Source organism: Babylonia areolata, chromosome 3 (assembly GCF_041734735.1).
Source record: "Babylonia areolata isolate BAREFJ2019XMU chromosome 3, ASM4173473v1, whole genome shotgun sequence".
In the NCBI taxonomy this organism is placed as follows: Eukaryota; Metazoa; Mollusca; class Gastropoda; order Neogastropoda; family Buccinidae; genus Babylonia; species Babylonia areolata.
Genome location: NC_134878.1, coordinates 60453762 through 60576261, shown reverse-complemented (window position 1 = coordinate 60576261; position 122500 = coordinate 60453762). Strand labels below are relative to the sequence as shown.

The 122500-nt window shown below is 41.0% G+C and overlaps 6 protein-coding genes across 8 annotated transcripts in view; 2 read left to right on the top strand and 4 right to left on the bottom strand.

The window, feature by feature from the left end:
- The window catches only part of LOC143280397 (uncharacterized), an 8557-nt gene extending 4221 nt beyond the window's left edge, over positions 1 to 4336 (top strand). The window contains exons 2-4 of the mRNA XM_076585031.1: positions 1 to 204; positions 835 to 1038; positions 3764 to 4336. The exon at positions 1 to 204 is cut by the window's left edge and continues 841 nt beyond it. Of these exons, the coding sequence (XP_076441146.1) occupies positions 1 to 204; positions 835 to 1038; positions 3764 to 4336 (981 nt within the window). The remainder of the gene's footprint in view (positions 205 to 834; positions 1039 to 3763) is intronic.
- Positions 4337 to 10240: 5904 nt separating this feature from the next.
- LOC143280170 (uncharacterized) lies at positions 10241 to 46601 on the bottom strand. Its single transcript, XM_076584763.1, has 5 exons — positions 46529 to 46601; positions 16556 to 17272; positions 14446 to 14811; positions 13004 to 13124; positions 10241 to 10483 (listed from the first exon to the last, which is right to left on the bottom strand). Exons 2-5 carry the CDS (start codon positions 17128 to 17130, stop codon positions 10436 to 10438), a joined length of 1110 nt encoding a protein of 369 aa, XP_076440878.1. The 5' UTR covers positions 17131 to 17272; positions 46529 to 46601; the 3' UTR covers positions 10241 to 10435.
- A 4457-nt stretch (positions 46602 to 51058) lies between these two features.
- Positions 51059 to 55799, bottom strand: LOC143280651 (U-scoloptoxin(16)-Sa1a-like). Its single transcript, XM_076585378.1, has 3 exons — positions 55610 to 55799; positions 52102 to 52216; positions 51059 to 51203 (listed from the first exon to the last, which is right to left on the bottom strand). The coding sequence occupies exons 1-3, from the start codon at positions 55686 to 55688 to the stop codon at positions 51107 to 51109; spliced, it is 291 nt and encodes a 96-aa protein (XP_076441493.1). The 5' UTR covers positions 55689 to 55799; the 3' UTR covers positions 51059 to 51106.
- A 1361-nt stretch (positions 55800 to 57160) lies between these two features.
- LOC143280169 (band 4.1-like protein 3) lies at positions 57161 to 86575 on the bottom strand. Of its 2 annotated transcripts, none has more exons than XM_076584761.1 (14): positions 86376 to 86575; positions 82401 to 82596; positions 81840 to 81953; positions 80910 to 80952; positions 80477 to 80552; positions 79183 to 79227; positions 77898 to 78083; positions 73962 to 74049; positions 72925 to 73077; positions 71343 to 71440; positions 70323 to 70504; positions 68395 to 68630; positions 66307 to 66570; positions 57161 to 66041 (listed from the first exon to the last, which is right to left on the bottom strand). In XM_076584761.1, the coding sequence occupies exons 2-14, from the start codon at positions 82569 to 82571 to the stop codon at positions 66009 to 66011; spliced, it is 1689 nt and encodes a 562-aa protein (XP_076440876.1). In that variant the 5' UTR covers positions 82572 to 82596; positions 86376 to 86575; the 3' UTR covers positions 57161 to 66008. The 2 variants fall into 2 exon arrangements, with proteins under 2 accessions (XP_076440876.1, XP_076440877.1); XM_076584762.1 differs by having other exon boundaries at positions 82401 to 82593; positions 86376 to 86476.
- Positions 86576 to 88435: 1860 nt separating this feature from the next.
- On the top strand, positions 88436 to 103659 carry LOC143280650 (transmembrane protein 65-like). Its single transcript, XM_076585377.1, has 8 exons — positions 88436 to 88961; positions 91454 to 91601; positions 92592 to 92630; positions 94363 to 94430; positions 97564 to 97618; positions 97987 to 98029; positions 100847 to 100952; positions 102504 to 103659. The coding sequence occupies exons 1-8, from the start codon at positions 88812 to 88814 to the stop codon at positions 102636 to 102638; spliced, it is 744 nt and encodes a 247-aa protein (XP_076441492.1). The 5' UTR covers positions 88436 to 88811; the 3' UTR covers positions 102639 to 103659.
- A 12908-nt stretch (positions 103660 to 116567) lies between these two features.
- LOC143280168 (uncharacterized) lies at positions 116568 to 121319 on the bottom strand. Of its 2 annotated transcripts, none has more exons than XM_076584759.1 (3): positions 121217 to 121319; positions 119774 to 119880; positions 116568 to 118510 (listed from the first exon to the last, which is right to left on the bottom strand). In XM_076584759.1, the coding sequence occupies exons 2-3, from the start codon at positions 119874 to 119876 to the stop codon at positions 118197 to 118199; spliced, it is 417 nt and encodes a 138-aa protein (XP_076440874.1). In that variant the 5' UTR covers positions 119877 to 119880; positions 121217 to 121319; the 3' UTR covers positions 116568 to 118196. The 2 variants fall into 2 exon arrangements, with proteins under 2 accessions (XP_076440874.1, XP_076440875.1); XM_076584760.1 differs by having other exon boundaries at positions 121139 to 121231.
- Between the last annotated feature and the right edge of the window lie 1181 nt (positions 121320 to 122500).

Sequence of the window (122500 nt, the reverse complement as noted above, 5' to 3'; positions counted from 1 at the left end):
AGCGGCCAGAAGAAGCTGAAGGTCAGGGGCCGGGACCTGCAGAACCTGTCCAGGAAAGTCTTCAACCTGCTGGAGCTGGAGGTGCTGGACCTCAGCCCTGAGCGGGAGGCCTGTCTGGACTACAAGCTGACCTCCGTGCCTCCCGCCATCGGCCGTCTGGTCAATCTGACCACTCTCATGTTGGACACTAATTGGTTGGCTGAGGTGTGTGTGTGTTTTTATTGTTGTCGTGTTGTGTTGTGTTGTGTTGTGTTGGTTTGTGGGCGAGGTGGAGGTGGGGGGGGGGGGGAGAGGTGAGAGGATTAGGATGTGTGGGGGTGGGGTGGTGGAAGTGGAAGGTGGAATTTGGCTGTGTAGGGCGTAGAGGTTCGGCAGGAGGGTTGAGTGTGTGTGGGGTGGGAAGGGATTGTGTGTGTGTGTGTGTGTGCGCGTGTGTGTGTGTGTAAGTGTGTGTGTGTGTGAGACAGACAGGCAGACAGATTTGTGTTGGGGGGTCTGGAGCGGAGAGGGTGTTGGGGTGGGGGGGTGGGGGGGGGGACTGGGGGATGTGGTGTGTGTGTGTGTGTCAGTGTGTGTGTGTGTGTGTGTGTGTGTGTGTGTGTGATGAGTGTGTATGTGTGTGTGTAACGTGTGTTGGGCGTATATGTGTTTGTTTGTGTGTGCATGTGTGTGTGCATGTGTTTAGCGTATATGTGTGTGCGAGTGCGTGCATGTGTAGATAGATAGAAAGACAGAGACACGGAGAGAGAACACACAACAAGAGACATTAGTTTTTTGTTTGTTTGTTTGTTTTCGTTGTCGTTGCCGTGGGTTCTTTAACGCACGCGGGGCCAGGTGCCCAAGGAGCTCGCCCTGCTGCAGAACCTGGAGCGGCTGGCCCTCAGCAACAACCGGCTGACGCAGCTGCCGGAGGAGTTCCGGAACCTCAGGAGTCTGAAGAGTCTGCACGCGGCCAACAACAGGTTCAAGGACTTCCCCCCTCACCTCTGCTGCATCCTCTCGCTAGAGTTCCTCGACATGTCCGACAACCAGATCAAGGTGAGAGAGTTGGAGGGTGGGTGGGTAGGGGGTGTGGGTGGGCGGAAGGGGACTCAGGGAGGGGGGGGAGGGGAGGGGAGGGGTGTATGTGACGCCTCACTCGTGTGTCAGAAGAACAACACGCAACCTGTCAGCTTGGAAGACAAGCACGGAATCTTCGAGTTATTCATCGATACGAAATGAAACGGCTCCACATGTTAAAAAAAAAAAAAAAATGTGGGAGGGGGAGGGTGCTTGAGGATTGCTGTCACGCTCTATAAGAGAGCGGACTAGAAACCCCCACCCAGCCCAGCACTAACACCCAGACAACACAAACACAGACTACAACAATCCGGGGTTCACATACATTTGTTTAATCACACACCTAGCTTGCCCACAAACAATAACCACAACCCCAGCTGCAACAACACTTAAATAACAATGGATAAATATAACACACACACACACACACACACACACACACACACACACACAAACCACAAAAAACAGAGCTTTAAGATATGGAAACATGCACAACGTTAATGATGTAGTGACGAAGTAGTGACGACGACGACGAACAGTGAGTGGCAACGACGAAGAACAGTGACGACGAACACGAAGAACAGCGATGACGAACACGAACAGTGACGACGAAGACGAAGAGCAGTGACGACGAAGACGAAGAGACGAACACCCAGACGGCTGAGCGCCAGGCCAGAGAACGCTGGCGACGGCAGCCAGCGGCAGGCGGCAGCAGCCAACGGAGGCCTGGACTAAGGAAGCCAAAGGCAGGCAGAGGGGTTCCCGGGGAGACAGTGGAGGGTCAGTGGAAGGGTAGGGAAGTCAGTGGATGAGCACGAAAGTGGGAACACTGAAAACACTTCCAGAGAGGTACCACTACCCCAAGGCTGGAAGTTCACACAGAGAACACAGAGACCACGACCACTCGGAGGAAAGTGATCCCCACTACAAGAGAGCCAAAGACTGGCACGGCTGCCTCCTCTGACAGTCGCGGGCGAAAAGCCCAGAATCTTGTCATTTGTTAGCAAGGAAGAGGCTGATCTCAGTTCAGTGACAGCCTGAACTGAGACCGAGACAGACTGAGTATCTCGTGCAAACAGCACAACCCACACTGCTCTCTAGCTAGATGGGGTGGGTGAACGAGGGGGTTTAGCACTCATATCTGATTTTGTCATGAGATGTGACAATTGCACGGAAATGCTTCCTGTGATGTCAGATAACATTCATCACAAAATCACAACGTTCTGATTTTACCTAATGTTACTCTCTCCCTTTTTTGTGAAAAAAAATATACCTTTTCCTTTACATCTATCCCCTGATAGTTCTCTTATTCAAAGCACATTCACCCAACAGTTACACTGAGAAATTTTTCCCGGCTGAACATATGAACAACAAAACAGATAACTTGGCAGTTCAGATTATTTGATTGATGTATACTTTACTTCAGGTGCTACATTTCATGACTGATATGTATGCATAACTACATGTCTTAATTATGTGTTGTCATTAATTGAATATATTGGTAATGTGTCTGTTGTATTTTACATTTTATTATTTCATATAATTATAGTGTGTTTAACGCGCACGCGCGCACAGACATACACACACATACGCGCGGCGCGCGCGCGCATACACAAAAACATTGCATTCAGTTTTTCATATTTCAATGTCTTCACTTACTTGTTTACTTTGTTACATCATTTCATTTCCTTTCTGTTTAAATTTTGTTTTTGACATGTGGGTAGTTTCTCAAGGCCTGACCAACGCATAGGGTTTGTGCATGAATCAAGTATCTGCTCCTCCTCCTCCTCCTCCTCTTCTTCTTCTTCTTCTTCTTCTCTCTCTCTCTCTCTCTCTCTCTCTCTCTCTCTCTCTCTTACTTTCTTTTTCATTGTACCGCATACGACGATAAACGAAAAAACTGTAGTATGATAAATTCTTTCTTTGGTAATCCTAGCCACAATCATGTTGTGAGTATTATTTCCGAATGACAATGAAAACTCTTTGAAAACTCTAGCTAGATTCATTGCAGAAGCAATGCTTGTGAGAAAAAAAAAATTAATGGAACAAAATGACAACTAATCCAATGATGATCCACATTTAACCGCACGTTTCATGTATGTATCTGTACGCATGTGAGTGCGTGCATTATTATGTATTTTGCGCGCGCGCGCGCGTGTGTGTATGTGTGTGTGTGTGTGTGTGTGTGTGTGTGTGTGTGTGTGTGTGTGATGTTAGAACCATTCAAGAGGTGCAACAATATGCTTAATATGATATCCCCCCTTGTCCTGAGGGCTGTATTGCTATGTGGACAATAAATGACTTTTCACGTTTCACTTTTCACGTTTCTCTCTCTCTCTCTCTTAGAGATGTGGTGTCCCGTACCTGGATCAGTCCACGGTACTCTTTCAGCACCACCTCAGTTGAAACTGAAACTGAATCATTTCAATAGCGGCGTTTGTCCCGACGTTTTCACAGCAGTGGTCCGAAAACCAAACATAAAACAAACCTTTAAAAGTTTAAATATCACACAATAACTAATAAAAGCATTAGTAATATATGTCTGCATGTCTTTAAAAAAAAATGTCAAACTCGAATTTGGAATATCTATTGATAAACAATTAAAAAAAACAATTAAAAAACAAACAAACAAATCTCCCTCACAATAATCTTATCTATTGACCAACCCCACCCCCCCCCACACTCCCACACCCCCACCCAACAGGCCCTCCCCGAGGAGATCAGCCAGCTGGACAACCTCCAGTCCTTGCTGCTCTTCATCAACCAGCTGACCAAGCTGCCGGACTCTATCTGCGACATGAAGGAGCTCCGCTGCCTGTGGGTGGGCAACAACCGGATCCGGACCCTTCCCTCTCGCTTCGGCGTCCTGGAGAACCTGGATTGGGGCCACCGCTACACCTCCTCCGCCCTGGATGGGAACCCCCTCATCCACCCTCCCTTAGAGATCTGTCGCATGGGCCCTCAGGCCATCGACCGCTACATGAGGGGCATGGATGCCAGGAAGGAGCGGCGGGAACTGAAGAAGGAGAAGGGGAGCGAGGAAGAGGAGGAGGAGGAGGACGGGGAGGAGAGGAGGAGGAGGAGGAGGAGTAGGGGGAGGAGTGGGAATAGGAGTGGAAGCGGGAGGAGAAGCGGGAGTCGGAGGAGAAGCGGGAGTCGGAGGAGAAGCGGAAGTCGGAGGAGGAGAAGCGGAAGTGGGAGGAGGAGTGGGGGCAGGAGTAGGGGGAGAAGGAGCAGCAAGAGCAGAGGAAGCCCGTGGGAAGACGTGGAGGAGTAGGAGTGAGAGGAGAAGGAGCGGGGCGGAGGGGGGGTGGGGGGTGGGGGGTGGGCGCGGGAGAAAGAGTAGAAGAGGGTAGCCATGAAGATACAGAGGAGGGTGGCAATTTGACATAGACTGCGGCGAAGCCTTTTATTTTACTGAATTTTTATTACTTATCTTTAATATTAAAAAAATATATATATCTACAGTTTCATCTCCCATCGTTTGAAGATTTGTACTGTGATAAGTAGGCCTGTGTTTGTGTAGCAAATTCGTGAAAATTTGGGGTCATCTCCAGAGCTTTTGCTTTGCCCTCTGTGTGTGTGTGTGTGTGTGTGTGTGTTGCACGAAAGTCCGTGGAGCACATATTTTTTGTTTCCTTTTTTTCCAGTTTCTTTTTTGCCCTTCATTTTTGTAAGTTATGGACACAAGCATTTCTTCACCGACTGAAAAGATAATCAAAGAACACACACACACACACACACACACACACACACACACACACACACACACACGCATTCATGCACGCACACGCACACGCACACACAATAGGGTTGCACGGGGAGTCATACAGGGCGCCGGGACCCAATCCCCTCTTTTTACCGTTTTAAATTTCCCGAACCGAAACCTTCAGGTACCCAATGATCACTGGATGGATTGAGTAAAGTGTTTTCCCTCCCACCGTGACCCCCGAAACAGTGCCTCGAACTCAAATAACTACTAGTGTACATTGAATCAGAAGCCGACTGACTTCGTCGGTACTGGAAAAGTCGGGACAGCTCCACCATTTACATTATATATATACACTGCAGTGTGACACCGGTAGAAGTGGATGACGAATGATGCGATTATTACCACTGGGGGTCCGGACAACTCCACATTTACATTAATTATATAGACTGACGATGTAACTATTAACTCTCTCCATACGAACGGCGAAAGAGACGATGTTATCAGCGTTTCACCCCATTTACCACCATCAAAATATTGCAAGTGGAAGGCTCTTATACTGAAGAGGTGAATGTTGACAAAGAATACCACAATTCTGACGACGGAAGCTAAAGGTTTGGATCATTGAGACACCCACTGGACATCCGAGGGGTCTGTGTAGAGGAGAAGAGAGGACTGGCCGTACTGAGTGAGTTAACCACTGGTGAATGCGAGACACGCAAGATGGTGGGGATGGTGTGGTTTGGTGAGAGTGATGAACAAATCTGGAAGCTGACTAAACTGGCCGTGTATAGGAAAGGAAAAGGATCGACTGACTTGCGCGTGCTTTCCGGTTCTTTTATTTAACGTTTATCTACAACAGATTTCACTGAGACGAGTGGCGCGCGCGCGCGTGTGTGTGTGTGGTTAAACGCACATGCACTTGTGCGTTTAATCATATGTGTGTGTGTGTGTGTGTGTGTGTGGGCGCGCGCGAGTCCGTATGCATACTAGTATGTATGCTCGCTTTCATGTACGTGCGCGCGCGCACACGTGTATGTTTGTGTGTATAAGTGTGTGTGAGTGAGTGTGGGAGGTGTGTTATAGGGATAGTGTGTTGGTGTTTTCACGAGCACGCACACGTTATAGGCCTCTGAAATACAGCCTGTGACGAATGCCCGTGTGGGTTTGAAGGTAAGAGAATACTGACATCTGCTTCACAAGAACTGTCTCTGCGCAAACTGCATGGGTGAATACCGCGTACCGTCACTGTCAGTGATAGGCTTGTGTATAAATGCCACGCGGCAACTAGATCGAATGACCTTGCCAAAAACAATCCTTCACTGAACGGGAACTGTTGACGGAGGTAAACGGAGAGGAAGATATATTATAAAAAATAATAACAATAATATAAGATGGTCTGCCAAGATGGTCTGGAAAGAAGAAAAATATAAATATAATTATTATGTACATTTTCCCTCCAAGGACACACACACACATGTATATATATACTATATATATCTGTGTGTGTGTGTGTGTGTGTGTGTGTGTGTGTGTGTGTCACACTGAGGTGCCAGTATATGTGTGTCCGTGTACGCTCGACTGAGTGCCGGAGTTGTAAATAGCATTACAACAACAACAACAAAAAAAAAAAAAAAAAATATATATATATATATATATAAACGGTAGTCTGTCATTGGCCTGTATATATATATTAAATATGTCTCATAGTCCCCGTCAGTTTAAAGGAAAGCATTTTGTATACAACCATTTAAAAAAAAAAAAGAAAAAAAAAAGTATGCCCAAAGGCGTTTAGGAGCATTGCTATGAGGTGGGGTGGAGATGGGTGCGGGTTAGCAGGTGTAAGTGGAAGAACTGGGAGGTGGGAGGGGGTTGGGAGGGAGTGGAGGGGAGTGGGAGAGAGGGGGGTAGGCGAAGACTGCTGTGTAAAAAGTGAAATTGGACGAACCATTGCATTGTCGTTTTGAATGTGTTTTATGACAAAGCGTCATACGTTTCGAATAAATAAAAGGTGGTAAAATTTGGTTGTTTTTATGCCGTAAATGTAAATTCCGGTTTTGAATAGGACGTCACGTGTGTGTGTGTGTGTGTGTGTGTGTGTGTGTGTGTGTGTGTGTGTGCGTGCGCGCGCGCGCACGCGCGTGTCAGTGTGTGACATGATTCTTCCCCCATCCTTCTCTCTTTCAAAATTATGCAGACATGTGTGACGTGTGCATACATGTCCACATGCATGTACACACACACACACACACACGCACGCACGCACGCACGTACACACACACCTTCCCCCTACAGCACAATCACACCATACCACTCACAAATCCCCCCACTCCACTCGATCAGGCACCGCCCTTTCTATCTACCCGCCCTCAGTCCACCCCCGCCACCCCCACCTCTCCAAACTTCCCCTATCACCCCCTACCCCCAGTCACCTTTCAAATTCAACTCTCTGATCGAAAATAAATCACCCAGACAAGAGTGAGTAACTGCGTCATTCAACAACCACTGATCCCAAACAGACCATTCTTAAAACGAAATCCTGGTGCGATAAATGTGTCGGCACTGAACAACAGGTAGAAGGCCTACATGAACACCACAAAATGAATGGCGTCTGTTGAACCCGAAATTGTCGCCTGTCAAAACTTGTCGCCGGCAACAATGAATTATTTGCAGGCCAAGTTCCCAAAATCGTGGAAAAATGTCGCCAAGTAGGACATTTTTGTTGTTTTTGGTTAGGATTTAAGCTGACCAGATGTTTCAACTACTTGTTCTTTTTTGCAGTGTTGGGACGGAGGTGATAGCTTATTCTCTCAAATCTCTCTCTCTCTCTGTGTTTGTTCGTGCACACACACACACACACAGTCACTCGGACAGAGACAGGGAGAGATGGACAGACATTCATGCACGTATACATACAGACAAACAGTATATGCATCAATGCAAGAGAAAAACTGAATAGTATTTAGGTAAGATCAGTTTAGAAGCAAATCCAGCCCAATTTAAATGATTCATTCCCTCTAATAATTATGTCGCATCACTCCCCAAAGTCGCCGCAAAGGTTGACCGGCCAAAGTTCGTTTTGGTGACAATTTTGGAAATGGGGCCTGCCGGCGACAATTTTGGCACTGAGGCGACAATTTGAGGCGTAACAGAGCGTCTCTTTGAAAAAGGCGTATAAATTAGGTTTGCCAAAGGTGTCTCCCTATTCTTTTCACGCCAACTGGTTTTATTCTTTCTTCTTTTTTTTTTTCTTATGCATTGATTTATAAAGAAGATGTTGTGGTTTATAAATCGTTTAGTTCGCTGTTTGCACTGACATCGCTGGGTTGTTTGGAAATGATCACTGATCAATAAGGTTGTTATCATGAAGGATCGAACCTGTGGAATTAGCAATCATGTTGAAGTTATTCTTAACCCACTGACTGCTGAACCTTAGTAAAATATCCGAGTGGCATTATTTCTAATTCCAGTCCCTGCCGTTTAAGTGCTTCTTAATGGCATTATTGATTTTGTTCAAGTCAATCAAAGGTGATAAAAATCCAAAGAGGAAGAAATTCAAATAAAGAATAGTTACTGATATCCTGACCTGTAAACTCAAGTGTTATCTCTGAGAGGTGACGGCACTTCTTTCATGAGCATACTTGTCAGCAGCAGTCAATGGGTTAATTTCAGTGACAGAACACACACACACATATATATATATATATATATGTGTGAGTCTGTGTGACAACAAAAATTCAATTTATGGGAAAAAACACACGGTAAAACAAACTTCTGACAGAGAGAGAGAGAGAGAAATTGTGGCTGCTCTCCCCAGGGAAAGTGCACTGTTACACTGAGAGCGTCACCCCCTTTTTTGTCCCTTCTGCCTGCAATTTTGTTTTCCTATCAAAGTGTATTTTTCTACAGAAGTTTGCCAGGGATAACCCTTTTGTTGCCGTGGGTTCTTTTATATGCATGCTGCACATGGGACCTCATTTTATCGTCTCGCCCAATTGACTAGCGTCCAGACCACCACTCAAGGTCTAGCGGAGGGGAAGAAAATACTGGTGACTGTGTGATGCGAACCAGTGCGCTCAGATTCTCTCGCTTTCAAGGCAGATGCGTTACCACTAAGCCAACACTCCACACATTGTCTGCAAAACTCAAATCACTGGGTTTGAAAATACTTTATTTGAGCCAGAAACTTCATCTGATGGTAAAAGAAAACACACAGAAGAAGAGTGGAGCACAGAGGGGGAACGTGATCGTGGACATAAATCAGATACAAGTGCAGCAATCGTAAATAAACAGGCGTGTGGTACTTCAATTCAGGTCACTTTTTTGGGGATGGACCCACTGATCTCTATTTTTTTAGATCAGTGGATGGACCCTGAAGTCAGAGTGACTGTAGTGGGGGTGCCCATTTTTCTTAGCTGGTGATAAAAGTCAACTCACTGTGTTGCCACTAAACTCCACCTGATGTTTGGTTAGTGACTTTTACCCTTTTCTTTGTAACATGTATGGGGTGAAGATAGGTGAAAGCAAAGAACAATTTGGAAATAGAACAACTTCCAATTTAAAAAAAAAAAATCTCTTTTTATTAAAGGCCAAAATAACAATCACTGACAATGATGCAAACAATCTTAAAACAGAATAAAAATCCCTATAACAAAAACAGGATATATTAATACATTAAGATTACATTAAGCAAAGAACAATAACATCTTCCTATAAAATAAGTGTGTGCATATGTGTAAACTGTCAAAGTAAAACTCTAAAATAAAATAAAATAAACACAATGACTCCCTCCAGTTTTTTTTTTTCCCCACAGTGTATGGACTATTCAGTATTTGATGGACAATAAGCACAACTCTAGGTAATCTTACAAATGGCAGAATTATGTCATACCAGTATTGTTGACTGCAATGACAAAACTCCAGTAAAACAATTACCCAATCACAATGCTAGTCCCACATCTGTGAATGTTGACATATTCTGTTCCAAAGCAAGGAAGATACTCCACTAAAACATTGCACCAACGCTTACACAGGAACTGAATTGCAGAAAAAAAAGGTAACTGCAAAGCAGACCATCTTCAATCACGCAACACTGTCACCTTGACCTTTGAGTTTTGAAAAGGTTCGTATTTTAGCCATGTAGTCATTGTACCAGGTTGGGTGCTTTTACAATTTCAACAAATTAAAACAAACAAAGAACTACTGTGTTGCCTCTTCAACAAATTAAAACAAACAAAGAACTACTGTGTTGCCTCCTGAAACATTCATGGGCGACAGTGACTGATTTTAGAAACACTGAAAACTTTGTGGCCAGGGTCCAGGGGACACAACCAAAGGGCATGTCTCAACACTACGAAAACAAAAAACCTTTTTTTTTTTTCTTTTTTTTTAAACTTATCAAAAATAAATTCCTTTAGAGTTAAAAATCTATTTTTAAACATTATCAAAAATAAAGTTAAAACCTATTTTAAAATAAAAGAAAAAAAAAAAAGTCTGATGTTTTAATCATTTTGAGACTTTTACTGTTCATTTTCATCGTATCACAGGGTTCGTAAATTTGCTTGGGTCAAGTCATCCGTGGTGACCCTTTGAGGCAAGAAGTGTGCTGTTGTGCTGCTGCTGGAATCCCTTGACGTCTTTCTTTCCCCACCGCTCAGTCTCAGAGGAACTACACAGTCGCCAGTTTCTTCTGACAGGAACAATGGGCCTCTCTTTCCTGTTGTAAACACACCAATACACATCTGTTATTTCCCTTTCAATCCAAAAGCTAGCTACACACAGTGACAGCTTAAAGGTGCTTCCCTTTCTATCTCAAATTATAGGGTTCTCTAAATGAGCAAGAAATTAATCAAGAGTTGCTAATTATCAAATTTTCGAATATCCTGATTGTGTAATCAATATTCTAAAAGACATCTCATCGGCATAAGAATGCCTTTTAAAGCACTCCCTGTTTAAATTTCTGGGAAGATACATCAAATCTTTATCATTATTATTGTTCCTTACATCGCCCAGCCTACCCACAGAGGGCTCAACACACCATCATTTCTGCAGCACCTGAGAAGGCAGAGTCTTGGAAAAGGAAATAAAGCACAAGTACAATTATATTCATGCTCATAAACCCAAGACATGGCTCCAACATGACCACCCTGTCAATCATTTTTTTGCCAGAGGGTTAAACAAAGCAAGAAATGGAACACAAACATAATTATAAGAATACATAATTTCAAAATAACATACAAAAACAGATTCTGTATGCAGACAGAACTTTTTGTTTTTTCTACACAGGAGGTGGGTGGTTGGTGACGGAGTCTTAAAATTCTTTTAACCTCTTCAGTGCTGTGCTTTACTTTGACTTGTGCTTCCTATTTGCCAGGTGGTTTTGGGTTGCAGAGGGTAAATGTGAGTGATGGCCTAGAGGTAACGCGTCCGCCTAGGAAGCGAGAGAGAATCTGAGCGCGCTGGTTCGAATCACGGCTCAGCCGCCGATATTTTCTCCCCCTCCACTAGACCTTGAGTGGTGGTCTGGACGCTAGTCATTCGGATGAGGCGATAAACCGAGGTCCCGTGTGCAGCATGCACTTAGCGCACATAAAAGAACCCACGGCAACAAAAGGGTTGTTCCTGGCAAAATTCTGTAGAAAAATCCACTTGGATAGGAAAAACAAATCAAACTGCATGCAGGAAAAAATACCAAAAAAAAGGGTGGCGCTGTAGTGTAGCGACGCGCTCTCCCCGGGGAGAGCAGCCCAAATTTCACACAAGGAAATCTGTTGTGATAAAAAGAAATACAAATACAAACAAATAAATGATTAACAAAAAAACAACAACTACAGCACATAAAGTACTGCAAGAAAGATGCAAAACCATTCTTTTCTGAAGGGAAATTGAGAGACTATCAAAATCTGATAGAAGCTGATTTAGTTTCAGTTTCAGTTTCAGTAGCTCAAGGAGGCGTCACTGCGTTTGGACAAATCCATATACGCTACACCACATCTGCCAAGCAGATGCCTGACCAGCAGCGTAACCCAACGCGCTTAGTCAGGCTTGAGAAAAAAAAAGAAAGAAAAAAAGGTGAATAAATAAATAATAGATAAGCTTACACAAATAAATAAATAAATAAATAATAATTATGATATAAAAAAGGTAGTAGTAATAATAATAATAATAAAATAATAATAATAATAAATAAATAAATAAGACAACAATGATGATAAATAAGCAAATAAATGTAAGACACATATTCACACATACACCCACACATACATAACAGATATGCACCAAACATGCAGTTTCACAGACATGAAAGCACAGTCAAATACATATAAACGTACATGAGCTCCAACACACACACACACACACACACCACACATTAGCCTGCACCTCCTCTACCCCCCCTCCTCCACACACTCATTTCTAGTCTATGTATCGCAGCTTCCACGTCACGGCACACACACACACACACACACACAGCTGATTTAACACAATGAATATTATATATACATACACTTCCTTCGATTGGAACTCTTGTCTGTGCCACACCCACTCACTTCACGCTTACTTTCACACAGTATCAAAGAGGGTTAACAGAGACCCAGTTTGTTCACAGTGCACGAAGGAAGGGGGGTAAGCGCTGTTCAAAATCTGCCAACAGAGGTTTGATCAATGAGAGCGCACTTCTCTAAAACCATGCTGTACACACAATTCACATCCCCCTTCGTCATGGGGCACTGAAGAGGTAAAATGTACCTGAACAAGCCAGGGAACATTTTTTTTTTTTAATTAAATATTAACAATATTGGCGATAGATCTGTATTAAGGGGCTTACCATCCCATAAAGCACCACCCCGATATATTCTTATCATTGTATAACTGTACATTGATTACAGACACCAAGCTCAACAATGTTCATTTCTTGTTGTTGAAGCCCATAAGACTACCAGCAATACAAAGACGATTTCAGGTCTGAAACTAAAAGTATTCTAATGTTAATGAAGAACAACTAGTTTAATAACTAACAGTAATATAAACTGAAAAATTTCAGGAAAGCATTTTACTTTTTTTGCAAGAACATTGACTTGAGAACACTATCATATAATACCACTAATACTAATTATCAACTGAAAAGTTAAATAGTCGCAAAGTCAGCCACCTTCCCTCATTGTACAAGTCATATTTATGTCTCATATACTGAAGTGAATGAAATATGCCAACAGGGCATGTCCAACTATTTCAATACCTTCACTCTGTCTTTGAAAGCATCCAGGGTGTAATTGTGAACCCTCTTCCAACATTTGTTTACATGGACTTCTGGCTGATGTGGTGATGATGACACATCTTCACCTTCTGCTCTTTGTCCTCTGGTGAACAAATCAAAAGAAACAAGAGAGGCAAGGCCTTCAAGACTAACACTTTACACTTAAAAAAAAAAAAAAAAAAAATCTAATCGTTAAAATGTGTTCTGTATTTGTTATTATAAAGCTTCAGGTTAAAAGGAAAAAAAAAGTCCTAACGGCAGATTCGAACCCTGCGTGTTCGGATGAGAAGAAACTGTCTTATCCATTACACTATTGTGGCTCCTTAACTGACGTTCAAAAATATAATATTTAAACATGCTTTTTTTTAAAGGGTGATAAATCGATTGCGGTATTCGCAGTGAGAACGCTGTTCAAATCATATTATTCTGGTGTATCTTGGGCATTCAAAAAATCTTTAAGGACAATTAAAAATTCTTTTTAACTCCGCGGTAAAGGAGACGTGGCTATCGCTGCAATCACAATGCAACATTTAGCCCTTTTCTCTGGATCTAGATAGATGTACAAGTTTAGTTACACCCGGTTGACAAGGTCGATTCAATTTCTTCTTCTTCCATATACACCCATGGTCAACATTTTGACCATTATTGGCGTTTTAGGGAGTGTGCAGGGTAAAAAAAAAAAAAAAGAAAAAAAAAGGGGGGGGGGGGGGGGGCATGGGGGGGTTCTAGTGTAGGCCTGACACCTTTATTATACTCCATGCATGATCCAAATGTTGAAAATGGACTTGTCTTTATCCCCACCCAGACAGCAGAAAGTACAAACTGCATCTGTTAATCCAAAATACTGTCACAAAGTGACAAACATGTTTTCTTCAGTCAACTGTGTTTCACAAGTTCAGACTGTGCAGGGTGTTTCCAACTACCTGATCATCTTTTAACTATCAATTACAATATAATACTTTTAGGCAGCGTATGTTGTTCAACATTTCACTATGTCATGTAGTTTTATACGTATTTTACAGTTATATATATATATATATATATATATATATATAGAGAGAGAGAGAGAGAGAGAGAGAGAGATTGATCTATCAAAACTTTTCAATTATTTCCATCTTCATGACCTTCGAGATTTAATACTTAGGCAACCGATGACAGACTCAAAATCAAATATACTGTACTCTGTAGACTCTAAGTCCAACCCCAAATGCTGAAAACAGTCAATGACATAAGGAAAGGAAAATCAACAGATCAACAGTATCAACAGATACTACAGTGTCTGGGCTCATGTACCAAGAATGTTTAAAAAACGAAAAAGAAAAAAAGACAAAGAAACATTTCATACGATATAAAGTGACTATACTACTATTACTAGGCTAAGCAAACAGCACAAAAGACAACACCACCAAAAAGAATAACCATACTTGCTGCACTGCAAAACCCATTCTGTAGCAGCGGACACAGGAAATCTTTGTAATAGGTTCAGCGACTGTTTTGCCCAGGGGAGATAGTTCAACAACTTCGACAAAATCCACTCATGCTGAAACCGTGTATTTAAACCACCCATGCAGAGGGTGAGATGTGTCAAGTTAGGTGATGCCAGCCAAGCCTCCAAAACCTGATCTAGGTCTGTCTGTCCACTGACGAGATGGCCGACTCCATTCTGAATGATGCCATCAAACTCTCTGAACACTCCTTCCCGTTCCATTACGTCACAAATTTGTCTGTTCTGTCTGATAGCCAAGATCAGACTAACTTGTACCTCAGAATCCACGGACAGTGTGTGAAGTCTGGAAACAGAACACAATGACAATGACATATGATATATATAAAACCAAATCACACATACACACACATGGCTTGACATGCATCTATGTCTTGTCTGAGAGTGAGAGGAGGCATCAGACCACCTAGCACCCCACAATCCACACAACAGCAATATTTAAACACAAATTTCATACAGTACCATTTCAAAAATTATGCATGCATATAAACAGTGCTAGTGCATACAGACACATACATGCACACACACTAAAAGCATTTCACACACATGAATATTGTGGCTTGAATATATATACGCCACACATTACACATTTCTTATGAACAAAGCTGATGACTAGATATAATAATACAGTTAAATGGTTGCTGATTGCACGGTTCTCTTTCATACATTTTGTGTTGGTTTGAGACTTTAGGAAAGAAGCCATTGGCAAAGCGACTGGTTTTGGTCCGAAAACTTCTGTACCTATATCTGAGCAGAGTATCTAAAAACATATACAACAAAAGAAAGCTGGATGCAATTCATCCTCACTGCCTGACTTTGCCTCTCTGAGTAGCTGGTGGTGGTAACGTCGGTATATGTCACCCGGAGACAGTACTCAGACCTGACAATCTTGGTGGCGGTTTTTACATTTCTGCTCTCAGCTGTGACTTTGGCTTTAAAAATGTTTAGGCACCAAGTACGCAAGTACGGTTTACACACTTTCAATGACAGTTCTGTACAAGTCAACCATAATTTCTTTTTTTTTTTTTAGTGTCCAATGGTTATTTGAGTTCTGAGTGGTTTCCACCGCACCAGCCAACAAGTTCCTGTATACAGAAATATACATGAAACAGCAACAAAAACAATAATGATGATGATGATGATAAGAAGAAGGTAATAAACAAGAAAACAAGAAAAGCAAAGTTCATGGCTTGTGATAGCTACTGAGAAGAAAAAAAAAAGAGAGAAAAAAAAAAACCAGACACTCCCATCACAAACTTATTTTTAATCTGTTACTCAACCACAGCAGATAGCGTTGGAAGCAGTGTATACATGTGCTATAGTATATAGTATATATAACTGGCATACACGAACCTATACCTTGACCCTAGAAACATTCAAGATTTTGTAGGAGTACATTTTACATCTTATAGTTATAGCCATATGGTTTTGCTATGATCTTGACAGCAACAACAAAAACCCGTGTTCTAGTTTGGGATTTAAAATCAGTAACACACAGATTAAGTCCAGTTCTTTTGATAAAATCCTGCACGCTGGATCAGACACCTTCTTCCACTTCAAACTCCCTGCTCTGCTCCAGACTCGGACACAAGGCATTACCTAGACTTCATTTTAAAAATTCCATGGATTTTGTCAGTAATCAGTATACTATACTGTGACAATATTCTACTTCTAATTTGGAAAATATCTAGTCTTTTGTTCACACTTGACACAGGAATTTATGTTGCATGTGAAACCTGGTTCAAATAGTAATCATTATATATTTTCAATCCTTTCTAATATCACGTCTTTTGTGCACACTTAATACAGGAATTTATGTTGTATGTAAAACCTGGTTCAAGCAGTAATCATTATACATTTTCAATCCTCTCTTAAGATTAGATATCAATTATTATCTGTAGTGTTTTGATTTTTCATTGCAAGTTCTATCAATTAATCAATGAAGGTAAATATAATGGTCAAGAAACTAATTATTCTTTGCAAAAGTGAGAAATCTACACCACACACACTTGTATAGTGCATGTTATTACCTTGGATGTTTCTCCAGCAATGAAGCGAACATGGTAGGTGACAGCCCACGTGACCCATTTCCACTGATGTCAAGCTGTTGCAAGCAAGGCAGGGGGTTCCTCAGCAATCCAAGAAAAGGCCAGTCATCTGATCTTACTGCCAGTGGTTGCATATTTTCATGCAGACAACTTAAACAGATCTTCTTTAGTAGCCGACAGTGATCAACCAGAATATCAAATGCAAGTTTCACAGAGCTAAACAGAGAACGTGACAGGTCCACAGACATTAATCTGACCTGATATTTGAAAAAGGGAACAATTTCATCCACTGTCTTGCAACACACTTCCACTGTCTTGCGGTGTTCTGCTGTCAGGGTTCTGACACACTTGTTGTTCCTCACCATTGTCCTAACCAGCATGGGAGGCATGTCCATGGGTACAGTAAGGGTCACTGCCTTGCTGAAGAATGAGTCCACAACGTCCCGGCAGTTTCTGTTCACACCGCGCAGAGATACCTTGTCTCTGGTTGATAAATACTGCAGGAAATTGACCCAAAAGGGATGGTCAAACGTCAGAGACAAGAAGGCTTGCTCCATTGTTTTCTGATTCTCACTCTCAGTAATAAACTTCCAATCTTTGCTGTGGGTCTCCACCTGTGTGTGGATCAGGATGAGTGGGTGTACTTTGATAGGGCCCTGCGACTGTTCTGGTTCTTCCCTGGCCTTGCTCTTTTTCAATCTGAGGCAAAAAGATAACCAACACACTGAGATTTAAAAAAAAATTTAAAAAACAACAACTAAAGAAAGCACTCCATCCATGTAATTGTAATTCTAAGGAATATAATTATAAGGAGTACACTGTACAGTTAACAGTGAAGGAAAGGAGTGCCAAAGCGATAACCGAGTCAGACTAACAAACATTTCATATTGTGTAAAGAGCTTGAAGAAATGGAATTTAACAACAGACTTAAAACTTCCTTTGGTATTCATGACACTGCACTAGCATGGATCACGTCTTACCTGTCAGACCGTACACAGAAAGTGTGTGTAAATGGTAGATACTCTAGAATATGGTGTCCCACAGGGGTCCGTCATAGGCCCTGTTCTTTTCATGCTGTATGCGGCTCCTGTGTCGGATGTCATCAGTCATCATGCGATGTCGCATGAGAGCTTTGCTGATGACACACAACTTTATCAGTCGGCTTCCACAGCTGAATTTGATGCACTGGTGACTCGAACACAGGAGTGCATTGCTGGCCTAAAGGACTGGATGACTCTCAACAAGCTGCAACTAAATGATCATAAGACTGAATTTATGATAACCTGTCCAAAGAAGTTTCATCAACATCCTTCCTTTCCTGACTCTGTTCTGATCAACAGCACACCTGTTTCACTTTCTCCTCCTGTTCGCAGTCTTGGTGTAATCCAAGACCAGTCTCTTTCCTTCGAACAGCACATTTCGAATATCTGTAAAGTTGCCTATTTGGAACTGCGTAGAATCAGCTCTATCCGCCACTATCTCTCAACCAATGCAACCAAGACACTTGTATGCTCTCTGGTTCTCTCAAGATTGGATTACTGTAACTCTCTTTTGGCTGGCCTTCCCAAATATCTGTTAGACAGACTCCAACGAATTCAGAATAACGCTGCCAGACTCGTTTGCAGAGCTTCTAAATTTGACCATGTTTCTCCTCTCCTTCAGTCTCTCCACTGGTTGCCTGTTTCTGATTGAATAGACTATAAGCTATCCACTCTGACCTTTTCTGCAGTCAATGGATCTGGCCCCAAGTATCTTTCTGAACTCCTCCATATCTATACCCCGTCTCGCCAGTTCTGTTCTTCCTCTGATACTCGACTTCTCAGGATACCACACGTCAGAAGTAAGACCTATGGACACAGATCGTTTTCTTTTCAATCGCCAAAGACATGGAACAAGCTCCCTGATAACCTCCGTCATTCTGATTCCCTCGCATTTTTTAAATCTCGTCTCAAAACTCACCTTTTCCCTCAGCAGTAAGTTCAATTGTGGCAGGTCCACTTCCTTTGCGTTAGCAGTGCTTGACTATGTGTGTATACATATGTATGTGTACATAACTATATGCATGTATATGTGTATTGTGTGTGCGTGCGTTTATGTAAGTTTGTGTCTGCCTATGTGTGCGTATGTGTTAGGGTAGCTGTTAGATACACATATAATTATTGTTAAAATGTATGTATGCAGTGTGTGTGTGTGTGTGTGTGTGTGTGTGTGTGTGTGTGTGTGCGTGTGTAGTCACATTTTGGTGTGTGTGTGTGTGTGTGTGTGTGTGTGTGTGTGTGTGTGTGAATGTGTGCGTGTGTAGTCACATTTTGGTGTGTGTATGTAACAAAGATGTAATGTTTTATGTTAACAAAGCGTTTTTGTAAAGCACCTAGAGCAGATTTCTGGATAGTGTGCTATATAAGTTTCCATTAGTATTATTAGTATTATTATTATTAATGATACTGTTGAATCAGTTTCAACTAGACTGACACAGTGGTAATGTAATACATCAATAGTTCTTTTCTTTAAACCAGGACTGTTTGACAAGAAATAATGTTGTAAGGTGTGATGTCCAACTTTCAAAATCCTTTTTTCTGATCAAATTGTTTATGTAACCAATACTAAGAAACTTGTTTTAGCAACAGATTTAAAAACAATAGTTAGAATTATATCATTTGTACCAGGTATATTACGTAACAGAATTGTAATAATTATGATAATATGCCATAGGCATATGGAACAAACTTTCACCTCAAATACAACATGCATTAACTGAAAAGTTCTATAAAAATCAAAAGAAAATAATTAAATCAAGTATTTTAGAGAAGATCTGGTGTGTAAAAACCTAGGCAAGTTTAGTGCTTGTTATGTACAACACAGACGGGTTTGTTTAAAAGTTTCGTACAAACATAGCTTGTTTTTATCCCTGCACTACTACAGTATTAGTAGTATCATTACTGCTGCTACTAATCTGAAGTAGTGACTGCAGTTAATGACCTTCCAGAACAGCTTCAGGTGAAAACAGGCCTGCTTGCTGATGACTCTACTGTCTTTCAAACCATCAAGACAGAGGACTGTAAGCTGTTCCAGGAAGAAATCTACACAACACTTTGAGTTTGACAGCCTGAGACAGAACAAAAATGACACGATTTTACTGAGTAAAAAAGGGGCATGTGATTTGCCTCACTTCCTGCCTGCACAAGAAAAAAAAAAAAAAGAAGAAAAAAAAAAGATCAACATTCTGAAGTAGAGGAGACTGGAGAGAGAGAGAGAGAGAGAGAGAGAGAGAGAGAGAGAGAGAGAGAGAAAATCATGATTCTCAGTTCTTCCATCCATGGGTGACCATAATCATTTGTTGCTTATTATATCACTGGAAATGGAGGTATCTGCAGGATGAAGCACCAATTCTTTACTTGAACTTGAACTTGAACTGTACGATGTTTAAGGTCCAAAAGACCTGTTCATCGCTCCGTGTTGGGTCATCAGTTGTACATACTAAACTTTGCATGCGTGGCTTATTGGCAAGGCGGACTGTACTTGTCTGGCTTGTTCTTCCAGTAGACATCCAGTCTGTTCTTGAAGGCATTCACCGACGGTGCCAAGACCACTTCGTCTGGGAGACTGTTCCATGTCTTGGTGACCCTTTCACTGAAAAAGTGTTTCCTGGTGTCGCACGGTGGGTGTGGTGCGGGAACAGTTTCTTCGCGTTTCCTCTGGTACCTGATTCCTCTGCAGTTTCAAGTTTTGGTTTTTTTTAGTTCTGTGGAGTCCGTGGACTTTAAGAGAAAAAAAAAGAAGAAAAGAAAGAAACATATAATTAAAAAAATTACAAAAAACCCACTTTATTTCAGTGTATCTGGGGCTAGACCACACTGGCTAACGAAACACTCCACGCGGATACCCCCAAGGATACCAAGGATACCAGCAACAGCCGCAGACCGTCATTACCCCTACTTTGATTCATGATCCCTACACTAAATTTTGTTTTTTAATTCTTAAATGACCTTTTCTCTTCTTCCTCTTTGGTGAATCAGGGATCTTGCACTCACCTTGTGGACAGGAACAAGATATACAGTTTAAAGCACAGACGCAGAGTAGACGAAGATAGAGGTCTTCGTCACATGCGACGAATGAAACGAAACTGAGATTCGAAATTTGGGGAGAAATGATGACAGAAAGTTGGTTTTACCGAAACTGCCCCAAATGTTCGAAATCTACCGGTAATCTTTATCAGAGAGAGAGAGAGAGAGAGAGAGAACACTGAACACTGAAATGTTTAATTCATTAGCTGAAAAGCTCTGGTGACATAGTAGGTACTAATCAGATCAAAATGGTGCAAAATAGATAAAAATGGAACAGAAAAAAACAACAAACAAAAAAAAAACCCAACAAAACGACAACAAAAAACAAACCAATAACAAAAACAAAAAGAAAACAAAATCAGAATTGAAACAACATAAACTAATAATAGATTTGCGACACTTTGGCACTTTGTCATTAGCTTAGAGTACATGTGACAGGGGTAATGTGCCTTTTTTTCAGTCGTTCGTCTCCAAGGTTTGGACAGTACACAGAAAACAAAGTACAGATAAATCATATAATAAATATTCACTAATATAACATCGACACACATCATATCGATACAAACACATACTAAAGTACATATAAATCCTGAAATAATTATTCATGCCTCAACATCAGAACCCATCATCTCAATACGGACACATCAAATAATTACAATGTCGAGATTGACCATCCAAATGTAACCCTTCCTTTTTATCCATGCTTTTTTCCTCATAGAACCCATACTTTCTATCATCAATTGATTAATGAGTATTTGGACCGATGATGGATGTTTTCCGTATATTTATTGCCTCGGATACATATTTTGCAAGAGAAAGTATCATATCTTCATTTTCTGTCATTATATGCCAAACAAATCTTTTCTCTGCGCTGGAGCTGTTTTGAAAAGGGTACATTTTTTCGCAATTCATCGTATCTTTTGCAGTTGAATATAAAATGATTTTCATCTTCTGAGCTTTCGCCACACATGGGGCAAGAAGATGTTTTTACGTCTGAATCGAACCATCTTCTGTTGGCATTCAGTCAAAGTGCTCTCAGTCTGAGCTTCGCAAAGCAGATTTTATGCCATTTATTTGTTATAATCTTAATATACTTCTCCGTTTGAAGTAGTGATTTAAATGAATAAAACCATTTATACCTATCATTGCTCTCTAATTCTCCGTGCCAGTTTTGTTTGTAACATGCTATAATTTGAGTCTGAGAGAGGGAGAGAGAGAGAGAGAACCGAGAATTGTTTTATTTTGGTTGATAATTGATTAGCGATCTCTTTTTGTTTCTTTTTCGGTGCCACAGTGTTCTTCTCTCTCTCTCTCTCTCTCTCTCTCTCTCTCTCTACCAACCCAAATTTCACAAAGTGAAATCTGATGTGACAAAGAAGCAATAGAATTAAACATTTTATCAATACAATAACAAAGAATGCTGTGCACAGGTTCCCAAGTGGTCCTTAACTTTTTGTGATTATGTGAACTCTGTATATAGTAAGGGACGAAAAAGAAAATAGAGGAAGCAAAAGATGACATCTGGATCTAAACTAAAACTAAATCTAAAAGTGTGGTAAGCTGTGGTTTGGGAAATAAGACTCACTATCAATATCAGTCTTATTTCACTAACTTTTTGTTTCAACAGACACGGAGTCCTTTCTCCATTTGTATACTCACATCCCAAATTGATGAAGCCCGCGAAAGCAGTCTGACATAGGACCCAGCTGAGCAGCACTATGGACACACCGAGACAACATGACCACACACACCCAGTCACAGATGGTTCAAGAACACAACAATTAAGCTGTAGTGAGTTGCAGATACCAATATGATAGACTTCTGCGAACTTGCGCATGTGAGTGTACGGACACAGTTCCTGACACCAAGTGACTTAAATCAAGTGTTGTCAAGTATTTGACTTGAGTGTTCTGGATTTGCCGAAGTCCACAACATGCTGTGTGCCTTATCTGTCTTGCAAGTGACATTGCAATTGACGTATAAAACGAGGAGTTGTCAATCTGAGTAGGCCAGCGTTATTTCGTTATATAAAAAAAAATATAAAGCTGCATGTACATGCTAAGAAACTGACAATTCTAGCACCCACACATACATTACGTGACATATGTACATGTAACAAGATGAAAGTGAAATCCATGCACACACACACACACACACACACACACACACAGATAGAGATAGAGACAGCATGTATTTGTATTTTATATGTGAATAACACATCATGCTTCAGTGGAGATACTGCACGTTTAAAATAGTGTTCATGTAATATAACCTATCCAAAACTTTTTTTCACACTGCTGAAGTTTTCTTGGAGAACCAGATGAATCATGGTCAGTACTTGGTTATCTAGAAAGGAAAAAAAAAAAAAAAGCACAGCCATGGAATCGTTTTGCAGGGCTTGAGCTGTGTGTTCTCCATGGGTTTGTACGATTACTTTTCCAGGGAGGTAAACGGAGAGGAAGATATATATATATATATATATAATATGATGGTCTGCCAGCATTGCAGAGACCCAGACCCACAACTGACAAACTCACAACAAACAATATGTACATTTTTCCTCTAAGGACATATAATTTGTGTGTGTGTGTGTGTGTCACACTGAGGTGCCAGTATATGTGTGTCCGTGTACACTTGACTGAGTAGCGGAGTTGTGAATAGCATTACCTCCCCCCCCCCCCCAGGAACCCCCCCCCCCCCCCAAAAAAAAAAAAAAAAAAAAAATATATATATATAAAGGTAGTCTGTCATAGGCCTGCATATATATTAATAATGCCTCATAGCCCAAATCAGTTTAAAGGAAAACAATTTGTATACAACCATAAAAAAATATATTAAAAAAATATTTTAAAAAAGTATGCCCAAAGACGTTTAGGAGCATTGATATGCGGTGGGGTGGAGATGGGTGCGGGTTAGCCAGACGAAGGTGTTAGTGGAAGAACTGGGAGGTGAGAGGTGGAAGGGGGGGGGGGGGGGGGGGGGAAGGGGAGTGGGGGAGGGGATAGGCGAAGACTGCTGTGGAAAAAGTGAAATTGGACGAACCACTGTATTGTCGTTTTGTATATGTTTTATGACAAAAGCATCATATGCTGCGAATAAATAAAAGGTTGTAAAATTTTGTTGTTTTTTATGTCAATGAAGATTCCGGTTTGGAATAGGACGTCACCCTTAACCCCTCTCTTTCAAAATTATGCAGACATGTATGACGTGTGTGCATACTGTGGGGGGTGCCCATTTTTCTGTGCTGGTGATAGAAGTCAACTCACTGTGTTGTCACTAAACTCCGCGTGATGCTTGGTTAGTGACTTTTACCCCTTTCTTTGTAACATGTATGGGGTGAAGTATAGGTGAAACTGAAAGCAAAGAACAATTTGGAAATAACTCCGAACAACTTCCAATTTTGACAAAAATTCTCTTTTTTATTAAAGGCCAAAATAACTATCATTGACAATGGTGGAAACAATCTTAAAATAGAATAAAAAGCCCAGTAACAAAAACAGGATAATACATTAAGATTACATTAAGCAAAGAACAATAAAATCTCCCTATAAAATAGGTGTGTGTGCATATGTGTAAATTGTCAAAGTAAAACCCTAAATCAAATCAAATAAACTGAGCACAATGACTCCCTCCAGTTTTTTTTTTCCACAGTGTATGGACTATTCAGTATCTGATGGACAATAAGCACAACTCTAGGTAATCTTACAAATGGCAGAATTATGTCATACCAATATTGTTGACTGCAATAACAAAGCTCTTATCAATGATGGTTACTGGGCAGCCATGTTCCATTTGACAACACGCAGGCAGCAGCCAAGGGAGCAACACTCATACCCATCAACATACAAGTCTTTGCAAATAATGGCATCAGTAATTCCAGTTACAGCACTAACATCCCATGATTCGAGACTTGTACACTGTTATCCAGGTATCATTATGACGAGCATTATGAGTAAATGTATAATTCATTGTTATAGTGTGTCAGGCGCCTATGGTGGAAGCGTGGGATTTTCTCAGACACACTGCTCACTGATGGACCCCTCCTTCTTCCTACCTCCCTACTCTTCTCCCCCCCCCCCCCCCCCCCCCCCCCCCCCCCACACACACATTCCATGGCATCTATCCCCACCAACACCCCTCCCCATACTCCCCCCTCCCCCCCCCTTCCCTTGGCCAAGTGCAGAGGGAGCAAGTTATCAAGAAATACTAAGTAAAGATGGTATCTCTGACCATTCTCTTCCTATACACTCCCCTGCCCTTTTCCCTTCCACTTCCATCACCCACAACCCCGCCCCCCCCCCCCTCCTTACCCCCCATGTCCATCTCTGGCAGGATGGCATCTGCCTCAATGGTCACCACATGGTGTGGTGTGCTTATCATGAGCTGTTTAGAACAGAATCAGGGCTGGGCGATCTTTCCTCCTCCTTCCCTTCCTCTTTTCATCACCCCCCCCCCCCCCCCTTCTCCTTGACAATGCTGGGTTCTGTAAGAAAAGTGCTGGATGTGCAAGTCTAGCACTGTTGGTCCCAGATTGGTCTGTTAACTTCAGCCAATTGGAAACGTTCTGGGTCGGAAGATAGTTTGCATACAGCGCCAATTTGTGAAGAGGATAAAATGAATAGGCAAGTGGGGTTTCTGTTCCTTGCTTGGAGCAGGCCAGGAGAGCCAGACGGACAAGACAGTACCATGGGGGCTGTGAGTGTCAAACTAGCATCTATTTTTCGGACTTAGTTGAATGCTTGATTTATGGTACATTTGGATTCTGTGACTAACACACTGGCTCAGTGGGATTGTGTTTTGCTACATGAATATAAAGTGAACCCTGAAACGTTTGGGGTTGTGAGTAATGCTTGTACTGGTAATGTGCTTTGTTGTCAATTTACTTTATGGTTTTTGGAAACAGTTTGGAGTTTGCAGAATTGTGATGTTGTGTCACAAGAGTGTTGAGAGATCCTTTTTAGCTGATGTGGTATTTCACAGTTAATGTACCTGGAATGTGTTGATGCAGATACCATGACTTGTGAGAGAGCATAGCCAGCATGTGTATGGCTTAATTGTATTTGAGGCTGGTGACTGAGGGAAAAGTGGTTAAAATACACAATGTAGCCAATACATGACTAAATGAGTACTGGTTTAGGGTATTTGGGTATCCCCCCCCCCCTTTCCTGTTTCCTACAGGTTGATATTATGGTATGATGCTTGGACATCATGTTTGGGTTTACATGTTGTGCATCTCGGCTTACATAAATGATAATGTTCAGTAACATGTCAGTGGTTTGTCAATTGTTGACATACTGTGGGAACAATGTAAGCATTCAGTCACAAAGAAACACAGAGATTATGCGTGTTGCATCTGTGTAGAATGTTTTGGTTGCAACAGTTGGAGTTATTTTGAGGTATGACATACCTATTTTGTATGTTAGGTGGTGATGGTTATATTCAAGGTGAACAAATCTACAGGCTAACTGTATGTTCATGCTTTTCCATGTGTGTGCACATGGGTGATAATGCAACATGGGGAACATGTGTGACTTGGTAGTTGTGATTACCATGTGCTGTAGTCATGTGTTATATCCTCATCTCTCTTTGCCTCACTCACTCTCTCTCCACCACCACCCTCTCCCTCTTTCTATTCTCTTATCCTCATCTCTCTTTGCCTCACTCACTCTTTCCCATCCCCCCCACCCCCATCCCTCTTTGCCTTATTCACTCTCTCTCCACCACCACCCTCTCTCTCTTTCTATTCTCTTATCCTCATCTCTCTTTGCCTCACTCACTCTCTCCCCCCCCCCCCCCCCCCCACACACACACATCCCCCTCTCTTTCTATTCTCTTATCCTCATCTCTTTATCTCACTCACACTCTCCCCAGCTTGCTGGGGGGTGAAGAGTGAAAAGTAGTAACCTGCTTGCAGCTCCACACTTGACCACGTTAACTGTTAGGCAATTTATGAAGTGGACAATTGATTAGGACTTTTTGATAATGTGTCAGTTTTTTCTTCTAACAGAATAATCAGTTTAGTGATTACTGCCAATGACTGAATGGTGATGACCACCACTTTCACAAACCAGTCAGCAGACACTGATTTTTTTTTTCTTCTTCAAAATACTAAAGCTGCCATCCAGATATGTGTCGTGACTGTTATTCACTTCCATGTGTGTGATTGACTGAATCAGTGTGTGTCAGTGGAGTACTTGCACAAGCTACAATAGTTGAATCCTTTGACACGCTACAGCTTCTCCTAGACTTTCCAATGGTCAACACAGGTTAGTGAGCGGCATGCCATTGTATTATACTGTGCTCAGAATGCATTTTGCGTGTTGTGTTAACTCTGTGAAATTAGATTTAGTGTGTTCAAAATGTGTCAGAATGTATGTGTTAACAAAATGGTGATAAGCATGCCTACTTTTTCAAACAGGTATCCTGAGAAAAATAATCGGATATTCATATTCGAGTTTCCTATCGTTTTGAAGCTAAGACTGTATTCTTTAAAACCGTACTGTTAATAAAACGATTGCGGTGACAAGCAACGTGTTATCAGATGTTAAAGAAGATGTGTTGTTTTCTCTCTCTGTAGCTGCTGCCATCACTCGGCACAGCACACACCGCTCTGCTGGTCTTTCTCCCTCCCAACAGCTGGTTACAGCTAGAGGCGCGACATGGAAGAGCACCCATGGCGCTTTGTGCAGCTATCTCTTCCAGGCCACAGTTCTAACCATCCCAGCTGCTGCGTGTTATTTTTAATCGGTGCCTTTCCTTCCCGAGTTGAACGTGGGGTCAAATTCGCTACTGCGACGAACTAAAAGTTAAGCGCTGAACACGTGTGAAACCGCAAAACAGACCATCTTCAATCACGCAACACTGTCACCTTGACCTTTGACTTTTGAAAAGGTTCGTATTTTGGCCATGGAGTCATTGTACCAGGTTGGGTGCTTTTACAATTTCAACAAATTAAAACAAACAAAGAACTACTGTGTTGCCTCTTCAACAAATTAAAACAAACAAAGAACTACTGTGTTGCCTCCTGAAACATTCATGGGCGACAGTGACTGATTTTAGAAACACTGAAAACTTTGTGGCCAGGGTCTAGGGGACACAACCAAAGGGCATGTCTCAACAGCACGAAAATAAAGTTAAAAACCTATTTTTTTCAAAAACTTATCAAAATTAATTCCTTTAGAGTTAAAAATCTATTTTTTAAACATTATTAAAAAAAAAGTCCTCTTATTTAAAAGATCACCAAAATGTCAGTATGGAAATCCACACAAGATAGAAACACTCCCACAAAACAATTTGACACAGTTACTAATTTCATCTCTTCTCCTTTCTCTTCACACTTTCCTCTCATTCTTTATCGTCAACATCAAGTCTTTCTCCCTGAATCCTCATATCCCCTCCCTCTGTCTCCGACTCTCTTACACAGGTCAGTTGGTCAACAACTGATTGAGAAAAACAAAAGTTTAATAAAAGAAAAAAAAAAAGTCTGATGTTTTAATCATCTTGAGGCTTTTACTGTTCATTTTCATTATATAACAGGGTTTGTAAATTTGCTTGGGTCAAGTCATCCGTGGTGACCCTTTGAGGCAAGAAGTGTGCTGTTGTGCTGCTGCTGCTGGAATCCCTTGACGTCTTTCTTTCCCCACCGCTCAGTCTCAGAGGAACTACACAGTCGTCAAAGACTCGTATGATGGAGACAAAGGATCTCTCTTTCCTGTTGTCAACACACCAATACACATCTGTTATTTCCCTTTCAATCCAAAAGCTACACACAGTAAAAACTTAAAGGTGCTTCCCTTTCTATCTGAAACTATAGAGTTCTCTAAATGAGCAAGAAATTAATCATGAGTTGCTAATTATCAAATTTGGTATTTTCGAATATCCTGATTGTGTAAATCAATATTCTAAAAGACATCTCATCAGCGTAAGAATGCCTTTAAGTTTAAAACACTCCCTGTTAAAATTTCTGCACCTGAGAAGACAGTCTTGGAAAAGGAAATAAAGCACAAGTACAATTATATTCATGCTCATAAACCCAAGACATGGCTCCAACATGACCACCCTGTCAATCATTTTTTTGCCAGAGGGTTAAACAAAGCAAGAAATGGAACACAAACAAAATTATAAAAACACATAATTTCAAAATAACATATAACAAGAAAGGCAAGGCCTTCACGACTCACTTGTGATACACTTTAAAAAAATTCCAAGCTTTTTATGTATTGAGTGTAATGCATTTACTGTTATATTTATATTTTTTGTATTCTCTAAACTTGGCACTTTGACCTGATATTCAACCCAACAAAAGATCTGTCATTATTGTCATTTTTTGTTCAAACAGGAACTTCTTTTGCTAAGCGTGGAAGTTTTATTCATTGCAAATGTTTTGGTGTTGGCAGTAAAACAAGGGAAATTACTCTGCTGGGGAACTTAGTTTGCTTTAAACTGATCTTTCTCATCTTAAACATTACATTTTGAAATTATATTCAATACATAAAAAGCTTGCATTTAAAAAAAAAAAGTGCATCACAAGTGAGTCTTGAAGGCCTTGCCTCTCTGTTTCAAAATGTAATGTTTAAGATGAGAAAGATCAGTTTAAAGCAAATTAACTCCACTAGCATTACATAGTAATTTCCCTTTTTTTCTATCTGAACCAAAACGTTTGCAAAATAAATAAAGCTTCCATGCTTAGCAAAAGAAGTTCCTGTTTGAGCCAAAAATGATAATAATGACTGCTCTAGCTGTTGGGTCAGAATATCAGATCAAAGTGCCATGTTTAGAGAATACAAAAAATATAAATATAACAGTAAATGCAGTTTGCATATAATTAGGCTTCATTCTTTATTTTTTTGTGCCCATCCCAGAAGCGCAATATTGTTTTAAACAAGATGACTGGAAAGAACTGAATTTTTCCTATTTTTATGCCAAATTTGGTGTCAACTGACAAAGTAGTTGCAGAGAAAATGTCAATGTTAAAGTTTACCACGGACACACAGACACACACACACACAGACAACCGAACACTGGGTTAAAACATAGACTCACTTTGTTTACACAAGTGAGTCAAAAACAGATTCTGTATGCAGTCAGAACTTTTTGTTTAGTTTTTCTACAATGGAGGTTGGGGTTTGATGACGGAGTTTTAAAATTCTTTTAACCTCTTCAATGCTGTGCTTTATTTTGACTTGTGCTTCCTATTTGCCAGGTGGTTTTGGGTTGCAGAGGGTGATGATTAACAAAAATATAGCACACAAACTACTGCAAGAAAAATGCAAAACCATACTTTTCTGAAGGGAAAATAAAGACTATCAAAATCTGATAGCTCATTTAACACAATGAATATTATATATACATACACTTCCTTCGAATGGAACTCTGTCTGTGCCACACCCACTCACTTCATGCTTACTTTCAGACAGTATCAAAGAGGTTAACAGAGACCCAGTTTGTCCACAGTGCATGGTAGAGGAGGGTGAGTGCTCACTGTTCATAATCTGCCTACAGATGTTAGATCAATGTGAGTACTTTTCTAAAACCATGCTGCACACATAATTCACATGAAACTGTTCATTCTCCTTCATCATTCTCTCCCCACCCCCACACACCCCCTCCCTGCCCTGAATAAGTGGATGGTTTGTATTTGAGGTCAACTCTAGGTGAACCACAGATTATACTCGACCTCCGGCTCCGCCTTCTCTTCTTTGCTGGCTACATCTAGCTCTCAACTACCCTCACCCACCCTCCTCTCTGCACATTGTAACATTCAGCCACATCAAGCGGTTCATCCAACAAGATTTTTTGCAACACCTAGCACTCAATTCATCATCAATGACCTTTAAAGCTTCTGCAACATCTTTGATGGCAAAATCTTTTTCTTTTTTTTTTAGTTGTAACACACTGCTGTTTCAAGCCACTTGTTGAGCTTGTGGTTTGTTGTCTGCCATTTTGAAAGCATTGAGAGGGTGGTATGTCAACAACATCCAGAAATTTTCACACAGAGCGTGACTGACTGTTGCTCCACCTGGATAACTGAAGTAGACATATCCAGCTTTCTGACTGGTGGCTATTGGGACACATCAACTTTAAAACAGAACTGTCAAAAATCCTGAAATGACGCTAGCATACATATAGATACATACATCATGGGGCATATAGGGAAGCATTTTTTAGGATGTATATTATATATATATATATATGCATATGCATCATGGGGCACCAAAGAGGTAAAATGTACCTGAGCAAGCCAGGGAACACTGTTTTTATTAAATATGAACAATATTGGCAATAGATCTGTATTAAGGGGCTTACCATCCCATAAAGCACCACCCCTATATATTCTTATCATTCACTTGTATAACTGTACATTGATTACAGACACCAAGTTCAACAATGTTTATTTCTTGTTGCTGAAGCCCGTAAGACTACCAGCAATACAAAGACGATTTCAGGTCTGAAAGTATTCTAACATTAATAAAGAACTAGTTTGATAACTAATATAAACTGTAAAATTTCAGGAAAGCATTTCACTTTTTTTTGTGTGTGTGTGTGTGCTGCCCCATCATCTGCACTGTTTCAGTGGCATTACTCCCACGCCGCTCATTTAGATTCCCCCATACAAGGCCACACCCGGGTTCGTCCATCGCAGTTCCAGCGTCGGCAGTCCACAAGGAACCATCGATGTTAAGTCTCCAGGAGGCCACACACCAGAGGAGACCCTGCACTGCTGCTGAGTCACTTTGGTGGTGTTCAGTGGTGCCTGTTCTGTTTTAACGTACTTAGGACACCACCTACTAAGCCCCCTACTAACGACAATAATGGCTTAGTCGCGGAGCCAGACTGAGTGAGCATCCCTCCCAGAGCGGAGACCGCCACCACGTCCCTCAAACAACAGCCCCCCATGAATCTGCGACCTGACGACATTGACAGACTCACCCCAAGCACGAGGGAGGGTATCGAAACTGAGGTCACCATGAGAGCAGGGCATGAAAGGCCGCAGACTTTGAGACTATTTTGTTTATATTGATGACAATGAAGGAGGAGGAGGACGACGATGATGATGACGATGTTGCTATGGAGGTCCATTTTGGTTTGGGACTGCGTGACAAGGCTGTACTCTACGCTTCCTGTCAAAATGATATCCCGGCGTTAACCAGGCCCGAGAGATACAGACACTTGCAGTGTTGGTCAGGTAATTAGAGCAACACACCCAAAGACGCATCCTTGAAGCGGATGACACTCAACTGTGTGGTCCCAGTCTCCCCATTTAAGCCCACAGCACACTCAACTACTACTCGACTCCAGTAGGAGCCGGCCACAGGCCGAAAACCCCACCTCCACTGGGATTTGAACCCGCGTCCTCCCAGCCGTCCGTCCGCGACACTAACCACTTTGCCACGGCAGCTGGTGCATTTGACTTTTTTTTGCAAGAACACTGACTTGAGAACACTATCATATAATACTACCAATACTAATTATCAAGTGAAAAGTTAAATAGTCACCAAGTCAGCCACCTTCCTTCATTGCACAAGTCATATTTACGCTCATACTGAAGTGAATGAAATATGCCAACAGGGCATGTCCCAACTATTTCAATACCTTCACTCTGCCTCGGAAAGCATCCAGGGTGTAATTGTGAGCCTTCTTCCAACATTTCTTTGCATACACTTTTGGCTTTTCTTCACCTTCCGCTCCTTGATCTTCATCTCTGGTGAACAAATCAAAAGAAAAAAAGGGGATATATATATATATATATATATATATATATATATATATGTGTGTGTGTGTGTGTGTGTGTGTGTTTTACGATCATAATTATAATGAGTATTCTTTCAAAGCTCAGAATGGGGGGAAAAGAATTGAAGAGGGAGAGACTAGAGAGAAGGAGTGAGGAAAAAAAAATTCTTTCTATCAGTGTGTTTCAGTACACACATCACTATCACGTGGCACGCATGCCAGACCATCAGCTGCCCAAAAGGCTCTTCTATGGCGAGCTGCAACAAGGGAAGAGATCACACGGAGGTCAGAAGAAGCGCTTCAGAGATACTCTGAAAGTCTCTCTGAAAGCGTTTGATATCAACCCTGACTCCTGGGAGGAATCTGCAGTGGACCGTGACAAATGGCGTGCTGCTGTGCACAAAGGCGCCAAGTTGTGCGCCAAGTTGTGCGAGGCCAACAGGACTGCTGCAGCTGTTCAGAAGAGGCAGGCCAGAAAGTCACGGGCAAACAAGCTCCCTGACAATGGTATGCCTGTCTTTGTCTGCCCCAACTGTCAGCGAACATTTCGTGCGCAGATTGGACTATTCAGCCATCTGCGCATTCACAGATAGATTCATGAGCATCCTCCCCCCCACCGCACCACCACCCTCCCCCCATCCCCCAGCTGGATGACAACGATGGTCATCATCGATCTCGATGGACACACACCACCACCACCACCACTATCATGGAATTCATTCATACCTATTTACATGAAATATGCACACATGTGCGCTCTTGCAAGTACTTTTTTTTATATATTTTTGGTTGCACTCTTGCAAGTACAGTACTTAGAGAAGAGTACTGTCAAGTGGAAATGGAACTGCTCAGGCATTTCAACTCCAATGATTTTAAATGAACTGAGACATCTGACCAGCTTGTACAGGTCTAGGTACAACAGCTGAGTGGTCAGATTCAAAAAACACTGGACTTTCAATTTCATTTTGTCATTTTTGTGATTAAGAGTTAAGTTGTTTTGTTTTTTTTAAAAAACTTCCATGCCAACATGTATGCAGCACAACCTCGAAAACGGAGTATGGCTGCCTAAATGGCATGTTTAAATTACTCAAAAGCCATACCATATCCCATGCATGACCCAAATGTTTAAAATGGACTTGTCTTTATCGCCATCCAGACAGTAGAAAGTACAAACTGCATCTGTTAATCCAAAATACTGTCACAAAGTGACAAAACATGTTTCCTTCAATCAGCTATGTTTCACAAGTTCAGATTGTGCAGGATCTTTCCAACTAACTGATCATCTTTTAACTATCAATTACAATATAATACTTTTAGGCAGCTTATGTTGTTAAGGATTTCACTATGTCATGTAGTTCTATACAAATTTTACATTTATATATATATGCTGAAAACAGTCAACGACATAAGGGAAGGAAAATCAACAGTATCAACAGATACTACAGTGTCTGGGCTCATGTACCAAGAATGTGAAAAAGAAAAGAAAGAAAGAAAAAAAAGAAGAAACATTTCATACGATATAAAGTGACTATACTACTATTACTAGGCTAAGCAAACAGCACAAAAAGACAACACCACCAAAAAGAAAAACCATACTTGCTGCAATTCAAAACCAGATCTAATGAACTGGACACAGGAATTCCTTGTAATCTGTCCAACCACCGTTTCACCCAGGGGAGATGGTTTGACAACTTCAACAAAATCCGCTCATGCTGAAACAGTGCATTGAAACCACCAACATAGATGGTGAGATCTATCAAGCTAGGCGATGCCAGCCAAGCCTCCAAAACCTGATCAAGGTCTGTCTGTTCACTGATGAGATGGCCGACTGCATTCTGAATGATGCCATCAAACTCTCTGAACACTCCTTCACGTTTCATTTTGTCACAAATTTCTCTGTCCTGTCTGAGATGGGAAATCTGACCAAGTTGTACCCCAGAATCCAAGAACAGTGTGTGAAGTCTGGAAACAGAACACAATGACAATGACATATGATATATATAAAACCAAATCACACATACACACACATGGCTTGACATGCATCTATGTCTTGTCTGAGAGTGAGAGCAGGCATCAGACCACCTAGCACCCCACAATCCACACAACAGCAATATTTAAACACAAATTTCATACAGTACCATTTCAAAAATTATGCATGCATATAAACAGTGCTAGTGCATACAGACACATACATGCACACACACTAAAAGCATTTCACACACATGAATATTGTGGCTTGAATATATATACGCCACACATTACACATTTCTTATGGATGAACCTGATGACTAGATATAATAATACGGTTAAATGGTTGCTGACTGCACAGTTCTTTCATACATTTTGCGTTGGTTTGAGACTTTAGGAAAGAAGCCATATGCAAAGCGACTGGTTTTGGTCCGAAAACTTCTGTACCTATATCTGAGGAGAGCATCTAAAAACATATACAACAAAAGAAAGCTGGATGCAATTCATCCTCACTGCCTGACTTTGCCTCTCTGAGTAGCTGGTGGTGGTAACGTCGGTATATGTCACCCGGAGACAGTAGTCAGACCTGACAATCTTGGTGGCGGTTTTTACATTTCTGCTCTGAGCTGTGACTTTGGCTTTAAATGAAGATAAATATAATGGCCAAGAAACTTCTTATTCTTTGCAAAAGTGAGAAATCTACATCACACACACTTGTATAGTGCATGTTATTCAACTTAATAGTTATTGTTAATCTAAACAGCGACGAACCCTAGACAGTGTACACCATATGGTTGGTTGTGAACGCTATTACCTTGGATGTTTCTCCAGCAATGAAGCGAACATGGTGGGTGACAGCCCACGTGACCCATTTCCACTGATGTCAAGGAGTTGCAAGCAAGGCAGGGGGTTCCTCAGCAATCCAAGAAAAGGCCAGTCATCTGATCTTGCTGTCAGTGGTTGCATATTTTCGTGCAGACGACTTAAACAGATCTTCTTGAGCAGCCGACAGTGATCAACCAGAATATCAACTGCAAGTTTCACACAGCTAAACAGAGAACGTGACAGGTCCACAGACACTAATCTGACCTGATATTTGAAAAAGGGAACAATTTCATCCACTGTCTTGCAACACACTTCCACTGTCCTGCAGTGTTCTGCTGTCAGGGTTCTGACACACTTGTTGTTCCTCACCATTGTCCTGACCAGCATGGGAGGCATGTCCATGGGTACAGTAAGGGTCACTGCCTTGCTGAAGAATGAGTCCACAACGTCCCGGCAGTGTCTGTTCACACCGCGCAGAGATACCTTGTCTCTGGTTGATAAATACGGCAGGACATACACCCAAAAGGGATGGTTAAACCTCAGATACAAGAAGGCTTGCTCTATTGTTTTCTGATTCTCACTCTCAATAATAAACTTCCAATCTCTGCTGTGGGTCTCCATCTGTGTGTGGATCAGGATGAGTGGGTGTTCTTTGATAGGGCCCTGCGACTGTTCTGGTTCTTCCCTGGCCTTGCTCTTTTTCAATCTGAGGCAAAAAGATAACCAACACACTGAGATTAAAAAAAACTTTAAAAAAACAACAACTAAAGAAAGCACTCCATCCATGTAATTGTAATTCTAAGGAATATAATTATAAGGAGCACACTGTACAGTTAACAGTGAAGCAAAGGAGTGCCAAAGCAATAACCGAGTCAGACCAACAAACATTTTATATTGTGTAAAGAGCTTGAAGAAATGGAATTTAACAAATGACTGAAAGGAGGAGTTTGTATTATACTCCATGCTTGGTGTTTACATATACTTACCATGTCAAACTGATGCAAACTAGGCCTATGGTTTGCTCTGTTTGGCCAAATTTCGCGCGGCTAACAGTGAAAAGACGCCCCTCTTCACAAATACTATCCACTTGGCATCAACACTTAAAAGTGATGCTTTCTCTAAGATGCCAGTCTTCAGACCAGGCCTGATACACAATCAACTGCTGGTTAAAACGCTGGGGAGATCTGTTCTGATATTTGTGAACATCAAGCTCACAGGTCGATACAGCTTTACACTAATTACAGGCTAGTGTACAGAAAAAGTCCACTGACAGTGTCACAGTCATACATGTATGACTGTTGTAAGACTTTAGCTGGCCATTAAGCCAGCAATACTCCATTCTTAGGGATGTACATGCTGGAAGTGTTTAGACTGACTGGTTGTGCAGATACATGATCTATGAGTAAAATGGATCAATCATATGTTCTAACACAATGTAAGCTTGTTTCTCAAGACATAAAGTAATATAATCAAATCAAAAATCATCACTATGACAATAACATTTCTTTTAATGATACTGTTGAATCAGTTTCAACTTCAAGACGCAGTGGTAATGTAATATATCAATAGTTCTTTTCTTTAAACCAGGACTGTTTGACAAGAAATAATGTTGTAAGGTGTGATGTCCAACTTTCAAAATCCTTTTTTCTAATCAGTTTATGTAACCAATACTAAGAAACTTTTGTTTTAGCAACAGAATTACAAACAATAGTTACAATTATATCATTTGTACCAGGTATATTACGTAACAGATTTGTAATATAATATGCCATATGGAACAAACTTTCACCTCAAATAAAACATGCATTAACTGAGTGAAAAGTTCTATACAAATTAAAATAAGAAAATAATGAAATCTCAAGTATTTTAGAGAAGATCTGGTGTGTAAAAACCTTGGCAAGTTTAGTGCTTGTTATCTTATACAATAATAATAATAATAATGGATACTTATATAGCACACTATCCAGAAATCTGCTCTAGGTGCTTTACAAAAACACTTTTGTTAACATAAAACATTACATCAATTTTACATACACACACACACCAAAATGTGACTACTCACACACACACACACACACACACATTGCATACATACATTTTAACATACATGTGTATCAAACAGCTACCCTAACACATATGCACACATAGGCAGGCACAATCTTACATACACACATGCACACACAATACACATTCATATACATGCATGTAGATATGTACACACAGATATGTATAAACACATAGTCAAGCACAGCTAATGCAAAGGAAGTGGACCTGCCACAATTGAACTTAATGCTGAGGGATAAGGTGAGTTTTGAGACGAGATTTAAAAGATGTGAGGGAATCAGAATGATGGATGTTATCAGGGAGTTTGTTCCATGTCTTTGGTGATTGAAAAGAAAACGATATTTGTCCATAGGTCTTACTTCTGATGTGAGGTATCCTGAAGTCGATCAGAGGAAGAACAGAACTGGCGAGATGGGGTATAGATATGGAGGAGCTCAGAAAGATACTTGGGGCCAGATCCGTTGACTGCAGAAAAGGTCAGAGTGGATAGGTTATAGTCTATCCGATCAGAAACAGGCAACTAGTGGAGAGACTGAAGGAGAGGAGAAACATGGTCAAATTTAGAAGCTCTGCAAACGAGTCTGGCAGCGTTATTCTGAATTCATTGGAGTCTGTCTAACAGATATTTGGGAAGGCTGGCCAAAAGAGTTACAGTAATCCAATCTTGAGAGAACCAGAGAGCATACAAGTGTCTTGGTTGCACTGGTTGAGAGAGCTGATTCTACACAGTTCCAAACAGGCAACTATACAGATATTCGAAATGTGCTCTTGGAAGGAAAGAGACTGGTCTAGGATTACACCAAGACTGCGAACAGAAGGAGAAAGTGAAACAGGTGTGCTATTGATCAGAACAGAGTCAGGAAAGGAAGGATGTTGACAAAACTTCTTTGGACAGGTTATCATAAATTCAGTCTTATCATCATTTAGTTGCAGCTTGTTGAGAGTCATCCAGTCCTTTAGGCCAGCAATGCACTCCTGTGTTTGAGTCACCAGTGCATCAAATTCAGCTACTATGACCACGTCGAAAAGCTGACTGGTTGGAATTAAGTAAACCATTTTGTTCCAGATGAGCTAAGAGCTGAGACAATATGATCTTTTCTAGCAGTTTTGATAAAAATGACAGATTAGAGACACGTAAATAATTTTTCAAACAATTATGATCCAAAGATGGTTTCTTGATGAGTGGACGTACAACAGCAGATTTGAAGCTTTCAGGGAAACAACCAGACAGTAAGGAAGAATTGATGACATGAGTAATATGTAGCAGTAGAACATCAATACATTCAACCAACAAAGAAGACGGGACAGGGTCAAGCTCACAGGATTTTGGACAAGCGCTCAGACACACTTTCTTCACAAAATCTTCAGTAACCAGTTGGAAACAATGTAAAACAGGACCACTGTGCATGCATTCTTTAACGGGTGAAGAAGGAGACACAACAGAGTCATGCTTCTCACGAATGCATTATATTTTGCCAGTGAAGAAGTCAGAAAACGTTTGAGGGAGTTCCTACACCGAAAATGTTGTAGGGAGAGGAGTGTTTTTTCATTTCACCTAGTAGATTGTTCGTAGTGTTGAAAAGTTGTTTGGCTGTGGTGCATGCAAGGATTTTAGAAGAGTAGAAGTTTGACTTTGCCCTGTCAAAAATGTTTGTTACACTATTCCTGGCTGTCTGAAAAATGTCCCAATTGATGGTCAAACTAGTGGCGCGCCAGTGCCTCTCAGCTCTCCTTCTCTCCTGCTTGGCCTCCAACAGCTCTGGTCCCACAGTGTTGTACCAAGGCGACAGGGGACAAGTGGAGATCAGGCGCCGAGTCGACGGGGCGTGCCTGTCGAGTACAGCGTGTAGGACAGTGGATAGTTGGTCAGCAGTCGGCTCAAAAGGGATATCAGTCAGCAGGTCAACTTTAAATAAGTCTAAGTCAATCGAGGTCAGTGTGCGCACAACACAGAGGGGTTTGTTCAAAAGTTTCGTACAATCATAGCTTGTTTTTATCCCTGCACTATTAGTAGTATCATTACTGCTGCTATTAATCTGCTACTTCCTCCATAAATGATGAAGCCATAGACTGTCTCCCACAAGTCCCCATCAATGAAGCACTGGACAATCCGCCAACACTTCTTGAGACCCTGAAAGCAATCCGTCTGCTATCCAGTGGCAAAGCATCTGGCTCAAACTCCATACCAGCAGAGGTCTACAAGGATGGAGGCACTGTCCTGACTGAGAAGCTCCATCAGCTGTACTCACCCATGTGGAAAGAAGAGACGCTCCCCCAGGATTTCAAAGATGCCTCTATCATTCACTTGTACAAGTGAAAGGGGAACCAGCAAGCCTGTGATAACCATTGGGGCATTTCCTTGCTCTCCATTGCAGGCAAGATACTTGCCAGGATCCTACTAAACCGCCTCACAGCACACCTTGACCAAAGTCATTTGCCTGAGAGCCAGTGTGGATTCTGGAAAGAGCGCGGAACCATCAACATGGTGTTTGCTGCAAGGCAGCTGCAAGAGAAATGTCAGGAGCAAAATGCTGATCTGTTCTCCACCTATGTCGACCTCACCAAGGCCTTTGACACCATGAGTAGAGAGGGTCTGTGGAAGATCATGGCCAAGTACGGATGCCCTCGGAAATTTATTTCCTTGGTCAGCTAATTCCATGAAGGCATGCAGGCTCGAGTCCAGGACAATGGCGAAACATCTGCTGCTTTTCCTGTCACAAATGGTGTCAAACAAGGCTGTGTCCTGGTTCCAACACTGTTCAGCCTAATGTTCTCTGCAATGCTTACTGATGCCTTTGGTGATGGCATTGTTGGAATCAGCCTAAAGTACCGAACAGATGGCAAGCTGTTTAACCCCAGAAGGCTTCATGCAAAAACCAAGGTCATGACAGACATCATCAGAGACTTTTTGTTTGCTGATGATTGTGCCCTCAACGCTGGATCTGAAGCTGACATGCAACTCAGCATCGACAAGTTTGCCACTGCCAGCAGGAACTTCGGCTTTACCATCAGCACAAAGAAAACTGAAGTTCTCCATCACCCAGCCCCAGGGAAACCCTACGTTGAGCCCAACATCACAGTCAACGGTCAGAGACTCAGTGCGGTGGAGCGGTTCACACACCTTGGCAGCACATTGTCACGAAATGCGACCATTGACGATGAAGTGAACATCCGGATTGCAAGAGAAAGCGCAACCTTTGGCAGACTCTATGCAAATATCTGAAACAGAAGAGACATTGGTCTAGAGACCAAGCTAAAAGTCTACAGAGCAGTAGTTCTCCCCACACTACTGTTCGCCTGTGAAACTTGGACAGCGTACCAACGACACGCCAAGAAGCTGAACCACTTCCACACAACATGCCTCAGGAAGCTACTGAACATCAAGTGGCAAGACAGGACCCCAGACACAGAGGTGCTTGCAAAAGCCACCCTTCCCATCATCTTCACCATCCTGATGCAGTCCCAGCTTCGCTGGGCTGGACATGTGGCGTGCATGCCAGACCATCGGCTGCCCAAAAGGCTCTTCTATGGCGAGCTGCAACAAGGGAAGAGATCATATGGAGGCCAGAAGAAGCGCTTCAGAGATACTCTGAAAAGTCTCTCTGAAAGTGTTTGACATCAACCCTGATTCCTGGGAGGAATCTGCAATGGACCGTGACAAATGGCGCGCTGCTGTACACAAAGGCACCAAGTTGTGTGAGGCCAACAGGACTGCTACAGCTGTTCAGAAGAGGCAGGCCAGAAAGTCACAGGCAAACAAGCTCCCTGACAATGATATGCCTGTCTTTGTATGCCCCATGTGATTTGTCTCACTTCCAGCCTACACAAAGATGAAAAAACCCATTAAAAAAATGATCAACATTCTGAAGTAGAGGAGACTGGAGAGAGACAGAGGAAAAATATCAAGATTCTCAGTTCTTCCATCCATGGCGTGACCACAACCATTTGTTGCGTATTATATCACTGAAAAATTGAGCTATCTGCAGGATGAAGGGAACAAAGAACAATGTAAATACGTGTTTTGTACATAGCCCAGCAAATAATTCTTCTTTTTCTCATAAGTTTTTCTTCTCTGAAATAATAATAATAATAATAATAATAATAATGGATACTTATATAGCACACTATCCAGAAATCTGCTCTGGGTGCTTTACAAAAACGCTTGTGTTAACATAATACGTCATATCTGTGTTACATACACACACCAAAATGTGACTACACACACACACACACACACACACACACGCTGCATACATACATTTTAACATACATGTGTATCTAACAGCTACCCTAACACATACGCACACATAGGCAGGCACAAACTTACATAAACACGCACACACAATACACATTCATATACATGCATGTAGTTATGTACACATACATATGTATACACACAGTCAAGCACAGCTAATGCAAAGGAAGTGGACCTGCCACAATTGAACTTATTGCTGAGGGATAAGGTGAGTTTTGAGACGAGATTTAAAAGATGCGAGGGAATCAGAATGACGGAGGTTATCAGGGAGCTTGTTCCACGTCTTTGGTGATTGAAAAGAAAACGATCTGTGTCCATAGGTCTTACTTCTAACGTGAGGTATCCTGAGAAGTCGAGTATCAGAGGAAGAACGGAGCTGGCGAGACGGAGTATAGATATGGATGAGTTCAGAAAGATACTTGGGGCCAGATCCGTTGACTGCAGAAAAGGTCAGAGTGGATAGCTTATAGTCTATTCGATCAGAAATGCTATTATGCAAATGCTGACATGCTGACAAACAAACTAAATGAACTGGGACTACTGTGTAACATACACAACTTTGATATTATTGCTTTTACCAAAAAACTCCAAGGTTAAAATTGAAAATTTTGTAGTTCCTGGTTATACAGGTTTTACAAACAACAAGGGAAGAGGTGTCAGTCTGTTAATGCGGGAAGGGTGGGAGGTGTCCAGGATTACAGAAATTGAAAGGATCTTTTCTCCTTCGATTTTTTGTAAAAATATCATTACCTGGTAGTAACGAGCACATCATTTTTGGAGTAGTGTGCAGATCTCCCAACTCGGATTATGAGGATCATGCTAGTGTAATTAAACTAATAAACTATGTATTTAACAGTTTTAAAAACAAGGTTATTGTCTCTGGAGATTTTAATTATCCAGAAATTGACTGGCAAAATGTGGTAAGTTGTAAAAATGAGGACCATCCAGCTACGAAATTTTTGGATTGTGTACAACAAAATTACAAATGACTTCCGAACCTACTCATTATAGAGGTTTACAAAAACCTAATGTGCTAGATCTGTTGTTTACTAACTCTTATGAAAACGTCTACACTTTGGATTATTGGCCCCCTCTAGGGAAGAGCCACCATTCTGCCCTCTACTTTGATGTTCAGATCAAGTGGGAACACCCATCTGGTCACTCCGTGAAATATCAACTGGATAAAGGAGATTATGAAGGCATGAAGCATTACGTCGGTGAGATTAACTGGGACAACCTTTTGACAAATGAGACATCTGTGGATGAAACCTGGGAACTTATTCATGATGTAATAATAAAGTCCATGAACAAATTTATTCCAAAAAAATCATTCAAACAAGGACCCTCCAATAAACAAAGACGAGACCCCATTCCCCAGTCACTTTTAGATAAAATTCATCAAAAGTACAGAGCCTTTGAAAAATACAAGAAATATCCCACAAATGAGAACTATAAAATATATGCACGTGCTAGAAACCAGGTAACATGGGAGTCAAGAAAAAACGTGAAAGCTAAGGAAACTAAATTAGCTAAAGAATCTAAGCATAATCCAAAAGGATTCTTCCGTTATGTTGCAAGTAAAACTCTGCCAAGAGAATCAATTGCTAATCTATTAAAGGAAGATGGTACCTTAAAACAAAATGACTCAGAAAAAGCAACTGTGCTAAACAGATTTTTTGTTAGTGTTTTTACCGAGGAGAGTAACGTAAATGTTCCAGAGTTTTCATGCAAGACAGAGGTTACTGAAATTTCCAACGTGGAGGTCACAGTTGGACAGATGAAAAAAGCTCTAAAGAACCTAAACCCATCGAAGTCCCCAGGACCTGATGAGATACACCCACGAGTATTAATAGAGCTTGCTGAAGTTATTGCTCACCCACTTAAGATCTTGTTTGACAGAACACAAGAAAGGGTGCAATACTAACAGCTTGGAAAGAAGCAGAAGTACGACCTATCTTTAAGAAAGGTAACAAGAATTCTGCAGGTAACTATCGTCCAGTCAGCCTAACATCAGTTGTCTGTAAACTTTTTTAGGGTTTTATTCGAGACGCTCTCTGCCAACATTTAACCAAACATGATCTGTTATCTAGAGAACAGTTTGGATTTACCAGAGGGCGCTCGTGTGTTACACAACTACACATATCGTTCTGGGGAAGAAGGAATATTGCCTGTATTGGGTTTTACACCGGATCTGGTTGAGCTGGCGAGAATGTTTCCTTCTTTGCCCGAGTGGGGCTGGCACAATGCAGCTTTTGTCGACAATCTCCTCTCCGTCCATTATTTTCACTTACCTGCCAATACACCGGGTCTGGGTTCGAATCATGGTCTCACCTTTTCTCCCAGAGTTTGACTGAAAAATCAAACTGAGAGCCTAGTCATTTGGATGAGACATCAAACTGAGGTCCCGTGTGCAGCACACACTTGGAATGGTGCACTGAAAAAGAACCCATGGCAACAATAGGGTTGTTCTCCGGCAAAAATTCTGTAGAAGAAATCCACTCTGATAGATGGATATAATTATAATAAAATATGCATGCACTCAAGGCATGACTAAGTGTGATGGGTTGTGTTGCTGATCAGGCATCTGCCCAGCACATGATGTGCAGCATATATATATATATATATATATATATATATATATATATATATATGTGTGTGTGTGTGTGTGTGTGTGTGTGTGTGTGTGTGTGGATTTGTCCAAATGCAGTGATGCTTCCTTGAGAAAGTGAAACTGAAGCTGGCTCTTGAGGCCAATGCTTTGTAAAATCATGAGAATTGTACTGATAGTGATATGATTATTGCAAACTGCAATACAAAAATTGACAAGAAACAAAACGTTTTTTTCTGCAGGTAAAGTTTTTTGGTATTGACAAAACTTTCACTTTCTGGTCCATTGAAATTCAAGAATGTTAAATGAAACTGAAAGCAGAAAATCAAAATATGATTTTTAGTTCATTCTTTGTTATGTGTTACTAAATACTATTCTTCTATTCACTCTGCTTGTCTATCAACCATAGTTTGCTAACTAAAATAGTAAAAACAATACACTGTGTATCTTTTGAATTGGCCTGTAGTGAAAAATGCTAGGTCTATTAAAAAAAAAACTTACCAAACACTAGTGCATTATGAGAATAACTTGTTACATTACAAGATTGGTTAGTCATGCTAGATGAGAAGGTACCAGTCGATGCAGTCTACCTTGATCTAAGGAAAGCTTTCGATACAGTTCCCCATCACAGACTCATAAATAAACTGGCAGGCTATGGGATAAAAGGCAAGCTACTATCGTGGATCAGAGACTTTCTAAATGGAAGATCATAGTTTGTAAGTGTAAATAGTAGTAAATCATCGAAGGTTAAGGTAACTAGTGGTGTACCACAAGGTAGTTTTCTTGGCCCAACCTTGTTCATATACTTTATAAATGATATGCCCGGTGAGATAGATTGTAAAGTAAAATTTTTTGCAGACAACACCAAGGCTTACTCTGCATCCGAAATACAGAAGATAGAGATCACTTACAAATGTGTATACATAATCTGGTTAAATGGACAAATACTTGGCTGTTGCAATTTAACAGCGAGAAATGCAAAGTTCTGCACCTTGGAAAGAATAATCAACAGCATCAGTACACGATACAGGAAAAGGGGGTAACTCGAACGATGGATAGCACAATTGCCGAAAAAGATTTAGGGATCACGATGGATCCAGAACTAAGCTTTGAGGCACATATAAATAATATAGTGAAAAATGGAAATCAAATTTCTGGTCTTCTTGTGAGAACTATAACTAATAAATCTCCCGAAATTATGATTCCATTGTTCAAAGCTCTGGTTAGACCCATTATTGAATATGGAAACTCAGTATGGTGCCCTTACCTTAAAAAGCACATAAATATGACTGAAGGTGTTCAACGCAGATTTACCAAGGTGTATAACTAGTAATACTAATAGTACTCGTGATCTTAGTTATGAGGAGCACCTGGCTCTTTTTAATATGCCTAGCCTAGAGTTTAGAAGATTAAGAGGTGATCTCATTGAAGTATACAAGATCATGCACAATATTTATGATCCTTGCACCACCTCTTCCTTGTTTACTATGGCTAACTACGATAAAACTCGAGGGCACAACTTCAAAATAAACAAAACTAATTTCGTAACTAAGCAGTTCCGCAAGTTCTTTACTAACTGTATCATAAATCTGTGGAATAACCTTTCCTATGACACCATCAATGCACCATCGGTAAACGCCTTCAAAAATCACACTGACAAAAAGTTTAAGGACCATGTATTTTCCACAGAGTTAAAATCTTTATTGCGCTGTAGATAAATGTAGTATACACTATGCCAGATTTAAACAAGGGTCTGTTCACAACAAGTGATCCAAAAGCACATAAATGGACACTGATTATGAGGGCAAAAGGCTTTTAGCCTATAGCCAAAACATTTCTGTGATTCCGTGAATTCTTTATATAAAAATTTTTTTTAAAAGAAATATAGAAACTTTAAAAAATATATTACTAAAAAAAAAATAAAAAAAAATAAAAACACTTCATTTCACAGTACCTGGGCTAAACTACTCTGGCTAACGAAGCACTCCCCGGGAATAAATCCCAAACAGCACAGCTCCAGCCCGTCATTTACCCCCACTTTGATTCATGATCCCTACACTAAATTCTTCTTCTTTCCGTTACACGACCAACACCGACCTGCCGATGACTCTGTCGTGGTTCATGTATGTTGGGTATTTTCGGATCTCCGTAACCCACCGAACGCTGACATGGGTTACAGGATCTTTAAAGTGCGTATTTGATCTTCTGCTTTCGTATATACAAGAAGGGGGTTCAGGCACTAGCAGGTCTGCACATATGTTGACCTGGGAGATTGGAAAAATCTCCACCCTTTACCCACCTGGCGCCAATACCGTGATTCGAACCAGGGACCCTCAGATTGAAAGTCCAACGCTTAAACCACTCGGCTATTGCGCCCGTCACTATCCTTAAAAGACATTTTTTCTTCTTCTTCTTTGGTGGATCAGGGATCTTGCACTCACCTTGTGGACAGGAACAAAAAATACAGTTTAAAGCACAGACGCAGAGCTGACCGGTGCGACGATACAGGTCTTTGTCACGAGCGACGAATGAAACGAAACTAAGGAGTAACGCCGACAGAAAGTTGGTTTTACCGAAACTCTCCCAAATGTTCGAAATCCACCCGTAATCTTCATCACACACACACACACACACACACACACACACACACACACACACACACACACACACACACAGAGAGAGAGAGAGAGAGAGAGAGAGAGAGAACTGAGAATTGTTTTATTTTGGTTGATAATGGATTAGCAATCTTCTTTTTGTTTATTTTTTGGTGCCACAGTAATCTTCTCTCTCTCTCTCTCTCTCTCTCTCTCTCTGTGTGTGTGTGTGTGTGTGTGTGTGTGTGTGTGTGTGTGTGTGTGTGTGTGTGTGTGTGTGTGTGTGTGTGTGTGTTCATCCAGTCACGTTGTTTACATGTCAAACATTTTCAACATTGTTACATGGCTAAATCATAATGGTAACAGCAGTGAACAAAACGCATCTGAATAATCTGAAATGAGGGGTGTCAGTCACGGCGGCTGCGAGATAAAGCAAGGCAAGGCATTGATCAAGTTCTTTGTACCCCCTAGGGGCATTGGAACGTTACATAATTCATCTTTTATGCATACCACACAGTGTGGTGTAAAAAGAAATATACAAAATAATATTAAAGCCCATATACGCAAGTACACAAACATATGAACGAGTAATTTTCCATGGTAATTGACAACTTTCTTTTCCATATTAATGACAAATTTTATCGAAATGAACTATAAACAGAAGAAACAAATGATTCAAGTTTGAACAATATTCTCTTTTTTTCCCCAGAAAACAGTCAATGGAATTTAATGGAGTTTGGAAAGGTTTCATAATATCTAGATAAACATGTTTGTCTGCTTTTATACTGAATCTTTTTTAAGGACACACAAACAAAGGTTGGTATACAAGAATAAAGAAAGATATGTCTTCAGAAAAACTAACAAAGAGACCCACCAGACACATGCCAGATGATGCAGCTTGGGCTTACTATAGCGCGATAGCTCAGAGGTATAAAAACAAGTGGTCGAAGGGAGATAATTGAATCCTTCCAGTAAGTTCAGTGCATTCTCCACTGTCGAAAAACGGACATTTCTGCTGCATATGAGAAGCCAATTTATTATTCTTGCACATTACTAAATTTGTCATTCAAATCATATCTATAATCATACATTTCATGAATCACAGAAATATTTTCAGTTTGTTTGGTTTTTGTTTGTTTGCAAATGAGCAACTAACCGATTGAGGTCTGTAATTTCAACTGAGTTGTATAATCATCAGCTGCTCCGTTGACTATTTTTGCATACTCAAGAATACAGGTAACACTCGAGTCAATTTCTACATTCTTCCAGGAATGCTGAGAACGTCCTGTCATCATAGAACCTTCAAGCGTCTTCTGTCAAAATACATTTCCATCAACAACAATTATCAGTGGTGACGGTGTGTGTGTGTGTGTGTGTGGGTGTGTGTGTGTGTGTGTGGGTGTGATAGACATATATATTGTTGTATATATACCTCAGTGTATGGTGTGTGTGTGTGTGTGTGTGTGTGTGTGTGATAGACATATATATTATTGTATATATACCTCAGTGTATGGTGTGTGTGTGTGTGTGTGTGTGTGTGTGTGTGATAGACATATATATTTTTGTATATATATCTCAGTGTATGGTGTGTGTGTGTACGCACGTGCAACTATATGCATATCAGTCAATGCTTATACATTGTCTGTGAGGAATGTGATGAACATCACATACCAACTATACATGGTTGTGTGGAAACCTGTCTAAAAAGTGATACAGTCTACACTTCACTGCCGCAAGTAGCCAGCCAATCTTTGGGATGACTGAGTGGTTGACTGACACATCATATCATGCACTAGTATACTACATCTAATGTTAAAATAAAGATACGCGCCATTACTGAATAAGTTCCTCGGCAGTCATAGCAAAACATAGCATCAGCTCTGATATATATATATATATATAAAAAAAAATTCTAAAGTGAAATGATATTATTATATACGTGATATCAGGATAAAGGGCCTTCAACCTTTTATTTATTTTTTTTTTCTTACACTGATCTGATCTGAAACTTTTTTTTTTCTTCTTTCTCTTAAAAAAAAATCTGTAAGCTATCTTCCTGATGTCATCAGCTCCCTTCATTTCTGTGACAGCTATGTCACTATTGTTTTATTCTATTCTATTTTATATTATTTCATTTTATCTTCTTTCTTCTTCTTCTGAGACGATAAACCGAGGTCCCGTGTGCAGCACGCACTTGGCGCACTGAAAAAGAACCCATGGCAACGAGAGTGTTGTCCTCTGGCGAAATTACGTAAAATGAAATCCACTTTCATAGGTACACAAATATGTAAGCATGCACTCAAGGCCTGACTAAGCGCGTTGGGTTATGCTGCTGGTCAGGCATCTGCTCAACAGATGTGGTGTAGCGTGTATGGATTTGTCCGAACGCAGTGACGCCTCCTTGAGAAAGTGAAACTGAAACTGAATCTTCTTCTTCTTTTTTTTTTTAATAATAAATTTGTTGTTCTTTAAACCAAAAACTGGAGAGTGTTGGTTCAAATAAAATTGAATTTTATCATTTGAAAAAAAAAGCCTTCATATATCTTTTCTTGCGCCTTTCGAAAGCTTCGATACATGTGTTAACGGTTAACCCGCTGTGGTATATTTCATACGCACTCATGGTTACTTTCAAAGCATTCAATTATCTTTATGAATGCTGCATGCCGAATTTGTCTGTCAATACATACATACATGTATATAAGTTGTTTGGTTACTTTTAATAGCAAACACAAGTATGAAAACGTTGGGGGTTTTTTGGTGTTTTTTTTTTTTCTCTCTCTCTCTGATGTAGCAACCCTTCGTTCACCCACTTGCAGTTTCCAATGCCGGTGGCTCAAATCAGCATGATTCTGTCTGTGCTACATCCAAGAATTGAGCACACGAATTTATTTAAAAAAAAAAAAAAAATATATATATATATATATATATATAGATAGATTTAGATTTAGATTTTCCCCGTACATAGCCACACCCGGGTTCGTCCGTCACAGTTCCAGCGTCGGCAGTCCGCAGGGAACCATCGATGTTAGGTCAGGAGGCCACACACCAGAGGAAACCCTGCACTGCTGCTGAGTCACTTCGGTGTTGTTCAGTGGTGCCTGTTCTGTTCTGATTCAACGTACTTAAGACACCATCTACTAAGCCCTCTACTAACGACAATAATAGCTTGGTCGCGGAGCCAGATTGAGTGAGCGTCCGTCCCTCCCAGCCGGAGTGGAGACCGCCACCACGTCCCGCAAACAACAGCCCCCCCATGAAGACACTGACAGGACTCACCCCAAGCACAGAAGTGGAGGGGTATCGAAACTGAGGTCACCATGAGAGCAGGGCATGAAAGGCCACAGACTTTGACGGACTGTTTTGATTATAGAGGAGGAGAAGGATGACGATGACGATAACGATGTTGCTATGGAGGTCCATTTTGGTTTGGGACTGCATGACAAGGCTATACTCTACGCTTCCTGTCATAATGATATCCCGGCGTTAACCAAGCCCGAGAGATACAGACACTTGCAGTGTTGGTCAGGTAATTAGAGCAACACACCCAAAGACGCATCCTTGAAGCGGATGACACTCGACTGTGTGGTCCCAGTCTCCCCATTTAAGCCCACAGCACACTCAACTCTGGGTAGGAGCCGGCCACGGGCCGAAAAACCCACCTCCGCTGGTATTCGAACCCGCGTCCTCCCAGCCATCAGTCCGCGACGCTAACCACTTCGCCACGGCGGCTGGCCAGTGAAAAATATGCATGTTTGTTGTGTATTGTCACTGCCGTTAGTTTTATATTGTTGTTGCTGCTGCTGTCTTTGTAACTGTTATAAACATACATATTTCATTTCATGCTAGAATGTATGTTTTTTTAGAATTGAACCTGTCATTTAAGAACACGGGCGTCAGTTGCCAGCCAGTGGTGGTAAGGATCGAGCTCCTCTCTTCCTACCCATCTTTCCCTCACACACACACACACATACACACACACACACACACGCACGCACACACACCCACTGGCATACAGAGCCAATTCAGTATCGTTGTTGTGTATATTTCTGTCCCTGTTGGTGGTGGAGGTAGTTGTGTTGGTGGCGGTGGTGGTTGTGGCTGGGTGGGTGGGTGGGTGGGTGGGTGAGGGTTGGGGTGTGACTCCCAACCGCATCTCCTACCCCCTCCCTTCCCACTCTCCCATCCCTCTGCCGCCCTTTCATGCACAGAGATCACGCAGCAGTCACAGTGTTACTGTTTTTGTTTATTTTCTGTCGTTCTTGTTGTTGTTGTCAGTTGATGGTGGTGGTGGTGGTAATGATGGTGGTGGTCAGGTGGTAGGGTGTATCGGGGTGCGGGGGATGGGGAGGGGTACTCCCCTCAGCCCCTACGCCCCCCCCCCCACCCCCACTCCCCTCAGTCCTCCACTGACGCCGCCCCCCGGCTTCACACACAGACAGGAACTATGCAGCATTTGGGGAAGGGGGAGTCAGGGGAGCTCACCAAGCGATAGCGGCAGTCCGGAATGGGGTACTGGGGGCACCTGCCATGGACACAATGCGATGGAATGACAACAAGAAATCTATGTAATTCTCCTTTTTTTTTTTTTTTCTTTTTTTTTTTTTTTTTGTTGTTGTAAGTTTATTACTGGGGACAAATATGTGGAAAAGTGATAAACAGAAGAGAGAAAAAAAGAGGATTTTTTCCCTGCTAGCCAGTCAGTAAAGAAGGCAAGTAAAGCACTACACACACACACACACACACACACACACACACACACACACACACACACACACACTGGCACACACACACACACACACACACACACACACATCGGCCAGCGCACTTTGCACACACACGCGGCGAGCGCGCGCACGCACTGGCACGCACTCAGTGCAAGCACTGTGAAACAGTCATACATAGACACAAACATACATCATGGACACTGACTCATCGCCTGCATATAACTGAAGCCACATAAAACTGAGGAATGATTGTGAAAATTACATTGATGGTGACGATACTACCAATAGTACTGCTGCTGCTGCTGCTAGTGTTGCTGTTGCTGCCATAATACTACTAGAATAACAGCGACGAGAATGACAATAATGGTGACGACGATATTCTGCTATTAGTACTGCTACTGTTACTGCTGCTGATACTACTACTACTCCTCCAACTGCTGCAGCTACTACTACTACTACTACTACTGGAATAATATGATGAAGGCTACTCTACATATAATGCTGCTTCTGCTGCTTCTGCTACTACTGGTCACTGATGACAATACTGAATAATGACGATGATCTCTCTCTTTCCCCCGCATACGAGAATGGACAGGTCAATTGAAACAGACAGACAGACAGACAGATAGATACACAGACAGACACGTAGACAGCCAGCAAATAGGCAGGCAGACACGTAGACAGACAGGCACTGACGTGACTTTGTAAGCCATAGGGTTGTCCGGGTTGAAGCAGCCATAGCGGGCACACTCTCCATGATGGTACCACACGTCGTCAGGTTGGTGCACGACACCTCTGTCATTGCACCCGTCTGTTCACACACAATACGGCACTACCACCACACTGATGGAGTTTTATGTTGTGTTGTGTCATGTCACACGCAATGCACCACACAGATGAAGTTTTGTATTGTGTTGTGTTGTGTTGTGTTGTGTTTGTGTTTGTGTCGTGTCGTGTCGTGCCGTGCCGTGTCGTCTGTTCACACACAATGCACCACTCACTGATGGAGTTTCGTGTCGTGTTGTGTCGTGTCGTGTCGTCTGTTCACACGCAATGCACCACTCACTGATGGAGTTTTGTGTTGTGTTTGTGTCGTGTCGTGTCGTGTTGTGTTGTGTCGTGTCGTCTGTTCACACGCAATGCACCACTCACTGATGGAGTTTTGTGTTGTGTTTGTGTCGTGTCGTGTCGTGTTGTGTTGTGTCGTGTCGTCTGTTCACACACAATGCACAAGACTGGAGTGTGTGGAAAAGTTGGGCAGAACTCGCACTGTATGGGCACAGTAACGAGTTGCACTGTTTAAAAAAAAAAAAAAAAATGAACTAAGTTCCCGAGGGATTTTGTGTAACGGTGGTTACAACAGAGTTCAGATAGTGTGCGTGTGTGTCAGTGTGTCTGTGCGTGCGTGTGTGTGTGAATGTTTTCACAGAGAGACTGAGTCGCGAGGTGATTTTAATTAACCGATTTTGAATATACAAATTCTGCAGTTTGCATGTGGTCTCAGTACCCGGCACTGAACGGCCTCTCACAGAATGCACAAACACCGTGACCAGGTGCGTTTAAAAAACACACAAAAAAAACAAGAGAGGCAAGGCCTTCAAGACTCACTTGTGATAAATTAAGTCCCCTAGCATTAATTACAGAGTAATTTCCCTTTTTTTTTTTTACTATCTGCACCAAAACGTTTGCAAAATAAAAAAAAAATTCCATGCTTAGCAAAAGAAGTTCCTGTTTGAACAAAAAATGATAATAATGACTCCTCTTGTTGTTGTGTCAGAATAAGAGGTCAAAGTGCCAAGTTTAGAGAATACAAAAAATATAAATATAACAGTAAATGCAGTTTGCATATAATTAGGCTTCTTTTTTTTCTTTTTTTTTTTGGTGCCCATCCCAGAGGTGCAATATTGTTTTAAACAAGATGACTGGAAAGAACTGAATTTTTCCTATTTTTATGCCTAATTTGGTGTCAACTGACAAAGTATTTGCAGAGAAAATGTCAATGTTAAAGTTTACCACGGACACACAGACACACAGACACACACACACAGACAACCGAACACCGGGTTAAAACAGTATAGGGTCAGAAAAGTATATCTGTACTGACGTACTACGCGTACATGACAAACACGGTGAATTGAATGCAAGAGACACAGTGTCCAGAACAACATACTGCAGATATTGATATTGGTGAACGCTAATCAAACATTGAAATAACTGAAAATTGTCCGATCTGAAGAAAAACACAAAAATAATTTTGATTGATGTTGTACGCTTGATAGCTTCAGTTGTTTTTGCTCTTTTCTGTTATGCTTATGCAGAAAAAAAATTTAAAGAAGAAAAGAAAAAAATAAATAAATAAAGATGAAAAAAAAAGAAAGAAAAGTGAAAAATAGGAGGATGAAGGACCCTTAAAAAAATACTGAAATTTGAAAAAATGGGAAAATATAGGAGGTTGGTCATCATGTCATTACGAGGAAGGTGGCAGAATGGTAAAGACGCATTTCTCCCAATAGTGCACGTGTGAGGGTCTGACCGGGTTCGATTCCCGCCGGCTCACAGTGCGCTCTTTCTCCCAGGTTTGACTGACGGGAAGACGGGCGCAATAGCCGAGTGGTTAACTCTCTCCATACGAACGGCGAAAGAGACGACGTTAACAGCGTTTCACCCCAGTTACCATCATCAAAATATTGCAAGAGGAAGGCTCTTATACTAAAGAGGTGAATGTTGACAAAGAATACCACAATTCTGACGACGGAAGCTAAAGGTTGGGTCATTCAGACACCCACTGGACATCCGAGGGGTCTGTGTAGAGGAGGACTGGCCGTACTGAGTGAGTTAAAGCGTTGGACTGTCAATCTGAGGGTCCCGGGTTCGAATCACGGTGACGGCGCCTGATGGGGTAAAGGGTGGAGATTTTTGCGATCTCCCAGGTCAACACTATGATATGTGCAGACCTGCTAGTCCCTGAACCCCCCCTTCGTGTGTATACGCAAGCAGAAGATCAAATACGCACGTTAAAGATCCTGTAATTCATGTCAGCGTTCGGTGGGTTATGGAAACAAGAACATACCCAGCATGCACACCCCCGAAAACGGAGTATGGCTGCCTACATGACAGGGTAAAAACGGTCATACACGTAAAAACCCACTCGTGTGCATACGAGTGAACGTGGGAGTTGCAGCCCACGAACGCAGAAGAAGAAGACTGACGGGAAAATCAAACTGAGCGTCTACATAGCTGGGTGAGACGATAAACAAAAGTGTTGACCTCTGCTGGTAAAATTATGGCGAACAAATCCACTCTGACAGGTATACAAATAATTATGCCTGCACTCAAGCCCTGGCACTGAGGTAGTACTACGAGTAGTAGTAACTTGTGAAGTTTCTCTTGTTGAGATAATAGAGTATTCTGTATTCTGTACTACAGACAGCTTGAAAAAAAATGTGTTTAAAAAGAACGCTTCAGCAAAAACTTGAAGTAATTCACTGGTTTATAAACGATAGTTGGCCGGGTTTTTCAATAGAAAAAAAAAAAAAAAAGGAAGTGCGCGCGCAAGAAAGTACTTTCTGGTCAAAGACACTAGTATCTCAATTCTAGTGAATTCTAGTGTCTATGTTCTGGTTACGAGTGATGCTTATTACCGTTGCACTGGATGAATACAGTTCACATAACTGTTTGTCGGAAATTGAATAGCATTTCACCACTCGAAGTGGTCCTGATCATCGTTTTATGGACCCTCTGCCGGACGAGACGATAAACCGGGTGCCAGGGCAGCAATGCGGGGGGAGGAGGGGGGGGGGGGGTAAGGGGGAAGACTACGAAGGGATTTATCTCTGGCAAAATTCTGTAGAATATTCCACTTTGGCAGTAAAAGAAATACGATTCAAAATTGCAAACACAAATTGCATTTCACAAAGTGAAATCTGATGTGACAAAGAAACAATAGAATTTATTAATACAATACAAAGAATGCTGTGCACAGGTTCCCAAGTGGTCCCAAACTTTTTGTGAACTCTGTATATACTCAGGGACGAAAAAGAAAGAAGAAAAAAAGAAAAAAGAAAAAAGAGGCAGCAAAAGATGAGATCTGGATCTAAACTGACACACAGAGAAAGTCTGGCAAGCCGTGGTTTGGGAAATAAGACTCACTATTAATATCAGTCTTATTTCACTCACGGAGTCCTTTCTCCATTTGTATACTCACATCCCAAATTGATGAAGCCCGCGAAAGCAGTCTGACATAGGACCCAGCTGAGCAGCACTATGGACACCCGAGACAACATGACCACACACACCCTGTCACAGATGGTTCCAGAACACAACAATGAAGCTATAGTGAGTTGTAGACACCGATATGATAGACTTCTGCGAACTTGTGTATGTGTGTATGGACACAGTTCCTGACACCAAATGACTTACATCAAGTGCTGTCAAGAATTTGACCTGAGTGTTCTGGATTTGACGAAGTCCACAACACGCTGTGTGCCTTATCTATCTTGGCAGTGACATCGCAACTGACGTATAAAACGAGGAGTGGTCAATCTGAGTAGGCCAGCGTTATTTCGTTATATAAAAAATATAAAGCTGCATGTACATGCTAAGAAACTGACAATACTAGCACCCACACATCCATCTTGTGACATATGTACGTGTAACAGGGTGCCGAAAGCGAAATCCTTGCACACACACACACACACACACACAGAGGGTGAGAGACAGAGACAGAGACAGCATGCATTTGTAGCCTATTTTATATGTGAATAACACATCATGCTTCAGTGTAGGTACTGCACGTTTAAAATTGTGTTCATGTAAGACTGTTGTGATGCGTCAAGATTCAAATCAATATAACCAATCAAAATTTTTTTTTTGTTTGTTTCCTTCCCATTTTCTTTCTTTTCTTTGTTTTAAACTTTTTATTTTTGTTTTTTTGCTGTTTGTTTGTTTGTTGTTTTTTTTTGTTGTTGTTGGTTTTTTGGGGTGTGTGTGTGTGTGTGTGTGTGTGTGTGTGTGTGTGTGTGTGTGTGTGTTCTACACCTACAAAACTAAATGTACTTTAAAAATTAAATGAATAACACACTTTCATTCAAAAAAAAAAAAAAAAAAAAAAAAAGAAGATAAAAAGTGTGCATGGTATAAGATCACACTGTATACAATGAAATGATTTATGGAAAATGAAGACATCCTGGCTTGGGTTGATTATTCTCTGTGAGTTAGATTATATACAAGAGAGAGCTATATATATATATATATATATATAATATAGATAGATAGATATTATTTTCTGTAATAGAAACATTTCAGTAACTGTGATGACACATGACATTTATACGTCATCTCAAGGCCTGACTAAGCGCGTTGGGTTACGCTGCTGGTCAGGCATCTGCTTGGCAGATGTGGTGTAGCGTATATGGATTTGTCCGAACGCAGTGACGCCTCCTTGAGCTACTGAAACTGAAACTGAAACTGATGACACTGCCAAGGTCCTCTGTTCAAGTTCACTCATAAGTAGGAGGTTTGTAATGTCATTCTTCTCTTCCACTGTGTGTGTGCAACTGCATGGAAGTGTTTCTCAGTGTGTGTGTTCATGAAGTGTATGCATGGAGTGTACGCATGGAGTGTGTGTGTGTGTGTGTGTGTGTGTGAGTGTGAGTGTGTGTGTGTATGTGTGTGTGTGTTAGCATGTGCTGTACCGAATGCTGCCACAAATCCAAAGCCCAGAACTCACAGGAACCAAACCACAAGGAAATCTGTGACAATGGTAAATATAATACAAACCAGTTTATTCAATCAGATGCCAGACAAGAAAGAAAATGTCCTCGTTGCCTTGCTCAAGTTCCAAATGATTTTAGATTTCAAGCAGGTTATACAGAAAAAGCTGCTTACTGGAATAGGAATATAATATGTTGACACTTTGTTCACACACAGTCATTTGCCATCAATAACTGGAACGTTAAATACAGAGCAGTTTAGTTTCGTTTTATACACAATCTTGAGGTGAATGGCTAATAATTTGAATATATTTCAAATACGTCATGTGTGGAATGTTTAATGTAATTCCTGATCTAAATTTTTCCTCCAACTTTCCACTTAAAAATGATATAAATTAACGGGGGAAAAAAAACCCATCACATAACCCCAACAATTGTTTCTCCTTTTCTTCTTCTTCTTTGTGCATTAAACATACACTTTTAACAACCTTAACTTTCTGCTGTTTCTTTAGGGGAGTACACATTCCTCACGTTCTTCCTTCCGTTGGTTTTTTTTTTGTTTTGTTTTTTTTTAAACCTGCTGAATGTGCCCCTTCCCTGTATAAGCAATAAATACAGAAAAACAAGCTTGTGACATAGACATCATCAGACGGAAAAAAAAAACCCACCTCCTTAATCATAAAAATCTGTACAACTGATATGTTCATTGTATATATTGATTAGTACAAAAAGCCATTATGTATATCATGACATGGGGAAAAATGTTGTAAAGCAATGTAAGAGTCAGATATGTATCAGTTCCATTTCTACTTGGGACCAAGGCGAACCAAAACACAGACACTGACCTGGAAAGCAAACACCACCACAGAGTTGTAATGATTAAACCTGCTGTTCAATCACTCCCAGTTCCCTTTTTACACAACAACATCATGCACGCAATCTTCACTTCTCTCCCTCCCATTTGCAGACCTACGCACATATACACAAACGCTCTCCGTTTCAGGAACAACACAGAGAAACAGGAACACATGATAAGGAATGTGCACTTTCATAGGTATATACATGCATGCACGTTGATTCCACATACACACACACACACTCACACAGTAGGAGTATACACATTTTTGTATAACTAGATGCATTTGTTAAGAAATCCTGTAGCTAACACACACATACATCATTTCACGCAAACACACATAATTGAAACGTATATTCAGCCATTATTTACTCTTGTAACTAACACATACATACATGCAAACGTATGCACATACACACACCCCCCCCCCCCCCCCCCTCTGTGTCATAATCTCCTGGAAAGGAATTCCTAATAATAGAACATTGTAAAAAGATAATTTTACAACAAACACTATCATACAAAACAAAAAATAAGTAAATGATTGCATTTAGATATAGCTTATTTCAAACTACTCCTACTGTCATTATTTCTGCACAACACAGGCTTACTATGCAGAAACACACTCAATATTTCATCAATTGTGTACAATATTATGTATAAACATGTAAATGTCGTTTTGCCAGAATATCAAACAAAAATATATATGAACTTATTGTTATTTGTTAAGGCACAGGAACACACACACGCATACATATACCCTACACAATTATTGCATCAGAAATCCCATATGAAGCATGAATTTCAATGTGAAGCAACATAAACAAATAAGAAATAATTACCAGGTTTAAAAAAAAAAAATTTAAAAAGAAAAAGACACTGTGATAGAAATGTGCCATCAAATAGAATACATGGCAAATGTATAATGATATGTATGTATATAAAACAGCTAGATGAGTAAATCAAATTTAACAACTACTAAATAGGGCTAAGAATTCTGTTGAATACATTAACTTCCTTTTTCTAACAAAACTACTGACATCAAGAAGAGATTTTTACACTGGGCTTGATTTGGGGAATGATTTGAGGCGTTCTGGCATCGTAAGGCACGGTCCAATCTTCTCCTTCTGCCGTTTTAGCTTTCATTAACAAGTAAGTACACTGCGAGCTAAAGGATTTGATGGCAGGAAGTGCTTTTCACAGACTAGAAAGTAAAGCAGAACTGGAAACTTTGTTGACAAGTTTTGTAGACACTGTTTATGGTGACACCAATGTGTACAGATGATTCCATTGACATGAGACTCATGGCAGAGCATAGATATGTGTGTGTGTGTGTGTGTGTGTGTGTATGAAAATCAGTGGAAAGGTTTTGGTCCATGATGACATGATTTCTGATGACTGTTGAGATCAGTCCTTGATCTGCAGGTTCTTAACTCTCTCCATACGAATGGCGAAAGAGACGACGTTAACAGCATTTCACCCCAATTACCATCACCAAAATATTGCAAGCGGAAGGCTCTTATACTGAAGAGGTGAATGTTGACAAAGAATACCACAATTCTGACAACGAAAGCTAAACGTTGGGTCATTCAGACATCCACTGGACATCCGAGGGGTCTGTGTAGAGGAGAAGAGAGGACTGGCCGTACTGAGTGAGTTAAGCAGGGTGGGCAGTTACGGACTGGACCTGTAGGAGACTGCTTGGCAGCTTCCTTTCTGTTTCACCTTTCCTCCACAGATTCCCTCCTGCACTCTTCAGAGTTGGTCACAGCACTCCTGATAGTTGCTGCTCTCACCAGCTGTTCCTTCATGGTGATTGATGCTGGCCACTCTGAACTGATGATTCAGCTTCCTTTCTGTTTCACCTTTCCTCCACAGATTCCCTCCTGCACTCTTCAGAGTTGGTCACAGCACTCCTGATAGTTGCTGCTCTCACCAGCTGTTCCTGTCAGATGCCAGCTGGTCCCAGTCACGGTGATTGATGCTGGCCACTGTGAACTGATGATTCAGCTTTTTTTTTTTTTTTTTAACTATTTGTGTGTAGCGTGACTACAGCTTTCAAATCACTCAATACAATTTCCTTTATGGAATGATAAAACTCTCAGCAAGTTTTTTTGAGTCCCCCACACCCTCCAAAGGTAAGAAAAGATGTATCTCAAACTAAAGGGCAGAGTGAAATGGAAGTTGATGCCTTGGAAAAAAGGATCAGATCTCAAGCACATCTTGCTGTCACCATCACCTACATAACATGGACTGAGGCAACGCTGACATTTTTGATTGGGCCCTTGATAATCTGAAGGAGTCTGGGCTGTTCGTCTCTTTCTAACTCTCTCTCTCTCTCATGCATGTGTGTGCATTTGGAATGATTCATCATCATGATACTTCTTCACAGTTTAAGATATTCTGTTGGATCACAGGAAACATGTAAGTTCTATTGTTATTAGTGATTTCCAAACATGCTCAATGCTTCAAATGTCTTTAGAAATGCCATATTTTACATGGAAATATGAATCATAATCTTGATAATGACAGTGGAGAGGTGGCCTGGAGGTAATGCGTCTGCCTAGGAAGCCAGAGAATCTGAGCACGCTGGTTTGAACCACTCACTCACCAGTATTTTTCTTCCCCTCCACTAGACCTCGACTGGTGGTCTGGACACCAGTCAATCTGATGAGTCAATAAACCAAGGTCCCATGTGTAGCATGCACTTTGCATATATAAAAGAACCTACAGGGTTGTCCCTGGCAAAATGCTTGAAAAAAAAAAAACAACAACAAAAATCTGACAGGAAGACAAATACACTTGTAGGCAGAAAGAAAATACAAAAAGAAAAAAAGAAGAAGAAGAAAAAAAAAAAGGCTGGCGCCATAACTGTAGTGACTTACTCTCCCTGGTGAGAGAAGCCCTAATTTCACACAGAGAAATTTTTTGTGACAAACCAGTTATACAATACTTGATAACATCATAGTAAAAATATCATTGCCCACATTGTTTTATTTCATGTTTCCATGACACTTCTCTTGTTTTCTGTCCATTTGAAGGTAACTTAGTGTAACAACCACAAAAGAAATATATGCTGATGTATGAATGGGTGCATGGATGCAGAAATTGTGAAACTGATGGATGAGAGAAGAAGGAATAATAAAAAAAATCAATAAATAAAAAGTAATCACAATGATGTATGTAAAAATGCTTCTCATTAAAATGATAATATTCAATGAAAGAAAAAATAACACATGTTTGATTTGTAAGAAACCAAATATAACACAATGTGAAGTTCAGTCATGAAAGCAATGCTCCTAGATGCTACCATAAAATGAATGAAAAGGACGACAATGTCATAAAATGGTTATGACAGCACCACGGTAAAGTTCCTGATATGTACCAAACAGGATCAAATCAATCTAAGCTGTACATCATGATCTGGTTAAATGACCAATATGCTGCAACTATGTTCTGAAAATTCTCACATTAGCATCAGGTTACCATTAGCAAATATATATATAACAACAATCATAAACTGTTAGAACAATACTTTTATCAAGCAAAAAAAAAATCCAGCACTGAAATAGCCTCTTACACTGAACCCGTGTTTTGAATGTTTCAGGACTGATGGGTGCTTATATACGCTGAAAAAAAACACTTTGTAACACCTAAAACCTTAGACTGACAAATTCTAACTTAAAAAAAATTATCAAGAATATTAATAACACCTAAATCTTAAGACTGACAAATACTTATACTTAAAAAAAAATATAAACAGTTAATGAAATAACACTTAAAACTTCAGACTAACAAATACTTAAAACAACAAGAACAAAAAAAACAAAAAAAAATCAATAAACTCTGGAATGAACAATATTTACATTAAAAAAAAAGAAGTATATATATATCAACAATTAATAACACCTGAAATTTCAACCAGATTTTTGCTGCCACACTGAATCTACTCTGGTCCTGATTGACAAACAAACACCTGAAAAAACGTTTCTTCTGGCAGCCAGAGATGGAACCAGCTATGGTACTCATCTACATCTGTCTTATAATGATGGCCATGTCTCACCAGTGTGCCAGACACAGACCCTCACAGCGGATTTGGAAACAGTCCAAACCATGGAAATGATGTGCTACTGAAAGACTCTAAGCAAGAGGCACACTGATCACATCACCAATGAACAAGTGCACCAAGCCATCAAGCAGCTCACTGAACCATATGAAGATCTGACATCAATTAAGAAAACTAAACTATGTTGGTATAGCCATGTCACACGATCCAGGAACCTTGCTTAAACAATCCTCCATGGAACTGTTGAGGGAGGAAGATGGAGGGGAAGACAAAAAAAAAAAAAAAAAAAAAAAAAAAAAAGACTGACAACATTGTAGAATGCACAGAAACACCATTTGCAGAGACCCAGGCTTTGACATATGACCAACAGACCTGGAGGAATCTGTTGAACAGTTCTTACGTGCAGTGCCCGAATGTCTCTTCACAGAGTTAAGGGAGAAAAAGAAGAAGAAAAAGAAGATCATGATGGTATAACAGCAAATCTAAAGTCAGATCAATGTCACTTTTCCGCAAGCTCCATGGTGAACAGAAAGTTACTTCAAGACTAGAAATACCACAAAAATTAAACACTTCAGTACATAATGACTGCAATTTAGCTGACAGATCGAGCTTTAAGATGGGTACAGAAAATAATGGAATGCCCACTCAACCCTGCAACCTGAAGACAACTACTGTATTTCTAGGTAAGTACATAGTGGTAAGCACCTGTAAAATAACCAGTCAAGGCTTCTTTTCACAATGCATAGATCTGTGGAAGCTTATTCCGTACACTATACTCCAAAAAAGGTCAGCACTTTCTCCTGTCATGGCCCAGTGGTATGGAACAAACTACCCTTCTCAGTCTATGTGGATTCCCATGGCACAGTTTAAAAAGTTTCACAAAACACTTTTATCGTTCTATCTAATTGACTAATATATTTCTTGAACTTCTGCTAGCTCTGTGTGTGTGTGTGTGTGTGTGTGCGTGTGCGTGTGCGTGTGTGTGTGTATACTTGTTTGTGTACAGTATGTCATGCAAGAATGCATGTATTGAAAACACCTCAAGTTCCCTGAACGAGTGTCAGTCTGTATTACTATTAATTTATCATGATTATCATCAGTGTAACACCCCTGTTAAAATGGTGATATTGCCATCATATGCTCTGTCCCTATCTTTCCACAATCTTCTCAGGTTTCTACAAATTTGGTTGTCAATGGTGAGAGAACACTGCCTGATCATGGAAGAATGTGAACTCACACTGCATGGTACTGTTGGCAAATAACAGCTGTTCATGCGGTACACAATCCCTGTGGCTCATAAAATATGTTCAATCACTGCGGTGTCAAAGACAGTGATTATCCAACTGGCCAAAGACATCAGCCAGTACAACGTTGCTCCTTCATCAACGCTGACAGAATGACTTCACTGGCTTGATTTTCTTTCAAACCATTCCAACAGGTGAGGAGATGGGAGACACAGGATAGGACGGAAGGTGGAGCATTTGAAGTAAACAGAAGTACATTCTAACAAGATGGACATATTTTAGGTATTTATTGCACTCCCTATTTGTGAAGGGTACAAATGTTGATTTTTGTTGGATACCATCCCACACTGGATTCCGTTATAACGACCAAGCAGATAGGGCAGCAAAAAGGGGAGCAAAAAATCATATAGATAGTATAAAAGTATATTGCCCATTGTCATACAAGGAAATAAGCAATATACTAGAAAGAGACTTTTATAGGTGCTTGAATTCAAGTCTAAAACCTCGTCAGTTGACTCTCTCAGACTTTGGTCCGATTCGCAGACCAATTCTGAGCTTAGCTCTCAGACTATTATCAAATTCATTACGGACCAAGTATTGTTCTAATGTCAAGTGTATATGCTTTAATAACCTGACAATTGAGCATATAATTTTTCACTGTAGCTTGATTAAGCCTTTTGTACACGAAAGTGTGTCTTCACAAGTGACTGAGAACGTTGATGTTTTTGACTTTTTGCATTCATTATCAGTTGTTTCGCTTGTCAGTTTAACGACTTCTCTTTTACGAAGTCCTTTAAGTAATTTCCTGTAACTGTATTTAGAGGGTTTTTTTGTTTGTTTGTTTGTTTGTTTTGTTTTTCTTTCAAATTTCACCCACATTTTTACCCTCATTTGCCCAGTTTCCCCAAACCCTCCATTCATCCACATCTCCCACCCCTTCTAACCGATAATACTCAGATGTATTCATAAATACTTTTACAAAATGTCTTCAATCACCGATATGTGTGACGGGACATTAAACAAAAAATTCCTTCCTTCCTACATATTAAAAAAGGGAAGCTGTTAATTCAACCAGAGAAACAACTGATGATGAAACTTACAACAACAACAAAAAAGTTAGAATCATGAATGTTCCCAATGACTGCGGATGGAGGAGGAAGGTGGCAGAATGGTTAAGACGCTCAGCTGCCAATACAGAGAGTCCGTGAGGGTGTGGGTTCGAATCCCGCTCTCGCCCTTTCTCCTAAGTTTGACTGGAAAATCAAACTGAGCGTCTAGTCTTTCGGATGAGACGATAAACCGAGGTCCCGTGTGCAGCACGCACTTGGCGCACTGAAAAAGAACCCATGGCAACGAGAGTGTTGTCCTCTGGCAAAATTACGTAAAATGAAATCCACTTTCATAGGTACACAAATATGTAAGCATGCACTCAAGGCCTGACTAAGCGCGTTGGGTTATGCTGCTGGTCAGCCATCTGCTCAACAGATGTGGTGTAGCGTGTATGGATTTGTCCGAACGCAGTGACGCCTCCTTGAGAAAGTGAAACTGAAACTGCGGATGATAGCAATGCAAAGGTTCCTGATCCTGATCAGGTCTGGACCAACAACAAAGTTGTGAAGGAAAGAACATTTACGAGGCTGTCATAAAGGTTGTGCTGCGCAAAAAGGTTAATTAAAAGAAGGTGTTTCTTTCTAGCTGTTGGTGCAGTCATGAGTTTTGGACAACAGTTCATCACAGGGCATCTGATAAAAGTATAAATGTCCATCCCTGAGACGCTCTGAAAATGGAACGGACGCAACGCATGTGTGGGCCACTGGGATGTTCTAAAAAAAGAGTATAGAATGAACATGTATAAAGGGTGAAAATAGTGTATCGGAGCTTCAGTTTGATGCTGTGGGCATCAGCAAAAAGGAAGAGTTGTCTCCCTTGGTCACAACTTGGCCCAGAAACGAAGACCACTATGTCCAGAAGGTATGCCTGCTTTTGTATGTGTGTATCAATGCAGATTTGATTGGAATGTGCAGCATTAGACTGGCCCTCTGAAGGTTGTATGGGACCCCCTAGAATGATGGTAAAAGAGTCCCTGGGACCCTTCCAAGATTATTAAGTTATAAGAAGCCCTGCATCATGATAGACATACTAACACTCATTTACGTTCATTGAAAACTGCTATGTACAGCCATTTTCACTTTCATCATGGCCCTACTTGCGAGCCTTAGAGCTGCCGCTGTGTGTAAAAGGCATGCAATTAAAACGCTTGATTATAACTATTAAAAAAAAAGAGAAAAGAGTGCATCATAAAAACATTTGCTTATAACTTATCAATCTAAAATAAGCAGTTTGACACCGTTTCTATTTTTTAAAGTAATGGTCATACCGCAGTTCCTGACAAAAAAAAAAAGCAGTTGGCGTTGTTTTGAAGTGTCTGGCGTGATATGACAATCATCAGATCAACACCTGACACCTCACTCACGTTTGAACTGGCACGACATGTACAGAACCCTCACCAACCGTGTGCCTAACCTGCCAACCTGTGAACCTCTGATGCAAGAAGCCACAACGCAATCCACTAGCTCTGCTCACATCATCCCATCAGCCACATCTCTGCCCCTCGCCGTGCGTCATGCGAGCTGTCATGATTAAAATCCCTTATTGAGAAGTGTCGCCACAATCTCAGCTGCTGGCAATCGACAATTGTTGTCCCCCCCCCCCCCCCGAAGTTCCAATCCTCACAGATCCATCTCTCTCACAATGACTGGTTTCTGGAACAGAATCACAGAAGACTGATATTAAAACAAAACAAACTAAAAATCATAGTACTAGTCACAATGCAAAACAAAAACACAGCCACATCTTTCATAATGATTGTCTCCTAGGAACCATGCGTAAACTGTGTGCAGTTTCAGTGCAGTATAGTCATTACAACCACATCCATTAGTTCACATTAAAACCCTACCGACTGCCTACAGAAAAAAAAAACACCACAGAGCACAACAACAAAAACTAAAAAGTGTCTGAAAGCCTCACCTTTTTCACCTCAGGCTTGGGAGGTTTAGGCGGCTTCTGCTTGGGTGCCGGTCGCCTGTCCTCAATGTCTTCTGAGTCTAGACTTCCCCGGGGACTGCGATCGCTCTCGTCATGGCGACTGACAGAGGCCATCGGCAAGGTGACAGCAGCCAGAGCGGTGGGCACACCCCGATGTTTGGGGCCGGGCTCCTCCCGCGGAGGGTCTGGGAAATGGATCTCTTCTTTTGGATCTTCACGCCGCACAAATCGATGCTCTATTTTGATCTGAAGAAAAACAATATTCCAGTTTCAGTTTCAAGGAGGTGTCAATGTAGACAGATCCATATATGCTACGCCACATCTGGATAACAAAATAACAAAAAAAGCAGATGAAATAACAAAAAACAGTACAGAGTAACCAGCCAGCGTGGTGAAGTGGTTAGCATCGCAGACTGATGACTGGGAGGATGCAGGTTTGATCTCCTATCCCAATCGAGCTACATAATTATGTGACCTGGTTGGAGACATAATTTGACAACAAACAAGAACGCCAGAGAATCGACAGACAGGCAGAAAATACGAAAAAAAACTTAGCCGTATGAAGAGCACAGGAACAGGAGTTCATGATGGCTGCCGGAAAAAGAGGGCGCTAGCCAGCGGGACAAAGGGGAGGTTACCTACTTCCGGGAGGTTATCGGCCGTAGTTTCGTTTTCTCCGCATAGGCGGATAGTAGTTTGCACAGGACGGGAATGTCAGACCCCTGCCGGAGTCTGCACTAGTTGGGTCACGGTTAAGTATGTGTAATTAAAAGTGGTGTTTTTTTTTTCAGCCTGTGGCTGGTTCCTTCCCAAAGCTGAGTGTGCCACCAGCTCAACTGGAAAGACTGGGACCACACACATGAGGGTCATACAATTCATGGATGCATATTTGGGAGTGTTGCTTAAATTCCTGACTATCACTGCAGGTGTCTATATTTCTAAGCCTGGTTGACACCAGGATAAATTAGTACAGCCTTGTCAAGTAGTCCCAAACCTAAATGGTCCCCCATAGCAGGATCTCCATCAACCGCATCATTATTCATCATCACTGGAAAATAGAAAACAAAATGTCCCAAATTCTAAGGTACCAATTGGACAACCCCCCTACCTACCTCCAATCCCCCCCTCCCCCATCTAAAAAAAAGGACAAAAAAACCCACTACCAACAACAACAAACAAACAAAAAAACAGTACACATCTCAAATGTGAATCACATCTGTCTTAATTTGATCAACAGAGCTCTCTATTGTGCATGAATTACATTCTGATAAAATTTGTGTAAGCAAGCATAATTCTTTTCTTTTGATGCTTTCCAAACTTTTCCCAAAACCAACAGCTAATTTTCTGAATATTTGGATTGTATTTTATCATATTATATTATTTTTTGTCACATCAACAGACTTCTCTGTGTGAAATTATGGCTGCTCTCCTAAATTTTTTTTTCCGTCTGCAAGTATATTTCTTTTATTATTAAAGTGAATTTTTCTATGAATTTTGCCAGGGACAACCTTTTTCTTGCTGTGGGTTGTGTTGGAAAAGTGGGGGGGGTATGGGGAGTAAAATATCTGCTCTATATAAAGGACTTCAGCCCATGGACACTTATTTCTTAGTGTGGGCATCACGGGGCTACTGCCCCACTGACTAACCAAAACTTTTATCTTAATGTTGTTACCTCAGTGGAGTGTTGGCCTAGACATAATGCGTCTGCCGAGGAAGCAAAAGAATCTGAGTGCACTGGATCAAATCCCACACTCGCTGATACTTTCTCCCTCTCTACCAGACCTAAAGTGGTGGTCTGGACGCTAGTCACCGAGATGAGACGATCAACTGAGGTCCCATGCTCACATGCTCTTTGTGAAATAAAAGGGTTGTTCCTGACCATATTCTGTAGAAAAATCCACTTTGATAGGAATGCAAACACAATTACAAGCAGAAAAAAAAAAAGAGTGGCACTCTCACAGCAGAAGAGAAGCGCTCTCACTGAGGAGAGTAGCCCGAGTTTCTCACAAAGTGAAATCTGTTGTGACAAAAGAGCAATACAGTAGGGAACAATACAACACGATATAATACCTCTGTACTGTTCTCCTCCCGGTAGGGTCCGTTCTCTGACGGGGGTCGGATGACACGTGGGGGCTCCACTGACTCCAGCTCCGAGTCCTCCTCGCGGATCTCCTGTCGGATGACACGGCTGTTCTGCACCACGCGCTCTGAGGGCGACTCTGGAGGGTACGCGTCAAACGACTCGTCCGCGCTGGTTGTGCTCATGTTGGGGTCACGGGCAGGGGCCGTGCGGTTCTTCATGGGCACTGCAATGGTGTGGTTCAATATATTTCATGGGCACTGCAGGGATTGCTCAATCTATTTCAGGGGGTACTATAGAGGTTGTTCAATATATTTCAGGGGGTACTGCACAGTTTGTTCAATATACTTCACGGGCTCTGAATGAATGATGAACGATATGGATACTTATACAGCGCCTAACCTCAGTCGGAGACTAAGCTCTCAGCATTTTACAAACTCGGGGTCATTTGCACAACAGGCTGCCTACCTAGGTAGAGCTGATGGCTGCCGATGGGCGCTCATCATTCCCTTTCCTGTGTCAATCAATCAGATTTCAGGCATGCACACATACACACTCAGACAGACCTGTAACATTTGACATGTATGACCATTTTGTTTATTTACCCCACCATGAAGGCAGCCATACTCTGTTTTCGGGGGTGTGAATGCTGGGCATGTTCTTGTTTCCATAACCCACCGAATGGTGACACAGACAACAGGATCTTGAATGTGCGCAGCTGATCTCCTGCGTGCATATACACACAAAGGAGGTTCAGGCACTAGCAGGTCTGCGCATATGTTGACCTGGGAGATCAGAAAAATCTCCATCCTTTACCCACCAGGCGCTGTTACCGAGATTCGAATCTGGGACCTTCAGACTGGAAATCCAACGCTTTAATCATTTGGCTATTGCGCATCGGACAGGTTTTTCAATACATTTCAGTGGCACTGCACCTGTTGTTTATATTTCTGGGGGCACTGCACAGGTGATTCAACATATTGTAGGGGCACTGCACAGGTTGTGCAATCTAGTTTAGGGGCACTGCACAAGTGGTTCCATGTATCTCCGAGGCACTGCACAGGTTGTTCAATATATCTCAGAGGCACTGCACAGGTGGTTCAATATATCTCAGAGGCACTGCACAAGTTGTTCAATATATTTCAGGGGCACCAAATAGGTTGTTCAATATATCTCAGGGGAACTGCACAGGTTGTTTAATATATTTCAGGGGCATTGCTCATACTGTTCAATGTATTTCAGGGTGCTGCAGAGGTTGTTGAATATATTTCAGGGGCACTGTATGGGTTGTTTGATATATTTCAAGGGCACCAAATAGGTTGTTCATTATATTCCAGGGGAACTACACAGGTTGTTTAATATATTTCAGGGGCATTGCTTATACTGTTCAATATATTTCAGGCTGCTGCAGATGTTGTGCAATGCATTTCAGGGGCACTTAACAGGCTGTCTGATATATTTCAGGCGCATGCACAGGCTGTGGTTCAATATATTTCAGGGGCACTGCACAGGTTGTTGAATACATTTCAGGGGCACTGTATGGGTTGTTTGATATATTTCAAGGGCACTCCACAGGATATTCAACATATTTTACAGGCACTGCACACGTGGTTCTATTTCTAAAACTACTGTTCATTTCTAATCATTTTGTCAAGGATCTGATGGAAGGCAGGGTATTTGGAGAGCCCGCTAATGCCCTTGAGTTAATCATTGTCTGCTGCATAAAATTAATGTGAACAACAATTTCATTCAGAAAGTGTGAGTGTTTTTTGTTTTTTTTAATGTTATAAACTGGGTCACTGTTTTTAAGATTCTTAAAACAATCATGTCATTTTAAAAAAAATGTAAATCTTAGAAAAATAAAATAATTAAAAAAAAAACAACCCTGCATGAATCCTGAGTAACCTGCTCAACTTACAGTCGTCCATGCTGCGTGTTCGGTTGTTGTTGAGGTACTGCTTGCTGCCGGACCGTTCAAAGAACGGCTGGTTGCGATTTTCCGTGTTCACGCGGGCCTCATACAAGGTGCGACCAGAGTAGCGGTACTTGGAGCCAAACCTTGGCAGCATGCCTCGTTTTGTCTCCACCGCCTCCCGCAACCTGAAAGTGCAAACCAGTCATTTATCTCATTACCGTCATGAAATGGGTTTTTAAAAAAATCTATTCTCTTGTTATTCACAGGTACATATATTTTTGTTTCACTTTGTCAGTGTCAGTCATCGAACTATGATGGGCAATCAAGAACTGTCAATGTATATATCTATAATATATATATATATCTGTCTATCTAACTACATTGAAATGTATTGTATTGAACTGTGTTGTATTGTATTGTATTGTATTGTGTTGATAGCGTTACTTTTTGTTGTCACATCAGATTTATCTGTGTGAAATTCAGGTTGTTCTTTCCTAGGATAGGAAAACAGACACAGACGCACACACATCTCTCTCTCTCTCTCTCTATATATATATATATATATAGGCCCTGAATCAATATCATATATCAAAAGACAACAGCAGCAGCATGGACAAGAAACAATGCAATAGGGTGGAGGGGAGGGAGGAGGTGCATCCTGTTCGTGATCATGACAAAATCAACAACACTACACAATAATTGACAAAGAAACCAAAGTCATAAACATAAGTCTAAGAAGTGTTACATGACCTGACCGCAGTTCTGCCTGTTTTCTGTGATTTTTTGTTTTTGTTCTTCTGCTGTTTGTTCTATTGTTTAAAAAAAATGTATCACTGTAGTTTGAAAACATTAGAACTTATTAAGTTGATCGTTATCACATTCAGTGTGTGTGTGAATTTGAAAACAGAACTTATTAACTTGATCAATATCATATTCAGTGTGTATGTGAAAATACTTTGGAATAGTCACTGTGAAATCTTATGCACTGAGACAACAGAACCTTCAAGGCAAGGCAACACAGACCGGAGGAAGGCATGATGCTCGATGGCCAGTTTCCACAGCCGCTTGGCCAGTCTGTTGGTGGGCAGCTTGAAGGCAATCCAGTGCTCGTAGGTCTCAAACTGCAGCATGATGAATGATAGATAACACATTCATCAGAGCTGAATCTTGTGCAGAGACAAAGCAAAGCACGTTCACTCATGACTTTCACACGCACCCATAACTGAGCCAAAGGGATGAAAGGCAAAGCTTATAAATACATGTAGATATAAGTCTAGATAAACTATAGACAGAAAAAGGTAAAGGAAGGAAGGGGGTGTCTTTAGAAAAAAAGTAGGTTTATTTTGAAAGAGCTCAGTGCAGAGATCTGATGAAGCAAGAGGGGGAGCTCATGTCAAGCGTGGCGGCTGATTGTGGAGTTTCGTTCGTCTTCAGTTTAACGTCTTTCCACTTGAAGTGATATTTGACGAAAAAAAAAAAAAACAAAAAAAAAAAACCGTGGGGGTAGGGGTTGTGGGAGGGGGAGGGGTAAAAGTGTGTGTATGTGTGGAGGGTGAATAGGGAGAGACAACGCTAGGGAAAATGGAAACGTTATAAACGCCAACATCAAACAACTATAACAAATGTCCTATTGGACTACGCAGCAAACCTTCTGCAACAGCAAATAACATATTGGAATTGTTAATAACACATTCAAAAGAACTTTTGGTGAAGTCTGGTAAAAAAACATTTTAGATTCTGACATTCGAATATGATATGGTTGCTAGATATATGTTCTCCACATATGCACCTAACATCTTTGCTGAACTTAGTTATAAAAGCGTTCAGTTTTATCCTGTTTGATAATGTGTGGATCTGCCTTAATTGTGGAGTGTTTGAGTCTGGGAACACAGAAACAGAATGGACCTGAAACTGATCGGAGAGAGCGAGATGGGGTGTAGAGGTGAAGGCATACAGACTGGACGGGGCAGATTTGTTCCATGCATTTAGAAAGTGCTGATCTTGTACTTTATTCTATGTGAGACGGTAAAACGGGAGTGATGTATTCAGATCTTTTCTTAGGAGAATGAGTTCAGCAGCAGAGTTTTGTATGTGCACATAGCAACAAGTGCTAGAGTTTCACTTTCAAGGAGGCATCAAAATATGCAGACAGACCCATACATGTTACACAACACCTGCTTTTAAAACAAAAATGTTAAAATTGAAAAAAATATTACTTTTTTGGTTTTATGTTTCTTTTTCTTTCAATAGTGGCATGCATGGCGGAATTTGATTGATCCAGTATTCATCAGTGATCAGGGTTCTAGGCCCCATTTCAACATGGCCTTGTGTCTTTGGGGTAAGTCACTTCAATCAGACTTTCCTCACTCCATCCAGGTGTGAATGAGTACCTAACTTTGGTATGGCTAAAACAGGAAGGAAAGAACAGCAAAAACAGCAGAATGAGAGGATTAGGCTCTGCCTTCCTATGCTCAACCCTAGAGAGAGTGGATATGAATTCACTACCTTGGTGGCTATAAAAAGCTTTAGGACCTTTTTTAAGCATTAAGATCCAAGCAAAGAGAAAAACCATGCTGCAGAGTATCCAACAGAAAGTCATCCTCACCTCCCCAGGGCGAATGCGAAGAAGGAATTTATTCCGGCGGTAAGAGATCTTGAGGACTTTGGGCCAGACGAAGCGATTGATTCGCAGGTTTTCCCGGTACACAGAGATGCCAGATGAGCCGATGCCAATTTTGATGTCGACATAGTCAGAATCCTGAAAGAAAAAAAAAAAATCAAGAATATTATCATTACTATTACTGATACTTATATAGCATCTATCTACAGTCAGAGACCAAACTCTAAGCGCTTTATAAACACAAAGTCATTTGCACAACAGGTTGGATTCCTGGGTAGAGCTAACTGAAACCTGCATTTAGGTGCTCATCGTTCATTTCCTGTATTATTCAGTCAGGCTTCGGTCATGCACAGTGGATTTTTCTTTAGAATTTTGCCAGGGACAACCATTTTGTTGCCATGGGTTCTTCAATGTGCTTTGAGCACATGCTGCCCATGGGACCTTGGTTGATTCTTTTCCCAAAGACTAGCATCCAGACAACCACTCAAGGCGTAGTGCAGGGGAAGAAAATTATGGTGGGTATGGGATTCGATCTTGCACCCTCAAGTTCTCTCACTTCCAAGGTGGATAAATTATCACTAGTCTACCATTCAAGAATATTTTTCAATACAGCGAGTTGAAGCTGTTACAATACGTGTAAACTTATGCTGACTCATGCATTTTATGTTGCTGTTGTTTTTTTTTTCTTTTTAATATGTGCCATCTGTGTCCAAAATATATCAATAATAAATCTTACTTTTTCAAGAACACATTCACTCTCAGTGAAAGAGAGAGAGAGAGAGAGAGAGAGAGAGAGAGAGAGAGAGAGAGAGAGAGTGTGTGTGTTGTGTGCTGTGGTGTGGTGTGTGTGTGTGTGTGTGTGCATGCACGCATGCGCATGTGTGTATATGCATGTGTTCATGCATGTATGCACTATTCATCCCTTTTTTGCAAAATGCAGGGAACTCTATCTACAAATTCATCTCTTTATTATTGTCATTATCGACAGCACTGTTTTTCTCTCTGTCTCTGATGACTCTGACCTTGGCAGCGTGCAGGTGAATGCCATAGACAGCAATCTTCTTGGCATATTCCAGGTATTGCAGTTCTGCTTGCTCTGGTGTCATACCCCTGAAACACAAAAGTTCCATGGGCAGTCAGCATAGAAAAATTTGTTTGTTTGGCTCTCTCATAATTTGTCCTGTCCGAACGACCAAAACACCATTACATTACATGCATAACTTTAACCTTTTGGTTCAGCTGACCACAGAGGGCCATATCAGGGTTGAAAAACTGCAAATATAGGTCCTGTAGAACCACCATCAAAACACAATCCCAAAATAATAACAACAAAAGAAAACACTAAATTAGGCACAAATACGCACATATTCATGAAACATGTTGTTTCGCTTGTCAGTTTAACGACTTCTCTTTTACGAAGTCCTTTAAGTAATTTCCTGTAACTGTATTTAGAGGGGTTTTTTTTTTTTTTTTTTGTTTGTTTGTTTGTTTTGTTTTTCTTTCAAATTTCACCCACATTTTTACCCTCATTTGCCCAGTTTCCCCAAACCCTCCATTCATCCACATCTCCCACCCCTTCTAACCGATAATACTCAGATGTATTCATAAATACTTTTACAAAATGTCTTCAATCACCGATATGTGTGACGGGACATTAAACAAAAATTCCTTCCTTCCTTCCTTCATGAACATAAACCTAGAACATGTTTTCAACATTGACCATTCCATTATTTTTCATCAGAGGATTTTTTTAAAAAAAAGAAAAAAAAAAAAATTGAAAATACAGTGATAAATGTCATTATGCATAATAAACAATATTATATATAATAACAGGCATACAAAAGAAACAAACTGCCAACAAACAATTCATATGTCTTAGGCACAAAAAAGAGTACAGCATAGTAAAAGTGCCCTATTATCAAGTCCAGAAAAAACCCAAAAAACAACAACATTCAACTAAGACTTTCTAGCTTTCTACAAAAAAATACAAGCCAATGGACCATCAAGGCAGAAAATAAGAAAAAAACTGAAAGAAAAATATTCAAAGACTTTCTAGAAATATAAAGGCAAATGGACCAGCCAGGCAGAAAAAAGGAAAGAAAGAGACAGAAAGAGAAAAAGCAGAAACACAGAAGTAGAAATTTCATACACAGAATTTCCAGAAGACTGTTTTCTATCTATACTGAAATGTTCGAGGATTGTGACAGAAGAAGAAATTTCATACACAGAATTTCCAGAAGATTGTTTTCTATCTATACTGAAATGTTCGAGGATTGTGACAGAAGAAGAAATTTCATACACAGAATTTCCAGAAGATTGTTTTCTATCTATACTGAAATGTTCGAGGATTGTGACAGAAGAAGAAATTTCATACACAGAATTTCCAGAAGATTGTTTTCTATCTATACTGAAATGTTCGAGGATTGTGACAGAAGAAGAAATTTCATACACAGAATTTCCAGAAGATTGTTTTCTATCTATACTGAAATGTTCGAGGATTGTGACAGAAGAAGACATTTCATACACAGAATTTCCAGAAGATTGTTTTCTATCTATACTGAAATGTTCGAGGATTGTGACAGAAGAAGACATTTCATACACAGAATTTCCAGAAGATTGTTTTCTATCTATACTGAAATGTTCGAGGATTGTGACAGAAGAAGACATTTCATACACAGAATTTCCAGAAGATAGTTTTCTATCTATACTGAAATGTTTGAGGATTGTGACAGAAGAAGACATTTCATACACAGAATTTCCAGAAGATTGTTTTCTATCTATACTGAAATGTTCGAGGATTGTGACAGAAGAAGAAATTTCATACACAGAATTTCCAGAAGATTGTTTTCTATCTATACTGAAATGTTCGAGGATTGTGACAGAAGAAGAAATTTCATACACAGAATTTCCAGAAGATTGTTTTCTATCTACACTGAAATGTTCAAGGATTGTGACAGAAGAAGAAATTTCATACACAGAATTTCCAGAAGATTGTTTTCTATCTATACTGAAATGTTCGAGGATTGTGACAGAAGAAGATAGAAATGTTCGAGGATTGTGACAGAAGAAGAAATTTCATACACAGAATTTCCAGAAGATTGTTTTCTATCTATACTGAAATGTTCGAGGATTGTGACAGAAGAAGAAATTTCATACACAGAATTTCCAGAAGATTGTTTTCTATCTATACTGAAATGTTCGAGGATTGTGACAGAAGAAGAAATTTCATACACAGAATTTCCAGAAGATTGTTTTCTATCTACACTGAAATGTTCGAGGATTGTGACAGAAGAAGAAATTTCATACACAGAATTTCCAGAAGATTGTTTTCTATCTATACTGAAATGTTCGATGATTGTGACAGAAGAAGAAAATTCATACACAGAATTTCCAGAAGATTGTTTTCTATCTATACTGAAATGTTCGAGGATTGTGACAGAAGAAGAAATTTCATACACAGAATTTCCAGAAGATTGTTTTCTATCTATACTGAAATGTTCGATGATTGTGACAGAAGAAGAAATTTAATGCACAGAATTTCCAGAAGATTGTTTTCTATCTATACTGAAATGTTCGAGGATTGTGACAGAAGAAGAAATTTCATACACAGAATTTCCAGAAGATTGTTTTCTATCTATACTGAAATGTTCAAGGATTGTGACAGAAGAAGAAATTTCATACACAGAATTTCCAGAAGATTGTTTTCTATCTATACTGAAATGTTCGAGGATTGTGACAGAAGAAGATAGAAATGTTCGAGGATTGTGACAGAAGAAGAAATTTCATACACAGAATTTCCAGAAGATTGTTTTCTATCTATACTGAAATGTTCGAGGATTGTGACAGAAGAAGAAATTTCATACACAGAATTTCCAGAAGATTGTTTTCTATCTATACTGAAATGTTCGATGATTGTGACAGAAGAAGAAAATTCATACACAGAATTTCCAGAAGATTGTTTTCTATCTACACTGAAATGTTCGAGGATTGTGACAGAAGAAGAAATTTCATCCACAGAATTTCCAGAAGATTGTTTTCTATCTATACTGAAATGTTCGATGATTGTGACAGAAGAAGAAATTTCATACACAGAATTTCCAGAAGATTGTTTTCTATCTATACTGAAATGTTCGAGGATTGTGACAGAAGAAGAAATTTCATACACAGAATTTCCAGAAGATTGTTTTCTATCTATACTGAAATGTTTGAGGATTGTGACAGAAGAAGAAATTTCATACACAGAATTTCCAGAAGATTGTTTTCTATCTATACTGAAATGTTCGAGGATTGTGACAGAAGAAGATAGAAATGTTCGAGGATTGTGACAGAAGAAGAAATTTCATACACAGAATTTCCAGAAGATTGTTTTCTATCTATACTGAAATGTTCGATGATTGTGACAGAAGAAGAAATTTCATACACAGAATTTCCAGAAGATTGTTTTCTATCTATACTGAAATGTTCGATGATTGTGACAGAAGAAGAAATTTCATACACAGAATTTCCAGAAGATTGTTTTCTATCTATACTGAAATGTTCGATGATTGTGACAGAAGTGTCTGGGGTTTTCTTTTATCTATTGTATGTGCATTTGTGATTGCGGTGTGGTGTGCACAAAAGACATTGGCGTAACAATTTTACGTTCACTCTGTTCACTGTACCTAAAAACGAAATGGATCATTTAACTTAGCTTACACACATTTTTACACATTGGCGTAACAATTTTATGTTCACTCTATTCACTGTACCTAAAAACGAAATCAATCATTTAACTTAGCTTACACACATTTTTACATGTTTGGCGTGTAAACATACAGGCCGGTACACACCGGGTTTACTATTCATTATGAAAGAACCCCTGGCATCCCCACAGGAGAAACGGGACGGATGGCGGGGAAAGGGAGAAAAAGCACCCTTTCACGACACGACAAGGGGCAGCAGCAGTGACCATAACTGACTTGCGATCTCTGTGCAGCTCAGCGATCTTCTCCAGCAGCTGCAGTTTCTGGTCGTCAGGGGGAGCGAAGGGGATGACCGCAATGTAGTCCACCCCCTCCCCATGCTCCCCCTCATCATAGTCACCCAGGTCCGCTTGCACGCAGAACGATCCCAGCACCGCCTGTGTCGCGAATGTACACGGCAACCTGAAAGACAGAATGACTGACTGAATGATTTTATTTTCTGGAGGCTAACTGATTAACCATACACGCTTTTTTCCTTTTTTTTTTTTTTTTTTTTCCTGATTGAACAATTTTATTTTCTGAGGGTAACAGATTAAGCATATATGATTTTTTTTTCCCCCATTTCATCCAGCCCTTTAAAACAAATAAACAGAAAAAATAAAAATAAAATAATAATAAGAATTCAACAGAATGAAACAAGAACTGAAGAAGTGAACAAACAAGAGAAAACGAAAAAATCTCAGAACTGAGCAGATGCCTGACCTACACAAAAACCCAACGTGCTGGTCAGGATTTGAGAGCATACCCTATGTTCATATAAAACATTCATCAATTCAAATAAGTAAATGCATTAAGTTGTAATAATAAATAAAACAAAGGTATGTAAATGGCGAATGATTGAAATGAAATGAGAACAACCGTGGTCCACATCCAACATTATAATACATTTGACATATTCCAGTGGTTGATAAAAGTCAGCAATGGTCAACCAAATGCACACAAATTGTATGGAATCCCCCATTCCAACTATCATGTACACATCACTAAACAATGAAAACTTCTTATTAAACAGTGCATAATCTTGCATAATGTAACTCAATGAACACATGTTAAACATTCTACAACACATCTAAAATAAGCTGTGAAAGAAAAGGAATGAAGTAACGATTCCAACCAATGAACAATGAATTTTCATATTTCATAACATAGTCGTTCAGATGAGATGACTGAAATAGGTTCTGTGTGTGGGATTGACTTTGGGATTGACTTAACATGTAAAAGAACATACAGTAACAACACAAAAGTTGTCCCTGACACAATTCTGTACAGAAGCCTACTTTGAATGCAAATACAGTAGCAGACAGGAATAAGAAGAAAAAAAGAAAAAAAAAAAGAAGAAGAAAATGTTGCTGCACTGCAGAGCAGCTCGAATTTCATTTTCACACAGAAATATGCTGTGACAAAAATACAATTAATATCCCACACTAAAAACTGAATGGATGAAAAAAATGACCCCATTAATGAATCCAGAAACAGGATTAGCGGCTGATAATCTACTCACTTGCCAGTGATGATATCTTTGCGTATCTGAAGTGACACCAAGTACCTGAAGAAAAACAACAAAATACCATCAGTTTATAATGATAATGAATATAATAATAATAACAAAAATAACAAAGATAATAACAACAATGATGATGATGATGATGATGATGATAATATTAACAAATGTATTCATATCGCACTAAATCTTGTGCAGAAACAAATCCAAGCACTTTTTACACCCAACTTGTACACACATGCATGACTCTGAACCAAAGGGAAGAAAGGCAACTCTCACAAAAACGAAAGAGTGACCTGCCCATGGATAACGTCAAGCAGCAGGAACAAACAGCTCTGCCATAAAATAATATCTTTTAACTGTTATTGTTTTCTTTTTAATATCATCAGATTCGTTTCCCCATTCATCTGTGTTTTGGTGACGTGAAATCGGAGTTTTTTGTGCGGTGGATTCGGTAGGAGAGTGCTACAAGGTCCATTTGTGCGTCGACCTGTGTTCGTGGCTGTACTTCAGCCATTGTACCGGCGGCCTCTTTAGGAGCGGTGCTCTTCTACCAGAATATTACACGCCACGATTAACACGAAGCCGAAATCAGTATTTACTTTGTTCTTTGTGTGTTAACCCTTCCCCCTCCCCCCCCCCCCCCCCAAACCCTTTTGGAGAGGGTTTTTGTTTGTTTGTTTGTTTTGTTTTTCTTTCAAATTTCACCCACATTTTTACCCTCATTTGCCCAGTTTCCCCAAACCCTCCATTCATCCACATCTCCCACCCCTTCTAACCGATAATACTCAGATGTATTCATAAATACTTTTACAAAATGTCTTCAATCACCGATATGTGTGACGGGACATTAAACAAAAAATTCCTTCCTTCCTTCTCACAAAAACATGCAGACAGAAGGCACGAGAGACCACAGGGAAGGGGAGGGTACGAAGGAGCTCTCTGGGAGAGAGGCAGGTTTTACGGCTGGACCTGAAAAAGCCTGTCTGTCTGAGTGTGTGTGTGTGTGTGTGTGTGTGTGCCTGGCACAGGAAACGAATGATGAGCGCACAATGGCAGCCATCAGCCACCTCTACCTAGGTAGGCAGCCTGCTGTGCCAATGACCCCGTGTTTGTAAAGCGCTTTGAGCTTGGTCTCCGACCGAGGATAGGCGCCATATAAGTATCCATGTCATTCATTCATTCAACAACTAATACTGCGACACCAAAAATGACTGGACAATCTAAACAGAATTATGTCAGTATTTTTTGTGACACCTCAAGTGATTGGCCAAAGCCAAAGGTCATTCATTACCTTGAGAAGCTCTCTTTCAGCACAGTGGGGTCAGGAGGGTAAAACTTGACAGCAAATTCAAACTCCCACTTCCCACCTGTAACAGTCAAATATAATCATCACTGTGATGATGATTTTTTTTTAAAAACTCTTATATGCAAATTACTGTGCACATAAATGCAAGATTGTACACACATGTATACATGATATACATACAACTTATGTTCTCTCTCGCGCGCTTTCTCTCTCGCTCTCCCACACACACTCATAAGCACATGCAGTGACACACACATAAATTCATACATGTATGTGTATAAATCACTTCTGTCAAAAAATAGGTAAGCTGAAGAACAACACACACACAGACAAACACACACACACACACACTAACACACATACATTAACACTAGTTGTAAGTACCAGGTAGTTTCAGGAGTACAAGAATTAAACTCACGTTTCTTCTGATGTGCAATGGTTTTGTTGCAATCCAGCCAGTACTGAAATGAACACGCACAAAACATGAATATCAATTATTATACCATACAATAAGTTGTTCCTGTTATTTAATCAGCTCATTACAACGCTGGAGTGTATGCTTCAATCTCTGAAACATTAAAAATGTAGCTCTATATATATTTCTTCCACGCATGTTTGTGCGCCTGCACAAACAAATGAAAACAGGTTAACCTTTTAACTGATCACCTTGTTTTCCAAATACTTTGTTTATAAATGCAAATTAAATAAAACACACTCAAACATAGAAAATGGAAAAATTTGGAGAGACCCAAACAATAAGTATGGTAGTTTTGAAGCAGAAAAATAGTTTATATAAACATTTCATGGAAACAAAATAACCTAAATTGTAGAAAAAATGGTTTCCATACCAAAAACATGTTGGGACACAAATTTCCTTTTTCTAGAGAACTGCATTACTGAAGGAAAGGATGTACCTGTGCTCTGTTGTATCTTGTATGTGCGACTCTGTCCTCATCGCAACATTGGATGTGTACTGAGGATTTACATTGCTCCTGCTGTATGAATTACCCTGGTGACCTCTCTGTCGTCAATATATTTTCCTTCTTCAGTTCTTCTTGTGCATGCATTAAAACAGATTTTTTTTTTTTTTAAGATGACAACAGAGTTGCTTGGCAGATGTTAGGGAGATCATATCCAACCTTTGTTTCGGATGGAATCTATTCATATGGTGTGTGTGTGTGTGTGTGTGTGTGTGTGTGTGTGTGTGTGTGTGTGTGTGTGTGTGTGTTTGTGTGTGTGTGTGTGTGTGTTTACGTGTTTTTCACACTATACGTGACTTGATGTCTTGTTCCAATACATTATACTGACATAATGATCATTACCGGTAAGAAGTAGTTAACACCGTTACCTGCAATCCACTAGGGTCCAAGTCATCTTTGTAGGTCAGCCCAAAATATTCCTTCTCCAACAGATTCAGGTGATCACACACTCTCTCAAACAGCAGGCTTCCAAGGGCCTTTTTCTGCAAACAAGTAAATCAGTAAAGACTGAGGTCAGATATAGCTAGATCCTTTTGTTTTGAACAACATGAAAAAATGCTTCTGTGAATTCGTCATTCATCACCAATTTCATGTACTTTTATCTTTGATTAAGTTACATACTTTGTTACCCACATATAATTTTCAATTTTTTGATAAAAAAAACAACAGTCATATCATCATAATACACACACTCACTGCATAAAAATCATTCAAGTTCCACAAAATATATAACAACATTAATGTTAAATTTTATGTTTTTTAATCATTGTAATACCCCTGAAAACGGAGTATGGCTGCCTACATGGTGGGCTAACAATGGTCATCCACGTAGGAGCCCACTCATGCGCATACGAGTGAACCTGGGAGTTGCAGCCCACAAACGAAGAAGAACCATTGTAATCAAAGTCGAGTTAAAAGTTATAACTTACATTGACAGCCGTTTCCAAAATTTCACCGTCGAGGAGCAACACGCGGCAGATGGATGGCCTTGCACGTCGTGTGAACCCTCTTCTTCTGCTGTCGGGGGTGGTGGGGGCTGATCGGGCCCTGGGGGTGGTGGTCTTTGGCTGAGGTGGGGGGCCCTCGGGACTGTCCGCCATCCTCCTTGTGACAGGATGTCTACTGCTATTTGCGGATAATCATAATAACATTAACAATAATAATATTAATAATGATGATAATGATGACGATGACCATAAGAAGAAAATGAGGTTAATAAAGGTATATATATACTATATTATATCATAGTGCTGGACCTCCTGCAGAGACAAATTTATGAAAGCACTCACACGCCAGTCATTCACACACATGCATATATATGTCTCTGATTCTGAGGGATGAAAAAAACCCCATTAATTCAGGATTTGGTTCAGCATACTATGGAACATTTCGTTTGTTGACCACAAAATCAATGGGTTGTTTTCAAAATTGACGGGTCAGAAAAAACATCACCTTCTTCTTCCCCCGTTGGAAATCCTCCATGCCCCATCCCCACCAAAAAATATTTACAAGTACCTCGTCTATTGCAATTTTTGGTACACAAACACACATATGAAACAGTTTAAATGTGAGTGTGTATGCTGTGTGCCTCTGTGTGGGTGTGTGTGTGAGAGAGAGAGAGAGAGAGAGAGAGAGCTCTGGACTGTGCTGGGGCAGGGAACATTACCCTGAAACAGTCAATAATATTGCACGCACACACACACTCTCTCTCTCTCTCTCTCTCTCACACACACAAGCATGAACATGCACACATACCCAAACACACACATACATAATACTTTAATATGCTAAGACATGCACCCATTCCTAAAATCCTGTTTTCCTGCTTGCACTCAGTTGCAGTCACAAATACACACATTCACCACAGGTTATCTAATGCACAGCTTGTTCTGAACTGCAGCTGGTATACAGATCGGTGCAGAACAACTTCAACAAGTGCACAGATTTCAGACAAAACAACACCTGAGCAAGTTTCAGTGACAGTTGTGAAGGTCTAGTTGGTATTTTTCTGAAAGAAACTCCCTTCACACCACCAGCACAAACTTGACTTGTGAAACAGTCAAAACTTGTAAAATAAAAATAAACAGAACAAGAGAGGCAAGGCCTTCAAGACTCACTTATGATACACTTAAAAAAAATCCAAGCTTTTTATGTATTGTGTATAATTTCAAAATGTAATGTTTAAGATGAGAAAGATCAGTTTAAAGCAAATTAAGTCCCCTAGCATTAATTACAGAGTAATTTCCCTTTTTTACTATCTGCACCAAAACGTTTGCAAAATAAATAAAACTTCCATGCTTAGCAAAAGAAGTTCCTGTTTGAACAGAAAATGATAATAATGACTGCTCTTGTTGTTGGGTCAGAATATCAGATCAAAGTGCCAAGTTTAGAGAATACAAAAAAATATAAATATAACAGTAAATGCAGTTTGCATATAATTAGGCTTAATTTTTTATTTTTTTGTGCCCATCCCAGAGGTGCAATATTGTTTTAAACAAGATGACTGGAAAGAAATGAATTTTTCCTATTTTTATGCCTAATTTGGTGTCAACTGACAAAGTATTTGCAGAAAAAATGTCAATGTTAAAGTTTACCACGGACACACAGACACACAGACACACACACAGACAACCGAACACCGGGTTAAAACATAGACTCACTTTGTTTACACAAGTGAGTCAAAAAAGTAAAGCAAGCTGTCAGGAGTTCACAGTCACAATGTTGATTACCTGAAAGCGGTGACCAAGATGGGTTTTTTTGCACTCAGATTCTGTAAAAATGTATAGTGCACTGTGGAATCATCTGTGATTCTGGCAAATAACGGAATGCTGAAGCCAAGGCAAGATTTTAACATATCTATTGTGTTTGCATTGATGTCAGTGACAATGGTTCATTCCAGATACAGCGAGTTGTGCCAACGATCACAACTGTGTTCTGTCCATCATGCGTAGTTATCTGGATATATAATAATATACATATATATATGCACAACTGCACAGGCAGTGGCCATGTAGATGCTGTGCCTTCAAGCGGATGTCAGGAAACAGACACTCTGATAAAAAAGAGTAGGTAATGAGTGTTCTGGGGAAATCCACCTTCCTGATAGATGAACATGTGAGCCTGCATGTTTCCTGTGATGTGGATGTTAGTACGGATGGTTAAAATTCCAAGCTGAGTTGGGCTGTACATTTCTTGCTTCTTGGATAAAATTTATATGCATTCATGTGTGCTAAGTGACAATAAGTTCTCTGTGTGTGTGTGTGTGTGTGTGTGTGTGTGTGTGTGTGTGTGTGTGTGTGTGTGTGTGTGTGTCTTAAACTGAGTTTGTACACCGACTTAAACTGGCATGCAAAGAGTTCTGACACAGATGCTCTAAGTTGGATATCAGCTCTTTGTCTTACCATTCTCTGTTTCACACCCATAATTACATGCATGCATGCACACACATACACACGCACGCATGCACACACACACACACACCAATGTTGTGTTTCACTGCAGTTCACAGCAAGCAAGTGAAGATGGCTTTTTGTGAGCATAACAGCTGGATTTCAGTGCAAATTTTGAGGTTGTTTAAAATGATAATCTGCATTAAACTGCAAAGATACAACTTTTTTCTTTTTGAAGTTTTAAGTTCTACACCCCCACCCCCCCCCACCCCCCCTCTCAACCCCTCCTCAGTACCCACCTCTGACCAAACTGACAGTACGCTGATGTTGTGATGATGTTACATTTTCTATGATTATGTCCTTGTCTTCTGTTTGCTCATGTAACGAATACAGTTAAACAATAGTTGGGGGAGGTGTTGGGAGAGGGGAAGGGAGAAAGAATGGGAGTTTTAACAAAAACTGTACTGAGGAAATTCAAGAAAGATCGCCACCAACGCCTTGCAGCTGCTCGAGAACAGTGACACAGAGCTGCCCCTGCCCTGCCTGCTGGCGTTCCATGCCCCAACAGCACATGTGTACTTCAGACTCAGAGGTTTGAAGCCACGAATATGTGTCCACTGATGATGGCACAACAAATTGTCATCCCTGGTTCCCCGAGAGACAACCATGAGGAAAGATCTATCAGTCTGCATAGCTGTTGATCTGTATCTTATGATCTGTGTATATCTGTTGATCTACAGGAATGTTTATCTGCATCTGATCTACAGATATCTGTTGATCTGCATCTGCTGATCTGTATGTGCTGATCTGCATCTACTGGTCTGCCTTGTGGGAAAAATCATGACCACATTGAGTAGAATATATTCTACTTTAATCTGTCTAAGTCTTTCGTTTTCTATCACGGCAGCTCTACCTCAATGCATCCCCAACATGTTAGAGTTATCAATATAATTATTGATTGTGCCTGTTATGCGGAAGACGCCTTAAGATGATGATGATGAGCTATATGAGTGATCAAGGATAATAATATTCAGCCCATCATCTAAGCTTATCTTTAAAAGTTAAAATCGCGCAGGCAGCATGCCACAATCTTTCCAATCGATAGTTACCACATTTCCATGATCAGTGAGAACGAGTACCGTGATACTACAGCTTACATAAGGTTTTGTCACTTGTCAAAGTAACGCCTTGGGCGCCACACCTGAGCAGACGATGTGTCACGCGCGTCAAAATTTATTTTCAATCAGTCGCTGCGTTCTATTCTTAAACTAATGAGCTGTAATGAATTAATGGAAATCATGAATTGCCGTCAAATTAAATAAAGCAAATCACCGTCACTGCCGCGATGATGCTGAGGGCAAAAAGACAATAGCGTTATTTCCGCTTTCCCCCGAATGTCTGTCGCCAAGTTCTGGGTCATACCACGCACAATGCACACCTGTGTTCTCACCTGAACATGTGCAAATTTACCTGAAAACAAAATAGACAAGACATGGTTCTGAACACTGCACCTACCTCCTGAACAGAGCGAAAAATCAGTTATATGCCGTTGTTTACGCGGATTTGTCACAAATGTCGTCCACTTCCGCGAATGCACACCTGACTACGTCACTACAAGGGACATAACTCGATAATTCAAAAGTTCAGGTGTGGTGCAACTTGAGGTTCGGTGCTCATATATTAACAAATAAGTAAATAAATAAAAGATCTTTCTCCCTCTCTCTTTTTTTTACTGGTCTTAGGAGATTTCAACTTTCCAGAAATAGACTGGATTAATGAAAAATGTAGGGTAGGGGAAAGTTATCCAGCATACTCCTTCTTCAGGACCACTAGAGATGCATACATGATACAGCACCAGAAAGAACCAACACGTCACAGACAGGGTCAGACTCCTAGCTTGATTGACCTGGTTTTCACAAACAGAGATGACATGGTGTTAGATATCACTACTACGGCAGGGATTGGAAAAAGTGACCATGCCACGCTGGTCATCACCTTAGTGTCATGTGCACATATTGAAGAAAAGAAGTGTCAGCGTCTAAATTTTCACAAGGCAGACTTTGATAGCATAACTGAGACAGAGTTTAGGTTCAGTGGACTGCCGGAACAACAAGTTATCAGTGTTGACAGTTGACGTGACGAACTGTGGTCAGTCATCAAGGGCGAAATTACAGGAGTTACTGACAAATTTGTACCAAGATCAGGAGTCGGCAACTGAGAATAGAAAACCACTCACATGACACACCTACTATGACATCAGATCAGTACTGACACTGATCACATTACCATTGAAGAAGTGCGTCGAACCATCAAATAGTAATATGACCTTATGAATACAGTAGTAGGTATATCCGCTGGCATCAGTAAAGAAAAGAAATCTAAATTCAGCAACGCTGATCACTGCATGGCCGTCAAACTATTCCTCAGTCCAAGGAACCGCTGAGGGAGGGAGAAGGAACTGAAGGAAAACTCACAAAAACTGAAAAACTCACAATGGACTGACAACTGAACAACTGATGCAGAGTGGACAGGAAAAACTTTGGTAACTAAAGACCCAGGCTTCACCAGTGGACACCGCACAGCCGGCGGCCGACAGATCTGGGTGAATCTAGAGAACGGCAGTTCTTCACGGTGCGGCATCCTAATTCTGATTCACTCAGAAGACTGAAGAAGATGAAAGAAGAAGAAGTCAGTAACACTGAGTTGTGAGCACACTTAATTGGCCCATTGTATTGAATACGTTGTCGCATTATTTCTATCCTCTCCACGTATTATATCTGTCTGCAGCGCCTTTTGTCGCCTATGTACTCAGTCACCGGCCGTCGGGATCTCTCCCCGCCCCCTCCACCCCACCTCCGCGCCCCCTTCCTCCCACTGACGCCCCACATTTGCATCCATGTTTTTGCGGCCAGTCAGTCATTGCGTTTTGATATCCCTCTCCCACCTCTACTCCCTACACGGGCCTGACATTAATGCCGTTTTGCAAATCATTGCTACGTGCTTTGTATATCTCCCTACAGCCCCCCACATCTCTGACTCAGTGGATACGGGAAGAATGACCAAGTCAATAATACGTTCGAGTTCGTGTTTTGTTCTCTCTCTCTCTCTCTCTCTGTCTCATACAAGCACACACGCACGCTAAGTGACACACACACACACACTCACACACACACACACACACACACACATTGCAGTAAGTGCTACCGGAGATTAGGTGCTACCCTTTCACACGCCATGTGATTGGCTGTAAGACGGACAATATTTTAGGCGGTTCCTGAAGGCGGTGTTCATTAAGAGGCGCTCGTAGGGATTTTTTTTTTCACCATTAATAACCTTCGTTGTCCCTCTGACCACTTCTAGTTCATTTGGAACTTAATAATTAATCGTTTGACAAACTGGTTTGTTTGACTGCATATTTTTGGCGCAACGTTACAAAGAGATGTAAAATGAAAATGTTAATCCACTTTGTTCAGCCAGTTTGTTTCAGATTTATATCCTCAACCAAGCCCTTTTCCTGTTTACATCTGTCAAGGGACATTACTTTGTTAAACCTGCGGCCTGCGTGTGACAACGAAGAGAAATCAACAAGCACTCAGATGTTAGGAGTAATTCCGAAACCAGGAATACGTAACAGTACATTGTATCTTCGTACGTTTTTTTAAATTACAGAGTAAAAACTGGGACAATATTATGTAAATACTTGTTTACGGAGATTTTTTTCTTTATATTCAGCGACTGCAGACTTCCAAGACATGATTCATTGATTCAGTGATGGTGTTACACCCTTACACGCCCTTGGCTGATTTCACAATGAGAGCGACGATTGACGAATGAAACACTGTGATGAAGAAATCATAGACACTGTCTGATCTGATGTGATTACTTTCATCGTCTGGCCGTATCTACATCGGTTTGGCTTGCTCGAAAAAAAAAAAAAAAAAAAAAATCAGAATGTCGTCATCTCTTACTCTTCGACTATGTCAAAGGGGTTTTGTGCAGAAATTTAGCAGATTTAGCCCAATGCTCTACAGTGCAATACGAGTGTATCATGCAACAAGTCTGCCACTTTATCACAGACACTCGTGGCTTACACATGAACAGGTGAGAGTGTGCGAGATGATAATCATCACTCTTTACTTGATTTCCATTTCAAGACTGTGTTGGTACACAGCATATATATGTCAAAGGGATAACCCTCCCCTGCCCATAGATGAAATTCGATATCCTGTGAATGTAAATTCCCAATCTTGGTGAGTCTCTCTCCCCCACCAACCTACCCTCTCTCTGTTTTAGTTTGTCGGTCGGTCTGTCTGTCTGTCTGTCTCAAGATCTCACACACTCTCTCTTCTCTCTTTGTGCTTTTCTTGTCTCTGTCTTTCATTGTCTCTATTTCTGTCTCTCTCTATTCACCCCCCTCTCTTTCTTCCTTAGATACAATGAAAATAGCTGTAATATTTATTCACTAAAATCCATTTGAAAGTGAATAAAACAACAACAACAGCAAACAAACAAACAAACGAAAAACACACACACACAAAAAAACAAACAAAAAAACAACAGATAATAATAGCCTTAGAGTAGACCAGTTGTAGCAGAGAATGAAGATTTCAGTCCTGAAATTGATTTATTTGACTGACTAGTACTATTCTGAACTGAATGATATTCAATGGGGCAAAAATATTGATATGGTTTAGCATATATATGGATCAGTCCTTATGCTTTGACCTCTCTTTGAAACTGAAACTGTATTGTGACAAACTGGTATGTTCGTGCAGGTCACCAACAATTTTGACACCATGTATCATGACATAATGGTGTGATTGTGCAGGTGTCTGACACATTTGTCACCATGTACCACAGCATACTAATGTGCTTGTACAGTCCTCACCATGTACCATGACATGTTGGTGTGTTTGTGCAGGTCATCTACAAGTTTGTCACCATGACATACTGGTGTGTGCAGGTCATCTACAAGTTTGTCACCATGACATACTGGTGTGTTTGTGCTTGTGCAGGTCATCTACAAGTTTGTCACCATGACATACTGGTGTGTTTGTGCTTGTGCAGGTCATCTACAAGTTTGTCACCATGACATACTGGTGTGTTTGTGCAGGTCATCTACAAGTTTGTCACCATGACATACTGGTGTGTTTGTGCAGGTCATCTACAGGTTTGTCACCATGACATACTGGTGTGTTTGTGCTTGTGCAGGTCATCTACAAGTTTGTCACCATGACATACTGGTGTGTTTGTGCAGGTCATCTACAAGTTTGTCACCATGACATACTGGTGTGTTTGTGCAGGTCATCTACAGGTTTGTCACCATGACATACTGGTGTGTTTGTGCAGGTCATCTACAAGTTTGTCACCATGACATACTGGTGTGTTTGTGCAGGTCATCTACAAGTTTGTCACCATGACATACTGGTGTGTTTGTGCAGGTCATCTACAGGTTTGTCACCATGACATACTGGTGTGTTTGCGCAGGTCATCTACAAGATTGTCACCATGACATACTGGTGTGTGTGTGTAGGTCCCAAACAAGTTTGTCACCGTGACATACTGGTGTGTATGTGTAGGTCCCAAACAACTTTGTCACCATGACATATTGGTGTTTTTGTGTAAGTCTCAAACAAGTTTGTCACCATGACATATTGGTGTGTTTTGTGTAGGTCCCAAACAAGTCTATCACCATGACATATTGGTGTGTTTTGTGTAGGTCCCAAACAAGTTTGTCACCATGACATACTGGTGTGTGTGTGTAGGTCCCAAACAAGTTTGTCACCATGACATACTGGTGTGTATGTGTAGGTCCCCAACAATTTTGTCACCATGACATATTGGTGTGTGTGTAGGTCCCAAACAAGTTTGTCACCATGACATATTGGTGTGTTTGTGTAGGTCCCAAACAAGTTTGTCACCGTGACATGTTGGTGTTTTTGTGTAAGTCTCAAACAAGTTTGTCACCATGACATATTGGTGTGTTTTGTGTAGGTCCCAAACAAGTCTATCACCATGACATATTGGTGTGTTTTGTGTAGGTCCCAAACAAGTTTGTCACCATGACATATCGGTGTGTTTGTGTAGGTTCCAAACAAGTTTGTCACCATGATATATTGGTGTGTTTGTGTAGGTCCCCAACAAGTTTGTCACCATGACATATTGGTGTGTTTGTGTAGGTCCCAAACAAGTTTGTCACCATGACATGTTGGTGTGTTTGTGTAGGTCCCAAACAAGTTTGTCACCGTGACATATTGGTGTGTTTGTGTAGGTCCCAAACAAGTTTGTCACCATGACATATTGGTGTGTTTGTGAAGGTCCCAAACAAGTTTGTCACCATGACATATTGGTGTGTTTGTGTAGGTCCCAAACAAGTTTGTCACCGTGACATATTGGTGTGTTTGTGTAGGTCCCCAACAAGTTTGTCACCATGACATATTGGTGTGTTTGTGTAGGTCCCAAACAAGTTTGTCACCATGACATGTTGGTGTGTTTGTGTAGGTCCCAAACAAGTTTGTCACCATGACATATGGGTGTGTTTGTGTAGGTCCCAAACAAGTTTGTCACCATGACATATTGGTGTGTTTGTGTAGGTCCCAAACAAGTTTGTCACCATGTATCGTGACATCCACAGACTGCATGACGAGGAGGCAGCCCGGGAGTTTGTGTTTGCTCTGAATCACCAGGAGCGCGAACGCCTCATGGCAGAACTAATCAACTTTCAAGACAGTCAAGGCGAAAGTGAGTGACTTTTGATCCTGGGGTCACGAGTGATCAGGGTTCAAGGCCACACTTCTCTGTGGTGGTGTGTCCTTTGGAAAAGCACTGTACGCTGATTATCCTCACTTTGTGACTTTGTTTTAGGATGGTTTGGGGAGAATAAGGAGGCAGAATGAGAGGTTTGGGCCTCACCTTTCTTTGTCAAGACTTATAGACAGTGGATATGAATTTACTGTCCAGATGGCGGTAAAAGGTTATGTGACTTTTGATTTTTTAAAATTTTATTTATTTTTTATTTTATTTTATTTTTTTACCTATCAAACCATGTAAAGGCAGTTTTTAGTTTCTCTCTTTTAATATGATTTACATCAGTGAGAGTATATTTTCCGTACAAAAACGATTTCCATTGTGGCATATTTGCAGTTTTTAAATTTTGATATCTTTTCCTTTTATTTTGTTTCAGTATAAAGGCACAAACTTCGGTAAAATAGTCATGGCCACAAGCTGCTTATTATTACAAAAATTAGTCACTTCAACCTGTGCAAATTGAAATTAAAAACTGTATCCCAAAGTATAAATGTATTGGGACTAAAGATAGGTAGACTGACAGGCAAGGTCAACAAGGTGCATTGATAGACACTTAACTTATAGACAGGTAGACAGGCACCCAGCCAGCCAGCCAGGCTGACACATTTTTTTTGTCCCTGAATGTGCCACCGATAGCTGCTTACAGAGTTGATAGGGGTACTCCAAATTGGATCTGATACTACAGACTTTGTCTTGTCTTTTTCTCTGTCTCTTAAAAAAAGAAAGAAAAAAAAGTTGAGTTAGGTGAGTTATTGTCTTAACAAAGTGTGTATGTGTGTGTGTGTGTGTGTGTGTGTTTTGAGAGAAAGAGATGGGGAGAGATGAGAACTGGTGAGAGAAATAGGGTGAGGGAGAGAGTGCTAGTGAGAATGAGAAGTTCATCATTGTTTTCATGAACTTGAGAAAACTGCTCTCATGTTTCAGACAACATGTCGAAACCCAGTTCAGCTCAGCTTCGTCTTGGTAAGCGTTGTTCAGTGCGTTGTGGTATGGTGTAATGTAGTGTGTGCACATGTATGGTGGGATGTGGTGTAGTGTGGTGTGTAGTTCCGTAGTGTGTCATTAATGTGACTTTGACAAGTTGGAGACTGTATTGTGGTAAGAGTATTGACAGGGTTTGTGCTATTCATTGCCAAGGGAGCAAAACAAAGATGCCCTTTTCTTTGGGTGATTACATATAACAGTTGGTAAAGAGTGCAGCCTTGTCAGGCTCTGTTGAAGACGTCCCTGCTCTTCATGCTTACTCTGTTGTTCCCCATGACAGTGAAGAAAATGAGAGAGAAAATGATCATTTTTTTAAAAATAATTTTGAAATTGACTGAAGCACTGAATTGTTAGAATTCAGGTATGGATCTTTCTCAGCACAGGGGTCGGACTGATATCAGTTAACATCAACACAGGGCTATATAATCTGAATCACATAACTTTAAATTCTGTTTTAATTACACATACTTAACCGTGACCCAACTAGTGCAGACTCCGGCAGGGGTCTGACATTCCTGTCCTGTGCAAACTATCTGCCCATGCGGAGCAGACGAAACTACGGCCGATAACCTCCCGGAAGTAGGTAACCTCCCCTTTGTCCTGTATTTCTGCATGATTGATACAGCAAATTGTTAGAATTGTTGTTTAATCCTTTATTGAATATTGTTGTACATGCCATTGTCATGAGTGCATTGAAGTCTGCCAGAATGGAAGCAGACAAGGCAGCAAACAGCACAGGGCCTTTTTGGTGGGGTGACCTCGAGGCAACCTTGTTTAGTTCCTTTGGAAATGAAAGGGGTTGAGATTGGAACGGAATAATTCTGGAGTTTGAAAAGTGGAAGGACCATCTTGTTTGACCCTTGGCAGATGTGGTGTAGCGTATATGGATTTGTCCGAACGCAGTGACGCCTCCTTGAGCTACTGAGACTGAAACTCACCCTTAACTCTGTGCAGAGTCATTGGGGCGCTGCGCAGAAGAACTGTTCACCAGATTCCTTGAGGTCTGTTGGTTGCGTGTTAAAGCCTGGGTCTCTGCACATGGTTTTCCTGACCATTCTGCAATGCTGTCAGTCCAACGTTGTTGTTTTTTGTCTTCCCCTCCATCTTCCTCCCACAACAGTTCCTCGGAGGATTGTTTTTGCAAGGCTATTGAAGAACCTTTACTATCATGATCATTCTTCTTCTTCTTCTTCTGCGTTCACTCGTATGCACACGAGTGGGCTTTTATGTGTATGACCGTTTTTACCCCGCCATGTAGGCAGCCATACTCTGTTTTCGGGGGTGTGCATGCTGGGTATGTTCTTGTTTCCATAACCCACCGAACGCTGACATGGATTACAGGATCTTTAACGTGCGTATTTGATCTTCTGCTTGCATATACACACGAAGGGGGTTCAGGCACTAGCAGGTCTGCACATATGTTGACCTGGGAGATGGTAAAAATCTCCACCCTTTACCCACCAGGCGCTGTCACCGTGATTCGAACCCGGGACCCTCAGATTGACAGTCCAGCGCCTTAACCACTCGGCTATTGCGCCCGTCAATCATTCTATCTATCTATCTATTTATCCAGTTACACATACACACATCATGTCATGTCTGCATAGGTGTTTAAATTTGCCTTTGATGTTTCCCTTTTTTTTTGTGAATGGTGTTTGTTGTATTGCCAAAGCTCTGACAGTGTGTTTAGTATTTTGCAACTGTGTTTCAGTATGTCTGCATCAGGCATTGCCTTTCATTGGCTTTGGTTTCCTGGATAACTTTCTTATGATTGTTGCGGTGAGTTCACATTTATTTATTTTGGTGGAGTGATGGCCTAGTGCTAATTTGACCAACTAAGTAGTAAGTGTCTGAGAGTTTGTAGACCCACACAGATACCAGGATTTTTACCCCTAAGCCTTCTTCTTGTCCTTGGGTGGTGGTCTGGGTGCTAGTCATTAGGATGAGAGGATAAACTGAGGTCCTGTGTGCAGCATGCACATCGGGTGCATAAAAGAACCCATGGCGACCAAAGGGTTGTCCTTGGCAAAAAAGCAAATACGCTTGCAGAGAAATGGAAAAGAAAAATATTCACTGTAGTGATGAGTTATCTCTCAGGAGAGCAGTCTGAATTTCACACAGAAAATATTTTTTATGACAAATTACAATATAATACAATGCAATGCAATGCAGTGCAATGCAATGTAATACAGTTCTGTGCAATACAATAATTCACTTTGTTGGGAGTGCTTTTTTGCATTGTGTGATTCACCTGGAAGGAAAAGGCATTTTGCAGAGCTTGGCAAGGGGAACTTCAGCTGAAACTGCAGCACAAAAATATTCGAAAGTCTGTATTTCACATTAATCAGAGACAAACGTAGCTTTGCAATATAATGATTCTAAATTAGTTTCATCACTGCGGCATGTTTTGTTTCATGAAAGTTCACATATTCAGATAACTGCCTTGATTTCATATTTACAAACTGTATTATTGTATTGAGTTGTTGTTTTTTTGTTTGTCTTTTTTTCCTCATGTATGTTTTAATGTGCTGTTGTATACTGTTATGTGCTGTTGTATGTGTATTATTTCATGGGAGAGCTTAGAGCCCGTTGTATGGGGAGTTTGTGTGATATAAATACTATATTAACTCTCTCCATACGAACGGTGAAAGAGACGACGTTAACAGCATTTCACCCCAGTTGCCATCATCAAAATATTGCAAGCGGAAGGCTCTTATACTGAAGAGGTGAATGTTTACAAAGAATACCACAGTTCTGACGACGGAAGCTAAAGGTTGGGTCATTCAGACACCCACTGGACATCCAAAGGGTCTGTGTAGAGAAGAGAGGACTGGCCGTACTGAGTGAGTTAATGTTATTACTTTCAAAGAAATGTTTGTACTGCTGAAAATTGGCAGTAAAAACTTATGAGAATAAATCAGGAAAGGGGTTTAATGGTCACGCATCACATTGGCGCAAAGCATGGTCCAAGGAGGAAGCATGGATGGAGAGAAAAGGGTTGCTTTCTTAAAGCGACTCGAGTCTCTGATGTTAAGTTTTCAATTTTGTCATAGAATCTTGTTCAGGTTACATGATTTATAACGATCACTCACACAAGCACACACACTCACACTGTGACATTCTGACACACACACACACATGCACACACATGCACACACACACACATGCGCACACACACACACGCACATACACACACACAGTATCACTGCACTCTAGTCCTTTGTTTTTTTTCTTCTTTATTTGATGATGATGAGGATAATGACACTAGTGGTGCACTGTGCTGCAGACACCTGCAGTTTTTGGGTCAGGAAGTGTGAGCAACATTCCCCCCCAAAATCATCCGTAAAGTGGATGAACCTCTGTTGTGTGGTCCCAGGCTTCCCGTTCCAGCCCACAGCACTGTCCACACACACAGACACAGACACACACACACACACACACAGACACACAGACACGCACACACGCACACACACACAGACACATGAACAGACACACACAGACACACACACACTCACACACACACAGACACACGAACAGACACACACAGACACACACAGACACACACAGACACAGAGACACACAGACACAGAGACACACAGAGACACAGACACACACACAGACACACACACAGACACACTCAGACACACACACACAGACACACACAGACACACACAGAGACACACACACAGACACACACACAGACACACAGACGCACACGCACGCACACACACACACACACACACACACACACACACACACACACACACAGACGCACACGCACGCACACACACACACACACACACACACACACACACACACACACACACACACACACCCTGCTATCCATACTGTTTCAGTGGTGTGATTCCCGTGCTACTCATCCTGTAGGATCCATTCAGGATTGTCTGCCACAATCCCAGTGCCAGCAGTCCATAGGGAGTTATCAGTGTTTGGCCATGTAGGATGGGTGCGGTGGCTGGATAGTTCTTCTTCTTCTTCTGCGTTCACTCGTATGCACACGAGTGGGCTTTTACGTGTATGACCGTTTTTACCCCGCCATGTAGGCAGCCATACTCCGTTTTCGGGGGTGTGCATGCTGGGTATGTTCTTGTTTCCATAACCCACCGAACGCTGACATGGATTACAGGATCTTTAACGTGCGCATTTGATCTTCTGCTTGCATATACACACGAAGGGGGTTCAGGCACTAAGCAGGTCTGCACATATGTTGACCTGGGAGATCGTAAAAATCTCCACCCTTTACCCACCAGGCGCCGTCACCGTGATTCGAACCCGGGACCCTCAGATTGACAGTCCAACGCTTTAACCACTCGGCTATTGCGCCCGTCGGCTGGATAGTTGAAGCGCTGGACACCTGCCAGGAAAGCCTGAATTCTGATGGGGTTTGAACCCATGTTCTGCCAGTCTTCAGTCAGTGACGCTAACTCCTTTGCCACAGCATCTGATCTGATAATCTGTTATTTCCATCCTATATTCTGTTATTTCCATATCTGTTATTTCCATCCTATATTCTGTTATTTCCATCCTGTATGCCGGCGCTGTGGCACAGTCAGTTCAGCGTTGGACTTTTGATCCAGTGTTTTCACCAGTGATTAGGGTTTGAGGCCCCGTTTCAGCAAGGTGTTGATGTCCTTAGGAAAGGTACTTTACTTTGATTTTCCAACTCCAGTGAGGCGTGAATGAGTACCTGAGTGGTTAGGGAAGGTCAAACTGGCAGAACGAGGGTGTGGAGCCATGCCTTTCTAAGTTGACCCCAAGACACAGTGAATGTGAATTCACCGCTTTGAAAGGTGATGGGATTGTAAACTTTTTTTTTTATCATCGTATTGAGCTATTTTTGTTGATAGGGACAGGTCTGACAAACTGTAAACAGTATGTTTGTTGTTTTCAGGGTGAATATATTGACCTGACACTTGGTGCTGCATTTGGCATTTCTACAATGGCAGGTATGGATTGTGTGTGTGTGTGTGTGTGTGTGTGTGTGTGTGTGTGTGTGTATTAAGCTCTGAAATGGGCCCTGTGTTTGGCTGGGCTATGAGAAACATGGTTTGATGTGTGTGTGTGTGTGTGTGTGTGTGTGTGTGCATGTGTGTGGGTGTGTTTGGGTGGATGTGCATATTTATGCTAGCGTGTGTTTGTGTGTTTGTTAGTTGTTTTTTGTGTGTATTACTGTGTGTATGAGATTATTAGTTTGTGTGTGTGTGTGTGTGTGTGTGTGTGTGTGTGTGTGTGTGTGTTTTGATAAGTGTTAGAGGAAGCATATACATGTACATACTCACAAAACCTTTGACATTGTTATGCGTTTCTCTTTCAGCTGCAGGTTATGGAAACCTGATCTCTGATGTAGCAGGAGTTGGGTAAGTACTACACAAGTTTGGATGCTCCCCTCTCTTACCCTCACCTATTGCTTCCGCCGCCCCCCCCCCCCCCTCTACCCCCACAACACTCCCTGCTCCCTGCCCCCTACCCCCAGCTTTCCACACTGTTTCAGTTGCATGATCCCCAATCTACTCATCCCATATCCCCCATCCATTCAGGATTGTCTGCTGCAGTCCCAGTGCCAGCAGTCCATAGTACCGTAAAGTTCGGTCTATAAGCCGCAACTTTTTACTCCAGCTTCAACCTCTGCGGCTTATACAGTAATGCGGCTTATTTGAGGATTTTAACGATCCCGGGAGTGTCATGTTCTTGTCTATTCTTAGCTGCCCTTCAACTCACCAAAATCATGATTTCTGTCCATGAATTTTTGGATGAGTTTCAGGATAGTGTGCTAACTGTTCACGTTTTATAAACCAAATCCGCACACATTAAAGCCTTCAGATCAGCATTCAGTTCTACTCTGCTCAAGCGTACACCCTCATCATGCCGAAAACGCGACATTATGCCTATGATGCAGCCTTCAAACTGAAGGCAATTGACCTAGCAGACGACAGTGCAAGCGACGAACCAGCAGCAACCTCCACCTTCATGTTCATGAAGTGAAAGCGAGGCTGAAGTCAGTGACAAGATGGCGGAGGAAGCTGTGCTGGTTCTCTTCAACACTTCAGCACTGAAGACGAAGATTTCAGTGGATTCAGTGAGCAGGATGACGTTGAATAAATGTGACTATCCCTAAATTATGGATCTTATTTTCGTTGTGCTTATTTATTATTTTTTTGTGGCACTAGCAGTATTTTTGCTTGCTTTTCTTTGTGTTGTTCCCGCTTGTGTTTATTTCATAACCTACAGTATTGACAGCTTTTCTGTAGTATCAGTATGTGTTCCGGTACTGGAAATAAGTGCGGCTTATAAGCCAATGCGGCTTATGTATGTATAAAGTTCAATTTTTTCCAAAATTTAGTGGGTGTGGCTTATATACCAGTGCACTCAATAGACCGAACTTTACGGTAAGTTAATGTTTGGCCACTTACTTTTTCTGCTGTGTCTGAATAGTTGGAGTGCTGGATTCTCACCCAAATTTCCCGAGTTTGATAAACAGTTATAGCGTACGTGGTGGAGCACAGGAACAGGAGTCAAGATAGCTGCCAGAAAAAGACGAAGCTAGTCAGGGATACAGAGGGGAGGTAGCCTACTTCTTGGAGGTTATTGGCCGGAGCTATTTTCATTTTCTCTGCATAGGTGGATAGTAGTTTACACAGGACAGGAATCGGACTCCCTGCCAGAGTCTGCACTAGTGGGTCAAGGTAAGTATGTTAGATAAACGTAATTGTAGGAAAAAAAATTCCTTTATAGCGTACATGATGGGTTAAGAGTGGAGATTTTTCTGGTACATGATGGGTTAAGAGTGGAGATTTTTCTGATCTCCCAGGTCAACATTTATGCAGACTTGCTGGTGCCTGAATCCCCTTTATTTGTATATATGGAAGCAGAAGATCAAATATACACGTTAAAGATCTTGTAATCTATGTCAGTGTTTGTTGGGTTTTTTGAAACAAGAACATTCCCAGCACACCCATGGAAACAGGTACAGCTGCCTACCTGGTGGGCTGAAAACAGTCATACACATAGAAGTCCAACTCATACATACATAAAATTGTTGCAGCCCACGAATGCAGAGGAAGAACATTTCGTTTTAAAGAAATACACTGGGTTCCTGTTTAGCAGAGAGTAAAGAACAAGTTACCATGTCTCTGCTTTTATGTAATTTCTGGAACTGGTTCTCAACATATTTCTGACCTTTTAAGCAGATACATCCTTCAAGGTCTCTCTGCTGTTGTGATGATGATAGAATCTTTCGTGTTCTCCAGCTGTACAGACTTGGAATACACTTAGTCTGTCAGGAGAAACGGTCCGCCTTTCACCCCCATATGTATTTTTTGGCAAATTCACAGTTTGCAGCGTGTGACAGACGGTGGGTACACACGTGGCTTCACTGCGGTCACTTTATTGCATATATTGTCGTTCTGATTATGGCGTATCGTGCAGAAGGCATTACTGTCAGCAAAAACGTAAAGGAAATTCTTGCAGAATAAATAACAAAGACGCAGGTGATCACCAAACATAATGGAAGGTTTTGGACAGATGAAAAGCAGCCGCGGCACCTGAGATGGGTACCCTTCAAAATGAAGCCAGAAGGGACAGTGAGTCCCAAGATTTTTGATGTTAACATGATTTTTCGTGATCTATACACTCTAAATCACCAAAAAATACATATAACAAATTTATTAAGGGTGTGTGGTGTGTGTGTGTGAGGCGGGGGGAGGGGGGGGGGATGTAAGGTGGACCATTTCTCCTGACCGAGTAACTGCATTTTTTTCAGTCTCTCATAATCCTTCATTCACATCCTTCAATACAAATCTATAAGCATTTCTTTTCAAGCAGTCTCTACATAACAGAGGCATACCATCCAATGGATCCACATGTATTTTGTGTGTGTATGTGTGTTTGTGTGTGTGTGTGTGTATGTATGTGTGTGTGTGTGTGTGTGTTTGCATGTGTGTGTGTGTGTGTGTGTGTGCGGGTTCTTGTGTGCTTTGTGTCTGACCGATGTGTTGTTGTCAAAAATTTGGAGAGGTTTGAAAACAACAATATAAATTTGTTCTTCATAATCATATTCTTCTTCTTCTAGTTCTTCTTCTTCTTCTTCTTCATTCATTTTCTTTCATTTTTTCAACATTTTGTGGTGCAGGGTTGTTTGTTGTGTTTAATTGATAGCATCCCTTTATCCTGGCCAGGTCTGCTTACTATGTGGAGTCCTTTGTGGCCAAGTTTGGATTCCGGACCCCTCGTCTGACACCTGCTCAGGTCGACATGAAGTCGACACGATATGCGTCTAGTCTGGTAGGAACGGCAGTGATTCGTCTTTGTCTGTGGATATAATTATAATAATTGTTCTTTTTCTATGTGTTTGTGTGTGTGTGTGTGTGTGTGTGTGTGTGTGTGTGTGTGTGTGTGTGGTGTTGCGTTGTGTTGTGTTGTGTTGTGTTGTGTTGTGTTGTGTTGTGTTGTGTTGCGTTGCGTTGTGTTGCGTTGTGTTGTGTTGTGTTGTGTTGTGTTTGTTTGAGTTTGTGTAAGTGTGTGGGTGGGTGTTGTTTGTGAGAGCATGGGTTTTTCTGGTGAGTGTATGTGTGTGAGTGTGTGTTTATGAGAATGTGTATGTAATAATAATAAAATAATGATAGTATTTATATAGCGCTGAATCTTGTGCAAAGACAAATCTAAGCGCTTTCACGCCAGCCATTCACACACATGCGTAACTCTAAAACCGAAGAAACTGAAGACAAGGAAGAGGTAGGGGAGGGAGGCTATCTTGTGAAGAGGTGGGATTTAAGGCCAGACTTGAAAGAGCTGAGTGCGGAGACATGACGAAGCGAAAGAGGAAGTTCATTCCAAATACAAGGTCCAGAAACAGAGAAAGAACGGTGTCCAACAGTTGAGTGTTTGAATCTGGGTATGCGTAAACAGAGTGGATCTGAAGCCGATCGTAGTGAGCGAGATGGAGTGTAGAGGTGAAGGCAGCCACAAAGATAGGAATGGGTAGATTTGTGCACACATTTATAACATAGAGTGCTGATCTTAGACTTTATTCTGTGTGAGACAGGGAGCCAATGGAGATGTTGCAGAATAGGAGTGATGTGCTCAGATCTTTAGTTTCTGAGGACAGTCGGGCAGCAGAGTTTTGTATGCGCTGAAGGGACTAAATGGATGAAGCAGGCAAACCAGACAATGTATGTGTTGTGTGTGCATGTGTTGTGTGTGCATGTGTGTGTGTGTGTGTGTGTGTGTGTGTGTGTGTGTGTGTGTGTGTGTGTGTGTGTTGTTTATGTTTTTATTGTGTATGTGTGAGTGTTTGTGAGTGTGTTGTGAGTGTGTTGTGTGTGTGTGAGTGTGTGCGAAGTCAAACACGATAGGCATCCAGTCTGGTAAGAACAGCAGTGTTTCCTCAGTTTCTGTGGATAACTTTCACTGAGCTTCTCTTGTGCAAGTGAGGTGTCTGTGTGAGTTTGTGTTGTGTTTGTGTCGTGTGTGTTCGAGAGTGTGTGTGTTGGTGAGTGACCAGTGTGTATGCGTTTGTGTGTTGCGTATGTTTGAGAGTGAGAGTGTGCTGGTGAGTGACAAATGTGTGTTTGTGTTTGTGAGAGTATTTGTGTTTTTTTGTATATCTGAGAGGTTGTGTTTGTATGTGTGTGTTCTGTATGTATGAGAGCCTGAGTGTTTGTGACTATTTGTATGTGTGTGTGTGTATGTATGTATGTGTGTGTGTGTGTGATTGATTTTATGTATGTGTTTATGTGCATGTCTGTGCTTGTGGAAAAAAAAGCTCTTTTTGTTTTTATTATGATTTTGAAATAGTGTAGATGTCAAGCTGTTTTTGATATATCTATTTTTCAGGGGAAAATGATTGGTGTCGCCATTGGTTGCTTCATCGGCATGTTCCCACTGCTCTTCTTCCAAAGCAACCACGTGAGGGAGGACGAAACGACGACAGACAAAGACAACAGCACAAGTTCACCCGCATCCTCCTAGTTTTCCTCACAGACTTTTTTTTTTTTTTTAAGGCATCTTCTTCTTCTTTTACTTTGCCTTCTTCTGTGTTCTAGTCGCCATGGTATATTGTCAGGTGTGTTGCAGTAATGAACTCTGCAAGTGTGTTTCAAGGACTCTGCCTCACCCCACAGTTTACCTCAAGGTCCACTGCATCAGGGCCAGAATTTGCATCAAAGTCTTAAGTATCTGAGAAGTGACGACAGTCAAAGATGATGACACAGAATCACCTGCATCCTCCTTCTAGTTTTCCTCACAGACTTTTCTGGGTAGTTGAGTGGTCTGTGTTGTCTTTTTCAGTCTGAAATGTGCCACTAAAGGTCAGAGATTAATGATGTTTACGCAGATTATATCGACAACTGTGAACAGTTGTGATCAGCTTAGAATCTGTGCTCGTGATGTTGTTCACATGAATGATAATGCCCTGGAGTAGTCTGCTGGAGTGTCTTGGGTTCAGGATGAAGATTATGAGTTTTATTTTGTTTTCATTTGTTTTTTTGCCATTCTGCTAAGAAACATTTTTACTGGTTGTTATAAAAGTTTGTGACTTAACTGCACTTTATCACTAAACTTTTTGTTGTTTTTTAACCAGGTGATATAAACAGTTTTTATTGTAATCACTTGGTGAGCAAGTTTAACTTGTGAGGAATTGTTGTATATATCATATAACAGGATCATTGACGGCATTGCCAAATTGTAGTATGTGTGGCGATTATGTGGGCGTTGAGACAGGTATGGTAACCATAATACTGTCCAAGACTGTATGGTAATTATGAGTTTCTCAGGTGTTCATTTTATAAAGATAAATATGTGATGGTGGTGTTTGAGACATGCATATGTGCATGCCCATGTGCACATGCTTGCACACACACACATCAGAACAGAACAGAACAACACAACACCACACCACACCACACCACACCACACCACACCACACCACACAACACCACACCACACACAACACCACACAACGCCACACCACATCACACCACACCACACCACACCACACCACACCACACAACGCCACACCACATCACACCACACCACACCACACCACACCACACAACGCCACACCACATCACACCACACCACACCACACAACACAACACAACACACACACACACACTCTCTCTCTCTCTCTCTCTCTCTCTCTCTCTCTCTTTCTCACATGGATGCATTCTGACACACACATAAGAACACCTCACACTCTTCAACATACACCCACTTCCACACATACAACTGTGTTGTTTGTTTTAGGAAAGAACCTCTTGTTCAACAAATTTAGTATGAAAGATATGGAACTGCTTTTGATCTCAGTTTTTGGTTTTTTGTTTGAATAGTTTTGGTGAGCCTTTACAGTGTTATACATCTGAATGCCATGAATCCCAAACAGTTGTTTGTTGTGATTTTTCTCCCTCCTGATATAGTTACATTTTCACATTTCCAAAGAAGATATCTGTGGTTATGCATATTTATTTTATGCGGTTATATATATTTATTTGTTTTATTTATGTTGATGGCTTTTGTTCAGACTCTACAGGATTGATATCTACAGTATGACAGCCCCGATATGACCCTATGTGGTCTAGGGCATCCATGAGATAGATCATTTGACCAGCGAAGAGATTCACAGCAAGATCCGATCAGGCAGTAGCACCGCATGATGACCTCGTCTCAGTCGTCCAGAAACAGAAAATGAAGTGCTATGGACATGTTTCTTGCTTACCTGGACTTGCAAAGACCATTTAATTACACATACTTAACCGTGACCCAACTAGTGCAGACTCCGGCAGGGGTCTGACATTCCTGTCCTGTGCAAGCTACTATCCGCCTATGCGGAGAAAATGAAAGTACTACGGCCGATAACCTCCCGGAAGTAGGTAACGTCTCCTTGGTCCCCCTGGCTAGCGCCCTCTTTTTCCGGCAGCCATCTCGACACCTGTTCCTGTGCACTCCTTTTTTGCAAGGGACAGTCCAAGGAAGCCACAGAGAGAGAAAGAGAAAGATGCGTGAAGACAGTATCCAAGAATGGACGGGAATGAATCTGGCAGAGACGGGAGGAGGAGAGCGGTAGCATTGTCTTCACTGGTGCCCTGACGACATCAGCACGAGTGGAGGGATTGGTGAAGATGAAGGTCAGCTGAGCTTTAGGCAACAAAGAAAGAAAGCAAGTCAGTCATGATTCTGGGTGAATTGGAGTTGGGGATGAGCAGCATAAGAGTAATAGCACTGAGAGAAAGCCACAGATAGCACAATTTAGAAAAAAAAAAAAAAAAAAAAAAAAATCGCATAAAAAATTACCAGATTTATATTTGCTGACCTGGGAAATCGGGGTGAAATAATTAACACGAAGATTTGTCTGAATTCAAGAGTTATATTTATCGGGAAATGTGTTGCTGTTTTTGTTATGCTTAATTTCTCAAGGCCATGTGTTATGCAATTGTTGAGATTGTTGTTATTGTGATGTTTGAAATTTATTTTGGTCGAATCTTGCATATCAGCATTTTACTTCAGTTTTTTTTTTTTTCGCATTTGTTAAATCTGGAGTGGCTCATTGGCCGAGTTTCATTGTTGGCAAAATGTTACCCTCAGTACGAGCTTTGTGTTACCCTCAGTACGAGCTTTGTGTTTAACTACAGGTATTCTGTGCACATTGTAAGTTAAGTTATTCGCCATACACTGAAGTGCAATGGGCGCTAAACTCAGCAGTGCTGTTGGTGGTGTTTTTTTTTGTTTTGTTTTTTTGAACATGCAGGTTTCAGAACTCAGAACTCAGAAATATTTTACTGCAAGGCCACCGGCCTGTTTGCAAAGGAGGTACATACATACAACTGCGACACACAAAATACCGAAAATAAAGGTGGGGAGGGACCAATGTCATGGACACAGCACTTCATAACCGAAAAGGTAGACAAAGATTATTGGCTCATGACATTTCCTTGAGTAATGTTTTAAGTCACTGTTGCAACCAGAAAAGTACATTTCAGACATAACCATTGTCAAGTTTCGTACTGTCTTTGCTAGATTCAGGCTAGGCATAAGTGATATAAATTTGCACAAAAGATACACAGTAAGATCAAACTCCTGCCCTTTCTGCAACGCTGAAGAAGACGAACGCCATTTTCTGTTAGTATGTCCAATGTATCAGTTAATCAGGGAAAAATACCTCGTGAAAATGTCCAGAAACATAAATGAATACACAGACTTAGCGTTACTTTTACAAAATGAAAAGAGGCTCATGACTCGCTCTGTGGCAATGTATATTTATTACGCCTTAAAAAAAGAGAGAAGAAGAAATGACATGATTATATAACTTTTCAAAGAACATGCAGGTTTGTCACACAGAACTACAGCATGAATATCACTGTGCTGCTGTTGTTTCTTCTTTTAGTTTTTACATGACATCATAAATTTCGCAACAACGACTAAGGTGGTTTTTGTTTTTGTTGTCATATGAATGGGTACATTTTTTTTCTGTTTTGGAAGACCACAAAATTTGTAATTTTTTCTCTGCCTTACGGAAGGCAACAGAATCGGTACAGCCGCAGAATTCTTACAGTTTTTTTTTCTCTGCCTTATGGAAGGCAACAGAATCGGTACAGCCGCAGAATTCTTACAGTTTTTTTTTCTCTGCCTTATGGAAGGCTACAGAATTGATACACTTTTTTTGTACGCGTTATGGAAAACCACAGAATTGGTACAACTTTTTTCTGTCCGATGGAAGACTACATAATTTGTACTATTTTTTTTTCTGTCTTTTGGAATGTGACAGAATTCATACAATCTTTTTCTGTCTTATGGAAGGCCATAGAACTGGTACGGGTTTTTTTTCTGCTTTATAGAAGTCACAGAATAAGTACGCTTTTTTTTTCTTGGTCTTATAGATAGCCACAGATCTGGTACACTTTTTTTTCGGTCTTGGTGATGAATGATGATGAGGATGATCACAATACTGCTGTAGAAATCTGTTTATGTCTGGAACTACATGCCGAGGCTGATGGCCTTTGCTACCATATCCCAGCATTTACCAGGCCAGAGAGATATAGACACCTGCAGTGTTGGTCAGGAAATCTTGGCAACACTACCAGAAAGACGGCCATGAAAAGGGATGAGCCTTTATTGTGCAGCCCCAGTCTTCCCATTTGAGCCCATAGCCTGTTCATCTTTTGATTATGAGCTGGTCCAAAAGCAAGAACATCCCACTCATGATGGTGGTTGAAACTTGTGTCTTCCAAGATGTCAGTCTGCGATGCTGACCACAAGAGAACTGTTGTAAATTTTGTGATAACTTTTGTTTTCTATGTATAAGTCATAGATGAATCATTTAAAAAAAACCCACTTTTGTTAGAGTATTCTGAGGAGTTGAGCACTTTTACCTGATGACAGTGCTCTAGATTATGATGCATTTTGTTAAAAATCTGTGAGAATGTATATGTTTGTTATTGTTTCATATTTATGAATGATGAAAAAGTCTTAAGAATTCTGTTCACTTTCATCTGTTTGTAGAAAGCAGGGATCTCTCAGACGATGGGAATCTGGCTTTTTGAGTGTTGGGAATTAAAAGTTGTTTTACAGAAACTTTTAGAATCTTTGTATGTAAATGCATACTGGCATCATGGTATGAGTATCATCTCCCTTCTGATTTGTTTTAACCTGATGTATTTGTTATTCAGTAAAAGAAAAAGAGACAAATATACACTCACACTCTACAAACAGTGTCTTCTTAAGCAATTTTAGCTGTGGCTTCCTATTTTGTGTGTGTGAAGAAGAATCCTTTGCATAATATATTATAGGCAGAAAGTTTGACTATGTGGGGTTTTTTGTGGCTTTGGATGAAATGAAATGAAATGTGTCAACATAATTATCCATTTATGGATGCTGTTTCTGGAAATTTCTACTGCTGTTCTAATAGATGCTGTGGGTTACATTTTTACACAAATCTGCAATTATGCCTGCTGCCTTTTCACTGGGGGTAACCAGGGAAACTATGCTTCAGAAAGCCATTTGCGTTTGTGTGTTTGAACTGTAAGATTGGGGAGCATTTTGTTGAACATCAGACATTTCTTTATCACTTTTGAGCATCGCACCTTCATTCATAACTTATTGCATAACATTCAGCCAGAGGTTTTTTGCTGGCATGTACATGTATGGTTATTTGAGAATCCAAAGGCACCGAACTGAATCCCGCTCTCGCTAGAATTTTCATCCCCTCTTCTAGACCTTGAGTGGTGGTCTGGATGCTAGTCATTTGGATGAGATGATAAACCATAGTCCTGTGTTTCGCATGCATTTAATGCATGTAAAAGAATCCACTGCAACAAAGGGGTTGTCCCTGGTGAAATTCTGTTGAAAAATATGCGAACAAAATACTCTTGCAGGCAGAATCAAGGGAGAGAAAAGGGCGGCACTGCACTCTGGTGGTGCTCTCCCCTGGGAGGGCAGCTGGGATTTCTCACAGAGCAAAAAATAATACTATGAAGAGAGTTAAAACTGTATGTTATGCTTAGGAACACGTAACAGTCATCTAGCAGGTGTGTTTAAAAGGTGTAAGCTACACATAGAGACACACAGAGATAGATGCACATGTGCACTTACACACACACACACACACACACACACACACACACATGAAAATGTCATGAATATGTTATCTGTGGCAACTTCATAAAGTTTTCCACGAGACTAAAAATGTGTCGGCATTTAATTTGTGTATTAATGTGCGTATGTGTTCTTTTTAATGTTAAAAGACAAATGAGTTTTGATTTGATTGTGCATTTGCCTTGATATGTGTGAGGGTAACATTTTTGATAATCTTTTTTTTTTTAAACATTTTTGGTTTTGAAATGGCATTCAAGGATTTTGTGATTTTGTGTTGTCTGTGTTTTGTTTGGCATTTGTGTTTGTTTACAGTCTGTATCAAGCCTTGCCTTTTTTTTTTTTTTTTTTTTTTTAGTCATTGCGAAAAGTAGATTGGGAAGTGGAAGGTATTTGACTGTATTTTGGAATCTTTTTAGTTAATTAGCCTGAAGAGACTGTGCCTTAAAGTGGGATGGTGAATAACGAAGGGGGGTATTCATTGTATGTTTATAAGTATGCAAATTGGAATGAGCCAGCATTTTGTTTTTTTTTGATGGAGAAGGCGTATTTAAAATTTCAAGAAGAGTATTCAGAGAACGGTCATTGTGAGTTGTTTAGATCAACATTTTATGTTTGATACTCATCAACATTTAATGTTTGATGTTCAGATATCATTGGCAGTCATTGTGTGTGTGTTGTATGTGCATGTGTGTGTGTGTGTGTGTGTGTGTGTTGTATGTGCATGTTTGTGTTTGTGTGATGTGTTGTATGTGTGTGTGTGTGTGTGTGTGTGTGTTAGAGTATCATTCTTTGAATATGAACCAAAACTATGTTTCCTATTACACCACTTTTAGAAAGTGTGAATGATAACCTGAAGCAGTCTGGGTTTTCAGGGTCTCGAACAAATAACTCTGAACTAACATCTGACATAACGTGTCACATACATGGTTCACAAAATTTATGAATCATGGGGGAGCTTCCCCTTTCTGTTTTTCTCTGGCAAGTCTTGACACCTGTTTTGCTGTCTGTGATGAAGTGTCTTTGCTGTTTTGCTCTGGTTTAATTAGGTAGTGATATTGTCAACACTGGCATAGACACGTGCTGTCCTTTCTGCAGTGTTATTTACCTGTATGGCTTTTTGGATGCATTTTTTTTGTGTGGCTTAGAAGTGTTTGTTTTTTGGGGGTTTTTTTTGTTTGTTTTTGTTTTTCTTTTATTCCTCTTTACCTTTTTTTGTTTTGTAACCTGGGGATGATGATTTAAGCAGAAGGACTGACATCCTCAGCACGGCGTAGTCTTATGTGCCTTAATGAGTTTGATGATTCTGATAATGTTGTGCAATTTTTTTTATTATTATTATTTTTTTTTTTCAGATGTGAAAGTTGTGTGCTTAACTCACTCAGTACGGCCAGTCCTCTCTTCTCCTCTACACAGACCCCTCGGATGTCCAGTGGGTGTCTGAATGATCCAACCTTTAGCTTCCGTCATCAGAATTGTGGTATTCTTTGTCAACATTCACCTCTTCAGTATAAGAGCCTTCCGCTTGCAATATTTTGATGGTGGTAATTGGGCTGAAACGCTGTTAACATCGTCTCTTTCGCTGTTCGTATGGAGAGAGTTAACGCAGTTGATTTTGGAATGGAGTGGAATTTTGTTTAATGCCTTGATGCACATACTGGTGTAGGTAAGAGAGGATGGATGTGGGGGGTGAATGTTGAGTTGGGGGAAACTGGGCAGAATGTGGGTGGAATTGAAGATGAATATTTGAAATAAATATTTAAGTACCATGAAAGAAAATTACTCAATGGACTTTGTAAAAGAGAAGTCGTTAATTTAACAAGGGAAACAACAGATAATAAATTTGAAAATTAAAAAAAAACCCATCAGCTTTCCAAGAGACTTGTGATGACAAACTTTTGTGCAGGTAAGGCTTCATCAAATCACAATAAAAAAAGAAAAGAATTATATGCTTACCTGTCATATCACTGAAACAAATGCGCTTGATGTTAGGACAACATTTTAAGTCCGTAATGAGTTAAATGATACAGACCAAAGTCTGAGGAGGTTGATTTTTTTTTTTTTTTAAATTTTTTTTTTTAATAGTTGGTCAGTGCTGATCTTCACTTTGCAGTCAGCTGCACTATGAACAGTCACGTCAGATGTCAAACATGGGAACTTGCACAGTATTGTCCTTAGGGGCACAGTGAAATGATGACAAACACCAGCGTATGCAGCCAGACCAATAAATATCACTCATAACTAGCCAGCGGTGCTTACTTGCACTTGTACTTCCATTTTTTTCTTTCTTTTTTTATTTATTTATTTATTTATTTTTACAGAAAAGACAACACAGCTATTGTTCATCGACCAAATAAAAGTGTTGACTATCAATTTTTGGATGAAACATTGCTTTTTCAAACACATTTTGCAAGCTGTTCATGGCGAACGTGCGGCTTCAGCAGCCATTTGTGTGTTCAGCGAGAGGCCGTGACTGTACAGCCTGCATAATTCATATCATCTCTTGATGTCTTAAGATTTGATGAAAAAAACACCTGCTGTTATGAAGTGGTTCTTAACTGTTTGTGAAGTATGTTTTTCAAGGTATCATTTTAGAACAAACTTCTGATAAAGGGCAGCATATTTTGGACCTTTAAACAAGAAGTGTCAAAGAACTTTACAAATTACATACCTAAAAAAAACAACAACCCCCAAAACAAAAAAGCCTTACATATGCATATATGCATGCACGCACACACAATGCACACACACACACACACACACACATTTCAGAGTGGGGCAGTGGCTTAGTAGTTACGCCTAGGAAGTGAGATAATCTGAGTGCGCAGGATCTAATCCCACACTCTCCAGTTTTGCCTCCCCCTCCACTAGACCTTGAATAGTGGTCTGGATGCTAGTCCTTTGGATGAGATGATAAACCAAGGTCCTGACAGCTGTGTGTTGCATACACTTCGCACACATGATAGAACCCATGGCAACAGCAAAAGGGTTGTCCCTGGTGAAATTCTGCATGAGAATACACTTTGATAGGAAACAAAATTTACTTGCAGGCATTCAAAAAGAAATTGAAAAAATGGGTGGTGATGCGCTCGCCCTTGGGAGAGCAGCCTGGATTTCACTCAGAGAAATCTGTTTTGACAAAAAGCGTAATACAATACAATGCAATACGATACAGTATAGTACAACACAATACAATTCAATACCATACAATATGATACAATTTTTTTTTTTTTATACAATACAGTGCACATTCCCAGACCTGTATTGTCTTTCTTCCAAACCCCCTCTCCCCTCTCTTTCCCCTCCTGTCCTCAGTGAGTTCCAGTTGGTATTGTCATGATTCACCTATTCCTGATTCACCTGTTCCCAATTCGCCTACTTATCCAGATTCACCCATTCCAGATCCACCCATTCTCAGTTCGTCTATTCGTTGTTCACATATTCCCGTTTCACATATTCCCAATTCACCTGTTTCTGATTCACCTATTCCTGATTTACCCATTCCATATTCACCTATCCCAGACTCGCCTATTCCTGATTTGCCCATTCCAGATTTGCCTATCACTAAAGTGGTGATCCCGATTCGTCTTTTCCCAGCACACCTATGAATTTATTTGTTATGTGTATGAGTTGAGTACGCACACGTGATGTTAGTGTGCTTTAAGGAACGACCAAAAAGCGCACAGTCTTCGTTGCTCATCCCGGTTTCCTGTGCTGTATATCAGTAATTTTGATACAGACGGGCGCAATAGCCGAGTGGTTAAAGCGTTGGACTGTCAATCTGAGGGTCCCGGGTTCGAATCACGGTGACGGCGCCTGGTGGGTAAAGGGTGGAGATTTTTACAATCTCCCAGGTCAACATATGTGCAGACCTGCTAGTGCCTGAACCCCCTTCGTGTGTATATGCAAGCAGAAGATCAAATACGCACGTTAAAGATCCTGAAATCCATGTCAGCGTTCGGTGGGTTATGGAAACAAGAACATACCCAGCATGCACACCCCCGAAAACGGAGTATGGCTGCCTACATGGCGGGGTTAAAAACGGTCATACACGTAAAAGCCCACTCGTGTGCATACGAGTGAACGCAGAAGAAGAAGAAGATACAGAAAAAATTCGTCTGCCACTCTTGCCTTGGACCCTGACTAAGCTCCTGAACTGCATTGTGATATATTTGCCTGGAAGTCACTTGTGTGAAAATACCCTTGACATTTTGCCCTTTCTCAAGACCCGTAGAGAATTATGTGTTAATATAAGCTGATAGTGGTACCTGTGCACAAACAGTAGTGTGTGTATATGTGTATGTTTGAGAGAGACAGAGAGTAGGTGAAATGGAACTGGCGAGCTGTTGAAACGGGATGAAGAGTCAAAACTCTCAAGAGGCCATTATGGATGGTGACACGATCAATGAGTAGGCGAAACGAAAATAGGCAAATCGGACTTGCACTGTTCCAGTCCGCAGCTTTTTGTTTTATGTCAGGGAGGTTCCAGCCTGTTCTTCATTCACATCATTGCTGTATCATTTCTTTTCTTTTCTTTTTTTTTTTTTTTTTTTTTTTTTTTTTTTTTTGCGCTGCCCCATCATCTGCACCATTTCAGTGGCATTACTCCCATACTGCTCATTCCGAGTGCCCCCCACCCCACCCCACCCCACCAACCCCACCCCACCCCACCCCACCCTCGTACACGGCCACACCCGGTTCGTCTGTCACAGTCCCAGTGTCAGCTGTTCCATTTCTGTTGTTGTCCTCGAGACTTGAGAGTCAGGAATCACAGGTCTGTACAGAAATTCACTGCTGACGTGTGCCAACATTAAAATGTAAATCAGCTAAAGCTCGGTAAGTTATAAGTTGAGGCTCTTAATTAAGAAAGTATTGCAATAAAATACAATCTCTCTCTCTCTCTCTCTCTCTAAATCTCTCTCTCTCTCTCTCTCTCTCTCTCTCTCTCTCATCTTCATTCAAGAATGGTCGGGTACTGTTAGTGATAGAGACAGATATTCATGCTACAGATCATTCAAAGTTGTATTTGAAAAAGAAAAATACATAACAAATGCTGATGAATATTGTTTCAGAGTGGCGTTGTCTCAGGCCCGATTTAATGTGCTTCCTTTAAATAACAATGTTGATAGGTACACTGAAAATGATGTTTTAAAGCATTGTCCTTTTTGCCAAGGTGAACTAGAAGATGAATACCATTTGTTGTTTGTTTGTTCTGTATATAATGATTTACGGACAAAATTTCTTCAAGACTGTTTAAACATGTCTCTTAGTTCACTTCTCCGATCAAACAACAAGCAGAGAAATTTCCATGTATCAAAATTTATTTTCCATGCGATCAAAAGGAGAAATCATATACTCAGACCTAATTAAGTAGAGTTAATGTCAAGTCCATGAATATTATGATGTTGTGTCATCTGTTCAAGTGTTATAATACCCCTTCCCATGCCCACCCCCAGTCCCCTGGTTTTGAATTGTGGTCCATAGTTCATGAAAACAATTTCGTTCGTTCGTTCGTTCGTTCGTTCTCTCTCTCTCTCCTCCCATCCCCCACCCACAACCTCCTCCATTTCCTCACTCCCACCTACAACCCCCAAATCAGAACCTTCCTTCCTTCTCCCCCCCCCCTCCACCCCTCACCACCTTCCCCCACCCCTCTCATTGCGCAAGCTCCCATGTTTTATTTCTCAGCATTACATATTTTGCGGTTGTTGTTTCAGGTACTGCTGTTGATACTTCAGTTAATGGTGTTTTTTTTTTGTTTTTGTTTTTTTTCATAAAGCGTTGGTCAGTTTCTGTCTTGTCTCGGAGATTTGTTTGTGCCTTGTGTAACACACCTGTGTTGTAATTCTGAAGCTGTTTAATTCTGTGGGTTATGTTTTATTTCTCAGTGACGGGCGCAATAGCCGAGATGGTTAAAGCGTTGGACTGTCAATCTGAGGGTCCCGGGTTCGAATCACGGTGACGGCGTCTGGTGGGTAAAGGGTGGATATTTTTACGATCTCCCAGGTCAACATATGTGCAGACCTGCTAGTGCCTGAACCCCCTTCGTGTGTATATGCAAGCAGAAGATCAAATACGCACGTTAAAGATCCTGTAATCCATGTCAGCGTTCGGTGGGTTATGGAAACAAGAACATACCCAGCATGCACACCCCTGAAAACGGAGTATGGCTGCCTACATGGCTGGGTAAAAACGGTCATACACGTAAAAGCCCACTCGTGTGCATACGAGTGAACGCAGAAGAAGAAGACGAATTTCTCAGCATTACATATTTTGCGGTTATTGTTTCAGGTACTGCTGTTGATACTTCAGTTAATGTTTATTTTTGTGTTTTGTTGTTGTTGTTTTTCCTGAAGCATTGGTCAGTTTCTGTCTTGTTTTGGAGATTTGTTTGTGCCTTGTGTAACACACCTGTGTTGTAATTCTGAAGCTGTTTAATTCTGTAGGTTATTTTAAAAATATTTTTAAGGGAGTTCTTTATCAAATCTAGTTCCATTTTTTGAGAAGTGTTACATTTTTTTTGTGTGGATCTATGATTTATGATGAGTTCTTTATGAAATCTAGTTATGTTTTTGGAAGTGTCACTGTTTTTTTATGGATCTATGCTTTATATATAAAAGAAATTGGGTTGATTTTTCTGTTTGTTTGAAATTATGTATAGATGCAAAGAGAGGGAGAGAGAGAGAGAGAGAGTAGGTTACTGCTGCTGTTACGTGACAGTACCATATTAAAACACAAAAAAAAATCTGATGTTTCTTATTGATAGATTGTCACGTGACCGTGAGGTTGAGGACCCACCTACAACCCGACAGGCCCCGCGCAATCTAATAAAAGAAAATTTTTAAGAAAAATGGGTCTCCGGATCCTCGCACGCTCAGTTAAGTGCAGCCAACGCCAAGAATTTATACACAATACCAAACTTTATTCACTCACTCACACAGACATACTGACAACCGAAACAGCAGTGAGGCCTAAACTATTTCCGGGCTTAATGATCACAACCTGGGCTGACGATGAGGGAGGGAAGGAACACACACTCACGCGCGCGTACACACGCACACATGCACACACGCGCAGAAAGAGAGAAAGAAAGGGAAAAGAAAAAAAAAAAAAAAAAAAAGCAGCGAAAATCATGACGTATTCGAGGGGTCAAGTTGACCCAAATTTCCTTTTTTTTCCCCCAACACTACACTGTTGCACGGGACATAGATGATGACAGCAACTGGAATAAACAAAGAAACTAATATTGTAGAAAGTTTTCTGTAGTAATTCTCCCAATCTCCGAGATTTTTATATTCCTTTTTTCTTTACTTTTTTATTATTATTATTTTTTAAAATCCTGGGCTCTGACGTACACGCTGTTGGTAGCATTACGAGTCCTCCCCACCTCCAGCAACAGCCGGTGTAACAGCCTCAGTCTACCCCCCCCCTGCTGGATTTTGACCACGGAGCTTTATGGGCCAGTCTCGAATGACCCTCAGGTTTATTTGTGGCTCGTCAAGATCGTCCCCACCGCCCAACGCCCCAAGTTGGAAGCTATCCTCTTTGTTTCAACATGTTGTAAAAATGGAAGGGGAGTCGTTTTGGTATAATCTATACCGCTGACTGCCCCCCCCTCCCCCCACCCCCCAACCCCCCGCCACCCCACTGATCTAAAAGTATAATACATATCAGTGCCGCCTCCCCCACCCTCTCCGTTACAAAGCAAAAGTGGAGATGTCATACTTTAATAGATGATATTGGAATTTTCCCCGCCTCTTAAACGTGTTGAAAGTAATGGAACGGGGTAGGTCTGGGTTACCTTGCACCGACACGTCTCCAAATTACGAAATGGTGGTAGTTAGCAGAGAAAGAAGGGTCAGTTGATCTGGACTAGCTTGTAAACCGCCTCTCGCCCACCCCATCTTCTACGGCATTGTTATTGTTTATAGTAGTAGTTGTTATTTGTTTCTTTGTCAGTTATCCTTTGTAGTTACTAGGCAACAAACCGCACCCTCTGTTTCGTTGGAAAATTAGTTGGTGTTGCAACATTGGCTTTTCCGTCTTTATAATAATTATTATATTTATTGACGGGGTTTCCCGTTTTTCCAGAAAGACACTGCTCAACCAATCAACAGGCTTATTCGTTTTAGGTAGTTTTTAACGGGTTTTTCCGTTTTTCCAGAAAGAGACTTTTTTTTCCCCACAGTTTGTTTGTCAAGAGCAATGAGAGTGCTCATAAGCGTCTCAAAACACACACACACACACACACACACACACACACACACACACACACACACAGAGGCCAAAAACAACAACAAAACTGCACGAGACCCAGACATTTTCAAATGTGTTTTTATTTTAACAGTGGCCATTAACAATGAAAGGAATGACAAGGAAAGAAATGAACCAACAAAAAACAAAACGATATATAGACATGGACAGAAGAAAAGCCAAAGGCACTCACGTTTCCCTGAACATAGTGACGACAGCATTGCCTACCATCCCCACTCTTGTTTGGTCACACATCAGTACACGCGAATGTTTGATATTCATATTTTGATATGGGAATCTTTGGGTCGATAGTATTGGTATTGTTCACAGCTTCAGCACCATTAAATTCGTCGCTGTCATCATCATCAGTCATTACTTTTATTGCGATAGTGGCCAAAACAGCAATCATCAGTAATATCTCCGTAACCACCATGACCATCATCTTCGTTGTCACTGCCATCGTCAGCAGATTGATCCACTAACGCACATTGTGAGAAACAATTCAACAGCAGGTGTAGGCAGATCATACCAAAACAACACTCCAGTCAGTCACACTGAAATAAATTACAACTGGAGACAACTTACAGCCTTCTGATTTCTCTGTCATGTCTTTTACACCTCTTTTACTACTTGATCATCATCATCATCATCATCATCATCCTGTCATCATCATCATCATAATCATCACTCAAGATAATGCCACTGACAGATAAAAGCAAGACTCTTTCGCTGTTTTGATGTGCACAATTTATGCGACTAAGTTCTATGTCTAACACATTGTCAATGTGTGTTTGTGTGTGTGTGTGTGTGTGTGTGTGTGTGTGTGTGTTCCGTGGAAGCTGCGATACGTAGACTAGAAATGAGTGTGTGGAGGAGGGGGGGTAGAGGAGGTGCAAGGTAATGTGTGTGTGTGTGTGTGTGTGTGTGTGTTGGAGCTCATGTACGTTTATATGTATTTGACTGTGCTTTCATATCTGTGAAACTGCATGTTTGGTGCATTTCTGTTATGCATGTGTGGGTGTATGTGTGAATGTGTGTCTTCATGTTTTACATTTATTCGCTTATTTATCACCATTGTTGTCTTATTTATTTATTTATTTATATTTTATTGTTATCATTTTATTAGTATTACTAATATTATTACTACTACCTTTTTCTATATTATAATTATTATTTATTTATTTATTTATGCAAGCTTATCTATTATTTATTCCCCCGTTTTTTGGGGTTTTTTTGGTTTTTTTTTTGTTTTTTTTTCAAGGCCTGACTAAGCGCGTTGGGTTACGCTGCTGGTCAGGCATCTGCTTGGCAGATGTGGTGTAGCGTATGTGGTTTTGTCCGAACGCAGTGACGCCTCCTTGAGCTACTGAAACTGAAACTGAAACTGTCAATGGGAAAACAACAACAACAACAACAACAACAACAAAACCGAAAGAAGAGCGAAGGAAGAGGGGCAAAGGAGAAGAAGTACAACAACAACAATAGCGATAGCAGCAGTAGCAGCAGCAGCAGCAGCAGCAGCAGCAATAACAACTACTTCCTACCATCGTCAAATGAACCACTACTTCCAGTACACGCTCAATAAAACCCCACGCCCTCAGCAACATGCAAGTTACAGACAAAGGAGAACATTAAACCCCCAGCAAGCCATGGTCCACTGAAACATAAAACTCGCGAGCAGTGTCGAACCCTTCACATCAAACTGCAAGACTTAGCATCAGCGTCCTCTCCATCGGACTCCTCGTCGTCAGTGTGGCCGACCTCCAGGTCCCGGTGGTCCCCGTACTTGGAATACAGCCAGTAGGTCGTGAAGTCCAGGTCCACGTCTTCGGTGAAGACGTGGATTGTTCCGTTCGCAACGGTCTTCATCTTGTGGTCGGGGAGCTTGACCGCAATGGCGTAATCCACCCGACCTAAACTCTCCACCCTGTTGGCCACCCCGTCCCAGTTGTTGAACGAGATCTTAGCTCTGCCGTTCTTGGGGGACATTCTACAGAAGTAGACTCCTGCACACAATGCAAGTCCCCGCGTGCAGCTGGTTTAACACCTTCACTGCTGAACATGGGTAAAATGAGATCAGTCCGACATGAAGTGTAATTACCACTTTATGTGATGTAATTGATTCTGTTGAACAGAAATAAAGCCATCTTAAGATGAAGAAGTCCAGATACAGAATCTTATCTCAGTGAGGTGATGATCCTTCGCTGATGAACACATGCATTAGCAGCAGTAGAGGGGTTAATCAGAAACTATGGACACCAACTAGGAGAAAGAGAGAGAGGGAGGGTTTGGGGCTTGGGAGGCGTGTAGGGAGACGTGGTGGGGAGGAAGAAGGGAAGGGGGGACCTTGGGGGGGATGGGTGGGCGGGGGGGGGGGGGGGAGAGGGAACGTGGCAGTTTTTACGTCAGTGATTTATTGGCAAATGCGTGCTCTCAATTTTCTTTTTAATTCTCTATCTTGTCCCCTAAGGATAGAGAGAAACAGACAGACAGACAGACAGACTGACAGACAGACAAAGAGAGACAGACATAACGAGACAGACAGAGAGAGACAGAGGGAGGGGACAGGGGTGAAGAGAGAGCAGAACACAACACAACAAAGCACGGTACAGCACAGTACTGTATCGACAGCACAGAAAATGAGTTTGTCCGATGTGGAGTGGGTCACCTCATTTGGACATGCACTTCTGTCAAATAGTGACAATGTCGCGGTGTATCCTAACATCTGTGTACCTGTGTACCAGTGTACTAGGGCCGGGGTTGCTGCGTTTGGACACAGGTCTCCTCTGTGTGTGAAACACTGGTGGAAAGATCCCATTGCCAGTGTCTGTTTTGTCTGGTGATACATGTCAACACCTGACATGACGGACTTCAGTACATGCCCAGTATGCATGAGCTTATTCCAGTAGGACTGACATAAGTTTACAGTTGGGCCAACTGCAAAGTGAGACTTGTATTAACAATGGTTTCTCGAATGCAATGGGACATCACTTACAGCTTAGTCTTTTGTGAAGGACTATGACTCTCAAACTAGGAGGCAAAACTGCACAGGCTGGCACTTTGCTCCAGCTTTGGGGGCTTGTTGGCCTTTTGGGAACCATCCCAACGCCGACTGTCCTAAAAACCCTCTTGGCCGAGAGTGGGGATGTAACTTGGGCAAGACACTCTCCGCTATAATCAAATTCAAGCCCAGATAGTCGGGACAGCAGTTGCCACCTCTGCTGTTGTGATGGTCATTGTCGAACACGGCGAATGACTATCATACCTACCTGGACCGTACAGCCCTCCGGTGCTCATGCGTATCTCACGGGACCGAAGGATTCCCCGCAATCCCTCCTTGTCCGTGTAGTGATAGTACTTTATCATGCACATCGTGCTGAAAACAGAAAAACAACAAGTGTATATTACATTCCAACTGCCTTTTATCTCGACAACCATGCACAAGTGATTGTACGGGGACCGTACTGTAAAGTGTAAAAGAATGATACAACAACAACAACAATAATTATAATAATAACAATAATAATAATATTTTTGGGGAAAAAAGATAATAAAATGATGGCAATACAAATTGACGTTCACACCTCCCAGGTGAACTCGTGCATACAAAAACCACTAAACTCGCATTCAAGTAGAATTACCATACAAAAACCACTAAACTCGCATTCAAGTAGAATGACCATACAAAAACGAGCGCGTGCATACACTAACAAACACATATACACAAGCACACACACAACCAGCAGAAGTTTTTAAAATATCATTTTCAGTTCAGTTCTCACAGAGTGCAGCTGATCAAAACAGATGAACTTAATAACGGAGCATGCTTTATATTATAAAAAAAAAAAAAAGAAAGAAAGAAAGAAGAAAAGATTTGGATTAAAATTTTCTTTTATTTCACAACTAGACGACTATTGATGTATATGAAGAGATCCACTATAACTAAACCATGCCTGGTAAACTGAACCAACGTTGTAATCAGAACTATTCAGCATCACAAGTCGTGGGTTTTGTTTTTAATCACACTGAAAGTTTAACTGAGTGAAAGATAGAGGTGGGAAAAGCGGTCCCAGCACCACAATGCAATATATATATGTATACACAATAAGCCCGGCAGTAACAAGAAAATGAACCCACGACTTCCAAATTAAACGAACATCAGCGTGTCACAACAGTAAAGATTAAAAAAACAAAAACAAAAAAAACAACCCAAAATCAAACAACAACAACAACAAAAACCCGCTCCATGACTCTTTTTTCAAGAATACACATCCCGCATTGAGTTTGATTTTGTTTTGTTTTGTCACGTTGTTTTTGTTTTATGTACACTTCAACACTTGTCTGCTGAGTACTAGCTGTTAGTCAGTGTCTCCGGCGATGCAAAGTACGGCCCGGCCTGCCTGATGTTGATAGGTATTGGCTCTTTGGTCGTAAGGGGCACTGTCATACATAGTGGAACACCGCACCACAAAACTCCCATCTCTCACGCTTGTGTGTCAGTGTCTGGGTCCAGATACCCCGCAGTCTAACTTGCACTTATTCCTTCCAACCCCAGAAAAATCACTAATAAACCAGTGTTGATAATTTCAGACTGAAAAAAAAAAAAAAGAAAAGAAAAGAAAAGTGGGACATACCTCTTGAACTTACTGGAGTGATTCAGTCTAATATCATCATCTTAGATGAACAGACTATAAATAAATAAACGAACTTACTGGAGTGACGGGCGCTCACACCGACTGATGCTGCTGGAATGCTTGGCGACGTTGCCAGTGGGGATACATAAGATCCGAGCTGTTCAGTGTCAAGGCCGTGTGGTAAAAACAGAGGAAAAACCCATGAACACTTCTTCCGCCACCCCCCCCCCCCCACCCCCCCCAAATCGGAGTGATGTGGGCATTGAGTTTTATGTCTCAAGACACGTACAATACACAGAGTGATCAATCTCTCTCTCTCTCTCTCTCTCTCTCTCTCTCACACACACACACACACACGCACGAGCGCGCGCATTGCCCCGGACATGCAGGTATTAAAGGGAATGGGCCTGGGGCCTGACAGACGTGCTGGTAACGCCGCCAACATCATCAGTCAACGAGCGGTCTTCACTGTCTGGGAAAATCGGAAATCACTGAGAAAAGTAAAAGAGTATCTCAAAAACCAGATACAAGGCCATCACACCATTGATCGCCTCAAAGAAAGAAAGGTAGAGAGAGAGAGAGAGAGGGAGTGGCTGTAAGTGTAGCATGAAATGTACTGAGAGCACGATCCTCAGCGGAACTGTTTGTAAATCAAACTGACGAATACTGGTATCATTTCCAAACCAACATTGTGCAGTTTTCTTCAAAACGGAACAATCTCGCTGGGCTTTCTCAAATACATTAGACTGAGAATCACGCTAGACGCCACGTTCATGGCATCAGAGATTTTCTTCACAACCCCTCTTGCGGTAAAACGGTGGCAGTGTGTGTCAGTGTGTATGCGGTGTGTGTGTAAAGTGGCAAGACAGGGTCTCCAACCTCCAGGTCCTAGAGAGGAGCGGCCTGCCCAGCATCGAAAGCCTGCTGATCCAGCGCCAGCCATGCTGGACAGGACACGTTGTCCGCATGACAGACAGCAGGATCCCGAAGATACTTTTGTATGGCCAGCTGAAGGAAGGCCACCGCGAACTTGGAAGACCCTGCAAGCGCTTCAAGGACACCTTGAAAACAAACCAGAAAGCCTGTGATATAGACATCGCTCCCTGGAAAACTGATGCCCTTGACCGCTCTCGCTGGAGGATGCTGTGCTCTAGTGGCATAAAGACGTTTGAAAACAAGAGAACGCTGGCCATTACTGAAGGAGAAGCGTGAGCGAAAGAAGCAGGGCTCAACTTCTGGAGACGTTTTCCCTTGCAACACCTGTGGGAAGTGCTGCGCATCCAGAATCGGCTTCTTCTCCCACATGAGGACACACACCGACAGATAAGCCTGCCTGCCTACTCATCCGTCGGTCCGACGGGA

What these genes read in the sequence shown, in the direction of transcription:
- LOC143280170 (XM_076584763.1), bottom strand. Translation starts at nt 17,130, where the DNA reads ATGGAGCAAGCCTTCTTGTCTCTGACGTTTGACCATCCCTTTTGGGTC. An exon ending in TTGCTGGAGAAACATCCAAG is followed by an intron (nt 14,812 to 16,555) that starts GTAATAACATGC and finishes TTCTGTTTCCAG; the next exon opens with ACTTCACACACTGTCCGTGG. An exon ending in TGGGTTTTGCAGTGCAGCAA is followed by an intron (nt 13,125 to 14,445) that starts GTATGGTTATTC and finishes TTTGTTCACCAG; the next exon opens with AGGACAAAGAGCAGAAGGTG.
- LOC143280651 (XM_076585378.1), bottom strand. Translation starts at nt 55,688, where the DNA reads ATGTTGTCTCGGGTGTCCATAGTGCTGCTCAGCTGGGTCCTATGTCAG. An exon ending in GGGCTTCATCAATTTGGGAT is followed by an intron (nt 52,217 to 55,609) that starts GTGAGTATACAA and finishes GTGTGTGAACAG; the next exon opens with ACGGGTGCAATGACAGAGGT. An exon ending in CCTATGGCTTACAAAGTCAC is followed by an intron (nt 51,204 to 52,101) that starts GTCAGTGCCTGT and finishes TGTCCATGGCAG; the next exon opens with GTGCCCCCAGTACCCCATTC.
- LOC143280169 (XM_076584761.1), bottom strand. Translation starts at nt 82,571, where the DNA reads ATGGCGGACAGTCCCGAGGGCCCCCCACCTCAGCCAAAGACCACCACC. An exon ending in TGGACCCTAGTGGATTGCAG is followed by an intron (nt 80,953 to 81,839) that starts GTAACGGTGTTA and finishes TGTTCATTTCAG; the next exon opens with TACTGGCTGGATTGCAACAA. An exon ending in GAGCTGCACAGAGATCGCAA is followed by an intron (nt 74,050 to 77,897) that starts GTCAGTTATGGT and finishes TTTGTGTTTCAG; the next exon opens with GGGTATGACACCAGAGCAAG.
- LOC143280650 (XM_076585377.1), top strand. Translation starts at nt 88,812, where the DNA reads ATGTCGTCATCTCTTACTCTTCGACTATGTCAAAGGGGTTTTGTGCAG. An exon ending in ACTTTCTTATGATTGTTGCG is followed by an intron (nt 94,431 to 97,563) that starts GTGAGTTCACAT and finishes TGTTGTTTTCAG; the next exon opens with GGTGAATATATTGACCTGAC. An exon ending in TCTGATGTAGCAGGAGTTGG is followed by an intron (nt 98,030 to 100,846) that starts GTAAGTACTACA and finishes TATCCTGGCCAG; the next exon opens with GTCTGCTTACTATGTGGAGT.
- LOC143280168 (XM_076584759.1), bottom strand. Translation starts at nt 119,876, where the DNA reads ATGTGCATGATAAAGTACTATCACTACACGGACAAGGAGGGATTGCGG. An exon ending in CGGAGGGCTGTACGGTCCAG is followed by an intron (nt 118,511 to 119,773) that starts GTAGGTATGATA and finishes CATTGTGTGCAG; the next exon opens with GAGTCTACTTCTGTAGAATG.